Source organism: Haliotis asinina, chromosome 10, assembly GCF_037392515.1.
Source record: "Haliotis asinina isolate JCU_RB_2024 chromosome 10, JCU_Hal_asi_v2, whole genome shotgun sequence".
NCBI classification, from domain to species: domain Eukaryota; kingdom Metazoa; phylum Mollusca; class Gastropoda; order Lepetellida; family Haliotidae; genus Haliotis; species Haliotis asinina.
In genome coordinates this window covers 44,389,893-44,522,500 of record NC_090289.1, presented here as the reverse complement: position 1 = coordinate 44,522,500, position 132,608 = coordinate 44,389,893, and the positions used below count along the sequence as shown (strand labels likewise).

General features: G+C 40.4%; 8 protein-coding genes across 11 annotated transcripts in view; 5 read left to right on the top strand and 3 right to left on the bottom strand.

The window, feature by feature from the left end:
* The window catches only part of LOC137297964 (prolyl 4-hydroxylase subunit alpha-2-like), a 15,104-nt gene extending 12,620 nt beyond the window's left edge, over positions 1 to 2,484 (bottom strand). The window contains exon 1 of the mRNA XM_067829969.1: positions 2,229 to 2,484. Coding sequence (XP_067686070.1) covers positions 2,229 to 2,482 — 254 coding nt within the window. The 5' untranslated portion in view covers positions 2,483 to 2,484. The remainder of the gene's footprint in view (positions 1 to 2,228) is intronic.
* Positions 2,485 to 6,553: 4,069 nt separating this feature from the next.
* LOC137298184 (uncharacterized) lies at positions 6,554 to 17,229 on the top strand. Its single transcript, XM_067830337.1, has 3 exons — positions 6,554 to 6,660; positions 9,826 to 9,898; positions 16,457 to 17,229. The coding sequence occupies exons 2-3, from the start codon at positions 9,826 to 9,828 to the stop codon at positions 16,765 to 16,767; spliced, it is 384 nt and encodes a 127-aa protein (XP_067686438.1). The 5' UTR covers positions 6,554 to 6,660; the 3' UTR covers positions 16,768 to 17,229.
* A 513-nt stretch (positions 17,230 to 17,742) lies between these two features.
* Positions 17,743 to 24,289, bottom strand: LOC137298183 (2',3'-cyclic-nucleotide 3'-phosphodiesterase-like). Of its 2 annotated transcripts, none has more exons than XM_067830335.1 (3): positions 24,091 to 24,289; positions 22,304 to 23,024; positions 17,743 to 21,665 (listed from the first exon to the last, which is right to left on the bottom strand). In XM_067830335.1, the coding sequence occupies exons 1-3, from the start codon at positions 24,169 to 24,171 to the stop codon at positions 21,043 to 21,045; spliced, it is 1,425 nt and encodes a 474-aa protein (XP_067686436.1). In that variant the 5' UTR covers positions 24,172 to 24,289; the 3' UTR covers positions 17,743 to 21,042. The 2 variants fall into 2 exon arrangements, with proteins under 2 accessions (XP_067686436.1, XP_067686437.1); XM_067830336.1 differs by having other exon boundaries at positions 23,689 to 24,275.
* A 124-nt stretch (positions 24,290 to 24,413) lies between these two features.
* Positions 24,414 to 35,675, top strand: LOC137297834 (2-oxoglutarate and iron-dependent oxygenase JMJD4-like). Its single transcript, XM_067829791.1, has 8 exons — positions 24,414 to 24,494; positions 26,233 to 26,495; positions 27,022 to 27,178; positions 27,566 to 27,697; positions 31,014 to 31,099; positions 31,885 to 32,066; positions 32,916 to 33,059; positions 34,616 to 35,675. The coding sequence occupies exons 2-8, from the start codon at positions 26,243 to 26,245 to the stop codon at positions 35,513 to 35,515; spliced, it is 1,854 nt and encodes a 617-aa protein (XP_067685892.1). The 5' UTR covers positions 24,414 to 24,494; positions 26,233 to 26,242; the 3' UTR covers positions 35,516 to 35,675.
* A 22,991-nt stretch (positions 35,676 to 58,666) lies between these two features.
* Positions 58,667 to 62,891, top strand: LOC137297680 (uncharacterized). 2 transcript variants are annotated; one of them, XM_067829597.1, is made up of 3 exons: positions 58,667 to 58,846; positions 60,674 to 60,757; positions 62,565 to 62,891. In XM_067829597.1, exons 1-3 carry the CDS (start codon positions 58,819 to 58,821, stop codon positions 62,798 to 62,800), a joined length of 348 nt encoding a protein of 115 aa, XP_067685698.1. In that variant the 5' UTR covers positions 58,667 to 58,818; the 3' UTR covers positions 62,801 to 62,891. The 2 variants fall into 2 exon arrangements, with proteins under 2 accessions (XP_067685698.1, XP_067685697.1); XM_067829596.1 differs by lacking the exon at positions 58,667 to 58,846 and adding an exon at positions 60,103 to 60,212.
* A 9,204-nt stretch (positions 62,892 to 72,095) lies between these two features.
* LOC137297636 (carboxypeptidase B-like) lies at positions 72,096 to 90,449 on the top strand. The gene is made up of 12 exons (XM_067829525.1): positions 72,096 to 72,129; positions 78,038 to 78,127; positions 81,376 to 81,451; positions 82,016 to 82,152; positions 83,616 to 83,712; positions 84,563 to 84,676; positions 85,374 to 85,478; positions 86,189 to 86,293; positions 87,506 to 87,599; positions 88,566 to 88,771; positions 89,660 to 89,732; positions 90,205 to 90,449. The coding sequence occupies exons 2-12, from the start codon at positions 78,039 to 78,041 to the stop codon at positions 90,414 to 90,416; spliced, it is 1,308 nt and encodes a 435-aa protein (XP_067685626.1). The 5' UTR covers positions 72,096 to 72,129; position 78,038; the 3' UTR covers positions 90,417 to 90,449.
* Positions 90,450 to 91,800: 1,351 nt separating this feature from the next.
* LOC137298236 (uncharacterized) lies at positions 91,801 to 107,406 on the bottom strand. 2 transcript variants are annotated; one of them, XR_010957729.1, is made up of 9 exons: positions 107,341 to 107,406; positions 105,077 to 105,210; positions 103,685 to 103,821; positions 103,321 to 103,453; positions 102,430 to 102,569; positions 98,400 to 98,474; positions 97,779 to 97,900; positions 92,451 to 96,524; positions 91,801 to 92,316 (listed from the first exon to the last, which is right to left on the bottom strand). XR_010957729.1 is itself a non-coding variant. In XM_067830407.1 (8 exons), the coding sequence occupies exons 2-8, from the start codon at positions 105,186 to 105,188 to the stop codon at positions 96,323 to 96,325; spliced, it is 921 nt and encodes a 306-aa protein (XP_067686508.1). In that variant the 5' UTR covers positions 105,189 to 105,210; positions 107,341 to 107,403; the 3' UTR covers positions 91,801 to 96,322. The 2 variants fall into 2 exon arrangements, 1 of the variants encoding a protein (XP_067686508.1); XM_067830407.1 differs by having other exon boundaries at positions 91,801 to 96,524; positions 107,341 to 107,403.
* Positions 107,407 to 128,487: 21,081 nt separating this feature from the next.
* LOC137298708 (uncharacterized) lies at positions 128,488 to 131,358 on the top strand. Its single transcript, XM_067830989.1, has 4 exons — positions 128,488 to 128,583; positions 129,505 to 129,894; positions 130,358 to 130,621; positions 131,167 to 131,358. Exons 1-4 carry the CDS (start codon positions 128,488 to 128,490, stop codon positions 131,356 to 131,358), a joined length of 942 nt encoding a protein of 313 aa, XP_067687090.1.
* The last annotated feature ends 1,250 nt before the right edge of the window (positions 131,359 to 132,608 follow it).

Genomic DNA, 132,608 nt, shown 5'->3' with positions numbered 1-132,608 from the left:
TTTGCATTGCAAACAGGATCGCTGAGGTCGCTCCATGATCCGAGGGCGTGATCAGATCATTACAACATGTAACTAATGTTACACTCTTACGACAAGCAGTGTCGCCTTTTATGGCAGGCATGGATTGCTGAAGGCCTATTCTACCCTGGGACCTTCACGGGTCACTCCTCACTTAAAGCCCCTTATGTATGTATGTATGTATGTATGTGTGTGTGTGTGTCTGTATGTATGTATGTATGTATGTATGTATGTATGTATGTATGTATGTCTGTCTGTATGTATGTATGTATGTATGTATGTCTGTATGCATGTATGTATGTCTGTATGTATGTATGTCTGTATGTATGTATGTATGTATGTATGTATGTATGTATGTATGTATGTATGTATGTATGTCTGTCTGTATGTATGTATGTATGTATGTCTGTATGTCTGTCTGTCTGTATGTATGTATGTATGTATGTATGTCTGTATGTATGTATGTATGTATGTATGTATGTATGTATGTATGTCTGTATGTATGTATGGATGGATGGATGGATGGATGCATGCATGCATGCATGCATGCCTGTCTGTCTGTCTGTATGTATGTATGTATGTATGTATGGATGGATGGATGCATGGATGCATGCATGCATGCATGTATGTATGTATGGTTACATCGAGTACTGACTTCTTCACTAACCTGGGGGAACCAACTGCAACTCTTATGCACATGAATTGCACGAAGATCATGCATCAAAGTGCTGAAAAGCATGTGCAAATATGGCGAGTGTGAACAGCTGCGTTTTAGTGTAAAGTCTTGATACGGATTCGCTAATTTTTACTGTGCTTCTTCATTTATTGAACTCAAGACAATAACATTTTCAAAGTTATGAATTTGTTTTTCAATACATCCGTTCATGTGTAAACAGTACCTTTAAACAGTGTGGACTGTTTTGCTAAATCTAGTTTAGAACAGTTTTCTGAAGAAAGTGGCCACATGTTCACTTGTGAAACTTTTGACATATACTTTTTTTCCGTAAGTGCTATAAAAAGAGGAACGGTTTAATCACAAAACTATCATGGTTACAGCAACGGCACGTGTACCATGCTTATCCTCACTCGTAGATCCGTCAACACGTGCGAGTTATTGTAATGCTGTGTCGACGCTTGGTAACATCTGGCGTACAGTGTGGCAAGCAGAACTACAAGCGTGCATCGATTATCTCCCTTTACAGGACTCAGTGCTCAATTTCACAGTCGGTGTGCTGGCAGAGCTGTGCCCATTTCTATAATCACTACAACCGCACAACACAACCAATACATGTCCAGTCAACATGTCAACATACTCATTAACACTCCGAATATATGCAGCATTACGTTTTAGATCAGTATTGTCAGTGTAGTAACGCAGTTGTGGTATCAGGTGATGAAAAATCCTCATAACAATGGTTCGTATTAAAGTTGTAGATTTATCGGAAAATAGCTGATTTTAAAAGAAATGCTTATGAAAGTTAAAAAAACAGTCCCTGTTTGAAATATATGTAGACATCATTGAGGGAACTTACGACTTGATGTCGTATGGAAAAAGCGATACAATTGCATCAGGAGAATTACTCCTTATAATGCCGCTGTTCCGTGTTAAGATGCTAGATTCATCGGAAAATAGTTTTGCCTTTTTTTATTCAGATGCTTATGAAAGAGAACAAAAAACAGTCCCTGCTTCAAAAATTATGTAATAAACACAAATATAAACAAGATCTGAAACTGCCAGTCTCATAAAGCGTTTTACATCTTGTAAAGAATGACCTTTGAGTGAATGGTGTTTTACACCGTTTTCACAATTGCCAGACACAGGCCACAGTAAACACTCTAAGCAGAAGCACTCATGTCAGGAACTGGACCCGGGTTAACTGTCGGGAGAAAATGACTGGTCCACCCGATTACCCGTTAAATTTGTATGAATAGTCTCGGGTCATTGATTCAAAGGTGCGTCTGGAAAACACGTCACAGATTGGTTGACCTATACTCTTCACCTTTAATCGGAGTGTCTATGTTCCATCCGATCTTGACGGAATACTAAAACACTAAAAATCAGAGAACATTACTCCGTTCGAGAATCAAGAAGCGGGTTAATCCGGTTGATTTCACTAGAAACGGTTTAATCCGAATAAATGAGGTTCATCTATATTGCATTTGGTCACTTGATGACCTGGTCACACCTAGACGGACTAAACTGTACTCACTCTCTCATCCCTCCGAGGTTATGGGGATCCTCGCCGTGGTGAGCAAAATGTTCCTCACGAAGAAATACGTCAGCAAGCGCTATAATTTCAGTTTCGATGTAAAAAAGTTTTTCCAAATTCGCCATAGAAGTAAATTTGCTTTTGTTGGCAGAAGACACAGCCAACAAGGCAAAAATTACCAGCAAACACTTCAGTATCCAAGCCATTTCTGGTTGTGTGTCTATGCTGGAACGTTTGGCATCAAATGGTCGCATGTTTTGATGACGTAGAGCGCACGAGCACGTGGCGCGTGAGTTGGCCGCACAGATGGTGTCACCATTGTTAGTTGGTTATTGGAAGTCGATTGTCTAGGTACTCCATACACAACACTATTATAGGCCTGTAGACGTGTCGGAGAAAATAACAGTTGTCCCCCTTTAGCTTGGAGGGCGACTGAAGGTAAACGAAGATCACTGAGACCATATCCGAAAAGTCACTTTGTATCAGTATATTGACCAGCATTCTTAAACGGGTTGAGTGAGTGAGTTAGTTGGATTTTACGTCGCTTATAGCCATATTCCAACAATATCACAGCGGGAGACACCAGAAATGGGCTTTAGACATTGTATCCATATGGGGAATCGAACCCGTACCTTCGGCGTGACGCGTGAACGCTGTAACCACTAGGCTACCCTACGCCCCGCGCTGGCTGAAGTAGACATTTTATGTGGTACGTTATCTTTATGATGAAGCGCGTCAGTGCAACGATCGAGTTGAGATATGTTATATCGCGCCTACCGCAGTGTCACATTGACTCAGAGTACAGCTCGAACTGGCGAAGGTCGTACGCATTGTCCACGTGTGTAAGTCGTGCCGAACAGACCCAAGATCATAATCAAATCGAAATGGGTATTCGAACTTCGAACCAACGGATTATTGCGTGTATAAGGGGCGTAACTCTGCATTAAGAATCGTGGTGTCTAATTACCCATCGCTTGTTTCAAATGCAGGTTCCTAAGAATGTTATTTTTTATCATTTTTCGAAAGAACTATGATAATAAGACTGCGTGTTCATCTAAAGCCACGAGACTGTCCGTGCTCTGTCTATATTATATGGGTATTGACTAACATAAAAATAATATTTTATATGATATAAATAAAAGTGTTTATATTGCATAAATGCAATGAGATTTTCCTGGTACTAAAATATTAATTTTATATCTATATTTTATGAAGGTCTATGTGCAAATACAAATAGAAATGTTACTTACGAATATGTATCTAGACAATATTTTTTATTTATATATTCATACATAAGCAATTTATTGTGGGATTGTATTTAGAGAGTATTAAAATAAAGTCCTATACTTAAATACACCTAAAAGAAACAGTGAGTAGAGTTTTAGGACGCTTTTAGCATTATTCCAGTGACTGGATATTCACACGCTGTCCCCATGGAGGGAACTGAACCCGAGTCATGGGCGTGACGAGCGAATGCTTTAATCACTAAGCTACCCAACCGCCCCCAACCTACATGGCAGAGGAAGTACATGTATGGTACTTGTTGGTCCCAGCCTGGTTCAACGGGGACTGGTCGGTCTGGTGTCAGTATAACCTGTCTGAGTGGGGTATTCACGCTTAACTGTGTCATTGTATCTCAAAGCTCTATAAACCAGCTTATGTCTGGTTAGTGAGTTAGTGAGTTAATATTTAACGTCACATCGGCAATACGCTTATGTCTGGGTCAGCCACACATTCACACTCATGCACATCGTCATGTGAGCGTAAAATTCTCAAGCACGATGTTAAACTCAGTGGGATTTTATGCCTCTTTATCAATATTCCATAATTAAACGACTATCCTCTCATAATGATTAGGTTAGTTAGTTACTTGATCTATTTAGCGTCGCGCGCACGCACGCACGTACGCACACACGTAAGGTATTTCGGCGACGGGGTAGTACACTTATTAAGAAATGAGGGGAACACAAAAATAGAAATTATGACAGTGGTTATTATTATTGTTACTGTTCGAGGACAGAAACTTGCTTAATTTGATTGTGTTTTGTTAGTGTGTTTACCATCATTTTAAGTGAATAATGATGATTAAGAGAACAAAAACATTTTCATGAAATATTGTGAGCGCAAACAACATGAAAATATACGCCTTAGACAGAACATACGTTTAAAGAGCCCTGCCCTGCCCTGCCCTGCCCTGCCCTGCCCTGCCCTGCCCTGCCCTGCCCTGCCCTGCCCTGCCCTGCCAGTACTCGAACCTCCGACTGCCAGTCAGATCAGTCACATGTCACAAGGAGAGTCCTCAAGCACATACATCATACTCCATCTATGTTCAGTTTCCCTTTAAAATGTCACCCAAGATCCAGTGCACTACAGACCCTTGACTCTTTGTGTGATCTATTATGTGCGCATTTATAGCAGATTAAAACTCCGTCCCTGAATATACATGATTCTGATAGTAACAAATATACCCATAAAATTGAAATGGAACCTCGCGATATCTAGACTTGCTTCATTTAGAATTTTGCATTCAGGGACGGCTAATCATTTGTTAAAATAATATGGTTCAGGGTCTGTGAGACAGACTAGCATTCATAAGATGGCGTCTAATCATAGTTTATACTATGCTTCACCGTGTAATTGCATGACAAGATAATTTATCGTTACTATTATTTAGCATATTTTTTATTATGGGTCGTATCTTTCATTGTTCATTAGTCTAGATACTAAGCTTGTATAACGGGTTCAAAATCCCTTCGCCCGACGCTCAGGACAAGTCAGTTTTCATTTCAGGCATTCGCATAATAGTATCTTACTTGTCCGTGGACTAATAGATAATTTGTCTTACTGTTTCAAACTGCAAATGAACTTGGATTATATATCATATCTCAAAATGTAGCTGTCAAATTTCACTATGATTACAAAACAGAGTTAGCTTTCTTTGCTATTTATAACTTCTCAATCAATAGTCCACTAACCATAACATCAGATACCATTCCATTTTCATTTATTCTTTGATAATTACACCATCATGATCATGTCATAAAATCAGGGCAAGTAGAAGATAGTTCGGACAAGTTACTTTCTCAAAGTCACTGGCCCTGTGGCAAGCGTCTTTTAGAAACAAAACTGAATCCAATATGCGAACATAACCATTCGGTTTGACCTTTGTTGCAGAATTAACAGGAGAATATATGACAATGTTATGTAAGAGCACAGCGTGTGCCTTGAACACGAAACAGATATGCTACAGTGAATGAGCTCTTCCTGAAAGGGGGCGTGGCGCTGGCAAGTAAACAAGTCAGAATGTCAGCGTGACAAATGTGACCTTTCTTAGCTCGAGACACCTTGTCGTAACCTTTGTCAGTTGCGTGTCTGGGTTATGGGCATAGAGACCCTGCTTGTATGGCCATTTATAAAACATCCCCCCCACCCCGCCCCTCCTCCCCTCGCACGACAGATACGAGTACATACAGGAATCTACTGTATTAATCAGAGACAAGGTCGTGGCTTGTGTGTGTGACAGACGTACTTGTCAACATGTTGACAACAGTGCCTGCGTAAACAATGCAACTGGACATCACCTAGATCAAAACTATCCCACTAACTCAGTAAAAAGGTTTGAATTATAGCGAGAGCTACATTTCATTTTGTCCTTACCCTCCAGTTTCCTGTTACAGTCATCTCAGATTATTGTGTCCCAACACTCCATGTTATTGTGTCTTTACACTTCACTTTATTGTGTCCCTACACCCCACTTTATTGTCCCAAGGCTTCACTTTATTGTGTCCCTACACTTCATTCTATTGTGTCCGTACATCCCACTTTATTGTGTCCCTACACGTCATTCTATTGTGTCCTTACAAAACACTTTATTGTGTCCCAAGGCTTCACTTTATTGTGTCCTTACACCCCCACTTTATTGTGTCCCTACTGTTCATTTTATTGTGTCAATACACCTTGACCTCAGTGATTTATTCCCCCACAGCTCACGTCATTGTGTCGTTTACATTTCAGTTTATTACAACTCGAGGTATGAGATGGTTTCTGATTTGAAGCGTATATTTTTATTAAATGGAAATATCGTCCTCGTTATTCTCGGGCCTTAGTAGAGCACCCAGGACATTTTCAACACATCACAATATTTTCCATGGATACAACTCGGAAAAAAAACATGTACCAACAAACTGACGCCATACAGTTTTTAGACATCACAAATGTACAACATGTAACGTTTCATCTGTTCTCGTTTAATTATCATTACAAAATCGATTAAAACTGTTTAAAAACGGACCATCACTCTGCTATGCAATGTACCGTGCCTTGAAGTGAGGGACCTATTCTGCACCAGAGCCCGTCGGCTGTTCCGAGCACCGCCCTTGTACAGATATATTCATCATTGCAGACGGACGTTGACAACAGTCGTCAGTGCAAGGTATGTACACGTGAGGTCGAAGATATTGGTGTATATTGCGTCGTGAAGCTTGAAATATTTTAAATATAAAGTGTATCTAAACAACAAGAGTCGACATGTTGTCGAGATGAGATGAAACATGGTTAACCCTTCAGGTGACATGGAGGCATGTGTATTTTCCTTCTTTTGTATTCTCATTTTTCCCATCCAAACTTGAGCTGATTGTTTTTCGAGCAGAATGGGTGACTAAAAATCAGTAAAGTCAAGTAAGTGACAAAGAGATATATGACTTGACGTAATCATTCTATGGAAAGGGGTCGTAACTTTCATTAAACGGTGAAAGATCCAGCTGATTTTGATAGAAGTAACAGTGATTAGGAACCGTTCACAATTCATGGCTTAGGATGATGATGATGATGATGATGATGATGATGATGATGATGATGATATGGCCATATGTTTTTGCTTCCGGGATTTGACATAATTCTGGAACCAACTGACCTCATTATGTTAGGGAGCAGTTTCGGAAGGTCTCTAGCTCAGGCTTTTCTTCAAGGCCTACCTTCTGTTGTACGATTCCTGGGGAGGAGATCGCAGTTGTAGCTGACGTATCATGTCTGAGCAGTTTCGGAAGGTCTCTAGCTCAGGCTCTTCTCCAAGGCCTACCTTCTGTTGTATGATCCCTGAGGAAGAGGTTGTAGTTGTAGCTGACGTATCATGTCTGAGCAGTTTCGGAAGGTCTCTAGCTCAGGCTCTTCTCCAAGGCCTACCTTCTGTTGTATGATCCCTGAGGAAGAGGTTGTAGTTGTAGCTGACGTATCATGTCTGAGCAGTTTCGGAAGGTCTCTAGCTCAGGCTCTTCTCCAAGGCCTACCTTCTGTTGTATGATCCCTGAGGAAGAGGTTGTAGTTGTAGCTGACGTATCATGTCTGAGCAGTTTCGGAAGGTCTCTAGCTCAGGCTCCTCTCCAAGGCCTACCTTCTGTTGTATGATCCCTGAGGAAGAGGTTGTAGTTGTAGCTGACGTATCATGTCTGAGCAGTTTCGGAAGGTCTCTAGCTCAGGCTCTTCTCCAAGGCCTACCTTCTGTTGTATGAGGAACCTGAGGAAGAGGTTGTAGTTGTAGCTGACGTATCATGTCTGAGCAGTTTCGGAAGGTCTCTAGCTCAGGCTCTTCTCCAAGGTCTACCTTCTGTTGTATGATCCCTGAGGAAGAGGTTGTAGTTGTAGCTGACGTGTCGTGTCTATGTTGCACATATGCTTGGCAGACTGGCACAGTCCAAATCAAACAGGACCCAAACTCTGACAACTGGAAATATGGGGACTACTTGACATTAGAATAGTAGAAAGTAAGAAGTACGAAAAGCAAGATTTATGGATGTCAACATCTTTATTGTGAATAACATGACATTTCGGAGTTACGCTTTCTGCTTTATCAGGTCACCTAACGAGTCGGCAATAAAGAAGTCTGAGAATAATACATTTCGTATTTCTTTACCTTCTAAATGCCCTTCAAAGATTTGAAGCTAAGACTTGTCGTATAAATTCAGATTAACGAGTAAAGGTTTTGAAGCGGTTGATCTTGTGATTGTGTCATCTAACGCCAACCTGACTTCAAGCTGAGTCAATGTATTTGCGATATGAGATCTTGTTGACTAGATGTCTTCCAACTACATATCTGACTCCCAGAGCCAACTATTGGGCCTTGAATTGTTGTGATGTGAGATCTTGTTGACTAGATGTCTTCCAACTCCATAACTGACTTCAGAGGCGAGTCTGGGTCTCGGATGACTGCGATGTACGTAATCGCACTGACTTTGTTTTCACACCCCGTCCGTTGCTTACCCACTGTTTTGCCGAGTAACTGGTCATCATGCTGACTCTGGTATGGAACTATATTCACCCATTTATATATTTGTAGCAGTACTAGAATGGATATACACTTAGGGGCAAAAGATACGATACCACATTGTTGAAGCCAATTAATCAAAGATAACAAAACATGAACAGAACATCAATGTTGTAATTTGAAGACAAATAGGTGAAGAGTGTGGAACATCAAATTCATTAAACGAGGTCAATAATTGTGAGAGCTAATGGCATAAAACCACATGATATTTATATGTCCTGTATTCGATCACCCCAGTTTTATGAGATAACACAATGTCAGTGACACAGAGACACGCATGTGAGTCATTATCGTGTGTGGTCACCACCGACATCAATACAGGCCCTAACACGACGTCGAACAGATGAGGTCAGACGTCTGATCACGTGAGGAGGTATCCTGTTCCATTCCTCTCTCAAAGCTTGGAGGAGGGTTTGCCTGTTCACTGGGGCGACTTGTCTGACACGAATCTGTCTCCCAAGGTGGTCCCACAAATGCTCAATGGGTGAAAGATCCGGAGAGCGTGATGGCCATGGCAGGACAACAACGTTGTTAGCGTTTAGAAAGCCTTGAACACGTTGAGCTGTGTGACATGGGGCGTTGTCCTGTTGAAAGACGGTTCTTGGATTCTGTTGCAGGAAGTGTAGAACAACTGGCCGAGGGACTTGGTCAATATAACGCTGCCCATTCAAATTCCCATCCATAACAACCAGATCTGTCTTTCTGTCACTACATATCCCTCCCCACACCATAACGCCTCCTTCTCCAAACGGCTCAACCTCTTGCACGCAGCAACGTGCTTTCCGCTCTCCTCTGCGTCGATGCACTCGTTGCTTGCCATCAGGTCTGTTCAGGAGGTATCTGCTCCCGTCTGTCAATAAGACTCTGTCCCATTGGTGGCGCCAAGCTGGATCATAATTGCCCTTTCTCTCTCTACTGTCGATAATCTCGGCATGGTCGCAAACGTAATCGCAAAATGTAGATTTCGACAAACATGTGCTTTTATACCGACTATAATCAGGTGTATCATGCGTGCACGTGCACTAAACTACTGTGAATAAGTTCATTTTTCTGGCTTCTTGTTTTGCACGCGCATCCTTGTTTTATTGCGCCAGCCTTGTTGCATTCGGGTGAATGTCCTTAGCCATAATTTCTCATAATATTGACGTCCAAACACCATTTATGACTTTTGTATGTTTGGTATCGTTTCTTTTGCCCCTGAGTGTAGGTTAGGTGACTGGAGTGAGAAGTGGTGTTCATTGATGACCTCACCTGTACTATTTGGTCATTGTGTTTCAGATGTTCCTTCTGATCAGTATGTGTCTTCTGCTCCTACTTGCCATGACGCCTGCCCACGCAACCGCCGCACCAGGTAAGATTACGCCGCCAAACCTATAGAAATAGTGGTTACGGTAATCAGGTAAGATATGTGACATCACACCTGTATACAAATTCGTTACAGCACGTAAGATATATAAACTCACACCTGTATACACATTTGTACTCCAGGTATGAACATGTATATGACATCACACCCTTCTGCACATTTGTTACACAAGGTAAGATAACGACATAACACCTGTAACGTTAGTCCTGTAACACCTAGGCCTTTATACTTGGTCGTTACACATGTATACATAATCCTTACAGACAGTAAGATAGAGGTGGTCATATCTGTATACACAGTCGTCACACCAGGTAACATGAATCCGGTCACACATGTATACATAATCCTAAGAGAAGGTAAGATACAGGTTGTCACATCTGTATACACAGCCGTCACACAGATAAGTGTAAATCAATACACCTGTATACATTGAGTGACGATTCAACCACTGACCTTCAGCTAACCATACACTATCCATTATCCTATGGACCAACGCTTAATCTCCGAATGTATATAATTTTGATAGAAGTGAGCAATTCCTTTAAACTGAAAGGGAGACACAGATTTAAGGGAGATTCTGAGGAAATATAGACTTTTTTCATTTAGGATTATGCACTGCTGAAAGGTGAAGGCAGAAGGGAAAACAATTCGGTTTCGGGACTGTGAGACTTGACTTGAATTTGGCAAGTCGCAAGCTCACTTAGCTGACCATCATCTTTACGTCATAAAAAAACATTAGCTCAGGAACGTCGTCAAAGGGCGACAACTACGTAGTTTCTGCGAAGCTCATGGACCATTAACTGTGGCTTCTCTTGCGTGGGATACCACTCTGTCAAGGCATGTAACGTGCAGTGTTGTAAATGTGACATATGTTCCCAGAATGTCATGCAAAGTTCATCGTGTAAGCGGATGTACATTCCGATTTGGATAAACATGACTGCTATATGTGTACATGTTTGTCACGGTTTAGAGGGCAACTTGTGCAAAAAATTATCATAACTCTCACCACACAGCTACAAACATACCTTGAGTAGGGCAGCTAATTACTGAGCCACTAATCACTTTATAGTGGAGTACGTGGCAAGGAATGGTGATGAATGTTCAGGGTGATGAATGCCCTCAGGCCTGTAAAATACAAACTGTCTCCATTTTGATCAAAATATACAAATTCCTGAGGCTTTAATCGTTACGTATGACATGTTGGCCGATGTTTGTATACTTCAAAGACATGTATTGTTGTATTTGCTACAAAGTCTGTTTGAAACTGAAACCGTCTTGACTGTGTGCGGTGGTTATGTTAATTTTGTGGTTGTTACGTCTGCTCGCCACGACGACGGCGCGCAGCTGAGATAGTCAACGTCAACGATCCTGACAAGTAACGATGAGTCAGAATAGTAGAAAAATGCATGACCCTGTGTTGCCTGATGCTGATGTTTATAATAGCAAAAACATTTTTGTATGGTGGATTGTTTAGTTGTTCAGTCATCACACATCGCCTTACGTTAAGGGCATAGCGGTTCAAGCGGTCGCTCGTCACGCCAAAGGTTCGATTCCACTCATGCGTACAATATGCTAAGCAAAACGCACTTATGGTGTCACCGCCGTAATGTTGCTGGTATAGTGATAAAAGCGACGTTAAACCTCACTCATGCAGAACAATATGATCACATCACGACAATATCATGTATTCCAGAAAATGTCATTGTTGCAAAACAAGGTGCGGCCTGTATTTCAACACAGCTGTTATTCTAGTCATTCTCTCAACATGACAAACCAGTTCTACTGGGCAAGCGGATTCTGCATATACCTGAGAAAGTTTTAGAACTTCACACGTCCATGTACTTATGTACATAAATTAGGAAATACGTCAATGTGTGGAGAGGTGTAATATAGAGGTGATAAAGTATGGGGAAGCGTGGTATATAAGCGATAAAGTATGGAGAAGTGTGATATATAAGTGATAAAGTATGGAGAAGTGTGATACATAAGCGATGCAGTATGGGGACGCGTGGTATATAAGTGATAAAGTATAGAGAAGTGTGAGATATACGTGATAAAGTATGGAGAAGTGTGACATATAGGTGATAAAGTATGGTGAAGTGTGATACATAAGCGATGCAGTATGGGGACGCGTGGTATATAAGTGATAAAGTATGGAGAAGTAAGATATATAAGCGATAAAGTAGGGAGACGTGTGATACATAAGCGATAAAGTATAGAGACGTGTGGTATATAAGCGATAAAGTATGGAGAAGTGTGAGATATAAGTGATAAAGTATGGAGAAGTGTGAGATATAAGTGATAATAACTGCGACCGAAGCTAACCTACACTTTCTAGTGACAGGGCTGACGAGTAGAAGTTAAGTTGATATGGGTGGTTTTTTTTCCAATGTATGCGATGTAACTTGGTTGAAGAAAGATAATGACTTAGTTTCACGGAGTTCTGAGTTTGATGATCTGAGATATTGCATAAATACTGGTCACAGATGAATCTCACCCGTTCACTGTGGTACATGTGCCAAGGAAACTATATACAATTTAGCCCTGCATATACGCAGGTATTATCCACGTCTTAAAGTCTCCCTGATATAAATGATAATATACCACCCATTAAACGTTTAGACTCATTAGTGTAAATGTAGCCGCTTACATTGTCATGAGTTTAGTAAATGGTAAAACTCAGTGACAATTAGCGAATTCATAACAAAACTTTACACTAAAACGCAGCTGTTCACATGCACGATATCTGTACATGCGTTTCAGCAATTTGATGGCTGATCCTCGTGCTGTACAGCTGCATAAGGGTTACGGTTGGTTCCTTCAAGCTTCATGTTAGTACACAAATTGGTGAAAAGTGTGTGCTTTAAGCCTGTCTTAACTTCTGATAGGTAGGATATGATATGTGCATCGATTCTCCCTCACGATTCCCTCGATCTGATGTATTATATGCGTGATCTTGCATTATTATTCCTGTAGGTAGCCAGAATGGAGAGTTTTAGGAGCGATTTTATATGTTGTTGACTGGTCACGAGGGGCCATGGTTTTATGTACCCTCGATGTTTGTTTATGTTCTTAAACTAATAACGAGGGCACATCAACCCATGGGTCCCGAAGGGCCAGTGAACATCATATTTATCTTACCGAACACCTCAATGTTAATTTTGAACTGTTTGGAGTATGGGTATCGGATCGTGCACTTCAGTCAGCCTGTGTTATCGGATGCTTCCGCTGTGTAATTCCCCTTCTTAATATTCACAGGGACTACATTAGAACGTTTTGTCAAAATTTGACGGGTGGGGAGGAACACGAGGCATATCATTACGTAGTCATCGCTACATTTTGCAGACGACACTAGAGAAACACAAATTTAGTGTTATCTCACTTCCTTCGATTTGCATTCACAAAATATCGGTAATTTCCGTGCATCATGCGTGATTCAATGTTATTGGAGATAAAGAAGTATTACTGATGGCACTTTTGGCTAATTACTACCTTGAGAAGGGGTACCAACTTAAAGGTCATATGCAACGTAAATTATCTACTCGTTACATGAAAAAAAAATGTGGATTGTGATAAAGACTCTGTCACAGACAAACTCAGAGTTTGGTTTATTCACACCTATATGTCTGACTGCATGTCTGCTAATGACAATATGCAATGCACAACTTCAATCGCTGACCACTTCCAATTTGAAATTACCACCTATAGGACTTATACGCCATAAACCAAGAGTTGGCTAAGCGTATCGGCAAGTGTACCAGTGGCCAATGAAAAGGCTGCGTTACACTTGTGTGCACACCCACCGGCTCTGACTGGGTTCAGTATCGCGGCTGCTTCGTTTCGAGGGAGCTAAACCCAAGTATGATTTGATTTGCGATTATACGCTTATAGTTCTGTTGTTTGTTTGGGGGTTTTTTTCTTAATAAGAAATGCATTTTATGTATCATGAATAAGTGATAACCGTGTTTTAATTATGGTTTTGGTTGCATGCGACCTTTAATTTTCTCGCGAATTTGCTGTTGAGTCTCATTTCATCCCTCATGTCTTAAAGGTGAAAACTTTGACCATTTACGGATGACACAAAGTCAACCCAGAGAGGGAAATCACCGGGTTTCGATAATATTCCAGATGAGTTTTGAAAAATGAAATGCAGGCCCCCCTAAGTAATTGAAGGAATTACAGCAAATTTGAAGGAATTGCATCTCAAATGTAAACAAACGCAGCCCACTCGCGAAACAATTGCAGCGATATCGGTAGTTTAGCGGTAATAACAGAAACACATCGGCCCTATCGGAAGCAATGTCGGTAATACTGGAAACACGATCGGCCATCTTCGGAGATTTTTCGGTCGCGAGCGGAAACTCACGCAGCAAAACATGGCGTCGTTGGAAGAAGCACCCGTCTCGGTGAGATTTGTTTTTAGTTCCTACTATTACATTTTCATACTTATCCATTTTTGACCACCCGTGTTGAATGCGTTTAGGTATGAGGTGTTGTCGGGACAATAGCATATGTTTTTAGGAAAAGATTGTCACTGCAGAAGAGTGTCACAAGTCATGCCCCTGGAGATTGTTTACATCTGAACATCGAAGTCGTGCCGATGATTACGAACATCATGAACGTGCGCCATGAAGAAGTTTATGAGCCATAATTTTTCTTGCTACGAAGTGCACTTGACAAATTTAAACACATTTTACAAAAAAATGATGTTATATCTGGCGCACGTTCGTAATCATCGACACGACTTCGATGTTCAGATGTAAACAAACTACAGGGGCATGACTTGTGACGCTCTCCTAGAGTGACTATCTTTTCCTAGAAACATAAGCTATTGCCCCGACAACACCTCATACCTAAACGCATTCAACACGGGTGGTCAAAGATGGATAAGTATAAAAATGTAATAGTAGAAACTAAAAACAAATCTCACCGAGACGGGTGCTTCTTCCAACGACGCCATGTTTTGCTGCGTGAGTTTCCGCTCGCGACCGAAAAATCTCCGAAGATGGCCGATCGTGTTTCCAGTATTACCGACATTGCTTCCGATAGGGCCGATGTATTTCTGTTATTACCGCTAAATTACCGATATCGCTGCCATTGTTTCGCGAGTGGGCTGCGTTTGTTTACATTTGAGATGCAATTCCTTCAAATTTGCTGTAATTCCTTCAATTACTTAGGAGGGCCTGAAATGTGTAAAGCTTATCTTTATAAACTGTTTTCTACGCGTTATAAGACTGGTCATGTACCCTCCTGGTGGGCCCGGCAGATCAATACCCCTGTCCCTGAGTCTGGAGCATGCGACCCGAAAGGCCCAACGTCTTAACGCGGCATCACACGTACTAGTGCATCTTATTGTTACCATTCATCATTCATCGTTTGGTGTAGATACAAACGTTGTGTATCAATATTCCTTCTGTAGTTTCAGGTTAAAGAGGCTGTTTAGAGGTTTTGTTTATAAATGGAAACAGGGCTTTTCACAAGTCGGCCGTATAAGTTGTTAAAGGATCTGAAAAGTTGCGCATGTACAGCATATTGGCAGTGAGGTTTGTGTTATTGTAATATGTCTCGCTCTAGCTTTGTTTAGATATGTAGTAACCCCGTTTAGAATCGAAACAGGTCGTTACGTCTGTAATCCTTAAACTGAAAGGATTTCCTTTTTCTGTAAACATTTTATTGATGATGGATGTCAGGTTTTATTGTTTTGACCTTTCTATGCTGATTAACGCTTGCAACTGTTATCTATATGGACAACTCTTTTACATGTTTGTTTTATTTCTTTTCTTTTTTTCAAATCTGTTTATGTTAATAAAGTTAATGTTATTCTAGTCTGACCAGGTGTATCGTTGTTATCCACCAAAACCTGACTTAATATTCTGGAAAGGCGTACTGCAAGTTTATACTTGTATATATCTTCTTAATGTAATTTGTACCCTTTTATTGCATTTTTAATACTCATATATCATACTCTGTATATATATTGTGGGACAAGTGTCTAGCATAATTCCATTAAAGGCTTACAGATATTTCATGAAATCCCTGAGCTAATATTTCTGTAATTTCGTGAAATCGCTGGAAATTTAAGGGAATACATTAAAAAAAATCCCTGGGGTCACAGTGACTTCACGAAATTAACTCGTACTGACTCTTTTTGGGATTACGTGAAATCCCTTGTTTCACACTTTCCCTGTAACATACACACGTGATCTTTCATGAGTTCCCGTATGTTACCAACATAAAGAGAAACATAATTTGATATAGCATGGATTCTCCCTGTCACTTACCAACCTTCAGTTGTATTTATATTTCGTATTACATTGACCCTTTCTTGCTGAAGGAATAATCTAGCTACAACAGGGATAGGTCACTCGCTTGTTTTCTTCACCATTTGTACTACTTAGCGTGTGAATCGTCATGCTCCAACGAACAGTGACTTCATTCACTGCAACATCTATTAGAGCAGGGAGACAATATCCATGGTTAGAGTCTCCCTGCTTACTGTTACCAGCTTCATAGATATATGATCCCATATGGTTGTTCCTGCAGGTAACCAACCCGCACCATGCCTGACGGGTGAAGCCTGTCGACACACCTATAGTCGCAGTTACATGAACGACCAAGTCTTCTGTTGTCCTAATGGGCAGGGGATGAGCGTATACAGCAACGGATTCTCTACACACTGTACATGTGGCAGCAACAGCTTCGTCTCCAACGTGGTCTACAGGAACGGCCAACGTATGAGCAGAGAAATAAGGCAGAGCATGCGCAGATTTCAGGCAGAGATGTCCGCCTTTAACCGTCAAATGTCACAACTTGGTCAGAACCTTGCCAACATGTTCAGGGGCGGATTCTGGTAGACGAACAGGACTTAGGTAGTTCCGGTATGGTCAAATTAGAAAAAAGAATTCTTCGTTTCAAGGACATGCACCCTCCATACCCTTCATAAGATAATAGTGTTGAAATATCAAAATGTGTTAACATGAAGTAGCTGTTTCTGTGTTACCTCCTGCTTTGAAACTTCAAAAGGACACGTTATCACAGTTAACAACCTGCTGTTTCACTTTCGTTTTGACAACACACGTTCCCTTGTTAAAAGACCAAGGGTTCTTTAAATGTATGCTTGCATGAGTAAGTGTGATATTATTCGGATTCTCATGACTGTTTTTTGAGTTGTTCTGTCACTAAACATTCCCTTGATGCCTATAAATAACAATCAAAAAACATTTCTCCTCAGACACAAGCAACTTGAAAGAATCCAATTATGCCTGGTTAGATTGTGTCTGTATAATAATGGTTTTCAAATAGATTATTGTTTTATCTTTGAGGTGTTTGTACTTTTTATATGAAATATGAACAGTATCTGAGTAATATCTTGGATGGCAATAGTGTGTTTGGGGCTGTGGAGGGCAGAATTGAGTTGAGTGAAGACAGCAGGAAATAAGAAGCACAATGAAATACAATACTGTCCATGCATACTTTTCAATGCAGACTATGAAACTGGACCCAAGGGTATAAGAGTAATATTCTCTAAGAACACAAAAATCACTTTTCTATTAGCCTACCTCTTTACAGTTACACTGACTTGCCATTTACAAGGCTTGGATGCACCTTGAGTTTCTACAGCTGGCTATCTCGCTGTACAGACATGGTCACTAGTCTGTTAGTGTGACTAATTACAATCCATGCAGAACATAACGGGTTTATAAACATGGGAAGGTAGATGCTTTTTCCTAAAATCACAACATTTTTCACATTTTTCAACATTTAACCACTGGCTCAAATGTGTTCTGTGGGTCGCTTACACAATGGTGTATAACACTGAAAAACATGTATACAAAGAAGTTTTTAATTCCAGAAACAGTTCAGTTATGCATATTCACATCACAGAAGGCACTGAAAGGAAAACCTTGTTAAAATAACAAATATTCAATAGGTTGTAAAGATATATAAAACCATTAACATGAACAACGTTTAGCATAGATAAAGAAACAGGTTACAAACCCTCATCACTATGTTCAAAAGAGTAGAACATACATATTCAGCACATGTTAGTTATGTTAGCAAATACTGCTCAAGAAACTGATGAACAAAAAGAAGATACTTTCTGAACAAAATGGTAAAATGTTTTATAATCTGAATCAGGTACCACTTAATAACATGAAAAAGGAAATGATTACGTTGGCATGTTGAAATTTGTCCAGAAACAACTAATGCCATCAGCACGTTCAGCAAACAGCGCTGGACATGGAAACATTGTTTATTTTGGTTGATGCATCATTGGTTCCCAATAGCGCAGATTAATGCTCATGCTGTTGATCACTGAATTGCCTGGTCCAGACTCTTTACAGATCACCCCAGTATAGACAGAATATTGACGAGTATGGCAATAAACTAAACTCACTCACTCACTCACTTTTACTTCTGATTTGTTCAATACAGGGTATTAAATGTTAAATGACAAATATCTCATTACCTCTCTGAACCACCCATAAAATCTTACTTACAACTGTCATAGTGCTATACCTCGTGGAACAGGGACCAGGAGTCTTGATTAATTGGCAGGTTATTATGTCAGCATATGATACTAGCTAATAATCATTCAGTAGAAAGCATTGCTTTATTTCACTGAGAAATTTGGCTACCTGCAAAAGAACATATGATTTATCATGTCAATCCTTACATCCTTGTAACAGTTTCTGTTTGCACCTGAAGACTGACTTAATTCTACTTATTCTATTAACTGAAGCATGTTTTAATATCAAACTTTTAAAAGCTAAAATAAATAACTCTGAGTTCAAGGTATTTTACTTTTAATAACATTTAAAAATAAGATAAACATAAACACAGAGTACACAATGCAAACAATGTCTGGCTTATTAATAAAATTTGGAAAAGTCAAGCAAAGGCGGGCCAACTGTGATAAAGGAGAGTTAAACACAAACCATGTCACAAAGTAAACAAAGCCAATGCCTGTCCAATTATTTTAAGCAAACAAAACAAATATCAGAACTTGATCAAGGAAAATGAGCAAAACAACAGTTCCAAAGATCAAAACATTATTGTCAGGAAAATCAGTCTGATTCATGAAAACATCCCTTGTTGTGTAAGTGAGGGAGTGAAGATTGCTTTATGCAGCAAAATCAATTTTGAGCTATTTACAACAAGAGATGCATTTTGTTTTACAGTACGTTAGGCTATAAGTGATCATGAAAATCACAAAGATTCCAGTTTAATATCACATTTATGGGTAAAAACTGACTGTTGAGATAAAAGTCAGTGCACTTGTGTAAAACAGATAATGTGCACTTTGTAAAACAGTTGTATTTCTTTTAAACCTGCTAAAATCATGTGTTCCGAAACGGTATCTGCATAACTGAGAAAAGGTGGGAACATCAATATAAAAACAAACAGTGTCCAATATGAGCAAAATCAATGCATTCAAGTAAAATCTGATTACTGTTAATACTAACTGGTCTATGGCACAGGATGACTATTCCAATAGTTGGATTCTGTCCAGTGTTTGGTTGAATGGAATGAGGCTTGTCTGACACTTGGTCATTCCATCTCGGGGCAGTGGGTGAAGCGTTTCACTTGTCACACCTATTACCTGGGTTCAATTCCCCACACGGGTACAATGTGTGAGGTCCATTTCTTGTTTTCCCTGTCATGATATTGCTGGAATATTGCCACAAGTGGTGCAAAACCATACTCATTCCAACTCTGCTGACACAGATCTGTTACATACTGCAGGATCAAGGTCACTAAAAGGTGTCTTAGTGTTTGAAACTGATTTGTTAAGAGCAGTCCTACCTGCAGCATCTCCTACAGAGTTACCTCTTATGTCAAAAGCCAGCAAAATACTATAACCTCACCAGTCATAGTGGAGTCTAGATGATGATTTAAATTTTCAGATCAAAAGGGTGCTTATGTTTAGTGTTTTTGATTGTAAATTTGGCAAACCATGACATCTCTGTTAACATATCAATGAAACAGCTGAATGATATAACAATCTGTGCCATTCAGTGAGTTCTAGCAAACAGGATACAGAAGCTCCACCATATGTGAGTCATTTACAAAATTCATAAGTTTCACAGCCTTTCCAGGCTCACTTCCCCATTTTCTTTTAAGAATCGAAAACATTTTTTATTGATTATTTTCTGAAATTTCCTTGATAAATATTACTGATATGATAACTCAGATAAGTGAGAGGTACAAGGGTCTGACAAAAAGAATCAGAAATACTCAGTCAAAAAATTCATTCACAATTCATGACCAACTAGGAGTAAAAGTAAACAACACTGATGTCTTAAAGCCAAATTTCTAAACCTGAGTTCTATAAGTAAATACTGGAAATAGGAAGTGCAACCATGGGAAGTATACCAACTAAACCCCAAAAGGAAAACATGCTTTCATATTTGCACAACATTATTTGTTACCAGTTCCAAAAGTGATTAACATATTATATATTTCAAAATCAGAGCTAACTTATTATAAGTAAGTTTAGGAGAATATTAAATGTCTTCATATTGGGAACCTGAATGACTGAATGCATTAGCAGGATGAAAAGGCACATGTATCCTGAAAACATAAAATGAAGATGCTAAAATGTAGTGAAATTGTAAAAATGACATGAAGTTCTCTTGAGAGATGGTCACTGTCTGACCCGAAGATACTTGTTATTCCTTGTCTAAATACTGTGCTGCCATGGAGTATTTTCATATCAGTAACAGCTAGGGCTGGCTAAAAAGATCAACAATCAGAAATGTCATCAGCAGGACAAATTATTAAAGATTATCGCTATGAAAACAGTGTCACTGATATTGTACATAAAGTTTTGTGATAGAATAATATTTCAATTTTCTCCCACAATAAACAATATTAGGTTTTTAATCACACAATATTTCTAAATTATGCTCAGAATGCTGTTTTGTTAGTCACCCATGCATAAACATGTCACCGATTTATTGGTGTGAAATATATATTCGTTTCCTCCAGGTATTATCATGATTATGGCTCAATGATTATCATTGTGACTTCTCTGATAACTACTGATAATTGATTTTAAGTTACAATTACCCATCTGTGTTATCTACATCGACAGACAGCCCTAGTAGCAGCAATCTCACACATACTTACACATGATATGGGCAGAAGAGAGTTGTTACATATATTGGTCTGTATAGGTAGACCACACAGAACCCCTCCCCAAGATACACCGCCTCACCTCCAGCCACATTCACACGGTGACCCATTTCACCAGCACTCTCCTTGTCACAGATATCCAGCATATCATGTATAGTCTTACTGTTTTGAACACCCTGTGAACAACAAATAGTCAAGTGTGCACTTCGGCCGAACCCCTTAGGTGGGGGAAGGGTAGCTCGTTTTGATGCTGAAGCTGTAGGAGAGGGTATTTTATCTTTAATCCTTGTTTGATATTTTGACATTTGTGCTAACCTTGCATTCACAGCTTTGTTTCTGGAAATCACCTCATCTCTTTCTCTCTCTTCTGGTTTGTCAAAGAGAGCACACTGCTCCTCATTCAGATGTATTCTTCCTGCTACAGTGTTTTGTGAGAAGGTGAAGCCAACTACCTCCAGTCTGAAGGCCTTCCCAACATTATCTGAGACATCCTGTCTGCTGTGGTATGTCGATGCACCTACAGCTCTCCCTTTGTTGCAGAACTTGGCTGTACAGTGAAGAAGGTCATTAGACTTCCATGGAAAGTGTAGCTGTAGCTGGCTTTTCTCATTCTCTGAAACAGTAAGATACATCAATGCAGTTATGGAAGTGTGCAAGTGGTTTAGCAAAGAGCTGACACATTCTGGCTGAAGACAATCAACGGTACATTCTAAAGTACACCAATACAGACATTCTAACATGGAATATTGACATCTCCCATAAGCATTCATAAACACAAGTATTTAGCACACCAAGCTTATAACAATACTGTAAACACACCTAACTTAAGACACAACCTAATACAACCTACCTAGGATGGCCCACCTATGTGACATACACACATGTATCTTATGTACACACATCCTCCCTCATACAAACACACCTACCTGACATACATGCACCCTCCCTCACACAAACACATCAACCTGACATACACGAACACTCCCTCCCACTAGCACACCTACCTGACATACATGAACAATCCCTCCTCCTAACACACCGACCTGACATGCACACACCCTCCCTCACACACACACATCAACCTGACATACACACACACACACCTCATATACAAGCCCCTACCTCCCTGATAAACATCCACACACACAAAAATATTCATATGAAAATATGACTTTGGAATGAGATTACAATGGTTTTTTTCAGCAGTACAGACATTTCTCTCTACCTAATAAATGACAAATATATAATTACCTTGTGAAGGCTTGTGATATTTCTTGCGATGCACCTCTAGTATAGTCCTGCAGTAATCTGAAAAATGCTTCTGACACTCCTCATACAGGTGTTTTGCTATGAACCGTACATCTTTACTTGATTCCTCAGTCAAGAACCAACCATAGTATACTGGAGCCTTGTTCTCAAACTGATGAACCTTTTCTCTTAAAATGTCTTCACCGACACCATGCTTATTTCTCCTTGCAAGTACATCAGGACGGAAACGCCAAGATGTTTTCGGAATTACGATAATGACTGTATAGTTTGTCTGATGGGCTAAATTTAAGTAGAACTGCATTTCCCAATGTCGCACATTTGTGTTGTCAATGATAACAACAGGAGTACCTGCCTCACAGGCGTGGCGTGCCTTTGCCTGGCACCATCCATGAGCATCCTGTAATCGTGCAGCATCAAATTTGTATTCACCTTTCACAAAGAAAAAGTCATCTGCAGAACACTTCAAGGAATTAGGATAAACATACTGTAGATTGGAGACAATTGTTGACTTGCCTGATCCAGGTAAACCACGCAACAAGAACATCACCTTTCCCTCCTTGATATGCTTTACTGTATTTGATTCAGTCAAGTAAGGAAAATCCAACGTTGGGTCTCCATTCTTCAACACAGTGGGCTCCTCATTCTGCAAGGATAGTTTTCCCAAGTTTACCAACAACTGCTGACCATCTTTTCCTGTAGCCATCTGAAAATATTCATGACATCAAGGAGTTTAGAAAAGAGATGATCTTTTACAAACAAAATATTGTTAACTATATTCATTTGTCATGAACTTCTTCTGTTGACAAAGTGCTGTAATACCTTGTAAATCCTGATTCACACAAACATATCTGTGAGAATATCAGCAAATCTGTTTAACCAGAGTTGTTTCATCTGGACTTGTAAGAAAACACTACCCTGTAGTAGCTAAAGGAAAGAAATAGTGTTATCTGTGTAAACATAGTATACAAAAATAGCAAAATCTTAACTTTGTAAATACATGTCAAGTAGTATCACATGACACCAAGTAGACTGATTACACGATCTAGATGAGAGTTTCCAGCGCGCAGCTATTCTTCATAAAGGTCTATTCACTGGCTAACTTGAATAATGTTGCTCAGTGCTTGGTGCAGAATTTCCCCATTCTGCTCATTACAAAAGGTTCTGCACATTCAGCATTGTCTTCAACAACAATCAAATATCTCACAAATCAGTGTCTTGGCATGATTGTCAGCATTTTATGACAACGCTCAAACATTAGAAAACACACTATGACCTTGAACTGAACTGAAACTGACGATTCTAACTTTTAAACTGAAAAGCAGTTGCATAATAGCGTAAGTTTCAGGTACAATTGATATTTGACATACTTAATTTGAAGTAATAATCCCAAATACATTTACAGCAAGTCTGTACTGCCCGATGAAACGATGTTTTGTACCGGAGACAATAATGTTGACGCCAGGGTATTACTACCGGGTTATGATATCTGACAAGAGCATTGTGGATCATATGTGTACGGGTTTTTGTAAATGCGTGACAGAACTTGAATTATGTCCGTGTAGTACAGACAATTTAATACACTGACACAACTCAGGATTTCACCGAGTGGAAATTATGCTTTGACAGCGCCATTTTCACTATTTCAAATCCATTTAGCGACGACAACAGCGTTTAATTAATGACAATATAGTGTCAATGTTAGATTTCAAAGCAATCTGTCAGCCAGAAATATTTGGACATAAATCTATCCTAAAATACGACACACCCACCGACAAACGCCCGTTTTTCCTTTTCGCTCCCACCATTACACAGGTGGGAGCAGATGTTAGGTACAGATTCACTAAAAGCATTGGTAGCTTGTCAGCTGTCAACAAATCATATATAATATGGGCGATTTGTCGTTATCAATTTCTATTGAGGCAGTGTTGTGAAAGCGTCGGCTGCTTCCTTTCCTGTCCACAGTTCCGCAGTAATGGCACATGAAATAGACAAAAAATAAAGGCCCACAACTTAATATGACAGACCTTTAATTGTGATAAGAAATTATTTCAATTGTCTTTTTAAAAATTCTATTTTTTTTCTCTCAGGGCTTAAAGTGCGAGCCTTACATATGGCTGCGCCCTTGTTAGTCAGCGGCTCATAACAACCGAAGAACCCAAATGTGTTGATTAAGGTGCGATCTGTAACGTGACATTAGAATAGAGTAAGATATATACACGTATATATAAATATGTAAATAATCGAGTCTGGACCAGACAATCCAGTGACCAACAACATGAGCATCGATCTGAGCACTTGGGAACCGATGACATGTGTCGACCAAGTCAGCGAGGCTGACCACCCGATCCCATTAGTCGCCTCTTACGACAAGCATAGTCACCTTTTATGGCAAGCATGGGTTGCTGAAGGCCTATTCTACCCCGGGACCTGCATTTAATATGTAAACATAAGGCAAGCCGCTTGCAGTATAATAATCTTTGTTGGGTGGTGAGTGTTCTGTTACTTTGTCAGCGACACGGCTTAGTTGAATGTTGATCATACTTACCTAATATATTTTTTATTTCACAAAAGTTGTCATATCAATGTTCATCCTCCAAATTTAATATGGTACCGTTTTCGCCATAACATTTGTAGCCGTTTTCGCGGAGGGAAGGTTCCGTTATGTCAAATGGTGCCGTTTTCGCCAGGTGCCGTTCGGCTGTGGTGACATTTTAGCCTGAACCCTTAGGGACTGTCATATTATTACCAATTACAATGGAACAATGGCTACTCAGTTCTCAATTAATGCACCCTTATCGGTCATACGCAGAACCAACCGCGACCAGCTAGCGGGACCACGCCAGACAAAGTTGTCATTCTTCACATTGTACATGCAATTCCATAAAACTTTAAATATCATGATTAATATCAACCCCTCCCCAGACATAAGTTATTCCCTTACCGCACTTCATTTGGTGTGCTTTCTCTGATTCATGATCAAACTTGCATTGCAAGAATTAAGCTTGGCAAGGATGTTAGAATCAACATGATATTGCTGCTTAGTTTGATGCTTTGAAAAAAACTGTCCATGTTTACATTTCAGCTGATATACGTTTGCTATGGAAAATAGATATATGACATGAGGACTATACCAATAATTACTATAAAACTGCCAGTAAAATGTTTCAATACCCTTGGCTGGTTTGGATGTTCAATGGAATGATTCTGAGTGGGATGAGAATGAGGTGAAGTTACATAGTCTCATGTACAATCTAGTATGTATATAGTACTTCTTTGATATTTACTCTAAGTCTTAAGTTGAGGAAATGAAGTATGAGCACAATTGTTAGGGATATACAACTTTGAATTCTTTATTCTGTATAGGCGATGTTCTGACATTCATTCTAATGTCGTCAAGCAAGAGACATAGCATTTGAAAGAGAGTTCTTTGAATAAATATATTTAATTGTGTGTGTTGTCTGAGAAAACAAAGTGTTATTTCATTGTCATAGTTTTTGTAAGATACTTTGGATGACAAAATGTTCTTATCAGTGATCATTTGTAATTAAATCATTGATATATGAATATTGCAGATTATCAGTCTTTTTAGCCAGCCCCAATACTACGCACACATACCAGGTTAATCATCGTAGATCATAGTGATCAATTATCATTTAATAACTATCGATTGACTGCCAATAGACATGGGAAAAAAGCATCTTTGAATGAAAGTACCACAAACATCTGAAAGAAATTAACATGTTTCATGTCATTGATGAGTGGTGACACATCTGTGCTTGGAATATTTACACAGTGATTATCAAAGACACAATTTTTATATCATAGATATTTCTGATTATTTATCTTTTCAATCAGATCTACATAAAGCCAAATCTCACTCACAATCACGTTGTTTGCTTAACTGTTTCCAGGTACTAAATCATGGCATCTGTCTGTCCCATGATCCTTAATGGCCTCCTCCAGCACATCGACACCATACCTGAGAAGAGACAAGAAGTTAGGGTCACAATAGATCACCTAAATTATATGCCAACCTATGAGGAGTTCTTCCAGCGGTACCTGTTGCCGAATCGACCATGTGTGATTTCAGCGAAGTGTACTGAGGGGTGGCGGAGTCGGAGGGAGTGGGTCCTGGCGGGGAAGCCCCATCTTGACTTCTTCATCAGCCATTTCGGTAAAGTTGTGTCAGAATGAGGTTTTCACTTGTTACTAGAGCTGTAGGAAGTGAGTCCTGAAGCTCACCTAGACTCTAAGTTAACACAATCTTCTGTAGTTTGTTACCTTGTGTTATACAGGTTTCACAATACCTGACCAATTTTCATGTTGTGATTGGGGCACAAGTGTCTCAGTCTTAAGACGCTGAAAAATTGCAGAGTTGCTTCCCATCTGTTTGTCAGAAACTTTTTCTCCAGAGGATTTTTCTTTCAAATTATCATCACCTCAAGTATGGTTCCACATTAGTCCCAGCAATGCCAATATTTGACAGTCTCACTGTACGTTTTCCCTCTCAGTACGCTGACTTGCTAGAATACTTTTAAAGCATTCATTCATTCATTCATTCATTCATTCATTCATTCATTCATTCATTCGTTTTACATTACCACATGAAAGGCAGGGTTAAAATTATTCTCATTTCAAGAAATGACCCATGCCCAAAGTGATGCTGCATTGCCACGGTTACCTTTGGGTTTGTCTTGTAGGCTCTGCAATAGTTCCCGTGGCAGACTGCAGCCAGGAGAAGTTCTCCTCACACCCAAAGGAGGAGATGTCATTGAAGGATTACTTCAAGTACTGGAAGGAACAAACAGTATCACCTGGATCAAAGTGTTTGTACCTGAAAGACTGGCATTTCAACAGGTATTCTTAATCTGAATCTACATAGCTTCAACAGATCAGATCATTAAGAGTTTCCACAGCTCAGATCTTTACAAAGCTCAACAGCTCAGATCTTCACAAAGCTCAACAGCTCAGATCATTACAAAGATTCAACAGATCAGATCTTTACAAACCTTCAACAGATCAGATCTTTACAAACCTTCAACAGCTCAGATCTTTACAAAGCTCAACAGCTCAGATCTTCGCGGAGCTCAACAGATCAGATTGAGCGATCAGGTTTTGGAATGGCATTGTACTGAGCTCAGAGCTATTTATTGTGATTATGTATGTATTTACTACTAGTAATGTAATATATTGCACAGAAGTGTTTACATTGATTGAATGATGCAGTGTCTTTTCTGTTTTCAGGGAATTCCCCAAATACAAAGCCTACACCACTCCCATATATTTCCGATCAGACTGGCTCAATGAATTCTGGGATACTCGTACAGATGAGAGAGATGACTACCAGTTTGTCTACATTGGCCCCAAAGGATCCTGGTATGCCAACAACAGCTCAGATTTTCAGAAACTGTAGTTACCTTGATCTTCCTAGTGTTACATTGTGTTAGCCCACAGTAACCCAGACTTACAGAAACAATAGCTGCCATGATCTTCATGGCATAACTGTGGTGCTACGTGGTGTTAGCCCACAATATCTCAGATCTACAGATGAACTGGTTGCCATGATCTTCATGGTGTAACTGTGATGCTACGTGGTGTTAGCCCACAATATCTCAGATCTACAGATGAACTGATTGTCATGATCTTCATGGCATAACTTTGGTGCTATGTGGTGTTAGCCCACAATATCTCAGATCTACAGATGAACTGGTTGCCATGATCTTCATGGTGTAACTGTGGTGCTACATGGTGTTCGCCCACAATATCTCAGATCTACAGATGAACTGATTAGCATGATCTTCATGGCATAACTGTGGTGCTACATGGTTATCGCCCACAATATCTCAGATCTACAGATAAACTGATTGGCATGATCTTCATGGTGTAACTGTGGTGCTACATGGTGTTAGCCCAAAATATCTCAGATCTACAGATGAGCTGGTTGCCATGATCTTCATGGTGTAACTGTGGTGCTACATGGTGGCAATGTCCCTTAACAAGCCACTGTCTGGCAACAGAATCGGTATATCAGAAACAACCAAGACCTGAACCCTTAGGCATTGTTTTGTATCCATCAAGACATTGAAATCATCACTCAGGTTGTGATTACAGGGCTTCTCTTATGTCTTGAGTTCTATGGCCCACTTTGCCACATAGATTGAAATCAGATGGTTTGTGGTGAATATGCATCACCCTTTATATCAATCCCCCACCATGCATTTTGCAGGGGAGCTGTATATTAAAAAGGACACTTCCTGGTCGATTTTTCAAGGTACTGTTTCTTGAAAAGACGATCGTAGTGGTTATCTGGCCCTTTTTGATAGTTTTGGATGTTGTCATGGAAATTTTATGCATTTTTTGTTGTGAAAAAAGTTTCAAGTTTCCATGGCAATAAGTTTCAAATATATGTTTAACAACAAGTATGTTTCCCATTGCAGTGGGTATCAGTGATTTTTGAAGATAATTTAATCCTTTTGGTTATTTGGAACAATGTGTTTTTAACCAAGTTAACAACATGATGTACTGTAAAATCTTTCAGTTTTTTTCTTATTTTTTTAGTTTTTTTTTTTGTCTTTTGTCTCTTTACCCAGAATAGTACATAGGTTTCTAAAACTTCATATCTTTCAAAGAGTAAACATGTCAGTGAGATTCAGTGTTTGAAGAGTACTATATGGTAGTGATGTAAGAACACACTGAAATGTTGCTCTATACAATAAACAAAAAGTTGTCATCAACATAAGGTTGTAATCTCTGTTGATGGAATAATGTTATGAGTTTAACAGGCCTTACCTACCTTTTAACTCTGGGCTAATCCATTCAGCTTCCAAGGGTGTACCCTGACAATTGTGTATATTTGTCTTCTTACATTTGTGTGACAAAGGGACATTGGAAAAGGGCATATAACACAACCTATGCACAACCTGAAACTGCTTTTAAAAAACAGTGGATTTCATTGCAAGATGTGCTCATTATTAACAGCCTCAGGGGACCTGATGGATGTATATCATTTTGCCTGAGAGAATGGAAAGAAAATCGAGAGTAAAATTTATGACAAGTTCATTGCAGCACCTTACCAAAATCTGTGGGCAAAATAGTCACTGGCCCACTATCCCGTGGCTAGTGAGTGAGTTTAGGTTTACATCACACTCTGCAATATTCCAGCTATATCGCGGTGGTCTATAAATAATCGAATCTGGACCAGATAATCCAGTGATTAACAGCATGAGCATCAACCAAGTCAGCGAGTCTGACCACCCAATCCTGTTTGTCATTTCTTACCAAAGAGCATAGTTGCCTTTTATGGCAAGCATGGGCTGCTGAAGGCCTATTTTACCCCGGACCTTCACGTGTCCCCGTGGCTAGTTAGAAATTTGGGCGAGTTAATCTCCAAAGTCACTGATCTAGCTGACTAGCGAAATTTGGTAACTATTTCACTCTGATTGCAATCTTCATTTATTTGATGTATACTTATATGAGTGCATGTGTCCACCATTCATGGTGGGTGGTAAGGTAGCCTAGTGGTTAAAGTGGTAAAGGTGTTGATTCCCCACAAGAGTACAATGTGTGAAACCTATTTCTGTGGTTTTGTAAGAAATGATTTCCCTTAGTCTTACTGTAAGTAATTACATTGTGTGTGGTGCTGCTTACTGTTTTTCTGCATCACATAAATGCATACACACACATAAATAAAGTTGATAAAAATGTTTCTCGTTATTGAATCACAGGAATATGAATTATTGATCATTTATTTCTGTTAGTGTTGAAATGTGTTGATAATAAAAATTTGTTAGTATCCAAAACTGACATACACTAAATTTAATTGCATTCAAGAAGTGCACCAATGGTTTCTAGATAAAAAAGCTGATTAAACAATTTTTCACTAGACTTTTTGTCATCTGATAAAGGGGAGCTTCAGCACCTGTGGCGTCACCTTTACACACATATTATTGAGTTGTTGGAAATTAACCCCAGACTCTGACAAACTGTGCTTATAGTTAGGCGACCTAAAACTTTGTATCTTCCATGTGTAAAAGGTGTAATTAAATATGCCAGTTTTCGCAAACTTAGTCTCAGTATTATTTGTAACACTCCTATACTGAGTCTAACAAATCCTAGCAGGAGGTTGTGGTCAGGTAACCTTTGAGACTGATCAATTAGAACACAACTTACCAAATTGCGAATGTTGACATTTGTACATACCTTTTGAACTTTTACCTGAAAATGGTTTGTACCCAAACAATTCCGAAAGCTATTTTCCATACGATAGTTTCTGGGTGATGCACATGGAGCATGCAACAACAGTGTACAGTCACTGAAAAAAAGCATTTTGGCAATATTTAAGGATGTCAGCTTGCAGAAATATTAGCTAATGGTAATTATATCAACAGAAACCCCAAAATGTATAAACTGCAGATCAAATATCTGTTTTATGCAAATTTCATTTGTTGAGAGATCAGTGTCAGTGACTGGGGGATTTTGTAAGTCCCGCTAAACCCGAAATAGTAGCTGTTGTGTGATTTGTTAAATCTTTTCAACCTTCTCGCATTTAATTGGACAGTCATAAGGCACCCAAAGGTTACCTGACATGACCTCCTACTAGGGTTTGTTAGAGTGTAAGGAATAATACTGAGACTAAGTTTACTTTGACTGTTAAACATGCTGAGTCCTACAGTGGTGACCTTCTCACCTTCAGGACCCCATTCCACGCTGATGTGTTCCGGTCATACAGTTGGTCTGCTAACATCTGTGGCCGGAAGAAGTGGATCTTCTTTCCACCAGGTCAGTTGATCTTGAATTACACTTGATCAAGGCTCAAACTCGTGCGTGAGAAGTAAATATCTAACATCTGCAGCACTTTTGGTGGTTACACTTTCATGATGACCATTGTTTATGATGGTATCCATGCCAGGCATATATGAGACTCATGAAGATCCAAATTAGAATCGGTCACCAGAAGTCCATGCTTGTTGCAAGGGGCAGCAAAGAGGATCAGGTTGTCAGATTGCAGACTTGGTCTATAAATATAATTGACTTCAAGACCTGTGAAGGTCCCATTGTAGAACTGGCCTTCAGCAACCCATGCTTGCCATAAAAGACAACTATGCTTGTCGTGAGAGGTGACTAACAGGATTGGATGGTCAGGCTTGCTGACTTGGTTGACACATGTCATCAGTTCCTAATTTCGATGCTCATGTTGTTGATCACTGCATTGTCTGGTCCAGACTCAATTATTTACGGACCGCTTCCATATAGCTGGAATATTGCTGAGTGCGGCGTAAAACTAAACTCACTCACTCACTCAACATATAGGTGGAATATTGGTGAGAATTTTATGAAACAACTAACAAACAAGTAAATTTTACAATGCAGGTACTGGTAACACACCCTTTCATGATGACCCTTGTTTGTGTCAGTATCCACGCCAAGTAACCCACCTTTTCATGATGACCCTTGTTTGTGTCAGTATCCAAGCCAGGTAACACACCCTGTCATGATGACCCTTGTTTGTGTCAGTGTCCAAGCCAGGTAACTCACCTTTTCATGATGAGTTATGTTTGTGACAGGAGAAGAAAAGTGCCTGACTGATGTGTTTGGACAACTGGTGTATGATGTCACATCCAACGAGCTTGCTGACCAGTCCAGATACCCCAACTACAAGCACCTGGAACACCGCCTGGAGGTGTATCAGGAAGAAGGGGAGATAATCTTTGTCCCAAGTGGCTGGCATCACCAAGTGTACAATGTGGTAAGCTATGCTATGGAAAATCACAGTCTCCTTGTCATTTTAAGTACACTTGACTTATTAACTGCCAGCTGATATGACAAAGACATTGGTAACAGCATTTGTTAATGTGTGGTGAGGTGATAGTTTGATTTGGAAAAGTGAGTTCAGTTTTACTATGCTTTTAGCAATATTCCCACAATATCAAGGCAGAGGGACACAAGAAATGAGCTTCACATTTACTGTGTGGGGAATATAACCCTGGGCCTAGATTTTCAAAGCTCTCTTAGTGCTAAGATAGTCATAAGTTCATGTTAATATATGGCACTTATGACTATCTTAGTGCTAAGTGAGCTTCTAAAATCTAGGCCGTGGTCTTCAGTATGATGAGCAAATGTTTCAACCTCTAGGCTGCTCCACTGCCTTTGAGTTGGGAGAGAGGAAGGATTGGTGGATATTATAGTAAATGCAAAACATAGGTTTAAGCCATGAATAGCAAGTTCTTTTTCTTCTTACACACTATTAAATAAAATTTCAAAATTTTCAAAAATTGATATAAACTAATCAAATTATTCACTTAAGTCATCAAAATATGTACTTGTTGGGCATTTACTATATGTGTAAGACAAATGTTTATTCTATCAGAAAATTCCAAGGTTGACCTTTGACATTGCCAGGCTCTTCCCAGGCATCCATAGTAGTTACAGTCCTGTCACTTGTGGGCAGATAACATCTACACTGCTGAGGAGTAGCCAATGGGAGACAAATTGGAAACCCACAGGATATTTTGCAGTTTTCACCCCGGCCTTCAAATGAAAAAATGTTTGTTACATGAAGACAAATATTTGTTAGAGGAAGACATATTTGTTACAGGAAGACACGATCTCCATCAACCACAACTGGCTGAACGGATGTAACATAGACCTCTGCTGGGCACACATCCAGCAGTGTCTCCAAGATGTGCAGAAGGAGATTGCAGATTGTTGCGACATGGATGGATGGCAAGGGCAGTGCCAGGTGGGAGTGGCACAGAGCCAAACGTTTTCCATAGACACATGTTATGACCAACTACAACAATAAAATGAAAAAATATGTCTATTTAGAAAGCAATTAGAGGAAACTAAACACACTACACATGACACATTTTGAAATAATATCAGTTACTATCTGTACATTTGTGCAGTCTCACTTTCAGGCAACAAAAAATACAATAGATAATATTCTGATTACAGTGTTACAAAATATCACCTGCTTTAACATCAGTGTCATTTAGATTACCCAGTATGTGATTTTCAAGCTGAAGCACCTTTGAAATCCTCAAAGTAATTACTGCTCCTTGGTGTCTCAATCTACAAAGAAGAAAAACACATGGGAGCTGCTTATGATGATTTGTAGAAGAACGAAAACAAATATAAACAGAGGGAGATAACTCTGTTCATCTCCCTTATGTCTCAATGTTTCATTCTGTTTTAGGATCTTTCCACACTAACAGCATGAGAGGCTGTGCTGTTTCCATGAACTTATTGTCCCAATGCTAGTAGCTGAAAGATCAAGCACTTGTTGGTTCTTACCATGAAGAAGAATGTCTTTGAATATCTTGTGTATTTTTAATGATGTCACATCAGGATGCCAGTCTTTTAGAACTTTTAAGACTTGATTGTTCAGTTGATCTCATGCCATCTGCTGGGTTCAGCTGGGTACAACTGTTAAAGTTGTGATAAAAAAGTTTTCTTCAACAACCCTACTTGTCAAAAGAGACAACTTCCAGGAAACCTGAGGCCTGACTTAGTTGATGCATGTCATCATATCGCACTTGAACAGATTGATGTTTATTTGTCAGTCAAAGGATTGTTTGGTCCGGAATTGATTATTTACAGACTGCCAGCATGTTAATGTGTCATGAAACAAAAACAACTAAAGTCTGGCATAGGCCATCAGCAGGGATCAGGCTAGCTTTTCTCGAAACGTTCGTAGCTCTGCAAACTTCTTAAGACATTGGCTACGATCAAAGATAAGAATTCTTAACGCTATGAACGTTTCAAGAATAAGGGCCCCGGTTGGTTCTTTATGGACCATATGTAGGGATGAGGTTAGTTGTTCATGGACCATCTTTAGAGATGGATCATAATGGACCCTTGGAAGGGTACTTGGTTATGTACTATCTGTAGGAATGAGCTGGGCTCATTATGACCATCTGTAGGAATGAGTTTAGTTCATCATGGTTCATATGTAGGAATGAGTTGAGTACATTATGGACCTTCTGCAAGAATGAGTTCGGTTCATCATGGTTCATAAGTAGGAATGAGTTGAGTACATTATGGACCATCTGTAAGAATGAGCTAGTGTCATGAATCATCTATACAAATAAACTGGGTACGTTATGGACTATCTGTTGGAATGAACAGTGTACCATACGGACCACCTGTAGGAATTAACTGGGTACATTATGGACCATCTTTAGGTTGGCAGGTCGGATGGATGGATGGGAGTTTAAACAGTTGTTGTGAAAAGCAGTGATTGCATGTGTCATTGTCATGCTATCCAGACCTGTAAGTCCATTTTTCGTGTTCCAGTTGATCCTGAAGGCCAGCAGCGGTATCAACTACATCGAGTTCCTATCCTTTCTCACCAACATTGCCCAGCATCGGCTCCAAGCTCTCTCCAGGCTCCATGTGGCTCCAACACCGCTCAGTGAAACTGATTCATCATGTACGGAAGAGACACACTGTGATACCAACGTGACCACAAGTGTGATAAATTCTGCTGATCGAGCAACTAATTCTGTGATAAATTCTGTTGATCAAGCAACTAATTTTGTGATAAATTCTGCTGATCAAGCATCTAATTCTGTGATAAATTCTGCTGATCAAGCCATTTACTCAGTGATAAATTCTGCTGATCTGACATTTAAATCTGTAATAAATTCTGCTGATACAGCATCGAACTCCATTTTACATTCTGCTCATTCGAACTCTGTGATACAATGTGACACCCAGAAAGACAGCACTGTCTCCAAGAAAATGCCTGAGACAGGTTCTAGTGAAGCATACCTGTCAGAAAATTCGCAAAGTTCTTACCCCAGTGAAAACAATACAAGCCAACCAATAAATTCAGTCACAGGCAGTGTGGACAGAATACATTGCACAGAGAGGACAGACAGTCATGGTACAGAAATGTGTGATGCTCCTAGGCAGATAAACAGTCTTGATACAGGGTTCACAGACAGCAGCATCACTCTCGACCTGCTTCCCGCCTCTGAGGAAATTAATGCTACAGAGTCACAGTTCGCCCATGCACACTGGCGTTACTGTAACACTGTCCATGCCAAATTTGATTTATTGCGACTCAGAGATGTATTGAAAGATATTTTGTCATCACCCGAGATGTCTGTGTTGGAGGCAGGTCCTCACATAGACCTAGCAAACCAGGTGCTGAGACAAATAAATATTATATGTGGGTATTTCTGGTCTTGAATCTTAATGGAGCCATTTCTGGTTTTGTGTGAGTGAGGTAGTTTAGGTTTACATAGACTTAATGTTTTTTCAGCAAGATCAGGGCGGGGCACACCAGAAATGACCTTCACAGGTTGTAACCATGCGCAGAAATGAAAGTGAAAACATCCTCACTCACTCACTCTGTGTACTTTTCTTTTTGTTTATTGTTTAAGTACCATTCCAGCAGTATTGGGTGGCAGATAAATACCAGTGAAGATCTGGGCTAGAACTGGTCGTCAGAAACCCATGGTTGTGAGGTGACTAACAGGATGGTCTGCTGACTTTGTTGTTGGAGTGGTGTAGATCCATTCAACAGACAGAGTCAAGGGGGTGGGGGTGTGCGCATCCTCTCATCTTTCACCCTCCTTGTTCTGAAATTTTGTTAATTGAGCATTGAAACTCTAGTGGAAAAGGAGTGCGCACACACACACACACACGCACGCACGCACGCACGCACACATATATCTACCACCACCAACACCACCCACCACCCTTTGTCACTCGTGTACGCGACTATGCTTGTCGTAAGAGGCGACTAACAGGATCGGGTGGTCAGGCTCGCTGACTTGGTTTACATATGTCATCGGTTCCCAGTTGCGCAGATCGATGCTCATGTTGCTCATCACTGGATTGTCTGGCCCAGACTGTAATATTCAGACAGCGCCATATAGCTGGAATATTGCTGGTTGCGGCGTTTAACAGACAACAGCCGAGTAACATTATGGGAAGAGTAAAGCTGTCGGCTCACGTATTGGATGAAGTCCATGGGGCCAAAGTGTCCACAGTTCCGTAGAATTTGGTCGAGAGGAAATATTAGTAAAGCGGTTAACGTCATGTGGAGAGAGGAAATATTAGTAAAGCGGTTAACGTCATGTGGAATAGGAATGCATTATTCCAATTTTTTAATGGCCTTGTGGTGGTGTCTTGTAAGACACTCCCGATAAACTATGCTTGTTTTAGAGGCGAGGGGCGTTAAGGAAGCGTGGATAAAGTGTTCGTTCGTCATGCCGAAGGCCTGGTTCGATTGTGCGAAGTCCATGTGTGGTGTCCCCCGCCGTGATATTGCTGGAATATTGCTAAAAGCTGCGTAAAACTCAACTCCACTCCACTCCACGCCTCTCCATTCCACTTCACACCTTTCACTCACAGGCGGGATACGGGAGTTAGGTGATACGTCACGGAGCGGGCGTTGATTGTATGGCAAGAATCCCCAGGACTTTGATCGTTCTTCATAATGTCAGTCACTGGACTGTCTGACCCAACACGATTATTTTGCAAACCGTCATCACACAACTGGGATAGTGATGTGAATGGTTTTAAACAGCAAACGAACTACAGAGGGCGCTTTTTACTATCCACATGTATTACCTCCATTCCGATAATAGAGAAGGGCGTCAAAACGGACTCTTCCTTATGCTTGTAATCGGATCAGCTCCAGCGGGTGACTCACTCATTCACCCATTTACAATCAGTCGTCAGTTATTTAACATTTACACGTGGAGACCCGATTTAACAACCAAATGTTAGAGGCTAATGGATCGGATGGTCAGCTTCGCTACTTATCTATATAAATCGATGTTCATGCTGATAACCACTGAATTGGCTGGTCCAAGGTCGATAATTTACTGACTGCCACTATATTGCTGGAATATTGCCGAGCGCGGCGTTAAATGACTGAGACAACAAAAAATGTATCAGTTGCTAAAAATTCGTTTAGTACAAATACTCTATCATGGCACTGATGACACCCGGCGATACCGTTAAATTCGCGAAAATGAAAAGCATGTCTTACCCTGCACGCCATGCATGACCTGCCCTCAGTATGAGCCATTTATCAGATGAAGCATTTTTATATTCAACACACGTATGACAAGTTGTGCAACAGTTGCACCAATCCAGGTTTCTTTCCCCGTGTGATCATCCAGATATACGACAAACATGCAGGTGTGTAAATTTACATTTGTGGGCGGAAAAACGAAATACCGTGTCAGAATTGTCCATATAGTGCATATGTCTTTACAAACTGCAAGGTGTACATGTGTTAGTTTCCGTTTGTTTTGACATTTTTCGGCAAAAATTACAAGTTTACAAGTATTCCAGTTCAGAGGTCTACTGGTTGAATATCAGTTGTCTCGTGGCTATTCGCGATATCAGGTGCTCGAGTAAATCCAACACTTTATTATCACAGCATAATATCTGGATGACCTTGCATCAGCTATTGTTTCAAGTTTGAGAGTCTGTGGTTCAGTGCATCATATTTTTGCCAGTAAACACACTAGTCGGGCTCAACACAATGTTCTTGGCGGCAGCAACCTCACACAGACGACCACAGAAACGTTCATATGTTGCTTGCTTTTTGTCAGGAAGGAAGGCATAGACGAGGGGGCACATCTTATTCTGGCCAAACGCGTGGGTGGTGCAGAGCTGGGTGAAATACTGGGGCACTTGTCAAACGTTCCATCGCAGTACCAGACATCGGCAGCAGCAAGTAGTCTCGGGTTAGCATCTGTGGCAAAGGCAAGGATTTTGTTGTGGTCGCCATCATCGATGAGGAGGAAGTTGTCGTTGGAGGGCGTTGTGGTGTAGACGTCAGGAAGAAGAATGTCAGGTCTGTCTCTGGTCTGTGGACGAGGGGGGAGGATGTCTTTCGCTTGGGATCTGTAGAGCATGGTACGGACACTATCAAAGGCTGCGACCCTGGGCACGATGTTAGGATTTGAAGCTCGAAGACCTGTGAAATCAAGAAGAAATATTAGTCGTACAAATAGAGTGACGTCGCAAAAGTTTGTATGCATCGTCAGGCAAAACAAATTAGACTTCAATCAAGATTCTATCTTAGTAGATTCATACAACCTGAAATGATTCATGCTTACCCCTAAACTCTTCTTGAAACGGAAGGAATCGGCTTCGAGTCGGCTCGGACTAAATTCTTGAGATTGGCGATGCATGAGTCGACGGCAATCTGGCTTTGGTCTGGCAAATGGTTATGTTGATCTCAATGCGATGTCATAATGCCACCTTTGGTGTTCAGAGTGGCACTACATGTCTTCTGGAAGCAGTTCCAGTGGATTGATGTACCTCGTCTTCTTTTTACTGTGAACTTAAACCCTTGTAATACTAAGTAGTGATCACCTCTGCCATTTGGAATAAAGCTGATATTTACTTGCTGGTTAGCCATAGTGACTGACGAGAGTATGGATGGATACACCAATTTATACTAAATCACAAGTAGTGTTCACTTTGTAGTGTAATAATAACTAAATAACTTACCCTCAATGATGAGAATTCACGTCACCTGTGATAACAGCTCACTAATTAGTACCCCATTGCCCATCAGGAACAAATTTCACAGGCAAAAGAGTGAACACCCACCAACCCATGCTAATCCTCACTAATCCCTTATAATAACTTATAGGTGGTGGGTAACTGGGAATGAGCCCTCGAGAGTTCAGGGTCCCTGTTTGGTGGAAGAATCCCGACAACGTCATCACAGGATTTCAAGCAGGATGCCATTGCCAGATTTTCGCCACTTCATAGGTGCTTCTCTCTCAGGATGGGAAGCTCATCCAGAAGGCAAGAAGTATTAGGCCCCTTGGAGTTAGATTCACCAGTACACGTCATCTTCTTAGAAACTGAAGCGGTCTTATTACTATAGCCATCCAGTGATGGGCTTTCAACACGAATTCCTCACTACTAGTTGCCATGGGCAACATGGCTATAGTTGCCTATATCAACAAACTCGGTGATATCCACTGTAGAGTTCTCATGGCACTTAAAAACAAAACCCTCAGATCTAATTGACATTCTGGATTGCAACATTTTGGCCGGATAGACGAAGGTAAAAATCCATTGTAGATGCCCTATGGTGCCCAGCAAGATCCTGTCGAAGGAGTGGACACTTCACGGCAAGGGCCAGAGGGTGAGCTGATATTGAACAAGGGCCTGAGGTTGATAGTGGTGATCCTAGAAACTCCTTTGGCCCTATTCGGTTGGGTCTAATGCCTCAAATGGTAGACTACCACTAAATGCTGAAAACCGTAGTCGCGGCTCACCAAGCCTAAGTGGGATTTGCCAGTCAAGTGTAAGAGGCACGTATTCGTAAGGATTTTTAAGTATTTCCAACAGTCAAAAGACTTAAAATACTATCACAAACACTTGCGATTGAGGCCCGCCCACCCTGGACTTTGTCGGGAATCCCAGAATTCCTTAAGCCTAGGTACTACTAGGGAACATGATGAAGTTCCTGGTAAACGTCAGGATTACTCTAACCAACACAGCTTGTGAAGACCACTAAGAAGAAAGACAATAAAACTATGTTACCTTTTTTTTATTCAAGTTAAATCAGTCAGAAGGTAGTGATTTAAGAATTAGCATTATTGATAATACTTCAAGATGGACCACTTGTAAATTTAGTTTGTTTTATTTTATTTTTTCCGTTTGTTTGATTCTTTAAGAAAGAATGATCTGACTTTTAACACCAGTTCAAAGAGACAAAACTTGACTTTCTAAAAAGAGAAAACAGAACAATTAACACAATTTCATGATGAGGCTAAAAACATGGAAGAATTAAAGCCATACTGTTATTGTCAGCTGGTGATATTTTTTTATCTGCACAAAATAAAGACAACCGACTAGACGACCGCATCAATGCGATGTTTTTTCTTTAGTACATTGTTTTCATTGTTAGTAGACATTTAAATTGTTTCTTTGTTTTCGAGTATAGGTTTCAAAATGCAAAGTTGCAGACACTACAATATTGAAGCATATGCCTTGTGAATTATTTGTCTTTTGTTCTGAAAGATGTCAATAAATCATTGACTGTGTGTGTAATACATCTACAAACCAAATTAAAAAGGAATAAAATCTATCGTTTTGGACAGATGGGGAAGATATGTTTCCGAAAAACGCATGCATGCAGTCACGTGATGCGGCCTACGTGCTGTGCTACGTGTCGTTAAAATACGGATAAAAGGGAGCGGCTTGTCAGGCGTCAGTCAGGAGCTTCCAACTTCACAACAGGTACAGTACGTTAAGTCTCTAACTCTGTTACTAAAAATTTTAAAGACTTTATACGAAATGTCAATTTCTGTCAATTTCTGTCTTCATAAAGTCACATGATGCTGGAATTCGATTTTCTCCTCACCTAGCAATTTTGTGAACCTTTCAAATTCTTAGAAAATAGTCAAATTTCTTTATTTAACAAACAATAATTCATGTACACAGTGCCTGGTATCCGCCTAACTATTTGCTCACTGGACGCTTGTAATCAAAATCTAATTATTATTACCCCGGGAAACCCAAGATGCATACGAGGCGCCAGAGGGTTATAAACATGACTTTTTCCAACCGGGTACATGTACATATTTTCTGCTGGGTGAACAAAGACATGTATTAACAAATCTACTTGCCTAAGGTGAGACCATACGTATCATATATCTAGGACTGAACTTCTAGAGAGTCTTGAGAGTCAAACTGCCAAACATGGTCACCCATCCAAGAACAGTCACTTCAACTGATACGTGACCTTAGCTCTACGCACAGGACCACGTACCAAATTAAATAAGTAGACAAAAATACTTTAACAAATATTGAAAAGCAATAGTGAATATCAGTGTCATGCACATTGAAGTCTTCCCTTATGATAGTGTGTACAATATGCGAAGCTCTTTTCTAGTACAGAATATTGCAAGAACAGCGTAAAACTTAACTCGCTCACTCACTCGTCCGTGATGGTAAAACTTGTGATAGTAAACCCTCAAATGTGATAACACCTTGTTCACTATGACAACAAATCTCTCAGTAGATATACCAGTCCAATAGCAAATCTCTTCGCTCGATAGCAATTCTCTTTACGGAATAGTAATTGTATATGCTGTGTTGCAGTCGGCATGAATGATAGTAAAATATACCTTCTTGATACTAAATCTTTCTACCTGTACATCTGACTGCAATATTGTAACTCCGAGGAAATATTTCTGCATGATACTAGATCTCACTACATGATAGAAGAATTCCCCACTTCCGAGGAAATATTTCTGCATGATACTAGATCTCACTACATGATAGAAGAATTCCCCACTTCCGAGGAAATATTTCTGCATGATACTAGATCTCACTACATGATAGAAGAATTCCCCACTTCCGAGGAAATATTTCTGCATGATACTAGATCTCACTGCATGATAGAAGAATTCCCCACTTCCGAGGAAATATTTCTGCATGATACTAGATCTCACTACATGATAGAAGAATTCCCCACTTCCGAGGAAATATTTCTGCATGATACTAGATCTCACTGCATGATAGAAGAATTCCCCACTTCCGAGGAAATATTTCTGCATGATACTAGATCTCACTACATGATAGAAGAATTCCCCACTTCCGAGGAAATATTTCTGCATGATACTAGATCTCACTACATGATAGAAGAATTCCCCACTTCCGAGGAAATATTTCTGCATGATACTAGATCTCACTGCATGATAGAAGAATTCCCCACTTCCGAGGAAATATTTCTGCATGATACTAGATCTCACTGCATGATAGAAGAATTCCCCACTTCCGAGGAAATATTTCTGCATGATACTAGATCTCACTACATGATAGAAGAATTCCCCACTTCCGAGGAAATATTTCTGCATGATACTAGATCTCACTGCATGATAGTCATTCTTTGTGCAAGAAAGTAATTGTGTGTTAACACTTCAGGTGAGCCCAAGGGTCACATAGTCATTCAGAGTACAGAACGTTTGGCTCAAAAACGGACCGATGAATTGCAGACTTACTCAAAAACTAATAAATATTATCAAATACTCATTGAAACGCTGATTATAATCAAAACATTAGTATTGTCCTTACCTTGTAAGTTCCGTACTTTCAGTTCGGTAATGTTTATCGATGATAATGTGATCGTTTATATGATCGCATTAGTAGTTATTTATGTATGTTGCAATAAACTGCATATGTCACATCGTTGACAGTAGGTCGGTGGGGTAGCCTTGTGGTTATAGTGTTCACTCGTCACGCCGGAGACCCGGGTCCGATTCGCCATAAGACTTCAGTGTGGAAGGCACACGTGACGTCACACAAAATATTTAATTCGCCATTCGGAGTATCTCGAACATGAACGATATGGGCAGTTCTGAATGCCGATAATAATGACGCAGTTATGGCTGAGATGACTGTTAGGGTTGTGGATATGGGTTTAAGAACCCGCCTCGCGGCCACGTCTCCCAATCAGTCTTTAATGTATTCCTATAAGATGAGTGATAATGGTTGCATTTCATTGCTGAATCTGGTTATTGCTTGAGTATGTTTACTAGATTGAATTACGGCATTAGACAATTTTTGTTTCCTTTGCAACGGTTGTGACACTCCATCTGCAGACTTCGATGATTTTGGTTGCGGTTGAAATTGTCAAATTGATATGCCGTAGCCAGCCCATTGTAGTAGTCGTACTTTTATGCCATACTCAGCAATAGTGCAGCTATAGGGCGGAGGTCTGGACCAGACAATCCCGTGATCAACCGGGGATCGATCTACGCAACCAATCAGCGAGTCTGACCACCCTAACCCATTAGTCGCCTCTTAAGACAAGCATAGGTGGATGAGAATCAATAATTCTAACCCGGACTTTCACCGGTGAAAGGAGCGAGAGATAGATGGAGAAGGGAGATTGACAACAATATGAACGCCCAGTATACAAGGTGTTTTATCGTTGCACAGTAATGCTGTCTTTGAATTTTGTAGAGTACTAGCACAAGATGAACACCTTGAGTGTATGGATGGCTGTAGGTCTTGTGTGTATGCTGATGAGCTACACACAGGCAGCAGGTGAGTCATCTCGACAGACACTGAGCGTCAGTCGTATTCCAGCAATAGCCAGTAAACCTCACGGAGGTCAACATGACAGTGGAGGCAGTTTTAAACTCCAGACTTAAGAAAATCTGAAAATCTAAGATCACAGATCCCTAAATTTACCATTGGGAAAATAAAATTTTTAACAGATCATTTTAAATAATAGCTCTTCTTTTTTGAAAATGAACAGCATCAATATCGTAGGTAAACTGAAAGTTAGTAAAAGTGAAATATACTGAACAGCTAAAGAAACGTAAGTTTCGAAATAATGAAATTTCATAGAAGTAAGTGTTTATATCTCCTACTTAAAATCGTGACAAGAACAGAGTTGCGGGTTTGGTTTTGTTTTGTTTTGGTGTTTTTGTTTTTTGTTTTGTGTTTTGTTTGCTTGTTTGATTGTTTTTTGTTGTTTGTTTTTGGGGGTTTTGTTTTTCTTTTTTGTCTTTTCTGCTGTTCAGTATACTGTGAAGATCAAATCATAGAACCTGTATGGAGTGTTCTGGAACCCTTTACATGACCGGGGCTCACGTTTCGGAATTAAACACCAACACCTTTGGCTTTTGCTGAAAGGTTTTGATGACTCCATTACTAGGCCCAACTCTCAGAACAGGACATGAGTTAAATTAAACCTCATTGTTGGACTGGCTATATATCCACAGTATGGCTGTTAGTGCTATCATAAGGATCGATTTTGAGAATAATTCAATAATTAATTCAAGTGGTAACGGCAACAGCAGCAGTATTAGTAGCAGCAGCAGTAGTAGTAGTAGTAGCAACAGTAGCTGTATTAGTAGTAGTAGCAGCAGTAGTAGTTGTAGTACTAGTAGTTGTAGTAGTGGCAACATCACCAGTAGTAGTAGTAGTCGTAGTCGTCGTCGTCGTCGTCGTCGTCGTCGTCGTAGTAGTAGTAGTAGTAGTAGTAGTAGTAGTAGTAGTAGTAGTAGTAGTAGTAGTAGTAGTAGTAGTAGTAGTAGTAGTAGTAGTAGTAGTAGTAGTAAACAGACGCTAGTTCAAATTCGTTACGACTGTACACTATACGCCGTGCCTCATCCTGTTGCAGGTGTGATTGACTGTTTACCTGACAGCGAAAGACGATGTCGCAAAGCAGGAGTCACCACAACCGAACTGAACGGAGAGAAGTTCTGCTGTCCTCGGAAGTTCCCGGTCTTGCGTTCAGGCTTGACAAACATCAACGGGGTCACGAGCCTTTCATGTAAATGTTTCAAGAACATGGGTGTATGAATATACTTCCCTTTCGATTCCGTTTTCACCTGGCGTCTCTCGGATAGTTTACCTTTGAAATGTATTATTTAAGTCTGAATTAAAAATTATTCTAATTGTTGCTCGTGTTTTCACTGTATTGAACTAGGCATAACTACGACTATAACTAAGAATATATTGGTCAACAGCATGAGCATCGATCTACGCCATTGGGGTAAGATGACAGTGTCAACCTAGTCAACGAGCCTGGAAAAATGATCCCGTTAGTTAGCCTTTAACATTATGTATGGGTTGCTGAAGATCAGTTCCAAGTGGGATGTTCACGAGATGAAGGAAACAGTTTACATTTAACCTGTATGAGGTTGATTGGTGTGATCCTTGAAACGTCTCGCTGCATACAGTTGAGTCTGATGACTCTGACAGTAGGCTACCACAAAATACTGAAACGGGCTGTATCCAATCTGCTGTACGACTTCGTCGAGTTGACGAGATTTTAATGGCATTGCCATCATGGTGTCATCAACAGAACCGTTAAACAGCGTTACGTCACAGTCAACAGCAACAAGAGATGTTCTGGAGTGTTGCCACAACAACCAAACGCAGTCTCTGTTTGTCTTATCAGTAAACACCTAGTTTTGTATGCCGTATGGGTGACTTTCTACCTGAACTAGTTGAGACTACCCTAGATCCACCAGGCCTGTGTGAGATTCGGTAATCAAGACTTTGTGTCAGACGGACGTGTTTGTAAGAATTTTTAATAAAATCCGCAATGATTATACTTCTTAGAACGCTACCTATAACAATAATGAATGTTTCTACGATTTGTTAACTAAACTTAGATATCGGTGGAACTCTAACTGATTATCAAAATACCTACACAACTCTGAAGTATTACCAGTCGATGTTGTGAACCAGTTTCATTCCTTTAATTGTTATGATGTTTGTTTAATCGGTAAGGGGGCCACCGGCCCTTTATACATATACATGTCAGATGGATTAAAGAAATGACATGGCATGACATGAAGCGTCATAAAAGTGACGGAATGAAGACAGGTATAATATTGTAAAGAGATGTGAACACAAGATCAGCTGGATGCAATATATTTCATACGTTTTTTCATAGCTAAAATAGATAGTTAGCAAGGCTGCTTATAATGGTATCATTATGAGAAGCAGAACGGTAGAGCTAGCTTGTTTTCAGAAGGATATACATGATAAAAACTGAGAGATGCTATCAGTTCGTCATAGAATTGACATTCAAGGTAAAAGTGGTACTCAGATTCGAACGTAGGAATAGCACACAAGAGACACATCTACTTAATGATAAAGGTTATGGCATGACAACCACCATGGCAACTGCCGTCTAAAGAGAGTGAAAATCCACAAGCACACACGACTGACTTCATTCAAACAAATATTTACAGACGAACTGGTGTAATCACACCTGATACACACATCTGCTACTAGTTCATATATGTTCCAAGGAATCAACACACTAATATCTTGCTAAAAAAGCAGACAGCTGGTGACAACACAATGTTTCAATCATCTTGCCGACTGCGACGTTCAGGCTCAGAAAAGGGTCAGGTCACAGTCTGTCAAATAAGCACTCCGTACTGGTTTGGTTTTTAAATGCATGATCTCATCCAGGACCATACAAGTCGTAAAGGCCAGTGGGCAGCAGTCCGATCCTGGAACCAGTGTAATCACACCGATGCATGCATCTGCTACTAGTTCGTATGTGTTCCAAGGAATCAACATATTAATATCTTGCAAAACGCTGATGACAACACAAACGTTTAATCATCTTGCCGACTGCGACGGTCAGGCTCAGAAAAAGGATCAGGTCAAACTCCGCAAACTACGCAGTCGGTACTGGTTTGGTTTTCAAATACATGATCTCATCCGGAAACAAACATACAAGTCGTAAAGGCCAGAGGGCAGCATCCGACACTGTCCGCTGAAGTATCCCACTAAGAGTCTGCAGGTTCCTAATCCAGTAGCTTTCAGTTATGAAAAGATTTAGTTTTGTAACAAGCCCGTTCATTCACTATCATAATGTCGATCCTGCCCACAACTAATGCATTCCTCTTGTACACTGACGTGAACATCGACTAAATCAGTAACATGACAGAACAGGATTCTGCCACCAAAATCAACACAGTCCTTTGACTATATGCATACACTTCTGTGGATCACTTGTTGACATGGTTAAAATACTGAACGAAATGGTTTCTCATCAAAGAACACAGATACTGACTTTCTTGTGCCTATCCCCTGCCTGTTGCAGCCCGAACTCCTTTGGCTGTACACCCCGAACGCTACACGTCCGTCAGCCGAGTTCACCGACCATAGAATCATTGTCTATGACGTTAGTTGATTGTTGACGTATTTTGTTTATGACGAAATCACTCATAGCGGCACAGAAACCAATGACGCGGTGCCATTGTTGATATCACAAACTCCAGGTGACATCCCCACTCTATTCCACAGCGTTTTTGGACTCCTGCATGTATTTTGCAAGGATGAACCCTTTCTCAACCCATCTCGATGCTCTGCATCATGCATTTAGTGTAGATTGCAGGCAAATACAGGATAACAGGGAAAAACAACCCCTAGCAACGCACGCTGAACTCTGCAGAACGAAATGATTTCGTTAGCTTCACATTCACATAAAGAGTTGAATGACGTGTCTACGGAGAAGGCGCGCATATGTTCATGTCAATGTTTAACTTCAATATGATAAAACAGATGAAAGCACACTGAAACAACATAGCAACTGCCGTCTAGAGAGAGTGAAAATCCACAAACACTCACAACTGGCTTCATTCAAAGAAATATTTACAGACGAACTGGTGTAATCACACCCGATACACACATCTGCTGCTAGTTCATATATGTTCCAAGGAATCAACACACTAATATCTTGCAAAAATGGCAGACATAGCCGATGACAACACAATGTTTCAATCGTCTTGCCGATTGCGACGTTCAGGCTCAGAAAAGGATCAGGTCAAACTCCGCCAACTATGAAGTCGGTGCTGCTTTTTTGTTTTCAAATACACGATCTCATCCAGGACCAAACATACTAGTCAGGCCAGAGGGCAGCACCCGACACTGTCCGCTCAGGTTTCCCACTAATGGTCTGCATCTTCCTAATCCAGTCACTTTCAGTTATAGAAACATTCAGTTTTTTAACAAGCCCGTTTATTCACTATCATAATGCCGACACTGCCCACAAGTAACGCATTCCTCTTGTACATCGACGTGAACATCGATTAAGTCGGTAACTTGATAGAACAGGATTCTGTCATCAGATCGTCACATTCCTTTCCACACATGCACACACACCAGTGGACCACTTGTTTACCTCATTAAAATAGTGAGCGAAATTGTTTCTCATCAAAGAACATAGCTGCTGACTTACCTGGGCCCATCACCTGCCCAAGCTCTTTTGGCTGTACACCCCGAACTCTACACGCCCGTCAGCCGCGTTCACTGACCATAGAATCATTGTCTGTGACGTCAACTAATTGTTGACGTATTTCGTTTATGACGAACTCACTTATGGGGGCACAGAAACCAATGACGCGGCGCCATTGTTACGTCACAGACTGGACCTTGGTGACATCCCCACTTTATTCCAGAGCGTTTGTGGCCTCCTGCATGTATTTTGCAAGGGTGGAGATTTATTATCCGGGCCTGTGCGACTGGTTTGTTACAAGGCGTAATTTAACACCGATTACATTGTTTCCTTCTTACTCTTCTGATATTTTGAATGTGATATTTATATCAACGCACTTACAGCCTGTGTATTCATGCCAGTCGTACCCTCCCATGGCATTTGCACGTGACAATATTATCTTGCCTCCTGACACAGTAATGACCCGTGAAGATCCCAGTTAGAATTGGTCATAAGAGGCGACTAATGTCATCGGGTGGCCAGGCTCGTTTGCTTGGTCGACACATGTCATCGTATTCCATTTGCGCAGACTGCGGCTCATGTTGGATTGATCACTGGAGTGTCTGGTCCCTACTGCATGATTTACAGACCACCGACATGTCGCGGGAATATTGCTAAGTGGGTGTTGAATAACAACCAAACTAATCAATCCGAAAACATTATTATCATTATGATCAGTGTTGCCTGAAAGTCCTGGCAGTTCAGATTACAGTCCGATCCCTTTGTGTCGAACACGTCTTGACCAAGGGGGAAATTCGACATCTCCGGGTGTTAGACACATGCCTTTCTCAGAAAGCAGTTTCCGCCCCTAAGTTTTGTGTGTTCCTTATATGATGTTCAAGCTATTTACATTAGGTCATGCTGTCAGCCTTGTGTTTTGAAACATAGCTGCGTGGATCGTCTATTTATATCAGTATGAAGTAACTCTTGAATCAGTCAGAAATTACCAAAATTTACAGACATGTTACTGTCAACAATGGACGTACATTAGGCCTGTGGAAACTTACTAGAGATACAGATTTGACTTTCCATTCTAAAGTTGAACGCTTGTTGCAGTTGAAGAAAAAAGGCTCGACATTAGAAGATATTCTTAAATTGTCAGTGCAACCAGAAGTATCTGTAGGAACCTGGGCTATCGGCATTATGGAACCTAAGTTGCAATCACATCAGTACCGACAGGACTAAAAGGATACAATCACAACAGCCCAGTCCATCTGTCTGCAGTGGACCCAGTGCATTTGAAGACGAGACCATCTAGCTCGGGACTATTATAATCTACAATGGAAGGGAAACCCGTCATGCTTGTAAGCCGTCAAATGAGAATAGATACGCGGCAGCAACGCAGCACAAATCCGAAGCAGAGAATTGTCAACTTATAGAAAAATAGAGCGTTCGCATCTAAGACCAAATTACGTCAGCAGTCTCGGAGGAGTTTACATCAAACGAAATCCATCTGAAGATTTTGACAATATGATGAAATATGAAGAAATATGTCAGGTTAAATCAGAAGTTAATCTGCAAGACTGGATGTTAACGCTTGAACCATTCTTGTTGTGAGATAAGAATACTGTATGAGGAACTGCAAGAAATCAGAATGAAGTTAACAGTTACATCATCACCGAGAGATTACTTCGAAAAAGTCCTGAATATCTGCAATTACTCTCGAATGATAATGAAAGTGAAAAACTACATCTGTTTCTTTTGGAGAGCAAAGGTTTCACATATCAGACTGAGCTTTGCGTATATGGACTTCTCAGACTGAATGTCACATTTGAGAAAGTTTCCAAGCCTGTCAGTTAAATTGCCATATCCTGTTGTGTGAAATATAAAGACGAGGTGGGTGGTCCCTTTATTTAGTGCTTTACCCGTGCATCACACGTGACACGGTGAGCCAATCAGGTGAGAGTATTGTAAGCGGGTCGTCCGTGCTACATGTGTGCATCAGTCTCGTCTTGTCTTCTGTCTTGTCCAGTCTTCGTGAATAAATGTTTTATGTACCGGCCGGCGCCTTGATTGTTATCCGTTACAGTGGTAAAACATCCGTCTGTGACAAAAGAAGGTTGTCGTTCATACAAACCAGTATCATGCCTGATGTAGTAGACTAGTTTGAGGAAATGTCACAGCTGGAACGGTCAAGTTGCACAATAATATTTTTCTTTCTGTGGACTTCCTCTACTCATCAATGTTCCTGGGGTCACACAGATTAAGTCCCCAAGATGTGCAAGGTTGCATGTGGGAATCTCACAACAGTACAGGCAAAAAAAAAAAAACCCTACCATTTTGTCCCGACAACATGCAAAGCTCTTGGTAGACGAGGATTGGCGTATACCAGGAGTATGTGCATTGCAAGCTGCAGCAGAATCTCTGAACCAGTCCATGGTCATAGATCTAACTTTTTCTACCTCAATAGTGGATGCATGTTATACAACAAGGATCTCAAAGTAGACTTTCTGGAACACTTAGTAAAAAGAACTGACGGACCTTTCCAGTAAGTCCTTGGAGATTCTAAGGTGCCAGAATATTAGTGGCAGTCAAGACATTCAAGGCAACCCATGCTTGCGATAAAGGCGACTATGCTTTCGTAAAAGGCGACTAACGGGATCGGGTGATCAGGATCGCTGACTTGGTTGACGCATGTCATCGGTTCCCAAATGGGCAGATCGATGCTCATGTTGTCTGGTCCAGACTCGATTATTTACAGACTGCCGCCATATAGCTGGAATATTGCTGAGTGAGGCGTAAAACTAAACTCACTCAATAACTGAATCAAAATGACATATGTTTATGTGATTGATATATACCGGAACCTTACAGCATGTCTTAAAGAAACATCTAAGGATTCACTAGCCTTTAGGAAAGGGACACATGCCATTCACAAGATATATTCCTTGTTGCAAGAATACTGCTGCAGAAGACACGTGTAGTGCATATATCCATTCCGGGGACAAAAGGAGGAGAATTCTCGCTTTGGAAAAAGGTAGATAACACGTCGAATATGGGAGTCAGGAAAGAGAATTACCAATGAGTGTTTATGATGGATTATAGCAGACAACAGCGGAAGTCAACAGAAATACTGCAACTCTGAAACGGGAGATGGAATTGCAACGGGCTGTCTATAAAGACCGTGTTCAACCTTTCCAAAGACCGAAAAGCTCCAAGGTAACCTTCGTAAGTTGATTGGCAACACATTTGTCGCCAAGACAAAATTTATGTTGTGAGACTCTAAACAGAGAGGCTTGGTCCAGATGTTCATACAGTAACTATACATGCAATACTCTCTACTGGAAAGTAGGCGCACATTCAGTGCAGCAAATGTTCTGAACCTTACATTGCTACCGTTTTCTTTCAGGAACTTGGCATGTACCTCCTTCACAGAGGTTAACAGGAGATATCCTGGTCCTTATTTTGTGGCAAATATGCGTGCTGGAACCAATCGTGAATTGTTTGGCCTCTGATAAATTGCTTTTATTTGTTGTATGTTGATCCGTGTCTTTCTCCACCTCAACCTTTCTTTTGACCTTAGTTTATTAATAGTCATCCTATTCGCACACAGCTTCTTTGACCGAAACACGTGACTATAGCCATCTGAATTTAACTCACTGGCAACACTTTTCAAAAGATTTCCCATGAGGAACTTTCGTATTTTTTCCACTATCTTGCCGTTTGTCAGGGGTCCTTGTTTCTCTGCCATCTTGGCTCTCTTTAGTTGTTTCCTTTCTCTGTCTTTCTTAGAATTATAAACAATATTTTGTGGCTTCTTTTTGTTTGCCATTTTCCAAACAATAATTTCATATTCCAAGAAGAAATTAACTAGCATTCATCAACAAGTTAAACAACAAGAACCAATTGCTATTGTGGCACAGTCTCATGACATTATCGAAAACATTTGGTTAGACATCAAAAGTTCACAACATGATTACCGTCGCTAAGACCTGCAAGAAATCAGGGTGACCTGGGAAACACTGTCACAGAAACACTTTAATGGTCAATTCCACGTCAGATTTTCAGTGTCTATACTTCCATGGGATATGTTACCAGGTATTAGATAAGTGGATGAAATATTTTATCTATGGGGAGCAATTATAATAAGGTTAAAATACACTTCCGGGTTCGTGACGTGACATTGATGGTAGCTAACTTACAACACTTCGCCGTACACAAGATTATTTAATATTGTCATTCTTAGTCCAGTATACTACTGTAGATAAGACGAAATTTCAAGACAATAAAAACATCTTGTGTAAGGGGGCTGAATTATGTACAGGTAACACTTTCGTCAAAATATTTTCAGGTCGTAGGAAAGGATATCCTATCGGCTGTTGCTTCGTGAGAGCGAACACTAGAAAACGATATTAACAGTTAAGATGCCAAACTTGCAGTTAAGTATCACTTGGCATGACTATCTATTTTCCAGTGCTGATTTCTTTTTGCTAGGCATTGTTTATATGTGAGGATTAAGTTTGTTTGTCTCGTATTTGACAGCCGGAAATAGCAATCAGCTGTAGACACGTTTACCTGCGATCTACCAGGGGTGTGGCACAGCTGACGGAGCAGCTAAACTGACCATAAAACACGCATAGTTTCAAGGTATTTTGGTTGTTCCCTGTAATGAACATACCCTCTCAAAACTAAGTTGAGACTAACTTTACAAATATTTGTTTATATGAGGGAATTAAAGTGTCCCGGATAATAAATTAAATACAATCAACAATATGTGATACCAATATAACAGCAATTAATGAGCTGCAGTTTATTTTCAGATAAACGAATTTCCTAATTTAGTCGAGACTTCCGTCAAAATATTTACATTCGCATCGTGCGACGGGTACATCTGTCAAATTATTTACATTCGCATCAAGGTATCGGTCAAATTAATTACGTTCGCATCAAGATATCTGTTAAAACAATGACGTTCGCAGTTTCGTTTTCCGTACAAAAATGACGCTGGCAACACACTTATTTTAATTCAAGAAAACTGAACTACGATTGTTGACATGACGGTTCAGAATGCACTACTTTCCAGCATTTAGCAATACTAAGAAATATTTCATAAACGAACATCAACGATATATGGATCTTCGGAGAAGTCGGGGTGCTATCGTACGTTGTCGCGAACGTAACGTAATTTGACACAAAAGGTTTTTACTTAGAAAATCTTACCATTTTCACATCTCTCTTCTGATGGCATGGTGTTTGCAGACGATATAAAGAGAGACATCTAGCGACAAATCATCAAATGATGTTTTCGGCGAGAAGGAAAGAGCCGCTGCCAATCACACAAATGTTGCGATCTTTTTTGTAAATCTCTAATTTTAACGCATTTTATGTTTTTACTGATCGAAAACGGTACAACTGATACAAATCAAAATAATTTCACACGTAATCGAGCACAATTGTACGAGTCAATAATTTCGAATTGCAGAATCGGAAAATCCAATCCTTTTGGGGTAGCATCCATTAGCTTTTCCTGTAATTTAGTGAAGGGCCGACTGGTTTCTTAGAATCGGTTTGTATTCCCATACACGGTTAGACATGACAAAGACGTCTGATATGTAATGTCATATACTTTGGATGAGAGTACCAAATTTGGTATGCGAGAAAACACGTGCGCGAGCGTACGCACGCGCGCGCACACACACACACACACACACACACACACACACACACACATATATAATTGTTGGTAGACATATTTATGTTGTTATTGGTTACAGAGGCAGTCACTACAGTATCAATCCATATGTTATAATACATTGAAAACAGCATGCTAAGTTTCTACACCGGTCAAGTCTTTTGCTTCAATACATCATTGTTTTAAATACTAAGCAGTCGCATTGGTTTAACACTCAGTGTATATCCACGAACTACAAAAAGGACAACCTGCAGTCGTTTGTACAAGAGAGATGGCGGAAAATAACGAAAAACGCATGCATGAAGTCACGTGATGTGGCCTACTTGCTGTGCCACGTGTCATGAAGATGACAGATAAAAGGGACCACCCATGCAGGTCAAGTGTCAGATCCTCAGCAGTTTCCAAACTTCACAACAGGTACAGTACGTTAACTCTCTAATTCGAATCAGAGGTTACAAATTTCCAAACTTTGCATGTCAATTTCTTGTACAAAACCGATGATTTTGAAATTGATGTTTTAGTTTCTGGTTGACGTCAAGACATGATAACACGGGGAAACGTGATTTATGTTTCGCCGTATTTAACTATTTTTTTTAACTTGTTTCATCAAGTGTTCTGATGCTGGAATTCGATCTATTCCTAGCTTAACATGTTGTAAACGTTTTCAAATTCTGAGAAACTAAGGAAGTAATTTCTGTAGAGTGAGTGAGTGAGTTTGGTTTTATGTTTTAGTAATATTCCAGAATACCGCGGCCAGGGACACCAGAATTCAGTTTACACATTGTACCATGTGGGGAATCGAACTTGACTACTGACTTGGACTACTAGGCTATCACACAGACCCCTTGAATCAAACGATACAAAGACAAAAATATATAAGACAAAAAAATGCCATCCTGCATCAACGTTACTTTATCTGTCAATAAAAGACAAAAGGCAATAATGTTGTCGATAAAGAATAGGATCTTTCTTCGTGATGGTATCACTTCCTTGTGATAGTATTTTTATCAGTGTAATGATACATTATTTACTCTGACAGTCAATCTCTCAACACATATACTAGCCTAAATGAGAGTACTTGAGAGTCAATCTGACTACATGATAGTAACTCGTTCAGTTTCTCAGTTCCTTTTCAAACATCCTAATAGTAAATCTCTTCTCTTGATATTAAATCTCTCTGCATGATAGTAAATATGCATGCTTTAATGGGATCTTTCGGTATGATAGTAAATGTATGTCTTTAATAGTAAATCTCTGTACTTAAGAGTAAATCTGACTGCATGATAATAACATTTTACAAATCACTGTACTTGAGCGTAGATTATATGCATTATAGATACCTCCCCATTTGATAGTAGATCTCTGTGCAAAATTGTATATATTCGTTCCTTATTGTGAACTTTCTAAATGGAAGTAAATTGTAGCGCGTGATATTAATTCTCTTTTCTTGAGAGTAAACCTCTCTGCTTGACTGTGAATCACCCAGCATGACTGTGAATCTCCCTACTTCAGAGCAAATTTTTCTGCACGATACTTAGTAAATCTTTTTACACTGATAGTAAATCTTTCTGCGTTACGGTAAATCTGCAAAGATATTTGTAAATGTGTCTACGTGATGGTATTTTTTCTGCAGGTCTTTGTACAAGGAAGTAAATATCTTTGTATGATTTACAAGATGAATGTTTGTCTTGAGGAATTTTCGTATCATAGGCTTTAAGTTTTATTTCTATTATTATTATTCAACAAATTCTACACTTGTCTTCTGACTGCGGTTCACTATCAAATAAACTGACCTGGCAAATGCCGCCCATGTTGATCCTGAGTTGTCTCCTCTGAATAATCAATGCACCATGTGTCGCTGCCATTGATTCTTCCCGGACAATGAGCACGTAAGCACCCACATGTGGCACCATCTGAAATATTAACGCGATGAGCTTCTGTCGCCATTAGCTCCGAGTAGCAAGGAAACAAAGGTAGGTTGTCAGGTACCTCTCGGTATTTAACTGTCAAAATCAACCTTACTTGCGCAATAATCAACTAGATCATACATATGTATTGACATAGAGCGACCATTGCTGCATATTTAATGTTAGCAGATGGGTGAGATTTATCCTTCCAAACGCTAGGTGCTATCAGATGCTAACTTATTTGTGTATATATGTAATAACATTCTTGATAAATAAATTATCCTTTTTCGGAAGCAGGGTCACTGGCTTATCGTATCATGCAAACTAAGGTATAGTTCATATATAAGGTGTTTTCATGTTTTTCTGTGATCATGGACTGTTGGATGGTCGGGTTGATTAAGTTTGTCTTTTCACGCTTATGACCAGGGTTCGAGTCCCCACGGGGGCACACTTCAAGTGTTCCCAACAGTCACTTAGAGTTTTTAGTAGTACCATGTAAGTTTAGTGGTTTCAGTTCGTTGATGTTTATCTGTAGAAATCATTAAATGGAAATCATTTGTGTGATTGCATCAATTTATGTCTGACCCGTGCTTTCAGCGTGAAGAGCGAAAGCTCTAACCCTTTCCCTACCCTACACTGCCGTTCCAGTTTCCACTGAGTGAGTGAGCGAATTTACTTTTACGCAGCATTTAGCAATATTGTAATATCACGGCGGTGGGCGTCAGAAATGGGTGTCACACATATTGTAGTCGTGTGGGGAATCGAACCCAGATCTTCGGCGTGGCAAGCTAACGCTTTAACCATTAGGCTACCCAACAGCCCTTTCCACTTGGGAGTACAAGATATATGGCTGTAACAAACGGGTAGGATTCAACGTTTTCTGGATGTATATTAAACTTAGATATCCAGTGTATAAACACACGGGCAGCAACCCACAGGGTAGGCTAGACAAACTCTTATAATCGCCTGTCGGGATGAAAGCCTCTACATTCTTTGGAAAAGGATATAATGTACGTATTTCGAACATGAAATCGGCAGTTCTGAATGGATGATAATATTGACGGAAATATTGATGTGAATAGTTTAACGACCCGTCGTTCAGCCGCTTCTCCAAACCAAACATTTAAGGCATTCTGTAATATATACTACCATTGGTAACACCAACCATTAGTGAAAGATCTCGGCTCTTGCAATGGTTGTTTGTCGCAATGACAGTTACGCCGCCTTTAGCAATATTTCAGCAATATCACGGCGGGTGATACCAGAAATTGGTTACACTCATTTTACTCAAGTGCGTAATCGAACCCGGGTCTTCGGCGTAATGAGCGGACGCTTCAACCACTAAGCTACCCCGCCACTCCCAGATAAAACTAGAACTTGAAATGAGCGTCACACTTTATAGTTATTTTGGGAACGACCATGCCTTCTACATGACGAATGTTTTCAGCTAACATACATTAATCATAATCATAGCATGATAATCATAGGAGTATCGCAGAAAGATAAAAAAAACCTGTAATGTACTGAAGTACGCATGATGTAGGGATGTACCGAGGTTTCACTATACAAGGTGTAAGAAACTGACATTGCATGTGTTCGCTTTGTTTGCTAGTCACATGTTTACATATACTGATTACAGTCACAGATTAATCCATAGTTATTGAACGATTAATGATCGTTCACTTTGCACAGGTGTGGGTGATCAATATGCCAGATATACCTTAGAATGTGTTCGTGTGTTTTTGTTTGTTTATTATTTGGAGGTTTAGTGTTGCTTTTTTCACCCAGGGCGCTTGCTTGCTTGCTTGCTTGTTTATTTGTTCTTTTGTTTGTTTGTTATCGATTATAGTTCTCTCTTTCTCTCTCTGCCCCTTCCCTGTACACCGTTGGGATAGCCCAGTGACTACAACGTCAGCTCGTCACGTTCGATTCCCCGCATGGATACAATGTGTGAAGCCCATTTCTGGTCTCCCCCGCCGTGATGTTGCTGGAATATTGCTAAAGGCAATATGCTCACTCACTCATTAATATCTGTCCGGTTACTGAGTCATGTATACCTGTCCGCAGTCATTGCGTAATGTTATATTTGGCTAAATTTATATGTAAAAAGCAAGTCACACGTTGTCCGACGTCGTGATCTTAGATGTAAACAAGTTACACGTTGTGAGACGTCGTGATCGTAGATGTAAACACATTACACGGTGTCCGACGTCGTGATCTTAGATGTAAACAAGTTACACGAAGTCCGGCGTTGTGATTTTTTTTTCAAAAGCGGTACACATTGTGAGACGTCGTACGCCTTGTTGCGTCTATTGTGAACTATGTGATTAGACTAATGATGTTGCAAATACAATAACATCAAGGGAGCTACACGCTTAACGTACCAACTGTTTCATATTTAGAATATTTTTATGTCTTAAATAACAAACACGATATTAACATTAAAGTAATTCTTTTGACAACAGATTGTTATTACCACGCCTTTATGTGTATTTCACTCCATCCAGCTAATGGTCAACAGTAATTATAGCTTCTGGATTGGTACGCTAACCGTTTAATCCCCGGAAATAACCGGCTGTATGTAATACATACATACATACATACATACATACATACATACATACATACATACATACATACATACATACATACATACATACATACATACATACATACATACAGACAGACAGTCAGACAGACACAGAGAGAGAGATACATACATAATGCAATCTTATCCATAGCTCCTGGCATCATCCGAGTTTTCACGATGCCTGTATGTCGTTACACGCTTCGTTCATGCCCTAAAACACATGACGTCCGAAAATCTATGAACCGGCGATGTATTTATTTCATCACATCAGTTCAAAAGAAGCCACTTTCATAAGCTCCGTAAACCTGCTTTGGTTAAGATGCATTGGTTCATAATGAATACAAAGCTGGCATTGACATATTGGTATATACATTCAACAATGCTTGCAAATGCGCGAAATAACAAGGATATGCTGCATAATCAATCATAGATATAGGCCTAGGGTAGACCCCGGGATGTTACACGACACGCTAAACATGTTGAGGTCGACAATGGATTGAACACGTAGACGATGTTGTTCATGACGCAATCTGCTCCACGTGGAGATATCCGACTGGAACTGATATGAACTGGCATGACTCTCGGAACTGATGAAATAAATATCTAACTCACATGACGATCACTCGTTGCACGAAGCAAGGTAAGAGAAGGTGTTTAGCATACTGGTATATAGGATAGAGAAAAAAATATTTAATTTGATATTTTGATTTAAGAAATGGATTTTGATGCTTGTAGGTGTTTCTGGTGTTTTATTAAGGTGTGTGTTGTTGCAAGTCGACGAATTCGTAGAAATGACGTAAAAAATAAACTTCAGAATTTTAATTCGCAAAATAAATAAATAAAATTGTATTTGATCAGGCCCCTTACAGTGAGATTATGTGTAATTTTATGTTTAGGCTGTTTGATAATATCACGATATGGCTGCGATATTGCCGATGTGACGAAAAAGCATTAACTCACTCACTCACTCAATCAATCAATCAATCAGTCACTGTTTGATAATATTATACGATGTAAATTAGCAGAGGATATGCCTTTTTGCCAATGACGCATGAGTTAAGAGGGTTTCCTAAGAATCCATCGCAGAGTTCGATTCCATTAGTTTACTAGCTTCATCAGTGCACTTGGGGTGACAGATGACAGATATTGTGACTTTAAAAGCTTTACCCTGCTTCAGACATCGTTTTAACAGTTGGTAACAGTTTAACATAAGAGAAATAAGATTTGTTGCGACCTGACAGACTCGTATAATATTGATTTTTCAAATTTATAAGAGACTTTCCACCAATGTACGTATATATCTACCCTCATAGTTCTATAAAATTATTGTTTACTCAGGGACATGTTCATCTAACAGATATCATGTAATTGTTTTAGATTTCGAAGGACGTTGAAACTGTTTGTTAAACTGATAATTTGCAAGCAAAGAAAAAGTGCAGTCACGTGATATGGGAATGAGCTTGCGGCACTTAAGCTTGTTTTATGTTCAGTCATCACTGCTGAATTTTTAGTCTCAAAATAATACTGACATTCAGATCGTATTTCACTTGTGTTACCACATAAGTACTGATTTTCAAAACTAAATACGCATTATTTATCTTTACATGCATTAAATCTCACATGACAAAATAGACCTCATATCATATGCCGTGTCAGTTCGACTACCCAAAATGAGGCAAAGTTGGAATCATTTAAAAAAACACATCGATAACGCACAACAGGTGGTGAATGTGTTATGTTGTTGAAGGTACGTATTTAGCTGTATGCAGGTGTAATCAACACAATGTTGTACTTCCTCAATGGCAGATGGGTCAGATGTAGCTTCACATGTTGCGATTGTGCAAACTGCTTGACACTTTTACGCCTGGCACGTGACTCACTGTTTCCAAGCAAACCGGTTTGTTTGGCACATGGTATATATCCCCCTTCAACATGAGAGCGCTCTCAGTTGGTAGTCTGTCCAAAGAGGTCGATGATTGATTCCGTACGTCGATACCAAAAAGACGGTGTGTAAGTAGGTGTCTGATTTAGGTTTCGGCACGGTATCACATCGCTGGCAGTCTATCCCTCCACGTGCATAGATGTATTAATATGTGAGAGAAACAGAGAGAGGGATGGGGGAGGGAGAGAGATATGGGAGACAGGCAGAGGCAGATAGAGGGGGAGATAGAGACACATGTACACATGCGGAAGAGAGTGATAGAAGAGAGTGGATGAGGTGTTAGAGAGGAGAGAGAGTAAGAGAGGAGAGAGATAGAGTGAAGGGAAAGTGTTGAGAGAGGAGAGATGGAATTCGAGAAGAAAGAGGGCGAGAGATCAGAGAGACAGAGGAGAAAGAGGAGCGGGAAGATGGAGAGAAAGAGAGAGGGAGAGTAGTGAGAGGAGGTGTGCGATTGAAAGAATGTGAACGCTCAAAATGCAAGTGTTTTTTTAATTACTTATTATGTGCTCTTTTTATGTTTTGTAGAGAACCAGCACAAGATGAACACCCTGGGCGTATGGGTGGCTGTAGGTTTTGTGTGTATGCTGATGAGCTACACACAAGCAGCAGGTGAGTCATCTCGACAACACTGAGCGTCGGTCCTACTCCAGCAACAACCAGTAAAACCCATTCAAGCGTTTCTCTAAACATATGACCGTAGATGTAATTCCACTGAATAATTGTTGGACCCGCAATGTCAACAACATAGTGCTGTTGTTAGGATCGAATTTCAGTATCGAAGTTCAGTAGTGGGAAAAATGACTGACGCGCAAAAGAAATCCCTGAAAGTCTCTTCGATGGATAGGATGTGTTCATATCCATGAATAGTGGGAGTGGCTTTAGGCTGTATGTTACACAACACCAAATGTTTTTCCAGAGACTTCTATAGTAACCTCACATTTTTAAAAAAAAGTATCCAGGCTATCAACAGCCAAGCCATGTACATAGGGTTACAGTCTGACCTTTGAACTACAATAAAACACAAATTCTGTCCAACTTATCCTGCTGTTTTTCCCATCACAGGAAGCGGAGCACATCAACCCTTCATTCCGCACCAAATGTCACCTACTTGAAAATATCGGTGCACACATAAGCATAAGTCATGGTGATAAAAAATGACAGCACTGAATACTTAAAATAGTGGTCAGTTTTAATTACTGGATGGATCGATGTGCTTTTAAAACACGTAAACATCTTACACTATTTCATCCAATCACAGCTGTCACAGGCCTCTGTCCGTTTGAGTCCTTGCTCGGGGAGCATGTGATATTGACATAGTGTAGTGGAACCTGTAGGTTATACGAGTTACCTCCCTTGAACTTTCCCTCAATAGGCGTTTGATTGGTTGTTAGAATCAAGGCCCGAGAACCGCGGCAATGGACTAAAAGATTGAAATTTCATATTAGAGCATGCCTTAAGTAAGTTTACAAAACATGAATTAGCTGCACAGTGTTGATAACTTTACCCAATGCTATGTGCGCGTGTGTGTGTGGGGGGGGGAGGGGGGGTATTTAAATTTCAAATTGTGCAAATTTTTATCATACAAGCATGAACTTTGACTCTTGTCTTACTTCCTGCTCTCTGTACCTGTAGCCTTTCAACTCTGAGTTAAACCGTGAAGATCCGGGATAGAATTTGTCTTCTACTAACCGTAACTTCTTTGAGTATCATTTAGAAGTGGAGGCAGTAAGGATCGAAGGATGACAATATATGGATGAAAAACATCGTTACTGCTGTGAGAGCTGCTGGCGAGTTTACATACCTCCTTAGTGGTAGTCCTTTTGGGTATGAGATTGTTATCTCTGCATCGCATTAGGAGTCTGAGGTGGTTGGAGGAATTTGCATACCTTATTTTCAAGGTTGCTCTCACAGCAATAAAGAAGTTGTTCATCCATATATTTTCATCCTTCATTTCTATCACGCATGTTTGTCGTAAAAGGCGACTGATGGGATCCGGTTGTCAAACTTGGTTGTCACATGGCATCGTATGTCATTTGCGTAGATCAGTGCTTATGTTGTTGATCACTAGATCGGTAGCGAGTAGGCTCAAGTTCTTTATCATTACAAAGTCACACTTGACGGAGGAGAGTGTGTTTAGAGGACGGTTGTGTCTGTATTGGAGGTGGTATTGTAGTAACTGTCGTAGCGGTGATGGTTGTGGAGGAGGAGGTGTACGTAGTAGTAGTAGTAGTAGTAGTAGTAGTAGTAGTAGTAGTAGTAGTAGTAGTAGTAGTAGTAGTAGTAGTTGTTGTTGTTGTTGTTGTACCTGTTGAAATATTAGTAGTGCAGCAGTAGCAGTAGATCCGAACAGACGCTAAGTATAATTCAGTATTGCTAAAGTTGTACGCTATATACTCCATGTTCCATCCTATTGCAGGTCAGACTGATTGTTTGCTTGGTAGTGATCCAGCATGTCGCAATTCAACTAACAAGGCCGAGCTGAACGGTGTCAAGTACTGCTGTCCCCAGGGGGTCGGGGCCATATCGACAAGCTCCACCAATATCAACGGTGTCCAGACCGATTCGTGTAAATGTGGGGGCCAGGTCAAGATACCGGAGATGCCTCTCTTCGATTGGTCCCGTTTCGACAACCAATTTCCCTGGAAAATCTAATGAATGAACTTTCCGTTTTACCCGATGTCTCTCACATAGTTTAGCATTGAGATGTATTATTTGTCAGTCTGAATAAACACTGTGAATTGTTGCTCGTTTTTAAATGACACCTGATGATGCGGTCCAGATATTGTAATATTAGTTCTGTGTCAGGTGTCTGCAAACTGGGCTTGTCATAAGAAGCAACAAAAGGGATCAAGACTCGGTTGAAAGATGTCATCGTGCTCCAACTGAGTAGATCAATGCTCTGATGTCAGTCACTAGACTGTCTGGTCTATACTCAAGAACCACCGTTATATACCTGGAACATTGCTGGGTTATGAACGTACCGATGCCATACAGTAACTGACAGCTGTCGTGAATATTGACGGTACGTGTCAAAAACGACATGCCGCAAGCAATGCCCACGTGCACCGATCTGTAGCGCATGCAAACGAGTTTTGGACCAAACGTTTCTCCTAGCCCCTCCAACACAATACAACAAATAATATAACACACATTGGATGGCTATGCCGTGCACCACAGCGTTTATTGCGTGAAAAAGGGGCACATATGTCTACAAGTATGCCTTTCAGACACTGGTGGCAAGCCGCATGGCAAAACGGCGACAAGCCTCTTAAATGGGCGACAAGCCACTTCGACGGTGACGAGCCTCCGCAACAGCAAAGAGCCTCACGGCAGCGACGAGCAGCTCACATAACGTCGAGCCATACGCGCTGACCTGAAACGTTTAGAATAGGTTAAAGCACAATATCAGAACCATTTTTTTTCAAGTATCCATGACGCAATGTGTACATGGTGCACAACAAGCGAGAGTGATAATTCCAAATTAATATAATACGCCTTATACACTCTCAGTATTCGCCACCCACAAATGAATTACACTCCTTTGTTGTATTCCCCTACGCTAGGAGAAAGTAATTTCTAACTCATTCGTCCATCAAACGATATTATATCATTTGTTTTCATGTGCCACTTGTCACGTGACCACATGAAACATGTGCTTTTTGTACTCTTACGTACGATAGTGACAAACCAGGAAAACGAGTTCAAACAAGAATATGTAGTATTACTGTGAATTACAATTCCACGACTGTCAAATGTTCAGCGTTAACAACCTTTAGCAATCAGCAAACGGGTACGTCCGTAGCTGACGTTGTGAGTGTGACGGGATGCATCCGCCGGACAATCCATGATCTATTGACACGGCTGCAGGTAACGGGCCTCCACAGCTGTTCGACCCCGTCCTGGGACACCACTTGTGACGTCACAAGCAGCGGGGGGCGCTATAATGTGTTACGTCTTCTTCGCAATTGATTTGTCACTGCACCAGCCGTGAAAGATAAACTGTTCAAGGTCGCGTGTCTGCGAAAATCATACGTAATCGCTTGCGAGCCGCTCATCTTCACGTACGGCGACCATGTCGTGCACTCATTTTGACAACCTTACACAGATGTCGACGGCAGCTGTGGGCACAACGGTGTCACATTGACTCAGACTCAGTGCGATAAGGATGTGTTTACTGGTGAATCCAGATTCTCTGTACGATTCGCTGATGGCAGGATCAGAATATGGAGGTGAACGTTGTGTACAGGACGTGGAACGATTCGGAACATGTCCGTTCCCGATGGCTTGTTACTCAGGGACACCTTAATACCGCAGGATATCGTGATCAAGTTCTAACTCCAGATCCGATACGGCCAACGTGACTAGGAATTTCCTCCGGAACGTGGGCACCAGTGTCATAGCCTCCCCACCTGAATCACGTCGAACACGTCTGGGATGTACCAGGAAGACGTCTCCACCAAGTACAGAACCCTCCCACAGACTTTACAGGAACTTGGTGACATGTTGGCTCAGTTATGGCGAGGTAGCCATGATGGTGTGTTTCTGTGCATCAGTCATTCCATGAGGAGACGATGCATTGCAGATTGGGACATCCTGCAGATTCCAAGTTGTGAATGATCATTTTCACGCGTAGACGTTTGGATGACTGGTCTGGTCGGAATGGCCACACTATGGACTTGATATCTCGGGAACTTCGTCATCGTGGTGATTAGAATTAAATAATACCTTAATCAATGTGCCCTTTGTTAAAATGTTCCAACTCCAAAGAGATGTGAAGTTTTTCATTTGGATCCTTTTATATAGCACCAAGACCCTATCAGTTACAGTATATACATTGATGGCAGTTTGTAGCGTTACAAGCCTAATGTCTAAAAATTCAGATTAAAGTGACACTTCTTTTTCAACAATACTTTGTTTACAAATGAAGGACAATATACGGAGGGCTCAGTATAATTTATTTGACTTTAGAATTCACGAATGTCTGGCATATGGCTGGGATCGTATGAGAAATCATTCTGACACGACATGTGATGTCCCCAGACCCTTGAGGTAACAACTCATTTTAAGGCCGTTCACAGGTCAGCGACACACACCTGCACTCAGCATGAGATGCATATGAAAGCCAGTGCGAATAGTTGCAAAATGTGGTTTTCAACAATGTTCATGATCAATCATTCACAAAATAAAGCTTCTCATACATTTAGAAAATGATTCATAGCTAACACTCAGCCACAGAATGATAGACACGTTCGCCACAGCGGAATTAAAGGGCAGATTTGAACAGGTTGGATATGTAGAAAAAAAGAGTATGAGGTCAGCATCTCTCTGTAGATACAGGTGCACTGTACATATCGTTACTGAGGAAACCCTAAAAACTAGAAGATGACATTTGTTTACAAGGATGGGGAGCGGTGAAGTAACGCGCTTTTGCACAATACTCTGGCCGCTCCGAAAGGTTTAAACATTGTTGCCTGTTTCCAAATACTTGCATATTTTATGTATGCATTTATATTTGAGTGAGTTGGTTGTACGTAGCTGTTAGAAATATTCCACCAATATCACGACGATGGACATAAAGAACGGGCTTCTCGCTGTACAAGGAATCGAACCTGAGTACTCGGCATACCGAGCGAGCACTCTAACCACTGTCCCAATGGCCAGTTTTCCTGCATTATCACGAAAGAGTGTTTACACATTGTGCAAATGTGGGGAATCGAACTAAACCCCCAAACACTAAGCTACCCCACTGACTGAAAATGTTGTGGGTGTGACTGAAAAAGAAAAAAAATCACGAAATGTTAATCGTTGATTGTGTGTGAGGAGCGTTTTAGCATGTTTTCAACTACCAGCTAGCTGGGTAATTATGATCACCATATGTCTAAGTCCATATCACGATTCCAATTAGTTCATCAGCATGTGTTCGTAAACACGGTGATTACGTGACCATACCAGGTGACGATAACGCGGTGCTCATCGTGCGCCACCGAGCGCATAATACACATACATCCAAAAGAAAGGCAGCCATTCATTAAAGATCATGTCATGGGCGAATCTGAGTGAAGGACACCGCTTTATCCGGGTCCTAGTTGTATTACGGCGTGACTGTTGGGATGAAAATCCAATATATAGAACGTGTTTGTTTGTTACTTCCCAAGGGACAATAATACCAGCTGTATGTCAGAGGTCAGTACATAATCCAGTGATTGACATATGAACATCTACCTACCTATTTGGAAATGACATCCATGAACCATGTCAGCGACCTAATCCCAGTGATGTGCATGGGAAGTTAAGAATCATGGCCCAGTGCAAGCCGGGAAGTTTACGTAATGCATATCCAGAAACATATCGTATACATGGTAGAGGACTGATAATAATACTTCAGTAATGGCTTGGAGCTAATATTTGATTACTTCTGTGGCATAAGACAAGGGTGTGTGCTAAGCCCTTTACCCTTCAATTATTTTATTAACGATGTTCTCAACCAGCGGAATGGAGAAGAGTCCCTCAATTAAAGGTCAACAGCTACTGCTAGCATTTTTTCACTTATTCAAGTAGGTTGTCAGAAGAACCCTCCAGCTGTTGTATCAATGTTGTTAATCACATCTCTGTGCCCCCGTCCCTGAGTTTGACTGACTGACATTTTCTGTGTGTTTAACTAACCGTGTATGTTAACGCGGGAAGCTGTGGTATTCATCAAAAAGATATATTCAAGTGTCGTACACTTTTCATATTCAGGTGAAATAGCAACTGGAAAACTACAGTCGATTGAACAGATTTGATTGTTTGTTGTTAATGTAGCACTCGGCAAATTTCCATCCATATCACAGTTTTATGAAGCATCAACAGAGACTAAACATGTTATGTTTGCTTCATTTCAGCGGTGGGCTCTGTATTCAGACTTGACCTATATTTAGAATGTTCTGGAATGTACTACAACCCTATACGCCTTTCCCACTAAATTCTTACCCAGAGAATAGGGGAATCTTGTGGGATCTTCTTAAGTATGTTAGAATCAGCATTTGAACTTATCATTCGTAGTAGACTGAGACTTGTCCATCTGGGGAAATTTGACCATTGTTGCAGGTGAACAGTACCATCTCGGTCGTCTTTATTGCTTGGGTTAGTAGGGTAGCCGAGTGGTTAAGGCGTTCGCTCGTCATGGGAACAATGTGATAATGTTTGAATATTGCTTAAAGCGACATAAAACCCAACTCACTCACTTACTCATTCTAATCAGACACTGATTTTTGTATTATACTCCTTGAACATTTGCCATTGTAATACCTTTGTAGAGATTTGTATTTGTCTGTAAAGTTAGCTAATATTGAAATACAATTCGTAAGTATTTCACATCGTTTCACGGTTTGCTGGTTTCTGATTCTTGGTTGGCGTATAGTTTTCGGTGGAGAATCTGAGTACCTAAAACTGGGGTGTCTCATGAAATTTAATATATCACGAAACTATTTGTCACAATTGTTTGAATTGAACTTCATTCATTCTGAGATACGGATTGCTAACACTCTCACATAAGAGTGAATAATTATTAAATTATGCTATGTTACGTTTTCGTTTATATTAAGTTACGTTTTACTCCGCGTATTGTATATTATCTTATGTTACGTTACGTCATGTGACTTGTATGTTGTGTTCTGGTTTTAGGTATGTTTTCCAGCTTGTGTAATGTCAATCTTGGATGATTCAATGATAATCTATATCTAGATGTTGAACACTCCCGATTTGCCCAACAGTTAGATAACGTTAGCATAACAAAAATATACTCTTGGAGATAAGATAGTATATACCGAGTGTCACGTGATATGTTCTACTTTATCAAGGTCAGCACATTAATTCTACTGTGAAAATTGCATTATATCAGAAACATACCTGAATGCAATCTTCTGGGAACTAAAGAGGGTTTTTTATGCAGAACACTCAGTTCAACATCTCATGTGTAAATCATAACATTTTAATATGTCAACAAACCTATGACAGCGTCTTTGGTGGTAGGATAATGTTGTTAAGCAGTCAACATTACTCAGGTTCAGAGTTCAAACCCAGGTTGCTGCTTACGTTTTTTGCGGTTTTATGGTAGTTTCCACATCCTGGTACCTTATCACATGATCAAGGAGCACATACTGAAAGTGATGCAAAAGGTCTTTATGTTTGAACCAGGGCTCACAGGTTATCCGTATGACAGAACCATTTCTGGTCTCCCCCACCGTGATATTGTTGGAATATTGCTACACGAGGCGTAAAACTAAACTCACAATTCTCACTGTACTCGACGATTCAGCGTCTGTACTTAAAGACGCTGTGCCTCTGCATGTTTCTGCGAACGAAAAATGAAATTAAACCATATCTGGTGAGACTATGTTATTGTTAGTAGCTGGTGGAATAGCCACGTAATTTGGTCGTCACGCCGAAGACTCGGGTTCGATTCCCCACATGGTGCAATGTATGAAACCATGTTTTTGTGTCACTCGACGTGTAGTTGCTGGAATATTGCCAAAAGCGGCGTAAAAGTGAAGCCCAGTGCAATGTGGTCCCTTATTTTATATGGAATTGATCTACATGGAAGATAAACGAGATATTGTGTGCTTTCGAACGCCTGTAAATTTCTTTCGAAACATTGTGGTTTTCAGGTATCAAATTACTTTCCTTTGTTCACATAAGCCGTATGCTTGCTCTGGGTATCGTTCACCTTTGATAGAGGTCAACCAGAAATCAATCCGATAGGCCTTTATGCTTTTTATGCTATTGTGATCATAAGCTATCTTCTTGGTCAGTTTAGCAGCGAATTATTCAGTAATACCTATATATAAGCCCTGCGGAGTAGTTGTTCCTATTGTTTACGTGACAGAGGTACAAGTCTGAAAGTCACGTTCTGACCTTGGCCTTCATATTCCAGAAACACATAGCTGGCCTGCCTTGTGATTGTGAGGTCGGTTGTTCGACCCCATGTCCTCGTGATAGCTGAAATATGTTACTTGTTGTTACCCTGACTGGCGATCAAAGCAAGTAGCAAGGACTGGCAGGTTTGGAGTCAGTACTATGTGGCCAGGTATCAATATTAAACTTCAGCACGGTGTCTCAGTGGGATAAATCTATAAACCAGGCGCAGTCTCGTCACGCATGCACACGAACACACACATACACTTGCGTTCACGCATGCGCATGTACATCAAACTTCATATCCTTTTCCCCCTAGCCGCAAGCCCCCGGACGAGGGCCAAAGATGAATGACACACACTTACAATGACTTCAGCAAGATGAGAGTCACCTGACATATTCTGTGTTAGAAACTGGATGTCAAAAATAGACATAAACCCTACGCTGAAAGTGTGGTTGAGAAAACAACATATTGTTTTAATGCGTGACATGGTGAAGAGGTGGATAACATCCCATGGACACCGTGGGTAAATACCACTTTTGTGAACATAAACATAACAGATAAATAGAACACATGACTTTTGTTATACCACATGCCTCTTGTTCACTGGAGAACACAATCATAAACACCGATGTATCCACGGATGGAAACATTGACCATTAGATATTGCACCGGTATAGTTAAACGCATCTGTACAAGCAGATGAATCATTATCTGTTCGATAAGTATTGATAAAGATGGAGCTGTATGTAGTCTTTAGAGACATGAGGACAGCTCTCTTCACACACTCTTCAGTCAGTTTTTCATGCTTCACAGCTGGGCCCGGATTCACAAAGGACTGAAGCCTGGATGTTATAGTTTGGCCGTCAAACCTCCTGTAGGTAAATCTGGCTATACCAAAGTACATTGCATACCTTCTACCCGCTGGGAGTGGCTTAGAGTTGGTATTCAGCAATCTTTGCTTGTCGTAATAAGATGGTGGTAAGTCACACTGACTTGGTTGATGCATGTTGTCATATCCCAGTTGCATTGATCAATGATCATGTTGTCATATCCCAGTTGCATTGATCAATGATCATGTTGTCATATCCCAATTGCACTGATCAATGATCATGTTGTCATATCCCAGTTGCATTGATCAATGATCATGTTGTCATATCCCAGTTGCATTGATCAATGATCATGTTGTCATATCCCAGTTGCATTGATCAATGATCATGTTGTCATATCCCAGTTGCATTGATCAATGCTCACGTTGTCATATCCCAGTTGCATTGATCAATGCTCACGTTGTCATATCCCAGTTGCATTGATCAATGATCACGTTGTCATATCCCAGTTGCATTGATCAATGATCATGTTGTCATATCCCAGTTGCACTGATCAATGATCATGTTGTCATATCCCAGTTGCATTGATCAATGATCATGTTGTCATATCCCAGTTGCACTGATCAATGATCATGTTGTCATATCCCAGTTGCACTGATCAATGATCATGTTGTCATATCCCAGTTGCATTGATCAATGATCATGTTGTCATATCCCAGTTGCATTGATCAATGATCATGTTGTCATATCCCAGTTGCATTGATCAATGATCATGTTGTCATATCCCAATTGCACTGATCAATGATCATGTTGTCATATCCCAGTTGCATTGATCAATGATCATGTTGTCATATCCCAGTTGCATTGATCAATGATCATGTTGTCATATCCCAGTTGCACTGATCAATGATCATGTTGTCATATCCCAGTTGCACTGATCAATGATCATGTTGTCATATCCCAGTTGCATTGATCAATGATCATGTTGTCATATCCCAGTTGCATTGATCAATGATCATGTTGTCATATCCCAGTTGCATTGATCAATGATCATGTTGTCATATCCCAGTTGCATTGATCAATGATCATGTTGTCATATCCCAGTTGCACTGATCAATGATCATGTTGTCATATCCCAGTTGCATTGATCAATGATCATGTTGTCATATCCCAGTTGCATTGATCAATGATCATGTTGTCATATCCCAGTTGCACTGATCAATGATCATGTTGTCATATCCCAATTGCACTGATCAATGATCATGTTGTCATATCCCAGTTGCATTGATCAATGATCATGTTGTCATATCCCAGTTGCATTGATCAATGATCATGTTGTCATATCCCAGTTGCATTGATCAATGATCATGTTGTCATATCCCAGTTGCATTGATCAATGATCATGTTGTCATATCCCAGTTGCATTGATCAATGATCATGTTGTCATATCCCAGTTGCATTGATCAATGATCATGTTGTCATATCCCAGTTGCATTGATCAATGCTCACATTGTCATATCCCAGTTGCACTGATCAATGATCATGTTGTCATATCCCAGTTGCATTGATCAATGATCATGTTGTCATATCCCAGTTGCATTGATCAATGATCATGTTGTCATATCCCAGTTGCATTGATCAATGATCATGTTGTCATATCCCAGTTGCATTGATCAATGATCATGTTGTCACTCACTTGGTAGTCTGGTCCTCAGATCATTAACAGAGATCAAGTTGGGTCTTTGTGGTTTCATTGCTAGTCTTGTCCAGACTCGACTATTTACACACCGTCGCTATATAACTGGAAGACTGCCGAGTGTAGCAAACACTCAAATCATACTGATTGGAACTCATTAAATCCGGAAACTTTATCATCCGGACGATTGAGTTAAACCTGACATCCACGAACACGGTGATGACGCTGACTAATCAAGAAATCAATGATATTCTTCCTAATCTGAGATTCGAACCAAACCTACAATCAGAGGATCCAGACATGGTAAAGGGATGCAACTCATGAAACTGCTGAAACTGCCATCAACCTAAGTTTAAATACTGATAAACGAGTCGCGGGCAACAAACTACACAAGACAAGACTGCCATTATGAGATCCACCAAGAGTATCTCACTTCGACCAGTGGGTGTCCTAATTATCACCCTCACGTCGACCCACATCGAGGGGAGAGTTCACGACCCTTGGGATAACATGAGTCAGTGTCTGATTACAATACAAGTACACGGACGTTTCCACATTACACGTAAGTACAATATATATGCATTCAGAGTGTATGAAATGCAAGGAAATATGGCCGGTTAAAGACTACAATGAGTACCGGATGGTCAAAAGACGCTGAATCAGCATGCTTTGCTTCCACACAAATATGTCACTCTTACTGAGCACATGTACTGCATTACCCAATCAACATTAACTAGATGTATCTGATTACTAGAAGTTGGTTGCAATTATTGTAGCATTAATACTGATACGAATATTTTGCTATAATGCGATGCACATGTGTATATGGGTATTTATAATTATCATCACAACCATGTAGACTTATCATAGACCATGTTACTTATTATAAATCAATGTTGTTTCAAACCTAATGCTGACTTTTCATCGGATAGCAAGCATATGTGAATATGTCTTGTTGAATATGTGTAAATGGTATCCTATCCTGTTGTAATATGTCTAATAGTCTACATCTCTCTTATCTGCGAGTAGTCTGTGCTATATTTCTCTGTGCTCGTGTTTGAAATGTGCTCTCTTTAATTTCATGTTTACAATTCACCTCTGAAACACATCGGCAATTGACGTATGGCCCCTTCTCTCCCCCATCCCCCACACCTCCTCCCCTTTAAACATCTCATAAAATTGTGTTATCTAACCCTGTTTGACAAATATCACCTCCGCTGTTGTCATTGACTTACACCTCTCAACCATTGACATTTAAGAAATTTGGTAAACATTCAATAATAATTAAAATTACAAAAGCAGACACGTGCTACGGTAACAACGATAAGCATTACATTGCAATCGAACTGGGTCTTCGTTTAATGACGTATAACGGCTGCCACCACACCTGGTTCTGTCTATAAACAGCAACGATGGCGTCCTATAACGAGGAGTTGTTCTTGTGAGCGCGTCAAGCTGTGTGGCCGACCAGATAAACGACTTAAGAGTCGTTGAACAAAACCCCTCTCTTTCTGGCTTATCCGTCCTGTTTGATAAAGTCGGCAGCAGAGAGGGTCATATAAGGTAGGTGAAACGCTTCAAAGATATATGTATCTTATTGAAGAAGAAAGCTGAGCGATTTTGTCGTTGGACTTTACAGTTATATTCTCCAAGGGGCAGATGTTAAACGCTAAAAGTATTAAATTAATTTAAATGTCGCGCAAGAAAAAATGTTTGGTGGTTGAGATCGTAATGGGTTGTTCGATGATGAATTTGACACTTGTCTCACAGCTGAGTTGAGGACCTATGTTTGTTGTTTTCTGGCGAAGGATAAGTAACGTGTTCATTACGTATGTAAACGTGTTTAAAATCACTTTTTGGCAGAATGCTTCCTTTCAGACTGCAGTCGTGATCACTGTCATGTATCAGACAAACTAGCATTACTAGCCGTTTGAAAATTTTCCAAACAAGAACAATCTATTTGCAACATGAACAAAATACAATATTAATAGGACCGACTAATGCAAACATCCCCTTCATTTGATATAAATGCTGGGGGATCTTGGTGATATGTACAATACCGAGTAAACGAGTGTATATCTCATATCGTAATGTTTTGAAGGTAGTGTCTAAACCATACTTTATGAAATCTTGATCATTTCGATTGCTTAACGTACACATCCAGGCTAGAATTGAATTACTCTTCAACTGCATGACACGTCTAACGGGATTGGTAGTTCAGGTCGGGGTCGCAGGCTCGGTTGATGCAAATGAACCATGATATATATCGTAATAAATAAAAATAATAAATAAATAATAATATCGTAATAAATAAAGCTGGATACAGAAGAAATGGCGTCAGATGGAAAACGTGTGTATGTGCGTGTTTAAATGCGTGCGTGAATAGACAAACAGACGGTGCAGAGAAAAAGCCAGGTTAGGGATCCTTCTCAGTCAGTGCTGTTGAATAGCGTTGATGAGAATTGATATACACGTAATCTATCTAATACCTGTCACATATGTTCACGATGACACAATAAGACAGAACGTGGTTAACGACAGTGTGACTATAAATTCCACTTGTGAAACACAATATGAAGTCGAAATAGCATGGCCTCGTCACGTACCGTCAGCTGTGTACAATCTAACAACAGATATCCCCGTTCAGGAAACATGCGAGAATCACATTTTGAAACGTTAGCACGACCCTCCGGCTGTGACCCAGAATCTTGCATTTCCCGTGAATGTCTCCATATTGTCTGATGAGGTAACAGTGAGCCAACGTATCACCCCTAGGAAACAATTAAGGGAGTGATCAGTTAAGTGACTATATTCTGATACTCTTATATTTATTGTAGGTTGATATAAACAAACACCCTCGGTACATCTTTGGGGCCAAGGGGTGGTGGGGAAGCCTAATGGTTGAAGCATTCGATCTTCACGTCGAAAACCTGGGTTCGATTCCCCACAGGGTACAATGTGTGAAGCCCATTTCTGGTGTCCCCCGCTGTGACATGGCTGGAATATTGCTCTTGGCGTGACGTTAAAACAAACTCACTCACTCTTGGGTGAAATTGACGATGCCTGGATCCTGTCCAGTGTTCGTAACTTTTTACCATCAGTATATAGGAAAGTCATATTCTCCTGTGGTAGATTTGTCCATGTTATTGTTCATGGACTGTGGTAGTAACCAATATGTCCACATTCCCGGTGTGTTGAGTCAAGGAGATAACAGGCTATTGGTCGGAGGAGAACATAGATCTTCGCTATCTTATCTCGTCCCAGTTCATAAAAGGCGACTATGCTTGTCGTAAGAGACGACTAACAGGATCGGGTGGTCATGCTCGCTAACTTGGTTGACACGTGTCATCGGCTCCACATTGCGCACATCGATACTCATATTGTTGGCCACGGGGTTGTCTAGTCCAGACGCGATTATTTACAGACCGCCGCCACATAGCTGGAATATTGCTGAATGCGGCCTAAAACTGAACTCACTCACTCGTCCCAGTTATCTGCGTGTTTTGCTCAGGTGCCAGTTGTTTACTGCATTACAATAAATCGTTTTGATGGATATGTTTATTTACTTCACCAGACATTTATGAAGAACACAGTTTTCACATTTCAATGTGACAATGGACGAAGTAATGTTGTTGTTGTTTCCGCCGCGCTTAGCAATATGTTAGTTAATTTGCATACTAGTGGTTTGAAAATAATCCAGTCTGGGCCCGGCAATCCGGTGACTGACATGTGGGTGATCAATTCCACGAGCATCTAAGTAACTGGGATATTACGACGTCAGCAAGTAGACCTCCTGATCCCGTTAGTCGCGTATTACGACAAGCATGGGCTACTGAAGACCAATTCTAGCCTGGTCTTCGTGGTGCTTGTCTTTTAACCATGCTGTTATTTTTGGTTGCAGCTGCAAATCTATTTCTGTTATGTCCTTAATATTAGAAGAATTGGAGCCAGGGGAAGGGCGTGTTATTAATATTTGCAGTATGGATTTAACTTTTTGTGACAAAATGGATGATTCGTGAAAACATAGTCAGTGTTTATGAAGAAACATTTGGTGAATTTTGACACGGAAACCGAAAGAACATGTATATAAGACATGCATGTTTACACAATTCGCAGGTCGAGTCACAAAATACACAAATATAGTGTCATGTCATTTTTTAAACTTCAATGATTTCATTTCCACTACATAAAGGGCGATGGGGTAGCCGGGTGGTTAAAGCGTCATCCCGTCACGCTGAAGACCCGGGTTCAATTCCCCATATGGGTTCAATGTGTGAAGCCCATTTCTTTTTCTCCCACCGCGATATTGCTGGAAGGTTGCTAAAAGTGGCGTAAAACTAGATTCACTCACTCTTAGTCCGTAAAAATTAATGAATGAACCTGTATTGAAATCTTGACAGTTTCTTTACAAATATGTTTGGTACATTTCAAGTAAAAGATATAAATATATTTTCCTGGTACAAGGATACATGCTATATTTTGTCATTTGTGTCAAACAGAAAGAAACGACTGAGAAGAGTGATTTTAAGTGAATATCGTAAAATGAACATTGTAAATAAAAAAAATAAAAAATAAAATAATATGGACATGTCTTTTCTGACCTTACCAAGTTCAATGAAACCGTATTTATATCACGGTAGCGTTTATCATTGATCTACTAGTCGTCTCACCCCATGCATAAGATACGCCCCGCTCCACGTTGCATTCTTAGCGCTTCGTCATTCGTACGTCTGTGATAAACTATCAAGTTACGACAAGTCGTAATGTTACGATTTCTCTATGCATCGGAGTCCTGAGCCCCGTTTCACAAAGCTTTCGTAAGCCTAAGATCTCGTAAACACACGAGATCTTAGGCTTACGAGAGCTGTGTGAAACGGACCCCAGGATCGTAGATTTCATTTTCACAGAAATCCTGTGTCTTGAATTTATATCTGTATTTTGTATCTTGTAGTTCCTTGAAAGATAATAATCCGTTACAAAACAAAAAATCCCTTTGTGCGAAGCCTTTTGCAAAACCAGCTGGAGAATAAATATGAATTATTTAACTGATAATGTAACCGCAAAGGATCTAAACGCATACTCTCCAATTATCTCTGTCTCTTTCGTGATAAAAACGCATCTTTCCTAGAAGGATTGCAAATATGATGTGTTTGTCAAAAAAAAAAACCTCAAGTGAAGCATGTTTTAAAATTTGAACATTGCATGGGTCGGCAATATTGCTTAGAGTGAGTGGGTTTTGTTTTAAGTCGTTTTCAGCAATATTCCAGCAATATCACAGATTCCACACATTGTACCCTTGGGGTGTGACGATCTAACGCTTTAACCACAAGACTAGTCCAGCGACCCATGGTGTATGACGTGAATTTTGCATGTGAACGATTTTCATTTTCAAACAAAAACGACTGGAAACAAACCCTGTGATGCAGGATTTTTTGTCAAAATTAATGGTCCACAGTGACTTTTCGTCCTTCTTGAAACCCGTCGAAACTAAGAATGGCGTCCCATGCACGTGAATAACACCCTTCTACGTGGTGAAGGTGCGTTCCATGCGTTGTTTTTTATTTTTGCGGAGGTGATAAAAAAGAGAAATAGTAGCGCGTTCATAAGATATCCATCTTTGACAAGTTTGTGAACGCTGATACGTCCTATCATTTCCAAAGTGAACGTTCAGGTTCCCCGACCTTTTAAGAGAATATTTCTCTCATTATTTATAATATGCATTTCTTTCTTGTCTTGACATCGACGACACAGATACTCCATAAAATTCATTTATAACACAACACACACACACCAGTGATTGGATATACTAAAGTTATTATCCCCCAACATCATTACATATACTTGCTTAGGCGTTTGTCATGCACATTGTTGCGAATACCTAAACTGGGATCCGTGATGATCCTGGTTAGAACTGGTCTCCACCATAACATGTTTAAGAAAGGCGACTAACGGACTTGGTTTACACATGTTGATCACTGGAGTGTCTGGTCCAGACTGGATTATTTACAGACCATCGTCATATGGCTGGATATTGCTGAAAAACTAAACTCACTCACTCCCTTGATCAGTCACACATCTTCCGAAGCAGGAGGCTTCTGATTAAAGACCCCTCTTCCGGTGTTACGTGCAGATATGGCGGGCCTGTTGCTGAGTTACTTATCGCAAAAACATACATAGAGTAAATTTTGTACATCTCATTGTTTATAATTGGTTGTCAAACGCCCCACAATCACACAGTATCTGCCTTGTTGAAGCACATGTACATCTCATCAATTGCTTCTCAGACGTCTTACAATTACAAAGACGTTACGACCCCATGTAATCACAATCTGCTCACACAATCGCATAGAAATATAGATTTTTTGCAAACACATTTAACGCGCACATGCTACATACCGTATTAAAAACTATCCTGTCTGTCTACCTACCACACGCTGCGGGCTGTGACATATGCCTTTTTGTTCGTACAGAATGTTTGGAGCGTGGTCCGTGCTGGTGGCGGCTCTTGTCGCCGTCGATGTAGCTGTAGCAGACGACACACAGAGGATGCGATACGATGGGTAGGACTTTCTAGCCCTTGATTTAAGCCATTATTTATTTTTAGTTTTACAAATCTCCTTCTTTATTACTTTTATCACCGTTTTAATCTAAATAATGTTGTTTGTTTATCCATTGTATATAATGTTATATTTATTGCTGCCATAGTTTACTCTTTCAGGCGAAGATTGTCGCGATTGATTTACTTGTATTATCGTTTCGGTTTGCCTGTCGTCAGAGCTGTGGACTGGTATAAATCTATACTCACCTCTAATTTAGTTTCGGTTTTAAACTCGCTACGCGCCTAACATCTGTTGGACAGATGGTTTCATATTTTAGTAACCACACGTCAGACTGGGAGGGTAAATCTCAGCATAAACGGTGATAAATTGACAGACATGAAGGCCCAGATTCCGTACCTGGGAATTTTGTGTCTGTAAATAACTAAAGTATCAAAATCCAGTGATCAATACCATGACAATCGGTCAGCGCATTTGGGATACGATGACAAGTGCCAGGCAAGTCAGCAAGCCTAGTTTTTCCCGATCTGGATAGTCCCCTCTTAAAACAGGAATGGGTCACTGAAGGCCAATTATACATCGTATCTTCACAACATGACAACTTACGACAAGAGTAGAAATTCAGCCTGTTGGAATGTAGATTTGCTTCATGTAAGGCTTTTTAGCATTGAAGAGAGGACTTGGCATAATAATGTGGTTCAGGTAGACACAACGCCTAAATAATATTATAGAGATGATGTTAACAAAATCGTTTTTCTTTGCATACATTCGTACGGGGGAGATATTTGCCATGCATTGTTACATAATTGACTGTATGGTCAAACTGAAATGTTTACGGCGAATGCTATACGTTATAAATTGTCATTCCCGCCCTTGGAAATAGGTCTCCATTATGTTAGCAGGATTGCACTCTTCTTGCAATGATATAGATAGGCAAGTGATTACACGTGACTTGAGTAGACATTATGTTTTATTGCACACTGCAGATTCACCAAAAGAAATGGTTGTACAGGCAGGGGACGATATGTTGTAATTGCTTGAAAATGGTGAATTTGGTTGAGTAAGTGAATTTGGCGCCTTTGACAATCTTCTAGCAAAATCACTTCGAGAGACGTCAGAAATGGGTTTCACGTATTGTACTCGAACCTGGACCTTCGGCATGACGAGCGAACGCCTTAACCTCTAGGCTACCCAACCGCCTCTCAATAATCAGATTAAATGTGATTTAAATAAGTAAAATGATCGCCTTGTTCATCGTAAACAATCTATGACCATAGGCTTACAGACATCAATAAATCAATACAAATGTTACGAATATTTCTAGCAAGGACAACATGGAGACTAATTTTTCCAAATAAACACCTTTTAGGAGAAGACCTTGATTAATTTACTTTATTCTCACATTACATTTTTTTTACATTTTGTCTTTTTAATGCAACATATTGTTTCATATTTCCTCGTGTGCATGCCAAATATGACATGTTTGATAACGGCGTTATTCCCTATGTCGAAACGTCGCACTCATAGCAATAAAGAAGTTGACTATCCATAGAACTTCGTTTTCCTTCATCTTTATAATTGAATGCCTCTCAAAGAAAACTTAACGTAATTAACAATCGAATTCTAAATATATTCGAGCATCAATACAAATTCAGCCAACATGTATCTCTGTGGCAATGGATTTCAGAGGTTATATAATGAAAGGGCAGTCATGGCTAGGGCAAGAGCTAGGGCTAGGGCAAGCGATAGGCAGAGGATATCCAGAGTGAGTGTAAAGTGATCACGCAAACCAATATCTGCTGGTCTTCCAGAGACTTGAGATGTAACGTGACATGAAAGGCAAAGGAGTAGAACAGTCCACAATTTTGTCAGGATCTCTGCAAATGCCCATAAGGTTGTTACACAGGGCTAAATATATGACTGTCCGTCACTGACGTTACAAGTAAAATGACATTAGTTGGCACATTATGGAATTTGAAGTACGAATGTCATTTGATAATGCTTACAAGAATCTGTTTCATGCACAGTACTTAAGTTCATGCTTTCAATGTCGTTTCATTGTCGCTTCACGATAATAAACAAAATGTAATATTTTTTATTTATATTTTACTATATTCTAGTATACGATTAGACAGAATAACTTGAGGACATAAATAACGCTTTAATGGCACACGTTATGATGGAATCAGTTCAAGTACACAAATAATTCATGATACAGAAGCATGTATCCAATGTCATATGATACAGAATGGTACAAAACGATGGCGGTGTCCATGTAAGGAATATGGTATTTTCAGTTATTCAGTGAATAGGGACTGGTAAACAAGCTGTTACAGTTTATTTGAATACCGCCCCTAAACAACATAACATACCGATCAAAACCACCGGTGAAATTTGGACAAATGAGAAAGCAGTTACCATAGAGATAGCATTGGAGTAGTATGGATTCTCATATTATTTTTATACTTTATTATTTACAGACGTATAAATCACTATAGCCGAGTAGGAATTATCGAATGCTTAATTTGGCATAGACGACATTCGAAATTTATATTGAAACATATGCAGTGTTTTGATTTTAATCGTTCTTATAAAGCTGGATAGTTGATATAGGCTAGTATATTTGTTAAGTCTGATACTGTCAGATGTTTCGTTATGGTTTGTTCTCTACAATCCGTCACGTTGTCTAAACCGGATTAATTATTCAGTCAAGGTGAATGCCGGTTTAGACAGCCTCCACTGTACTGTCAGGAGTTTCATAATGGTATGTTCTCTACAACCCGGCACGTTGTATCACCGGATTAATTATTCAGCCCAAGTGAATGCCGGTTTAGATAGCTTCCACTGTACTGCCAGATGTTTCGCAACCCCTCTTCTTATTGTTGTTGTTGGCATGATGACATGCAGCGGTCAGTTTGTTACGTTTCATGACAAGGAGTACAAGATCTGTAACTGAAATGAATGTGATGGGTTACACGGATATCGATTGCAACCATTGAGTGAGTGAGTGAGTGAGTGAGTGAGTGAGTGAGTTGCGCCGCTTTTAACGATATCCCAGCAATATCACGGCTGGATACACCAGAAATGGGCCTCACACATTGTACCCATGACAGGAATCGGAAGGAAACGTGACGGCCGAGCGCTTTAACCACTAGACGACCCCACCGCCCATTGTAGCCACATAAATCCTGCCACGCCCTCCTTAGTCCCCCTGCAGAGTTTTACCAGTACTGTGTTCTACACTGACACAGGTACACCATCCACCAGGCTGTTTCTACATCCCATGATCAGCTGCAGCAGTTTATGTCCGAAACCAGCCATCTACCTGTAAGTAACAGAGCGAGTGAGTTAACAGCCATCTACCTGTAGGTAACGGAGCGAGTTAACCAGCGATCTACCTGTAGGTAACAGAGCGAGTGAATGAGTTAAGTTTTATGCCGTTACAGCAATATTCCAGAAATATCACGGCGGAGGACACAAAATGTGCATCAGACATTGCATCCCTTTGAGGAATAAAGCCCGGGTCTTGGGCGTGGCGAAAGAACGCTTTAACCACCTCCCCCGCAAGGTACAAAGTGACCCTCTATTTATTTCCAGAATAACACTTGTACTCTCATGTATACCTTTATTCGTTTCCAAGAGTGTACCATAATTGGCTAATTTGTTTTCATGCCCTGAACGGGCCATATGCCTTGAAACATTGCACGGCCATTATAGGTACAATACACTGCGGCTATAAGGGACAAGCCTGTAACGAATTGATTTTATTTCCAGTACACTTACTTATATTTTCTTTGAAATGTGTATAACGAACTTCGGCTTTAACGAGCTGCTGGTAGCGGTCCGGTTGAGTTTATAACCATGGTTTACTGTGTGTTTTCTGTCGAACAGCTGAGCTTTTGGCACATTCCACACGCCGTCAACGACACCATCGACATCATGGTCGGCCCCGATGTGTTGCACGATCTCAAGACAGTGTTTGACAAACTCAAGATGGAGTCAAAGCAGGTGGTCGATAATGTGGAAAGGTAAGTGTATTACAAGTGACCGATTGCAAAAATTATTACATTCTCCTGTTTCTATAATTCGCCAAAATCGGTAGAGACATGTGTCATAAGCGAAGGTACGTCATTTCGAGCAACAGGTTTAGGTGTAACATTCTTGATAAACGAACATAAATGTGACTGGTGACAAGCGACGGAACGTGCATTACGTACTATAATTGGACATATTACCCGCAATACGTACAGCTGGTGACATTAAGTGAATCATTACGTTTGGTAAGTATTCTTGAAACGTTCGTGGGCCTAAGAATTCTTAACTTTTATCGTAGCCAAAGTGTTAAGAGTGCGCTTACGAAGTTCGTAGGGTTACGAACGTTTCGAGAATAGATATCCCGGTACGTGATTTAACTGAGCAGGTAGCGTTACGTGTAAAGCGTTTTACAGAAAGACCCCTGAGGATCCAGGGTAGATCAGCAACCCATGCTTGCCATAAAGGCGACTATGCTTGTCGTAAGAGGCGACTAATGGGATCGGGTGGTCAGGCTCGCTGACGTGGTTGACACATGTCATCGGTTCCCAACTGCGCAGATCGATGCTCCTGTTGTTGGTCACTGGATTGTCTGGTCCAGATTCGATAATTTACAGACCGCCGCCATATCGCTGGAATATTGCTGGGTGCGGCGTAAAACTAAACTCACTTACATTTATAGAAACCAGTAAATACATTACCTATGACAGGTGAACGTGGCTGTGACACGTTTGATAGATACTGACTTGTGAATTACCTATGCCAGCTGACAGAATGTACATAAGATAGCTCAACGTACGTTCAAAACTTACGACATACTTCCGGCCAAAATTACGTATGACGTACAAGTGTCATGACGTGCAGTGAATTCAAGACCGACAACGGAATGTCACGTACGTGTGCTACGTGTGCTACGTATTCTACGTATGCTAGGTGTGGCAGGTAATGATACGTATTTTACAGATCACAGCTGTCAGAACGGTTTATATGTGTTACCTGTGATAGTGTCTGTATTGATTAGCGACAAACTGAAATGCCAAGCCATGGTTTTTTGTTTTACTACTTGATTTTGCCAGATACTGTCAGATGGCAGTAACAGGTTGCACAAGGTGTTCTCACGTCTTTCCTCAGTTTTCAGTCAATAATAAATTTTTGTAAATTTTGTTTATTATTTCATCTGGTTGAGACCGACGCTGGCGTTCATTGACGTAATTAACAGTAGACATCTACAAAAAAAAATGTGTTTCTTTTTTAAAGTAAATGTATATATTGCAATTTATTAAAGTCAGTGTGCTATATTTAAATAATTTTAGATACAAATCTGATGTAATTCAACAATGCCATGATAGTAAGCAGTTACAATATACCACTGTAAAGCATTGTTTATCCATGATATTGGGTTTGTTAAGTTGATATATTGCTGACATGTCATCATTGAATAGTTGTCCATGTAATGCAGCCTGTTTGAGAAGGAACGTCGCTCCGTGCACCACATCAGGCGACGCGCCACCCCTTCCATCCGCTCCTACACCCTCAACTACCACTCCTACTCAGAGGTTAGACTCATGTTTTCTATCACCAGAATGACCCGTGAAGATCCGGGGTACAATAGATCTTCAATAATCCATGCTTGCTACAAAAGGTTTGTCAAGTGAGGCGACCAAGGGGATCGGATCGCTGACTTGTTTGACACATGTCATCGGTTTCCATTCGCGCAGATCGATGCTCAGTCACTGGATTGTCTGCTCCAGACACGATTATTTACACACTGTTACCATATAGCTGGAATATTGCTGTGTGTGGCGCAACACTAAACGAACTCACTCTCTATCACCAGAATCATAAATTATACTTGGTTAAACTGACATGTTTTACCGTTGCCATTTATGGACGACAGAAGAATTCTGTGGACATGGCATTACGAATATTTATAAATAAAAAGACACCCGCCACGTTACAATTTTCAAAGATAATGCATTAGTTGCAATTCGTGTTTGGTAACAAGGTGGAAACATATTTATTTGCTGTGGTATGCGCGTGGAGACATATTTTTGTTGTGGCAACCATTTTAAGCATGGGGATATGTTTTAGTTTTGGTAATCATCTGGAAACATATATTTTTGCTGTGGCAACGACATGTAAATATATTTTTGCTATGGAAACCAGGTAAGCAGGTATATGGAAACAGATATTAATGCTCAGGCAACCAAATGGAAACAGATATATGTTTGATGTAATTGCTCGATACCAAGAACAGGCGTGAATCGCTGCTGTTGACATGGCTTCAACCATGAGTCGACAAGCTGTCGGTCCTTGTGAGACGTAATGCTTAAGTTCGAACTGAAACGTATGCACGATAGAGACATACGTTTCTATGAATGCCTGACTCTGATCGTCTTGCCACAGATTATCAACTACCTCCACGCCGTGTCCAATAGCACAAACAAGTCGCCCAACGTCCACGCCGACTACTTCTCCATCGGGAAGACCACACAAGGCAATGACCAGGTCATGATCAAGGTACAAACTGAAGGACAGAAGGTTTAGAATTGTTCAAAGAGTTGAGTGTTTCAGTACAACAAAGGCGAGAGTGTTATTGTCAGGAGACTTTCTCATTATTAGGCAAGGTTGAGGACAACGTCTTGTGAGATTGTTAGAGTCTGCAGTTGTGGCGTTTCTTTTCCAACTTTCAGGTCAAGATTGGTGATTCTTCAGGAGTTGTTTGTAATGGTGTAAGGGCAAAAAGGCCTATGTGAGGTGAATGCTTGTTGTGTGAGTGAGTTTGGTTTTACGCCGCTTTTAGCAATATTCCAACGATATCACGGCGGGGGACACCAGAAAATGGGCCTCAAACATTGTACTCATGTGGGGAATCGAACCCGGGTCTTCGGCATGACGAGAGAACGCTTTAACCACTAGGCTACCCCACCGCCCCAATTGTTGTGTGAGATTATTTTTCGTCGGTATGGCGCTTGACATAGCTGCATGACTGGTAGTTCCTGAACACGGAATTCGTTTCACAACAGTCTGGCAGCCATGGTCAGGGGAGTTTAGTCGTTATCCATCTTGAGCAAACGTAGAAAAGAGTTTCAGAGAAACATCAGGTCACAGTGACCCAAGCAGATACAGGCCTCCTGTCAAAGCAATATCATGAAGGCCAGTTAGGAGTATTCGTGAAAAAAATTATGATGACATGATGAGCTCATTTATTTGGCAGATCTACCGCCAGGACGGAAGAACGAAGCCCGCCATTTTGATTGATGGCGGAATACATGCTAGGGAATGGATCGCCCCTGCCGTCGTCATCAACTTCATCTATCAAGTGAGTGGATTTGGGGGCGGAAATACTGAGTTGGGCCTAAGGCCACTTTGTCAGCCTACTGCTGGAGGAACACCCGACCTGATGCCAATCTAAGACGTTTGTCTGTTTGGTAAGCAGCTGCCAGTTCAGACAAATCTAGAGATGCAATAACGGCTATACAGAACCTCTAATGATAGGTTTCAGGGGTGCCAAAGGGCCGTACTCTACGGAGTCTTTAGACGACTGGGCCAGAAAAAGACGTGTTACATGACCTATAATCAAACATCTACGTATTAAAGAAAAGAATGTGTCATTCACTTTGACCACTGAAGAGGAAGGTCAGTTTTTGGTGACACTGCAGTTACAATGGACATCTCCATGCTGTGGCTGAGTGGATAATATGGCTGACATTGTAAGCTGGAGATCAGGACTCAACCCAACAAACATACTATCTGTGCTTTACTGAGAAAAGTGTAATCGTAAATGTAACATTTATTACATTTGACCAAATGGCACTAAGTATTCATTACCACCTACCCATAAAAACGGCTTAAAACTGATTTTTCAGCAACCCAATCTTGTCGCAACAAGCGGCGAACAGAGTCTGTAGTCCAGACTCCAGTTATATGATCGACGTCTAATAGTTGGAATGAAGCTGAGTCCGGCGTTAAGTAATAAATAAACAAACAAACATCCCTGCCTCAAGCAGTATGTTCCCCTGCGTGTTTCAGTTGGCTTTCGGCAGAGATAGTGAAATCAACGCCATGTTGGACAACTTTGACTGGTACCTCTTGCCCTTGGTGAACCCGGATGGATACGAATACAGCCGGCTTAGGGTAAGCTGGGATGGACGGGTAGGCAGGAAGGAATGGGGTAAGCTGGGGTGGATGGGTGGGCTGAAAAGAACGGGTTAAGCTGGGATTGATGGGTATGTACGAAGGAATGGGATAAGCTGGGGTGGACGGGTAGGCTGGAAGGAACGGGTTAAGCTGGAGTGAGTATGTACGAAGAAATGGGGTAAGCTTGGGTGGACGCGCAGGCAGGAAGGTACGGGTTAAGTTGGGTAGTAGGGATAAACATTGAGGATCGAGATAAACACTGTTGAGATGGGACTTTTTCATGAGTGTGTCTGTAGCCACTTGTTGTAGCCGTAGGGTTGTATAGTGTTACAGATCCCGCGTCCAATACCACACCGAAGCATGAGACTCATCAACCTATCCAGACAATGACCTACTTTCCATCCAATCCGAATTTTCTCCTATGAAAGTGAAAATAGACACCACAAACAACTCTGGTTACACTGTATTCCAATTCCTTGTTCATACGAAAATGGTATTTATAAATGAATTTTTATTTTAAATTTTAATACCAAAGCATTTCTATATTTTATGTCGGGGTTAAGGCAGCATACCTTAACTAAGAAATCACAGACTGTCTTTGTTTTAGGATGATTCCCAGTGCATCTGTCTCACTGTTAGACATCTGTTACACCTGCTATGTGTTTTTGCCCTTATTCAGTGTAATTCTGTAACACAGTGAGACTGATATAATATCAATTCCGTATGAGATCACTAAAGTCTTCTAGCGGCAGAGCCTCGTTTTGAGATTTCCGCAGTTTCCAGATTTCCGTTTGTTAGAGCTCGCTGTACGACGTGCTTACAAGAATTAGAATGGGCGTAGTGTTGCAATATACATGTGTTTGACGTGTCAAATCATACTAATTAATATTTATATGTCCAGTTAAATGAATTAGTCAAAAGTTCCGGACTGGTTATCGCGATAAGTTGCGCGGTAGGACGGAGCCCATTAAACAGGAAACTAGACTGTAATCAATGTTTTGACTTATAGGAGTTGAAGGTAGGGGTATACATGGTGTGTATTGATATGGGTGAGGGTGGAAGGGATGGGTTATGGTGTTAGTTGGACAGGGTCCACACAGGGTAAGGGCAGACAAGATGGGACGCACTTGGTCGGGGTAGATAGAAAGGGTAACTTAAACCTTTGAAGCCACCTGTTTTGTTGTGATGTATCAGTGGTGTTTCCTATAGGACAGGTCGTGGAGGAAGACGATGAATGTCAACCCCGGTAGCCCCTGTAAAGGCACCGACGCCAACAGGAACTTCGACTTCCACTGGAACCCATGTGAGAATTCCTTCTGAATCTGACCACAACATTTAGTGTTGTGTAGCGCTATGTAACGGTGAATAGAGTGAGTGAGGTTAGTTTTACGCCTCTTTTTATCAGTATTCCAGCAATATCACGGCGGTGGATACCGGGAGAATCGAACCCGGGCCTTGGTGGGGCAGTTTTGGAGAAGGTTTTTATAAGTTGAAGAACTTGTCCCCAGTCCTTTTCACACTGCGAATAAAATATGTTTAAACTAAACTAAACTAACCCGGGCCTTCGGCGAGACGAGCGAACGCTTTAACCACAGGCTAGGCTACCCCACCACTTTCTCAATGCCGTGTATCTGGTCATGTTTTAGTAATATCAGTTTATGGAAGATTTTTAAAGATTATGATTGTAAAACCAAGGACATGGGAATACCTAACAAACAGTGCGGCAATAAAATGTGAATGGAAAATGATGAGCAATAAGTACTTTGATCATGTTCGAATCACTGTTCGCCCTCAGTATATTTCTGATACTGTCAGCACTATATCAGACACAGAATGATAGTCTTTCGCCACACATTAAAATTACACTTAACTGAATATTTTTAAAACCACTTAAACCTGACACTCACCGACATTAATCATATGGTCTATCCCCATCACAGATTTTCGGCGGGATGGTGGGGTAGTCTAGTAGTCTAATGGTTAATTGTTGCGAAGGCCCGGGTTCGATTCGATTCGGCTTATGTACAATGCGTGAAGGAGACATCCATTTCTGTGCCCCTTTCTGTGAGTTTCCGCTGGAATATTGTCTGAAAATGGTGTAAAACATTTCTGACATACTCATTCACTTTTTCCGACTTTATAAACATTTATGAGGCTGTACATATATCGGGGTTACACTATCATGATTGATCTTACCAGTTGTGTCAATCCATTCTTTAGTAAAATTGCTTAAAGTGACGTAAAACCCGACTCACTCACCCACTCACAGATTCTGGCGGAAGCACCAATCCCTGCGAAGAAGTATATTCCGGCAGCTCCGCCTTCTCCATCCCAGAGTCTAGGAATCTGGGGAGCTTCATGAGACATCACGGGTCCTCTATCAAGGCGTACCTCACCTTCCACTCCTACGGACAGTACTTCCTCTACCCCTACGGTTACAGCAGCTACTCAGTGGCACCTGACTACGCTGAACTGGTACGTCACATATCTGGGGCCTCTTTCACAAAACAACCTCTACTAACTTTAAGTCCCGGTCTTTAACACTGCACTAAGGTTACATTGGTGACTTCAGATCACTTTAATGCTTTGTTAAAGGAGGTCCTGGCCCTCATTATAACTGTGTTCTTGGTGACTTCAGATCACCGTAATGCTTTGTGAAAGGAGGTCCTTGTCCTCATAATAACTGTGTTCTTGGTGACTTCAGATCACCTAAATGTTTTGTGAAAGGAGGTCCTGGCCCTCTTTATATCTGCGTTCTGTCCTTCATATGATCGTACGTTCAAATCACAAATTTACCCTGGTTATAGTCATCAGTGTATCAGCGCTAAACCCGTGTTAAATGTTTAACCAAAACAGTAGACGTCTTAGAAAACAGCCAGCATCAGTTTCAGCGAGTTTTTCCCCCCACATGGAGCCTTCACGCCGTAATATTTCGATCACATTTTAACGCGGCGTCAAAATGGAAGCATTCACTCATTATCATTCGTGGCCGTTCGCTCCTTCCGTAACCTGCCAAAACGGCGTTCCCGGAACAACATGAATAGTCACGAATGTTTTATGTCGCTTTTACTAGCCTTTAGACACATCTACGTAATCAGACATTTTGTCTGAATGGGCGAGTCAAACAAACGTCTGTAAATGTGGAATTCAGCTGAGGTGAATCTCATTCTCATTCTTTGACCATATACAACTGAACTATCGCTGACACACACGTTAAACCATATTCATGGTTGTGTCTTCATTCCAGAGGTGTCAAGAATCTGAAACGAACTACTCCACACTCTCAAAATATCAGTTAATTTCGGTCTTTAGTAATAGTAACTTGAGACATCGTATCCTGACAAAATGTTCTGACTGTTCTAGGCGTCTTTGGCTCGAACAACAGTGGATGCCATGTCTAACGACTACTTCATTGGGGCCTCCGGGAAGGATCTGTGTAAGTACCACCAGTTACACATAGTGAGTGAGTGAATGAGTTTGGTTTTAAGCCGCTTTAACAATATTCCAGCAATATCATGGCGGGGGACACCAGAAATGGGTTTCAAACATTTAGCCCATTTGAGGAATCGAACCCGTGTCTTCGGCGTGCCGAGCGGATGCTTCAACCACTAGGCTACTCCATCCCCCACACCAACTCCACACCGCCCCCCATCCCCCGGCCCATGCTACATGAAACAGAGACAGGGTAATATCTTCTGTTTCTGTGATCGTGTTGGCAACGGACAAGTCATTCAACTAATAACTGTTTGTTTTCCCTTAATTATAACAGCTACCGTCTAAAAGTAGTGTGGTGTATAACTTTGGCTTAATACTAATAACCCATAAATTGGCAAGACGTCTCTACCTGCAATATATGATCAAAGCGCACGTGAGAGCTGTAATGACTACACCTTTTGTGTTCAATTCAGATCCCGCCGCGGGAGGGTCTGACGACTATGCCAAGGGTGCTTGTGGAATCAAATACTCCTACACCGTGGAGCTTCCCCCAAGGGACGCGTTCGGAGGGTACACGGGTTTCATACTTGACCCATCACAAATACCCGAGGTGGCGGCTGACACTCTCAACGGACTTAAAGCTTTTGCCATTGAACTGGATCGCAGACATCGGCTACGTCTGTAGAAGTGTTACGGAATTAAATATGTATCTACCTAGCGTTCTGGTGAAGTCCTTTTACAGCGCAGACTGTGTATTTCCATTATAGTAAATAAGCATGTACAATCGACGGTGAAACACTTACAACTTATCAACATACGTATGTATATTGTCTTGTTCGCCAGATTAAAGGGCGGTGGGGGTGAAGTGGTGTTTAACATCGTGCTCAAGAATATATCGCTCATAAGACGACGTACATGCGTATGTGGACTGGTCCATACTTCATAGTGCTAGCTACACGAATTCAAGCATGAATACCCAACTCAGAAAAATTATTGTGGTTCCGGGACGACCAATCCTTGTTGCGCCCTTTAAATCGGAGTGCCAGCAACCAACAGATGCCATATTTTAACATATTTTGTTATGGCGCCCCGGGATCGAACCTGCGACGTTCCGCTCTCCGGGAGGACGATCTAACCCTACACCACGGAGACGGTGGTTAAAGCGTTTGCTCATCACGAGGAAGACTCAAGTTTGATTCCCGATATGGGGACAAAGTGTGTAGCCAATCTCTGCCGTTCCCTACTGTGATATTGCTGTTCCGGCAATGGATCCTACATCATCAATCATCGTTTCATAGATATATCGTGTTCGAATATATTCCACAATTGGTTAGTAATTTACAACCAAAAAGTGAGCGAGTTACAATTCAAAGTCACATCAGCAATATCGGGACGAGAACTGTTAGGTTTAGACATAGTAACTGATGGTTAATTGTAAAAACATGTCAATGAAGGACAGTCAAATAACTAGATTATCACAGATTTGAATTCAAAACCAGTAATGAGATCTAAACCAGGGGTACCATAGATGATGATACAGGGTACAAACAAACAGAATGTATGAGAACAAACTAAAATTTGACAGTTATATACAAAACTTAAACGTGGTGAGGTTAATTATGCTACAAGGTAAAGGTAACTTATGCTTAATGGCCACTGTAAACGATATGTTAAGGTTTGAAGTGAAGCAACTGCCAAACACCATTTTGTCTTGTACATGTACATGGCTGTTGTTTGGGATGTTAATCAAACAGGATGCTGGTGTGTCTCGGCACCCTTGTTTTTTCTATTTTGGACAAGGTTTCATTTCACTCAACGAATATTGAATCAGTTGGTTCACTGCAAGTTCCGACATGTCGTTTAAAGTGATTATTAAGCACATAAAACGTTTCACTTACCTCAGAGTATAAATGGGCTCACCATGTTTAAGTTCATATATGTCTATCAGATTTTAGGGTGCTCCCATACTTTTTGTTTGTAGTATATATTCCACAGTTACTTTCTCAGGCATCAGTTGATACAATACCAATGTGTACCTGACAACTGCATAGATGACTATAAGTCCTAACTTACAGTAAAAGTTTATTTCATTCACACAAAAGATACATGTTGATCTTTAATGGCTACATGTAACACATATACTGTTAAACCTTTCCACAAACGTAACAAGGATGAAATATGCCCATCCACAGAAATAGAGAAATATGACTGGTATGTTGATAGTTGTACCTTGAGATACATCAACCTGAGGACAACTCTTACACCCACAACAGCCAACACCAGTTTCACAAAACCGCAGTCATCAGCAATTGTCTGGCAAGATGTAGAAACCGGACAAATCTGTACATGTATCCTGGATTTTACAGATACAAGGCGAATCTGTATCCAGGGATGTTACAGATACAAAGCAAATCTCTATCCTGGGATGTTATAGAAAACAGACAAATCTGTATTCCAGGGATGTTACAAAACAGACTAATCTGCATCCAGGGATGTTACAAAACAGACAAATCTGTATCCTGCGATGTTACAGAAAACAGACTAATCTGCATCCAGGGATGTTACAAAACAGACAAATCTGTATCCTGCGATGTTACAGAAAACAGACTAATCTGCATCCAGGGATGTTACAAAAACAGACAAATCTGTATCCTGCGATGTTACAGAAAACAGACTAATCTGCATCCAGGGATGTTACAAAACAGACAAATCTGTATACAGGGATGTTTCATTTGGTGGAGAAAACTGCCTGATATAATATATTTTCCTACAAACGTAAATTTCGACAGAACATGCATATGTTTAACTAATTCAACAGTCAAAAGCTGGTATTTGCTCTAAGAATGACCAAACATAAGGTCAACTATCAGCATATGTTCTAGATAGCTAGATCCACCCATCAGAATTTGATCAAGGGAGCACTAGACTCATGTACAACCAGGATTTGTTGTAGGAGTGGATAAACAAGACCCATTGTGCCTACATTTCTTCAAGTAACGACTGGACAAAGGTCCAACTACAAACAGTGGTTCGTAAGAGGGACTAGGAATTATCTATCTCCCATATTTTTTTCTGGAAGGAATGATCTTACAAGTATGTTTGGTCGTGGAGCATCTATACCTTCGCCCAACAAGCATGCTTGTTTTAAAAGCAACTAGACAATGGACCAACAAGCATATTTGTTCTAGGAGCTGTTTGACAATAGTACAACAAGCATATTTGTTTCAGGAGTGGTTTCACACTGGATCAACAAGAATATTTGTTCTTGAAGCTGCTTAGTAATGATACAACAAGCATATTTGTTCCAGGAGTGGTTTCACACTGGATCAACAAGAATATTTGTTCTTGAAGCTGCTTAGTAATGATACAACAAGCATATTTGTTCCAGCAGCAGCTATAGACAAATGGTCCAACTACCAAATTCAAGAAGTCTGGGATGAGTTCTCTCCAACACATCAGTGTAGACAAATGCTTCAATCTCATTGGTTAGTAGTATTAATGAAGGTGCCAACCCCCTTTCAGTACACCAGTAGCTGACACCTGACACTGTACTCCAATTGGTACACTGGAGCACGCTGGATGTCATGACATGCATATTTGGTGCACTGATGCCAAGTCTTTAATCCTTTACTATATTTCCATGACAAAAATGTATTTAATCAACAAAAGTATATGTTTTTGTCTTTATTACTGAATTTTCTTCAAATGTGTAGAATTTCTAGTGCAAATGTATTGGCGTAGTGTCAGGATAAACTTTTTACTGACTATGATAAAATCATAGAGATTGGCTCCTCAGCATGACCCAAGAGTTCTTAGACAGGATGCCCACACATAATGGAAAGCCTGATAACTGGAGGTAGGGGTTGGCCCTCTTGGTTACATAACATGGCAACTGTTGCCACAAAAATAGACATATAGACTGGACAAAACATAACAAAGACAGTACACAATAGTACATGCAGACAAGAACAGATATTATGCATGTCAAGGAATAATTGTATAAAAATACAACATTGCATTTTGCCATTTGCTTGACATGGATGGACGCTAGAAGCCGATTCCAATGTTGACAACTACAAATTGATACTTTTACAATCAAAACTGAAAATGTCCAAAATTGATTTTGGAGGATATATAGAATCTCACCTTCATGTCTCTCAATATTAATGATATGTACCTACTTGATGATAAAAGGGTAGAACTACTTACCAAGTCAAAAGGTTCTACACCTATATCAACTTGTACTGATATATCAGCTACCAAAGACAATACGATGAGATTCTCTACATATCATTAACCAAATACCACCATACCACAGTGTGCGAGTGACTTCAGTGTTAGACATCTTTTAGCAATATTCCAGCAATATCACGGCTGGGAACACTAGAAATGGGCTTCACGCATTATACTCATGTGGAAATCCAACCCGGATCTTCTGCATTACGAGTGAGCGCTTTTACCAATAGGCTACCCAACAGCCCTCCATCATTCAACAGACTTGTGTACACAGAGGATTAACTCATAATAGGTTGACCCACAAATGTGACAACCATTAACATTTTGTAAACCAATTTATGCATTTTCATCAAGAGCTGCTTCGCTGATTGTAACCATATATGTCTTAGAATTTACAGGTATCACAAGTTGTTACTGCAGATACAATGAAACCGCTTGATGAATCTACAAATGTTGTGACAAAAACAAAGCCTGGCTTAACACCACCAGAGTTTACCAAAGTTGTTTTGTGTCTAAGTAATAACAGGCAAATGTCCATGTTGATAGCATACAAAGGCTTGAACCTAAATCCCATGTCCACATACACTGTTTGACTGACAATGCTGTTTTACATCACAGTAACCACTGTACTCTCTTGTCCTTTTCTTGTATAATCTTATTGGGGAACAAATTAGACAATAATTACTCAGCCAAATGGATATATAGGTCACCTGTCCTGTTTGAAAGATTTGTGTTAATCCTGAAATTTGAATCATACTTACAGCATTCATTGATGAAGGGCATATAATCTGTTATTTCTGACACTCAAGTTTTATCAATACCCTTCATGTTTGCAGTTTCAGGAGAGAGAATTCAATTAAACCTATGCACATCAGCAAGCCTTCAGAAAAACTTGCTGTAGGCAGCCTACAGTTCAGACGAAAAAGGGAAATCAGACTGGTAGTATAACAAAAACATGATGTAATTTTTAAAGAATTACATGTCAAAAGACTTCAAACGACCATTGAACATACAGTCTCTAAAATACACATGAAAAAATATCAGAAAATTATCACAATATCATTCTTTAGTGATTAGTGAATTAGTGATATATTATAGAACTGACACATTATGTCATGGGTATAGGTGTTAAAGTGAGTGAGTGAGTGAGTGAGTGAGTAAGTGAGTATGGTTTTACATCACTTTTGCCAGCATTCAAACAATATCACAGTGAGGGACACCAGAGGAATGGGAATCACACAAACTCATTTGGAGAAATCAAATCTGGGACTTCGGTGTTAAAAGGGAATGCATTAACTGCACAGCTATCCTACTATCCCATATTATTATCATAAAGCTATACATTAATATAGCTAACACATTACAATAGCAAGTAAAGCGCACTGAACCACACAAACTGAAATTATGTTTGCATCATTATGCCACCTAAAACCAATACTGTGTCATCAGAAAGTAATTTGATTCGTAATATGCATACAAACACAATTGTGTGATGAAAGATCAGAAAAAATGAGATCAAACTACAAGTGTGCATAACACAAAGATTCACATAATATACGATAGTTTAACATTGAAGGAGGCTACAATGAAGCGTGTAGTGCCGTTGGATATCAAACAGCGCATTCTGTTCGCCCTAATAGGTTCACACCTACTACATCAGATCTTATGTCTAGGCATGAAAAAAAACGCAATATCTAAAAACATAATAGACAATTCCAAGAATTTTAAAAAAAGGATGTAAATGAGTTTAACATAGGACTGTATTACATGATTTATAAACATCTTGAGTTAAATATTCGAAACAAATATCCTAATCAGCAGTTTAAATTACAATAGAACACAGTTAAAACCAAAATGAATATCTCCATTAATATACATTTATAAACAGCCATCATAAAAGTTTGGACAACTTTCATATTTACTACATAAAATACATGCAATGAATAAATCCCCCCCACCCAAAATTTAAATTGTGCTAACCCATTGTCGGTTTCAACTTAATTCCAGATTGAAATAGTTTGGGATTCTGAAGTTGCTCCTATTTATTAATGCCCAAGAATATTTATAAATGTAGAAGTTTGTGAGTTACTTAACACACATGTAGAAGACCATACAGGGAGTAAAATATTTCACATCGCATACAATCCATAACCATGTTCTACAGTAACTGATTGTCATAATGTCCTTGACCTTCACTTCTGAGTTTCTGACGTACTATATAAATATATGACTTCTTATAACTTACAGCAAGTGACACTTTTTTCATGATACCTAAAATTATTGACGTACTGTGTAACTTAACATCTGAAATCCAGCATCAACAAGCACGTCCTCTTGGGGTGGACAACAGCAGTTCTAGGGGGTCATGTAAGAAGACTTGGCTGGGCTCTGCAGCCCAACGAAGACAGGGTTCTTGGCGGAGGAGATGACACGGACGCCCATGTAGGAGATGAAACCCTCAGTGGTGAAGCCAAGCCCATTGGCGCTGAGGATAGATTCATATGCCTCTCCCTCCTTCTCGTACTGTGTCAGGATGGCCTCAGCCTCAGCTCTTGCCCTGAGGACAAGAGGAAGGTAGTTATTTCTTAGAATAGATGGCAAGCTGACAAGATTAGCTGTTTGTTGTTAAATGCAAGCACAGTTTTAACTAACATCCCAGCTATACAGTGACTGCTTAATAATTAAGTCCAATTCAAACAGACCTGTGATAATTTTTTAGGACCAGTGATCTACACATGCAGTAACTCACATTTAACCAGATCACCAAACCTGATACTTCAATCAACAAATGGAGTATATGCAGAACTGCAGGTTCAGAGGACAAAAACGGCAAACTGTTTGTTTGTTTGTTTGTTAACACTGCCCTCAGGAACATTAGAACTAAATGGTGCTGTCAGAAAATAATTGAGTCACAATTGTGATACGATGAAATGTGTTGACAAAGTCTGTGAGCCAATCCCAACTGTTGCCTCTCATGACAAGATGGGTAGCTTTACACCAGGCCCAACACAGTCCTTCATGGGATCCTCTTAAGAAATGGCATACCGTATACATCCACGTATAATGCCAGTTTTTCGTACCTAGAATGAGGGAGTCAGGAAGTGGGGTCGCATTATACAGGGGGTATAAGATCTTACGTTTTTCCCTGCTGTTTCACTTTCGCTAGTATACAGAGTTACTTAACAGGCACCTCTTATTTCCTGTAAAAAAACAATGTTGTTAACTGAATATTACAGTGTACTTTCTGCACCAATGCTCCATATTTTCACATATGGGACACATATTCCAAAGTCACGTAAAAGCCTGCTCTGTAAGATCCTATGACCTGTGCAGCCTGTTGCGGATAATTAGAAATACCCTGAAAAGATGAGCTGTATTGCTCAAGGAGTGAGTTTAGTTTTACACTGCACTCAGCAATATTCAAGCTAAATGACAGTGGTCTGTAAATAATCAAGTCTGGGACAGACAATCCAGTGATCATCAACACGACCATTAACCTATGCAATTGGGAAGCAATGACATGTCAACCAACCAATCCTGTGAGTCACCTCATATGACAAGCATGGGTTACTGAAGATCAATTCTAACGCGGATCTTCAAAGGTTACAGCTAAAGCAATGGGTTGTTGCTGATGGAATAACAGACGTATTTCAACACGTTGTTCACTTCAGCCTTTGACAGCTCTCCCTTTCCACACAGCCATATTGTAATAACATACTCAGGTAACCAAATGTCCTTGACCTTAGTCAGACAAACTTTCAGAAGAGTAGACATGGAATTTATCCTGTTTCTCCTACAATGAATAACTCACTGGTTTTCTAGGATTCTGGCTTCAGATCGGGCCCTGTCCAAGATGATCTGTGCCTGTGTCTCTGCTTCTCTTCTCTCAGTCTTAGCCTCGGTCAGCAGACGTGGACGCTCATTTACAGCAACCTGAAGAAAACATTATTATATAACATTTATCTTAAACAGTATGTAGTGGACAATGGACAATGTACAACCACAATCTTAAACGTGTTCTTCCCCCTGAACTTTGCACTTTTAAGCTAAGTCTATACAATTTCCAGAGATAACATAAGTCAACCAGCAAGTAGTTTCCACATCTACCCGGAGTTTCCTTAGCAACTGATGTCCAATGTTAACCTGAGCTCCTTAGCAACTGATTTGCAACACTAAGCTGTTCCCTAGCAAATGATTTTAAATGTTAACACTAGTCTCCTAGCAAATGATTTCCAATGTTAACACTAGTCTCCTAGCAAATGATTTCCAATGTTAACACTAGTCTCCTAGCAAATGATTTCCAATGTTAACACTAGTCTCCTAGCAAATGATTTCCAATGTTAATCTGAGTTCCATAGAAACTGATTTCCACTGCTAACCTGGTCCCTAGCAACTGACCCATGTAACCTTCCTTCTAGATAAAGGTACTGACCTGGATGTCTTCTCTTGCTCGCTCCTTGCTTCTGATGGATGATTCATATTCCCTGGGACGCTCAATGTTGTTGACCTGAAATTAACGAACAAAATTAAATACTTACACTTACTTACAAAAACACTTACTTGCCAGATACCACATAGAAAGTGATGCAGCTATTTCACATGGAATAATGGAAAACAAAGCACCTGTTTTCAGGGGGTTTCATTTGGCAGAAATATCAGAAGCCTTGAAATAATCTTTGAAATGTTTCTTATTCATGTTCTCAAGATGAAATGTCTAGAATTTAAGTTTTGGGAGTGAAAGAGACAGATTATTTAAGCAGTAACAAAATTTGTTGGAGCCTTTCACAATTTGGGAAAAATGTCACCGACGAGTTGCATGAATCAAGTAAATAATTGTGTCTAAGAAAGGTAGAAACAAATACAGGTCTTCATTAATATGACTGAACAAAACTTAAATAGCTATATAAAAACCAAATAATATTTCCCTTCACCATTTTAAATGGTATTAACTCTTTCCTATCCTAATAACTGCCTACATCACTGTTGAACAACTGGTCAAAGATCCCATGAATCTGCTGAAAACAACTGGCATTACAACAAATTTCTTGTTTAAACAATTGTTTTAAAGATACTGTTCTATATCATTGCCAATTCTAGAAAATAATTATTGGAATAAAATATTGGCTTACTGATGATATACATATATAGCTGCGTCAACAATCTAAACCATCAGTGTACAATGCCACTGACTCAGCAGTGTAACATATTATAAGATCATCATCACATGACAGTAGCGTATAGAGTGTTATATCCTGGAGACACACTTGGAAGCTCCGGGATGATAACACTGTGACATATTGTACCATTCAAATATGAAATCATCTTACAAATAATCAATATCAGCTCAACCATCTGAAACAGATCTTGGCATACGGTTTGCCATATGTTATATAAGTGGAGTTACTTTCCCTGGAAAACTGTTGTATTCAATGGTGACCAAAACAGATAATTATGTACTTCTGTGAGTATCACTGGTACCAGTAATACGTAAGATAAGTAAATCATTTACAGCTAACAAATAGATTTCTGATCTAGACGAAACAAATATAAATATTGAGGAGTAACTCATTGTCTGGACAATAACACTTGAACATCTATGGATTATTTTGCACATGGTGAATCAACATTCTAAGTAAACTTAATTTCAGTGTATTTCGTTACACTCCATTACTGAATCTAACAAAACCTAGTAGAAGGTCACGTCAGGTAACCTTTCAGTGACCAGTGACCGTCCAGTCAAACACGAGACTGATAAATAGATTTAACCAATCAGACGACTACTATTTAAGGATCGGTGGGACTTTCAAAATATTCAGGTCACTGACACAGACCTCTCGACAAACAAAAAAACGCATATAACACAATTATTTGACCTGCAGTATATACGCTTTGGGGTTTCTGTTGACATGGTTACCATTAGCTAATATTTCCGCAAGATGACATCCTTGAATATTGCCAAAAACACTATTTTCAGCGACTGTTTACTCACCGTTGTCATGGTTGTACGTACGCCGTGTGCATCACCCGGAAGCGAGCGTACACTATACAGCATTCCAAATCGTTTGGGTACGAACCTTTGGCGAGATAAACAGTTCAAAAGGTACGTCCACTTTCATGATTTGGTAAGCTGTGTTCTGACTGGTCAGTCTCAAAGGTTACCTGACGCGACCTCCCATAAGATTTTGTTAGACTCAGTGGTGGAGTGTAACGAAATACACTGAGACTAAGTTTACTTAGACTGGGTGAATCAATATTGTACATCAATGTGAGAGAGTACTAGCATTATTATTCACTAGCTTTGAAGCCTTTTTAACAGCATGAAAGCTTCATGAGATATTGGAAGTAATGCAGGTGTTAGGGGATATCATTTTGATGCAACAGATGAGCAAGGGTGATGACAAACCACAACACATAAGCTGGGTGAACTTGGATTGAACACAAAACAGATTTCTGAAACACCTAAGGGACACAACACATGATCTGGCTGTGACCAAGGAGTCGTGTCCCTTGGTACCCGTAGAAATTTACTATATTTTGGAAATGCAGCAATCTCTGGTACAAGATAATTCCTTCTATACTTATATGTAAGACTCAAACTGGAATGATTTGGTTTGATGGTTGGTTTAATGTCACACTCAATATCCCAGATGTATGCCAGCGGTTGGTAAATAATGGTGTCTGGGCCAGACAATCCAGTGATGTGGCACTAAACACCAAACCAACTAAATCAAACATCAAACTTTTTCTGATATCACTGTTTACTAATACATAAGTGGTCTGTTTTCTCAAATGATGGCCTGTGTTTAAAATAAAGTTGAATATCGTAAGCTAGCAAGATGATCATAGTTGTCCCTGTGAGCAACAAGACAACAGTGACTGTTTCTTAACACTAACAGTCTGCAAACCAATAATACAAGAGTCATCAGAAGATGACATATCCCCCCGGCTCCCACATATTGGAAAGGACAAATCATCCGACAGTTACTTATTGTGTTTTTAGACCAAGTCTGAATTGTTTCCATGGAATTCATAAAAATATAAATGCCATATATCTGTAATCAGAAAATGTCACCATTTCAAGATCTTTCTCGTATATCTGCAAAGATCTTTTGAAAGATATGAAATGGTTTTCAACTTGTGCTCTGGAAACGAAGTCAGCAACATGTTCATGGAACTGAGAAAATAACATATCATAAAAACCTGTAAATAGTAAAAGGCACTACTTTTGAGTCTGCCACACATACCTACCAAGTTTTACTGACTGATATTAGGAAGTTTTTGAGTTTTGCTCCGGAAACGAAACACACCTCTCACTTTTGAGACTAAGTCCAAACGTTTCCGAGGAAACTGATAAAATAATCAATCACAAAAACCTGTAAGTAGCAAAAGGCACCACTTTAGGTTCCGACTGATATATCTATCTAAAATATTGAACGGTTTTTGAGTTCTGCTCCAGAAACGAAGCCCATCCCTCCATTTTGAGAATAAGTCCGAAACGTTTCCATAGAAACAGAGAAAATAATAAATCAGAAAAACATGTAAATAGCAAAAGGCACCACTTTGGGGTCTGCCACACATATCTACCAAGAAACACTGATAGGTATTAAGAAGTTTTTGACTTTTTGAAACACACCTCTCACTTTTGAGACAAAGTCTGAATCGTTTCCATGGAAACCGAGAAACTAAGAAATCACAAAAACCTGTAACTAGCAAAAGACACCATTGCAGCTTCTGATTGGTATATAAACCAAGTTTTGCAGAAAAATATTGAACGGTTTTTTAGTTATGCTCCGGAAACGAAGCACATCCCTTCATTTTGAGATTAAGTCTGAAACATTTCCATGGAAACCCAGAAAATAATAAATCACAAAAACCTGTTAATACTAAAAGGCACCACTATGGGGCCTGCCACACTTATCTACCAAGTTTTGCTGAAAAATATTGAACGGTTTTTGAGTTCTGCTCTGGAAACGAAGCCCATTCCTCCATTTTGAGACTAAGTTCGAAACATTTCCATGGAAATTGAGAAAACAAGAAACCACAAGAACCTGTAAATAGCAAAAGGCACCACTTAAGGGTGAAAATATTGAATGGTTTTTTAGTTCTGCTCCGGAAACAAAGCCCGCCCCACCATTAGACTAACACCAAAATGTTCCATGGAAAAACAAAAAAATAAAAATGCCAAAACTCTGTAAATAGCAAAAAGGCACAACTATGGGTTGAGATTATTATATCTATCAAGTTTGGTCTAAAAATATTGAACGGTTTCTGAGTTATGCTCCGGAAACAAAATGATTACGGACGGATGGACAGACGAGGCAAACGTCGACTATATCCCCCCGCATTACATGCCGTGGGGATAACAAGGACATACATATTTTGTTGGCATGGTGCAGCACTAAATACATCTTTAGGACAATTCCTATAGACCATCAAGCCCCATGTTATAGGTACCGACTCACCTGGAGATCTGTGATGTCACACTTCAGCACATCGTATCTATCCCGGAGCTTCTGTCTCACCATCTCCTGGAATGCCCCTCGCTCAGCCTGTACCTGGGATGTGTTGAACAAACTGCATGCTTCATGCAGTGCTGCTGAACCTACAAGCACCATTTTAACATGAGTCACGCAATATTCCACAGGTTCCATATCACCTGTCTGCTTAGACAAAGTGCATCATTAACTATTTTTTTTTAATTCAAAGGCACATTCAATATGTCAAAGCTACCATTTTTCGAGTGGAAAGTGGCCGATATGAAAACACTGCATTTGGAAATAGAAAATGTTTTAATGATGTTGAAGATGAGCTACATGTTATTGTTCACTGTGTGTTATATGGTGATAGGAGAGATAACCTTCTTAACCAGTACAATACTTTATGTCAAGATTTTTTACATAAATGTGATATTGACAATATGTTTTATTTTTAGCCATCCTTTTATATGTTTTAATACAGCCAAAATCTGCAGCCTTATTGTAAAATGTAGACAAGAATTATTATATGGTTAACACTTGTCTTTTATCTTTCTAGTGTCTCATAATTCCAACTGGAATGACTCTGTGTACTTTAACAAATGAAATATATGCATAATTGTGTACATATTTTAGCTTTGTCAAAAAGTGTAAAACATTAATAAACTGCTGTCTGTCTATCTGAGAACACAGTTTAAATAACAACTACTTAAGTTAATTTATACACACTTCTGGCAAGGAAAGAACAGAAGAATCTGACATCCATAATACTTCATCAAATACTTGAATACCAATTTCTGTATCATGTACATGCCTCTCAAGAACCTACCTGGGTTAAATACAGTGAGATATATTGCAGAGTAAGTAAAAGGTGCAAACCTGTATATTTTAAAATATCCCTGTAGCCATCAAAGTCTTTAAATTTGAGGATGATGTCTTTGAGATGCGTTACCCTGGCCTTGTACTGGTATGCCACATCGAGGGTAATGATTACCCCGTCCTTGTTGAGACACTGCAACACAATCAGATTGTAGGATACAGACACACCATACAGTCAGGTGATACAGCTAGATTGGGTATTGCAGGTGATACAAACTGGAGATACAGACAGACTGGGTGAAAACGATGGATGAAACACCCTTGCAATACTGAAGATAACAAACAAATAACAGACACAATTCTTGATGCATGTCAACATTGCTGTTGGCAAAATCACAAACATTTACACTGAATTACAACTCACCGACAGAGATCGGAAGTTCAGTGTTGTGTACACGTTGGGGAAGATGATGAACTCAAAACCCGGAGGACCATTGTGCAAACCTTCATTCTTCACAGTATCTGACAATTTCTTTTGAAACTTGTCATAAGCAATTCCCACTGAAAATATGGAGACCATGAATTACAACATTTTCCATGTAATAAACATACATTGTTCATGTACTAGGTAATCAGAAATCAGATAACAAAACAATATATGTTCTGTATCCAGACCCATAAACCCTGATTGTCTGTTTGTTTGTTGTTGCACTCAGCAATATTCCAGCAATAGCATTCCGTAAATAATCGAGTCTGGACCAGGCAATCCAGCGCTAGTGCCAAACAGCATTAGCATAGATTCATAGAATTTGAATACAATGACGTGTCAACCAAATCAGCAAGACTGACCGACCGATCCCGTTAGTTGCCTCTTACGACAAGCATGGGTTGCTGAGGACCAACATGAAGCAATAAAGTGAGTGAGCGAGTGAATTTAGTTTTACGCCTGATATTCCTGATAAATGGCAGAGGTATGTAAATAATCAAGACTGGATCAGACAATCCAGTGATCAACAGCATAACCATCGATCTGCACAATTGGGAACCTGACAACCCGATCCCGTTAGTCGCCTCAAACGACAAGCATTGACACCTTTTATGGCAAGCATGGGTTGCTGAAGGTCTATTGCACCCTGGACCGTCAGTGGGTCGAAGCAATGAAGCAATTGTTGTGAAATATCAATCTATTGGTTGGTTCCTAGGACATCTGTACATCTAGGGAAATACTGGCAACCTCGTTACAAAAAATGAATGAAATTAGGGCTGGCTAAAAATATCAATAATTGACCATATCATCAGTAAGCTTTTGAGGCAGAATAAACCTAAACATTTGATTTACTCACACACTATACAAAGGTATGTTTTAATAATGCGATGTTTCTAAATAATACTCAGGATGTTGTTTTGTTTAGCCACCCACGTAAACATATGTCACCACTAAATGCAATAATCAGAAAGATCAAGAATTCAAGGTGCAGAATTATCATTTGTTTGTTGTTGTTTAACACTGCTCTCAGCACTATTCCTGCTACATGGCAGTTGATTTTAATCAAGTGTGAGCTAGAAAATCCAGTGATCAACACCATGAGCATCAATCTAGGCAAATGGAAATATCAATCAATCTAGGCAAATATAATGACAAATGTCAACCTGACCCTGATAGTCATCTCTGATGACAAGCACGGGTAGGTGAAGACCAGTTCTAACCCAGATCCTCACTGGTTCATCGTATCATGTTTGTTGCTCAAAATATATGCAGCGAGGATTTTCCTCATCCAAATTACTTCACACTATCTAGTTACGGAAAAGTCCTCACCCTCCTTTGAAGCCAGCTTCCTCAGGGATGTGGCGACAAGTGCAATGATTAGAATAGCTACCACACCCACACCAATCAAGACTGCAATACAACACTTGCCACTGTTAGACATGATGAGCCTTGGTTAGGAATCTCTGCAAAAAGAAATTACCATAAGTTAATTAATTAAAAGCAGTTGTAATGAGTGAGTGAGTAAGTTTTTATGGGTTTTATGCCCATTTTTAACAATATTCCAGCAATGTCATGTTGGCAGACACCATAGATGGGCTTCACACATTGTATCCATGTGACGAATCAGACCTGGGAATTCGGCATCATAACCACAAGGCTGTCCCATTGCCCATGCATGTATGATCAGACATATTTTAGGCCATTGTACTTGTACACGTGCAGTAAGTATCAATATGACAAAATCCAATTAGTCTGTAGGGGTAGCTGGGCAGTCTAATGGTTAAGGCATTTAAACATAATGCTGAAGATCCAGTATTATTCCCCACATGGGTGCAGTATTGCAGCTACATGGTGGCCATTGACATGTAAAATGACAACTGGTTGATATCCTGTGTGATAAAAGCGTCAATGGAGGTAAGCATGCACCAGCTGACGCTGAATCAGTATTGGGTATCTCAAAGTGAGTGAATGAATTCACTGTTACACTGCTTTTAGCAATATTTCAGCAATATCACAGCAGAGGACACCAGAAATGGGTTTCACTCATTACAAACATGTGGGGAATTGAACCCAATTCTTCAGCATGATAAGTGAATGCTTTAACCACTAGGCTAGAAGTAGTAACCCCACCACCCCGATTCTATAGGCCTTCAGTACAATACTGCAGGCTACTGTGGCAAACAAACATGTCAGTGTCCTGCAGTACATCAATATCTGTACAAATTCGAAAGTATCTAATTGCATGTTTCACAGTTCCCAAACCTCATTATTTGCCCTCCACCATGCCCTTTCTGCAATGTTAAATCCCCAAATGAAGCAAATCTAGATTTCCTCCAGTCTGGATCTCCAATTTCACAGGGATCCTTTCAATTTATGTTAGTTACCATCAAAACTGATATAAATTCTCAGACTAAGCGTTAGTCTATCTACCAGTTCTGATCACTTCAAACACTGATCCTTCACGACACACTCTTCAAAGATAAAGTCTCATTTCATAAAACGTAATTTATGTATTTATGGCCTCAGTCGATATCGTCAGTTGATTCCCTGTAACATGTCCAACATTTGCTGCCAAGGTGTACTCGCACTAAGTCACTGCACCCCTATGGTCTAGTCCAGCATATAACTAGACGACTTCGCACTATACCAAGGTGTGCTCGGTGTGGGCCTTGGCTGGAATACGAGTTTATTCATATGAACTATCCTATGGCCTAGAGTAGTAGAGAATTAGACGGCATATTATTCGATCTATAGGGCCGTCCCCTATTCTCGCGGCAAACACATTTTCTGCCGGGGTCGCCGAAGCATGATACTTAGCGGTTGTTTACATCATTGACCGGTAACTAGGAATTGGACCAGGTCTGTGAACTATCAAAATTTTGCAATGTAACGAATATTCGTGAGTTTTAACCAAAGTGGAAAAATCGTAACTTTTCCCCGCCCTTTTCAATAAGATTCCCCGTCCTTACACCTAATAACGTGGCGTTCCCGTTATGCCGCGAGAATGGGAGACGCCTCAAAATCTCGGCGGTGGACGATGTTTTTCATCGAGCTCAAGTGGGATTATACACCTGATGGATCAAGCAGTTGATAGATGCACATGTTAGAGGGTGAATCTCTTCATTTAAAAACAACATGCATACATACGAAAAGTTTGTACATACATACAAACTGTTTGTATTATTTTTTCAGCCAATATCCGTGAGTACCGCGAAAAGAGGAGACGCCAGTATATATATCGTCTTTCACAGGGCTTTTGGCCGCTCACCTGTTCGTCATCTTAAGTCTAGTCGATTATAAAACCTTACCTATGATGTGCAGTTGAGGTGTCAATATGCAAACTGCGTACTATACACAGTACATGTTTACGGATGTTTTGCAATTTGCTATTGCTTAACCTGTCCTAATTTGAAGGAGTGTGTCGCAATCCAGTCTCGCTTCATGGCAACTCATGAAATCGATGGGATCTCTAGAAAATATCAGCGCATCTGCCGCAATGAGCCGACAGTGCAGCTATCATATATGTAGCTTCGGCGATATTGTTTTAGACAAGCTATGTTTCCTTTCAATGAATGAAAAACAGCCATACCCACCGAGACACGATCAAGTGTTTATCGAGCTCGTCCGTTTCCTTGTTGTTGCCGCTCTGTTTCCGGTTTGAGACTTACAAACCGGTTTAACACATGAATCGTATCATTGGCCAATCCGTAGAAGGTCGTTTCTTCGTATATTTCCGCTACCACTTCGTCAGTCTGTGCCCCTTAATCTCCACGCAGCGATACCGTGATTAACTCCTAACAGCGTTATGCATTGTGATCCTCGAGAAGAGGTTATGATGGTGTACACGATTCTCACAATAATGTTTTATCATGAGTAAAAGAGAGAGTGAGTATGGCTTTTAGCAATTTCGTGTATGTATTATTTGCATGGTATTTGGTAATCACGGTACTTCAACCATGAATCTAAAGCACAGCCATCAAACAGAACATTCTGCAACTCTTTTGCAGTATTAACTGTCTCCCGTCACTACCAATGTGTATTTAGTTCATATGATTACTTATGTTACTGCTAGACACATATTAGATGATCCTGCGCACTAAACGCATTTGTGACAAGAGAGGCGGTACAACGAATCGGGCGAGTACACTTGGCTGCTACAGGTAGCTTGACGATTATGCACGTGCAATACATGCTAACCGTGACATGAAATCAACACTGCTACTGATTAACACCTGTCTCGCTACTGTTTTACACCTGTCTCAATACTGTTAAACAGATTTCAGTTGTAGTAAAAACTGTCCAAGTTAGGAAAACATGGGCAAATAGTTCATTCTCAGGCAAGGGAGATAGCATACAATGTTATCATGTATATGGACAAAAATTGTGCAACCAAAGCAGATTCTCTTTTACAAAGTAGCCTTGCTACTGGACTCTCAACGGCAACTTTAAAGCGCATTAAGGCAGAAGGTGATAGGAGTGCGAGTGGACCTACATTTATCAGTCCCACCAATTTGCGCAAACCCAAAACTTGCAGTTACAAATTTGATGATTTCGACCGGTGTGCAGTCCGTCAATTTGTACAAAGTTTATATGGCGTAAAAACTACCCACTCTGGATACGATGTATGATATGGCAAAATCCGTAAACATTTAATGGAACGTAAAGACATTGTTTCCAAGCGTTTGCAATACTTACGTGCAATAAAGAAATACAGAGAAGAAAATCGAACACTCATCTTTATCGATGAAACATGGTTGCATGTACACCACATTGTCCCAAAGTGTTGGCAACTTGAGGATGAAGTCGTAATAAATGGGGTTCAACCTTCGTCTGGCACCGGACCTCGGCTTATTGTGGTTCATGCAAGGGGTGAAAACGGTTTTGTTCCAAATGCTTTGCTTGTTTTTGATTCCAAACTCAAATCAGCAGACTATCATGACGAGATGAACTTCGATAATTTTTCCAATTGGCTCCAGGAAAAGTTGATCCCAAACCTTCCACTGCACTCTGTCATCATTATGGATAATGCACCATATCATAGCAAGCAAGTGGACAAATGTCCGACAACCGCCAACAGAAAAGATGACATAAAAGCGTGGCTACAAAGGCACAATATCTCATTTGATGAGAAAATGCTTAAAGCCGAACTATTGTTTCTTGCAAAATCCAACAAATCGGGCCCTCTCTCCAGAGTAGACACGATGTTGAAGCAACATGGTCATGATGTACTACGTCTCCCTCCATACCACGCAGAACTAAACCCGATTGAGTTAATTTGGGCAAATGTGAAAAATTATGTCGCTTCACAAAACTTGCAGTTCACAAAAAGTTCCTTAAGAGTTGCCATAAATGAAAGGATGTCTGCAATCGGTGCAAAAGAATGGTCGGAATGTTGTAAACATGTAAAACAATTGAAGATGGTTACTGGCAACGCGAAATCGCAGTAGAAAGGGAAATTGACAGACTAGTGATTGACTTACGACTTGCAAGTGATTCAGACACCGAGACTGATTCGGAGAGTGATGTTTAAAGCATAAATCAGTAAGTCTGCCTAATACAGTTGTCTGTATTTTGTATTTTTTTAGTCACTGATAAATCTACTGAGTCTGGTACTGAGTAATCCCCAAACCGACAAATTTGTGTACAAAGGTATTTCTCACTGACTTATCAATGCCAAAAGGTATTTTCAGTTTTCTGTACACAATTTTGGTGACCATAATAAAAATATGACAGAAATTTGGAAATATTGTTTGAATACTAACCATTTCTCTGGAACCGGTTATATAAATTTCCAAGACATGTATTCCCGGTCGATCACCAAATCAGCCCGTACAGAGAAATAGGAACAAAATTATGGGATAAAAATATTTCCCCCTTGCTACTCTGATTTAGCCACCACCATTCAGTAACAGATAACTTTTAACATGTTAAAAAGTAAAATGAAACACAATTAACTATATGTAGTTATTATCTATTTGATATTTAGCAGACGAAAAGTCAACTTTACCCATTAAAACAACACCGCATATTCCTTCGAATGATAAGACTGAAATTTCACCCATAAGATACTGATATTCCACGCTAACCTTTAGTTAAGACGAAGACAAATAGATGATTGGGGCATTGACAAGCATTTTAGACATTCAACAATTTTGTTTTAAAAAAAAACAGGAAAATGTCATTTGCTTCGTAAAATGGATCGGTGGTCCTAAACATATTTGCTCAGTATATTGTGTTGATTCAATTCGTTGGGATTGTACCTGTTCCCAAATCGAGTGTGCTATAACAATTCATGCGTGAAACGCACGGGAAAAATGAACTCGATATTTATCAGACAACCTGTCTCCCTCTTGTTTCAAGTGGATCGTTCTGTGGGGCGTTCCCAAGTATGCAAATTGGAGTCATTTGTCAGGTCGTGGATCATCTTATATGTGTTTACCAGTAGAATTAACCCGTAAAGGGACGGTGGGATAGCTCATTGGTTAAAGTGTTCGTTCATCATGCCCAAGCCCGGGTTCGATTGCCCACATGGATGTCATGTGTGAAGCCCTGAATTCTGGTGTCCCCTGTCATGATATTCCTAGAAAATTGCTGAAGATGCGTAAAACTGAACTCACTCACTCAATCAGTGAGTATAGGTAAGACGAAAACATCTGACTCTAAACTATACTCTTAAACAAAGTAGGGGATAATGAACTTTTAATTTGGATAGGAAGTATAAACGTTAACAAACGTTTCAAGGACAGACATCTCATGAACGCACCGTCATTTCCCTCTATTGCCATCCCTAAACACAACGCATGAGGTCCCATTCTTGATTTTGAATTTTTTTCAAGAAGGTCGAGAAATCACTTAGAACATTAATTTTAACACTCATCTTGCATCACACATTTGTTAGTGTTTGTTCCTAGTCGTTTGTTTTAAAATGAAAGTCGTATACATGCAAATTACATGTAACATTCCAAATAAAAACATTCAAAGATATGATATCAACATTGACTGACTCCGATAAATCTCCTAATTTTGTTTAATCGTAAATAAAAAAATATGAAGATCCCCTACTTTTTGAAGAGCATGTATATACTGACTATTGGTTTGTAGCTCTCCCACCCTCGCTGCATTTACATGCATTATACTCCACGAGAACCCAAAGATTAACTTGTGAGGTCACAAGGATAATTTACCCCCCATAATCATAATAACAGTAAACGTCTGGATGTGATTAAACCACTGATCTCTGATATTAATAAATCGCCAGTCGGTGATTTAACTAATTTGGCTACTGACATGCACAAATTTGCCTACCGTACACTCTCTAATCATTGACTATGATCATTTTGAACCTGTCCCTTGAGTGAGTGAGTGAGTTAATATTTAACGTCACATCGGCAGTATTGCAGCCATATCGTGACGAGAGCATTCTTATAAAAGGAATCTATGTATATGAGAAAAATCTGTCGACGACGGACAGTAAAACAACTAGAATATCACAATAAGAAATAAAACTAGCGTGAAAAGTTAAAACTAATATCCCTATTCAGACAATACAATATAAAAACAGGCTATATGGATCACCAACAACTGAAGGTAGATCACCATACTAGGGGCCATGGGGACTTACAGTACTTCTGCTACCTGCATGGTCCCTAGCTGGATTTACATCATCCTCTCAGCTGCTGGTGATTGTATGCAAGATTAGCCACAAATTAAAATGACAGAAATACTACGGCTAAGAAAAGATGGAAGATCAAATTTGACTTCAAATGTTTTGGGACTTACGTACCCTCTCAGGAGGACAATAATTTTACAGTGCTTCAACCCCGCTCGAGGATACAGTCACTAACACTCTAAGTTACTAATTCAAACGTCCAAGCATAAAATATTTATCTATTTACAATTCATACAGCAAATCTAATTCTTTTTAAAATGAAATAATTAAATGAGAGCTAACATAATTAAAAAGATCCTTCAAAGTTTGTGAATTAAAATATTTATCCCTTGTGATGGAATATTCAACACAGTCAAGCAGGACATGCTTGACTGTGATTCTTTCATCACAAGGGATACAAAACGGAGGATCTTCACCTTTTAATAGATAACCGTGAGTATACCTCGTATGGCATCGTCGCATAATGACCTCCTCAAATCTGGACTGACAACCCAAGTAAGTATAACCAATATAAGGTTTTATTTCATGTAATTTATTTATACCTACTTGGGTGTCCCACTTCTTCTGCATCAGATGACGGATATAAGATCTTATTGTAGCTTTATAATCTGAGTATGGAATAAGAAGTGGTGTCACAGATTTGTTGAGTGCTGCCTTGGCAGCAAGATCGGCCATTGTGTTACCAGAAATGCCAACGTGACTAGGTAACCAACAAAGGACGATGTCGCACTGGCCAGTAGCAAGATTATTGTACAGTTCAATAATTTCTATTAAAAGTGGATGTTTACAAGAAATATTTTTAATCGCCTGAAGGCAAGAAAGAGAGTCGGAATAAATTATATACTGTTTATGTTTTGGGTGTTTTTGTATATATTTGAGAGCCGTTAGTATGGCGTTAGCTTCTGCTGTAAAAATAGAGCTATTATTTGGTAATCTAAAAGATATTGTTCTGGATCCAATGGCAGTCCTTGGACCCATCTGTAAATAAGGGTTTATAATTGTTATATTTATGTTTCAATTGATTATATTCTTGTTTATACTGTAATTCATTCGTTTCTGATTTCCTAAATGTAGTTAATGTTAGGTCAACGTGTGGCCTAAACATCTGCCAAGGAGGAGAAGAAAGACGACGGGAGGGAGCTATATTTTCCAGCTCAGTGCCGGTATATGCAATGTACTATATGTTTGGAAGACATTATCTTTTAGGTGGGTTGATTGGAGATCTACCCCTCACTATCCTGGAGGGCGACAAGCTATGTGCCCTGTGGTGGATGTTTTCTGACACATCCATGTCTTCGAGTGAACCATATTTATTGAATAACTGTATACGATTTTCTGAACCCTTGGGTGGTCTGTCAGTCTTTTTCCCATTACCTGTTCTCGTTTTGACAGTATTTTTAGACTTTGAGTTTGTTTCAGATCGAGTATGTTCTGTAGATTGTGACAATCTCTGTTCTTCACCCTGAACTGTAGATGGCACACGGGCGTTCACATTTGTTTCTGAAGTCTGAGTAGTTTGTTCAGGCGTGAAAAGTTTCGGATTATCAGTTTTAACCCCAAGTCAGGTCTGTTTGAGTCACACTTGATGAAGTGGATACATTTTTAGTCATGGTGTCAAAAGGTAATCTGATGACCGATGCATAAGTCGTATTAGATAGTGTTGATTCCACAATCTTTTTAGCATCTGCAAAGCTAACATTTTGAGTGAATTTCACTTTGTTTATTTCCATTTGCTTTTGCCATATTTTACATTCTTTGGAAAAAGATGAATGAGTGCCTGAACAATTTGTCCAGTGCTAGTGCCGTCTTCCGTTACAGGAGACGTTTCACTACAATGAGCCCATGTCACTGGCTGTGTACAGGTATTAACTCCATGACCATATTTTTGGCATCGAAAACACCTCAGTGGATTTGGGATGTATACTGCAACTGCGATGTTACAATAACCCACTTTAACAGACTGAGGGAGACTTGGAGATGAGAATGAAAAAAAGATATGTGTTTGTGGATATCAGTTCATTGTTTTTCCGGGTAGTAAATCGTTTAACATATGTGACACCTTGATCTTTCATTTCAGACGCAATGTCCAGTTCTGACATGTCAGCTAAGAAACGGTCTCTATCTCTTATGATGCCTTTGCAGGTGTTCAAGGTTCTATTGGCTGTGACTGAGACAGGAATGCCAGCCAATGTTTGCATTGACAATAGGTTGGAGGCCTGCTGTTTTCGATTGCATTCTATCAGTAGAGATCCCGAACGCAAGCGTTTGATGTTCTTAACGTCGCCTGCAATGCCATATATACCCTTAGAAATAATAAAAGGGTTCAACTTCAGTGGAGTCTTGTCAACAGTGTCAAGAACAACGAAACGTGGCCAACTTTCTGATACAGTGGATTCATTCTCTTCATTGTCATTATCAAGTTGACGTTTGGTCTTTTTCGAGGGAGTCTGGTAAGCCATAGTGAGTTTATAATTGTTTCATCATCCGAGCTCCCCACCCACCACGGAGTATCGCAAGGACAATGCTATAAACAAGCGGATCTCCAACTTGCAGCACCAAGGATACCCGGATGATATACTCCAGCAGAAAAATTAAAAGTATAATCATTCCACCAGATTGGCCCATGAGCCACCGCCTTCTGGGCATAAGACTCTAGGCAAAGTTTATGAAAAACGTACCACGAAGTGAAATTTTTCCTATGAATAAGGGTGCCAAGACCATATTTTCAAAAAGTCCAAGTAAAAAGGTTGTGCAATCATATACAATCTATGCACAGGGCCTGGCATGACCAGCCGATTGGTTGAACCGGGCCAGTTCAACCACCCGTCTAGGTGAAGTAAGGGCCGAAGTGGTGTGTTGGGCAAATGGAACGCAGTTAATAGCCCAATTGCCCTCAACCACCAGGATCCCGTCCTCCACCGACACGGGACGCAACCCACGGCAAACAGGTTGCCCAATTTGGTCGCCTTTTACGACCAGCAATGGGGTGCTGTGGACACATTCTGCCCCGGGTCCACACGGGAGAAGAGCACTTGGCGTTACCCAGCACCCACCACGAGGAGGTGGCTCTTCACGGGTGCCCCTGTCCCTTGAGCTAAAGGAAGTGTCCTAACTGTTAATAATGACTCTTGCAAAGCCAGTGCATCAGTGAGTGAGTTTAGTTTTACGCCGCATGCAGCAATATTCCAGCTATATGGCGACGGTCTGTAAATAATCGAGTCTGGACCAGACAATCCAGTGATCAACAACATGAGCATCGATATGCGCAATTGGGAACCGATGACATGTGTCAACCAAGTAAGCGAGCCTGATCACCCGAACCCATTAGTCGCCTCTTACGACAAGCACAGTCGCCTTTTATGGCAAGCATGGGTTGCTGAAGGCCTATTCTACCCCGGGACCTTCACAGGTCCCAGTGCATTAGACCTAAAGAACGACTATGAACGATTAAAAATAAACCTTTCGTTGCCGTGCTACCATGCATAAATACGAGACTGTTATGTCTCTGTTTAAGGTATATACGGTAAAAAACTCAGCGCATAATGACTAATGAGTGATTGTAGTAGTTAACTGTACTGCAGTACCAATCGTCACCAAACGCCCCTTTCCGTAACCGCTATTCGGCCTTTTCACGGACAAACACGAGATGGTCACGAATGCTGCAGCTAATGCACAGGTTGAATCTTGGGTTGCCCCAGTCAAAGTTGAACAAGATGATATAGTGTTCTGACGGGAAAGCGTACAACACGCCCAGTCCGTCACATATGTTAAAACACAAAAAAGTGTCAGACGCCATCGGCTCTTGTAAAGCTTTTGTATGTTTGTGCTGTTGTTTAGCGCCACACTCACCAATATTCCAGCTACTGTCTGTAAAAAATAGTCTCATAATAATCCAGTGATCAACATCATGAACATCGATCTACGCATTTGGGATACAATGACGTGTGAAAACGAGTCTGACCACCCGATCTTGTTAGTTGCCTCTTACAACAAGCATGGGTCAATGCAGACCAATTATACATCGTATCTTCACAACATGGCGACTAAACATACGATTATTGTCGTCAAATTATAGAAAATTCAGCCTGTTGTCAGAAGAATGTAACCGGTGTTTTTGAGTGAGGGAGTGAGGGAGTATAGTTTTACGCTGTTTTAGCAATGTTCCAGTAATATCACAGCGGGAGACACCAGAAATGGACTTCACACGTAGTACCCACGTGGGGAGTCGAACCCGGACTTTGTGACACTGTAACCATTAGGCTTACCCCATCGCCGCCCATCACACCATAGATGTGTGTACACAATGGATGAACACAATATGTTCACCCACAAACATTTTAACCAATGTATGCATTTTCAATTAGAGCTGCATCGTTAACTGAAACCATACATGTCTCAGAAAATGTCGCTTATGCAAACGATCAACATGACCAACGTATGAATTATCAAATTGAATGTTTTTGCCAAACTTTGTTTCAATATAAAAGGAAGAACTCGATATCAATAATTTTCACATTAATGTATGTTATATATAATTGATATGATATGTTGATTAGTGTACGCACCTTATTACTGATTACGCAAAAAAGTATCCGGGACTCGATACAACCGCGGCGAAAAGGAATATGCAGGCTCCAAGATTTCACCTCGAGACAAGTTCGACACAACCGCGTTGTTAGATGGCTCAGACAACCCAGTGATAACCTGTAGGTATGAAATGCCTAGTCATTAGTTAGAACAGTCCACGCAGCCAGATCCGACCATGCTGCATAACGTATTAATAATCATTAATAGTGAATAATACCGTATAATAATACCGTCACAATAATTAGTATAGTTGACGGCCAGTTGGCAACATAATTGGTGCTTCGTATTAACATTCCGTTTTAAAACACACAGAATCTCTCTCTCTCTCTCTCTCTCTCTCTCTCTCTCTCTCTCTCTCTCTCTCTCTCTCTCTCTCTCTCTCTCTCTCTCTCTCTCTCTCTCTCTCTCTCTCTCTCTCTCTCTCTCTCTCTCTCTCTCTCTCTCTCTCTCTCTCTCTCTCTCTCTCTCTCTGAGACCATGTACACCTCTTTCAGCAATATTATAGCGAGTGTTCGCAATACTTTATTTTGCCAGTTGGCCATTAGGGCCTGCAAGCATTAAAATCCACATACCCTGAGTGAAATCTGCAGGCCCATTGTATCACAGCAATAAAACTAAAATAATCTGTGCTTCATACACATTTTCAGTTTGTTTCTACAAAATCAATTAGCGAGGCTTACGGTGCAGAGAGAAGTTTTTATTTGTGAAAGACTGGTTTTGACATTCCTATGCACAAAGCTTTGAAATATCGGGAAGCGAAACTGTAAGTTATCCCAACATGGAGGATCATGGGTGATTCCTGAACGTTAATATAGCAAAAAAAACCAACACTTTCTGAAAGATGCTAATGAGGAATATTCTAAGATTTTGAAGAAAGGATAATTTACTGAAGGCCAGAAGGACCAGCATGTTTGAAACTACCTGCCCGATGCAATAACAACCGGTGCTGGGCACGACTCACGACTAGGAGTGCCAACTATTGGCTTCACATATTGCAAGCACATGTAAGGAATCGAACCCGAACGAACGCTTTAACCGCTGTGTTACCCCGCCTAACATGTTGGGCTACAGTGTATGTACACTACCACGAGCTCTGCCTCTCAACGAACACAACCGCTGAAGGCATCACATAGATGTGTATATTAATCATTTGTTGGATGATAGGGAGACTGCCAGCTTCTGCCCCAGGAAGAGACGAGGATATTATATGACCGCTTCATACGCCCTCCTTACGCTTTATGCCCTCTAGCTAATATATGACTGTGTAATTCTACGTCAGAGCAGGTTTGAGTCTGCCCGTGTCTTGTGTTCAGAGTGTGTTCACCTTAGTGTTGTCCAGTATGTTATGCTCCTGTGTAAAAATTCTGACCTCGATTGCAGGGTTGTGATGAAGCAGAGCTGTAGGCAAGGCGACAGAGAGAATCGAAGAGGTCTGAGCTACAACGATCCGTTGCATTGTTGTATAGTTTTGATCCGTTACAAATGTCTTCACCTCAACAAAGAACGCACTGTTTGTCCGATCTCATCATCGAATGACAAATCTGTCCGTTAAGTACGGAGCTTTTTGCGTAGAATGATCAGTAAACAATAAAGAGCATGTATTCAGGACAGAGAACTAGACAAAAAATAAATCAACACGAAAGTTATTTTCCCAGATTAGTCGTCTGTGGCAAGGACCCGCGAGACTCATGAAGTCCCCTGTGTGACCACGGATTATAAAGGAAGGGAGATATGTTAGGTCCATACTCAAGCTGAGCACAAGTCAATTAGTATACTAGCGTGAAGCTTGGCATTTATTTGTCCTCAGCTTATCACTGTTTGACAATGCCTGATGTCATGTGACCGGAACATGCTCGGTATCACGCAATATATGCCTTGAAAAGAGAGTACTTGCTACAACGTAAAGGTTGATGACAAGGAACCGTAATGCACCGAAAAGCGTAACTTGCACCATGCATGCTTTTAATGATGCATTAGTTAAACGCGGCCTGCTCGAAAATGCCACTTAAGTGTTGAGGCTAGTTGCCCTACCGCCAAATCATTTCATATGGTCAATCGATTATGTCTGATTAATGAATTAATGACGACTAAATATGTTCGATAGGATGCAGTGTGACTGGTAGACAAAATCGGTGAGGTATGGTTAACACTGGAGAATGGATTTTGTTGACGTCGGGTAAATTCATTCTTAGACTTGGGAAGAGTTAAACTGTTTCTATATTATTATAGAACAGTTGAGAGGATTTGAGAAATGACATTGTGAATCAGCAATCCATAGCAACATCTATGCGAGACTCGTGTGTAGGACGATGGTACATTCCTGTGCATGACTCAGTTGTGAGTGTTATGTATAAGATTAATGAAACAAACTGATAATGTGTATAAGATTAATTGTTCTCGTCACGGTGTGGCTGAAATATTGCTGATAAGACGATAAATTTTAACTCACTCACTCACTCATTGAATTGTGAGTGAGTATGGTTTTACGTCTCTTTTAGCAATATTCCATCGCTACGGGGACTCAACGGCGTGGAACACCAGAAATGGGGCTTCGCACATTGTAGCCAGGTGGGAATCGATCCCGGAACGAGGAAAGGCCTTAACCACTGGGCTACCTCACCGACCCTCAAAACAAAAAAGTTGCCATCTCTTCTAGCATAATGTACATCTAGCAAGTATTGATTCATCTGACAGAACATACCACATGTCTTAAATAGACGAATGATAGATGTGCTTACATACTTACTAATAATATGCGTTCTTGAAAACAGATTTGGCTCATATATTTTATAAGCAGAGTATCAAATCGATAAATCGAATATTGATCAATTTGATGTAGAATAAATATTTCGCTAAATCGAATTTGGGATGTATATTTCACGTGTACGGATAACCCACTCACTTTATAATCACAAGCCCAATGAAGTGCCACTAAAAGCATGTCTCATGTCTCAACATATTGTCATAGACTAAATCATTTCAATAGGTTTCCTTAAAACTTCATTTATTCAAACAATCTATTTGTTTCAGTATAAGTCCAAAGTGCACCGAAATTCTATCCCCTTTGTCTATGTAATGTATTCGGCAAACATTTGGTGTATCCCCTCTTATCATAAACCCCCCTCCGGGCAGGACCCTTAATTCTCAAACGTTATCAATACATGTCAATTAACACCTCCTTAAGTCGCCTAATCTTACGTGTGTACATGTGCATGGGCCAGTGACCTTGCACAATGTGGCGTAATGGCCCTGTGTATAAAAACCTGGCTGATATGGTCAGTCGACAGACCATCCAGGAGACCATCCAGTGAGACCATCCAGCGAGACCATCCAGCGAGACCAACCAGCAAGACCAACCATGGAGACTAGATCATCGACAGAAGTGGACGGATTGTGCGTCTAGTCGGGGTGTCGGCCAAGGCCGTCGCCCCACCTACGACTACGTCGACGATGAAGAATCGCCGTCGGACTTCTGAATGTGTGTAAGTGACAGAGCGGGTCTCCACATCGGGATCATTGGCCATTCAGTCCTGATGTGCGTTCTGTCACATGTTTACCACTGTATTTACCATTTTGACCATCCTTCGACCAAACAGTAATAAAACATGGCTGCTGCTGTCTTCATCTCTACAAGTGACTCCTGTCTTCCCTGTCTCTTTTCCACCATCCTAAACTACCACCCGAGGGCGACGACCACAACGGACGTCCTTGGACAGATGGTCTATTTGTTTCAGTATAAGTCCAAAGTGCACCGAAATTCTATCCCCTTTGTCTATGTAATGTATTCGGCAAACATTTGGTGTATCCCCTCTTATCATAAACCCCCCTCCGGGCAGGACCCTTAATTCTCAAACGTTATCAATACATGTCAATTAACACCTCCTTAAGTCGCCTAATCTTACGTATGTACATGTGCATGGGCCAGTGACCTTGCACAATGTGGCGTAATGGCCCTGTGTATAAAAACCTGACCGATATGGTCAGTCGACAGACCAACCGGCGGGACCATCCAGCGAGACCAACCGGCGGGACCATCCAGCGAGACCATCCAGCGAGACCAACCGGCGGGACCATCCAGCGAGACCAACCGGCAAGACCAACCATGGAGACTAGATCATCGACAGAAGTGGACGGATTGTGCGTCTAGTCGGGGTGTCGGCCAAGGCCGTCGCCCCACCTACGACTACGTCGACGATGAAGAATCGCCGTCGGACTTCTGAATGTGTGTAAGTGACAGAGCGGGTCTCCACATCGGGATCATTGGCCATTCAGTCCTGATGTGCGTTCTGTCACATGTTTACCACTGTATTTACCATTTTGACCATCCTTCGACCAAACAGTAATAAAACATGGCTGCTGCTGTCTTCATCTCTACCGCTGAATTTTGTCTACCGTTACTCTTGTCCACCATCCTAAACTACCACCTGAGAGCGACCACGACGATCGCTCTTGGACAGATGGTGGAGAAATATCCGGGTAGCGTGAGTTTGCTGTGATTCACGCACGATTCCCCTACCCTAACTCGCAGCAAAGCAACCGGTAGTTTAGAGATGGTGGTTGACAAGAGCAGCGTCAACGTCGGGGCCATCTTGGCGGAAGAACGAAGACATCAGACAGTCAGCCGACCCGACAGTCATTAGCGAAACAGCAGCTCATAGCCGGCAAACCTCAGCACTTCCAGCAATGTCATCGACAGCAACAACCAGACCCAGCAAAGTCATATTATCCAGTGAGTACAACAACTTTCAACACCACTCTTCAAGATCATGTCATCAAGACTCAAGATTCTTCATCATGTGCTTCACATTGTGTTCGTGTGACAATTTATGTGAACTTTTCTTCGAACTTTCTCACAACTTTTGTGTTTATACGTTTCTCTCGGACGTTCTTGTACATCTCAGGTATGTCAATCTTATCCAACCATTGTTTTACATGTGTTTATATATGTCATATTTTTCATCCACTGAGTACGTATTGCAATCTGTATGTGATGTTATGAGGCGTGCATCTTTATTAGATTAAGTTTTTGAAGTCGGTTAGGCTCTTACTTTACTACATATCCTTGCATATACACATTTAATGCAGATCAACGCTATCTGCGGGTTCCGAGTCGTCCCACTCAAATCAGACTCCCGGTTTCAAGGATTTTTCTAGCAATTTGTTCCTCTATAACTTTTACTATGGACAATAGCTTATAACGAGCTATGCAATACTGTAATTACTCTTCGTGAAAACGTCTAAATCTTTTTATGTGGTAATAGCAGTCGTAGAAGTATAATAAGCTATGTCTCTCCAAGCTTATTTGATGGAGACTGTTTATCCAGTCTACATCCTACTTCTTCGTTTTGCCAACGTGTTTTGTGCTTAGTTATGATACCGGCGAAAATTTAGTATCCATGTGCATAATACTTTCTATGGTAACTGGCACACAATATACAATTCGCTAAAATATCTTTGAGCCAATTTCACTTGAATTAATTTTTCATCAACTTTCGGTTTAGACTTTTGAAGTTAGTTAGGTTTATTTTTTTCTCATGCCAATTCTACTTTTAGTGCAGATCACATCTACATCTGCTAGCCTTGTCGAGTCTAGGCTCACTAATATAAGACTCCCAATTTCAAAGATCTTACTGTTGTCATGAAAATATTACATTCAAATGCAAACGACGACGCATTACGCACATTCTGTTTTTGTTCCTGTAAGTCATATGTGTACTTATCAGTCAGGTATTCCGACTGTATGGGCGACCGCGAGCAGGAGTTTGCCGCTCGGTGGAAACGTCCAATGTTTTATTTGTACGAGCTGGATAGCCGCTCACCTGTGTTGTTGTACGAGCTGGATAGCCGCTCACCTGTATTTTGTGTGTACACGTTCGATATTGTTATTGTTTTGTTTCGCCTGACCATTGTTGACAATTCGATTCATGTATTACCTTTGACGTTCCCGTATATGCCATTACGATTATGTGACTTATGATCGATGCCTGTACTAGATATTGTCAACGCGTCAACGTTTCATCCAATTCACTGTATACTTTTATATCCAATATTGTCACTATTCTTAAAAAGCGCTTTTGAGGACAAAAGCTCCACGATGTTCAGGGGTGTTGTCATAGACTAAATCATTTCAATAGGTTTCCTTAAAACTTCATTTATTCAAACAATCTATTTGTTTCAGTATAAGTCCAAAGTGCACCGAAATTCTATCCCCTTTGTCTATGTAATGTATTCGGCAAACATTTGGTGTATCCCCTCTTATCATAAACCCCCCTCCGGGCAGGACCCTTAATTCTCAAACGTTATCAATACATGTCAATTAACACCTCCTTAAGTCGCCTAATCTTACGTGTGTACATGTGCATGGGCCAGTGACCTTGCACAATGTGGCGTAATGGCCCTGTGTATAAAAACCTGGCTGATATGGTCAGTCGACAGACCATCCAGGAGACCATCCAGTGAGACCATCCAGCGAGACCAACCAGCAAGACCAACCATGGAGTCTAGATCATCGACAGAAGTGGACGGATTGTGCGTCTAGTCGGGGTGTCGGCCAAGGCCGTCGCCCCACCTACGACTACGTCGACGATGAAGAATCGCCGTCGGACTTCTGAATGTGTGTAAGTGACGGAGCGGGTCTCCACATCGGGATCATTGGCCATTCAGTCCTGATGTGCGTTCTGTCACATGTTTACCACTGTATTTACCATTTTGACCATCCTTCGACCAAACAGTAATAAAACATGGCTGCTGCTGTCTTCATCTCTAACGCTGACTCTTGCCTGTCGTCCCTGTCTCTTGTCCACCATCCTAAACTACCACCTGAGAGCGACCACGACGATCGCTCTTGGACAATATCAACATTGCAGCTGATTAGCACTGCTCACCACAGATGTACAGTTTAACACAAATACTGAAATAAGATACCCTCTGTTTGTTCCCATTGTTTATCTGGGTGCAGGGCTGATATCATGTTTGCCCTACGGTCAGATTACTACAAGGAACGATTGGTCATGGTCTGAGACAGGCTTGTTTCCCTGTCGTCGTTCTCGACATCTTGTCCGTTGTTCGTGTTCTTGTCAGCAGTTTGCTAGGTCGACACTTTCTCATTCACCGTCGTCATAGTTCTGGAATGTGTCCACCAGCTGTGTTGAATCGCTTGTCAGAAGAGACGATCAACTCTATCGGGTGGTCATGCTCGCTGACTTGGTTGATACCATCTTTCCCAATTGTGTAGATCGATGTTTATTTAATTAAATTAAATTTAAAAGCGGAGTGAAGCTAAACTCACTGACTCACTTGAATAACATCATCACTTTTGCACCTGCTGAGGATACCTGAAAATAATGCTTGTATACTAAGTACTTGATCTATATTCTTAACGTTTGTTATGGGGAGTTTCGGCCCTTAGGCTTTCTAGGATCCGCCGATCTTGGATTCGAATCCTGGATCTTTTTTCATACCGTGATAAAACTGAAATACTGCTCAAAGTTCTAAAACGCTAGTTGTACTGCAACCAACTACATATATGCTTTTTAGCATCAATAATCGATACATCAAGGCTAATATGAAAAACAACCTTTTAGGATATACATACTGTCATGCGGATATTGAAGTATACCCTGAATGTTTAATTCTTATGAATGCGCGGGTGTAGGGTAACGCTGCATTCAGCAATATTACAACTACTTGATGTCGGTCTGTATATAATAGAGACTGGACCAGACAACCTAGTGATCAACAGCATGAACATCGATCTACACAGTGTAACTACATGCATCGAGCTACATGTGTCAACCGAGTCCGTGAGCCTGACCACTCTGTCCCCTAGTCGTCTCTTACGACAAGCATGGTTTACTGAAGATCAATTTTAACCCCGAACTTCACGCGTATGTAGGGTATTTTTACCAGATATGAAACGTGAGTTGGTCAGCAAGTATCGGTCTAAGAAGTAGAAAAATTCAAATCAGGCCGCCCACTGTCCGTCCGCTCAGCTGTCATGAGTCAATATTTAATCCACTTGATAAAATAGGTGAGCTTTGCCTGGTGGGGGCAAGTTAAAGTCTTTAAACTTTTAATTTTAAGTTTCATTCAGTCCTCCTCTTAAGTACACAGTGAGGCTGTTTCCGAGACGCCGTACGTGATGTCGGAGACAGTACCAGTTGATGTTGAGGTGACTCTAATTAATACACGGCAAACAACGATGGGTCGACAACCGGACGTTCAGGCGACTAAGTACCCGTTAACTCTTTCAAGTATGATACAGGGCGAATTATAGAAAAAAGGGTGCCATATTTATGTTCAACTTCACCGCAAATTTGAACATGTTATTAGAACGACGTTACTGAACTGAAAGCAGTCACCGAAAGATTGCAAAGCTGAAAGACAAAATACACTCATAATACAGATAAAACATATCGCCATCGAATATTTTATCATATTAGTATATATCTTGCTTCTTTGCTTTTGAACCACCATCAAAAATGGATGTAAACTGTCTTTAGCCCTGCAGTTTACACGGCACTGTAAATATAGTAATACTGTTGTTAATAAATAAAGAAGTTGTAGTTCTTTGAATGAGTGAGGTTGGTTTGTACGCGTACTATTTCCGCCTTATAACCAGTGATGGGGGAAATGGTATTTATCCATTGTACCATGTGTAAAATTGAAGTATTCTGCATGTCGAGTCAACTCCTATACAACTAAGCTCTGTTATTATAATATACTGACATTATGTCTGAAAACTAGCATTCGTTTTTATTATACATAGTTTAATTGTTAAGTCATTTGAATTTGCCACCGACATTTCTACGTAGGGCAGTGTCGGGTATATTGCCTGACAGTGAAAACTACGCCCCTACTCCCTGCTGTTTCATAACAAAAAGCAATATTAATACAAACAACGAACCTTTCAATGTAAATCATATTCACGCATGACGACTAAACACCTTGTTCCCAAGGAATTATGACGGAGATCAATGCTATCACAAAATACAGACATAAAATCCAAATACATACAAGGCAGCAAGATAACATTTGTTACAACTGACATTTCAGGGAAACCCCGATTATCGAATGGTTATCGGTGGGGTAGCCTGGTGGTTAAGGCGTTCGTTCGTCACGCCGAAAACACGGGTTGATTCCCCACATGGGTAAAATGTGTGAAGGTCATTTCTGGTGTCTCCCGCCGTGATATTGCTGGGCTATTACTAAAAGCAGCGTAAAACTCAAATCACACACTCACTTAAGAGTTTAAGTACTGAATACATCGGAGTATAACTTTCTTCTATGATATATGAATATTCTGTAAGACTTATATGGGATGGAGACACACGTATTATGGTGTTTGGTGTTTCTCCTCATCGTGATTTCAGGCCAATGAAACTTGTTCGGTAAAGGACAAGTTGGAGAGTTGTGAATGGTTTGTTCGTAATGTACAATCCATAAATAGCGAACAAAACCCTACATTGTGGTCTGAGACGTATGAAAATAGATTTGTGTTGTTTTGAGATAAAGGTGTCCCACCTCTGAACAGACCAGTTCTCCCTCTCAGCGCCCACACACCCATAACATTGGCGATGTGGCGCTCGTTTGCCTTTTTCACCTTTTTCGTGTTTATTTCTTTATTTTCTTGACTAGAAACTACAGTTTTACTGAAAGACAAAGTTTCATCTTTAAGGTATATGCACGGAAATATCAGTAGTGGCCAGCACGTCGTGAAAAGTACACAAATATTCACTTTTGGTTTATAAGTGATTCATCAGTAAAACGGACACGGTTCTACGGTGTTCCATTTGAGAGTTCAGATTATTTTATTTTTTATTTTTATGGCCTTGTGGCACAATATTTACAGACATAAATGTATTTCTAGAGTTCTCATGATATTCAATATAACATATCACTATCATTAAAATTTCATATGAAACACCCTAATAGCAGCTATGGCTCTGATTACAATACGTCTTAAACATTGTCTGGCGATTGAAGTATCCGCCCAGCAACCATGATAAATAATAGTTTCTTAACTATGAATATTTACTACATATTAACAATAAACGATATTCATCTTCAGTTTTCATGTTCATCACATGCAATGTGAACATATATACACGTCATATTCTGGAGTTTCACTCGCCTCGTTTCATAGGCAATTAACGTTAAAACGATGTAGTGATGTTCTTAACTTTAAAACGGTGTAGTGATGTTCTTAATTTAGGTCTGATTACGGATTTGTCTTTAAGTTGTAAATATATAACTTTAGAATAATGAAACAATTATTTTATAGTGGTTATATACATATGTCATTCATATCTGAATCAGAGATGAATATGGGTGTTGTGCAATGGTTCATGGCACTGATCTACATGTTCGTTCTTGCTTAACTGCCAAAGAATGGGAGTATTTTTGAGTTTGTCACATTGTATAATCTGGGAAGCATCATTATGTTCTGTTCGTTTTTTTGCGCTTACGAAAGAGAATTCTTCCATTGTCTAACACTGTTACATTGTACCGTATACTCGGAATATCCTACTAAAGGATTAGAGACTAATCAATGTGTAAGACATTATCCAATAAGCTAACGTGCGTCACTTTCTGCGAACACCCTGTCATCATGATTTGGTATTACTTATGAGAGGTATGGTTTTACGCCGCTGTTAGCAATATTCCCATTGCCTTTGTCCAGAAAGTATAGTAAATGGCCATTAAAACTCTCGTGAAAACGGGTGAAATGAACCGTCCCCGGGCCCCCAGTAAACCTTTGTTTCACTCCAGATTTAAAGATATAGGGAATGTAGAATATATCAACTTCGCATATATTTCTGTAGGAAGAACATCAGATACAGATAAAGAATGGTATAGACAGGCGGTAGCCTAGTGGGTCGTCACTTTGAAGGTCCCCAAGATGGATACAGTGTATGGATATCGCTGGAATAATGCTAAAACGGCTTAAACCTATACTCACTCACTCATTGAAGTTATTGCATGAGACGTTATCGACCTGAACCAATATGGAAAAGAAGCCGAGCACTTTACAGGGTTCCGAGGAGAGCCTCCCGTTTGCCCTGCAAACAAACTTAAACTGGGACGACCCCCTCTGTCCAGACAATGATCTTAAAACCTATTCTGTACTATAAGTTTAGACGTCCGTTTAAATTAACACTTTCAAAGACGGACACAAAGAACGAAACAAAAGTCAGCGAAAGAAGCACACAACACGCCTTTCACTTTGCTGTTATCTAGCTTGGACGCTCGAGTCAAACCGATCGCTCCCGATATAATTGGAATGGTTAAGGCGACAAAACATTACCGCCAACTGTCCACAATTCGGACAAAGGGCTGGACGTCGAATGACAAGCTGTGCGCTATCACAAGTTACTGTCCTTTTCACTTGTAAAAAACCTCCACTTTTTGTCAATTACGACTGGTGGGGTGGGCCAGTGTTCATGGTAAGTGTAAGATTTTGGGGTAAATTGTTTGAAGGGGATGAAAACGGTTAGTTAAATCCCGGGTAGGTATAAAGGGGCAGCTAGTGGGTGCCTTGTCAGTGACGGTTCCTGCCTCGCTGTTGACAACACAAAATAAGGTAAGTTCACATCATCTTTGCTGTCTTGTCCATTCAGTTGGCATTCATTACCTGTTTTCATGGAAGTTCTGACAGGCATCTTTCTGAATAGTTCAATGTATAAGTTATGTGTATATACTTGAAGAATTATATGAAAGTCTTAAAGAAACTTCAAAGGCCATCAGATGCTCACCTGTTTTGCGAACACCTGGTGTCATCACTGATTTAAAGTGATCCATGCTTTTCTCCGTTATTTTGACTTTACACGGGGTCTGTTTCAGCTAGTAACTTATGTTTGACCATTTAGTCAATGCATTTAATGTTTTCTATTCAGATTTGTTCAAGTGTTCCTGTCATCCGGTGAAGACAGATTTTACGAATAGTAGTCATTACATTTTCGCAATAGACTTTACGATGATGTCCGTCCATACTTGTAGCTTAAATAGCTAACGGATTCATAATACTCACGTGACGATCCGGGTCTTCATCAACCCATGCTTGCCCGAAGAGGCGACTAACGAGGTCAGACTCAGTCAGTGGTCTGACTTGGTTGACCAAGTGTCATCAGATCGATGCTCATGATATCAATCGTTGGATTGTCTGATCCAGATTTGATCACTGATAATAGCTGGATAATTGTAGAGTGTGGCGTTAAACAACACACACATAAACTTAGTAACATTGACGACAGGTCATCTTGGTAGCGAAGACAGCCAAATGGTTCAGAGGTGGGTTTACTGGGTGATTAAAGCGTTCGCTTGTCAAGCCGAAGGCTGGGGCTCTATTTGCCAAACGGGTACAATGTGTGAAGCCCATTTCTAGTGTCCCCCGCCGTGATAATGTTGGAATATTGCGACGTAAAACTAAACTCACTCGGAATACAACATTGGTGTGTATGACGAATGTTCTCTCTGTTCCAGAACGATGGTCTGCCTGCTGCTGTTGTTATGTGTTGCCCCAGTGGCGCTAGCCTGGGACCCAGAGGAAGCTCATTCCCTGCTTCGTAAGGCCATGGCCAAGGTAGGGCCAAATACTGAAGCTCACCTTCCCACTTTCGTTCCACAGTGTGTTTGGTTTTTCAAGACTGAGTATCTCATGTATAGTGAACGACCAGACTTCCAGACTTAACAATAATTTCAGTATTTCAAGATAAGTAAAACATCTGATTCCTTTACCAGTAAATTTCTCAAAGAGGCTTCATTCTAATTGCTTAGATGACCTAGGTTAGTTTGTATCCTGCCTAGGAAAATATTGTATTGTTATTAATGTTTATCTGAATATGGTTCTAGGATGTTAGTCGAAAATGATTTATGATCCATAGTGAATATTATCCGTGTTTCTTAATCATAATGTCATGTTTTCGAAACGGAAAGTGTATTATGCTCGTTTATTTCGTCTATTATGCATATATTCAATATGCTCACACCTCAAGTCATTGCATTATATACACGAAGGAACGAGAAAATAATCGAAGGACGAGTAAGTACTCGCTATTTTAAGTTTTTATACAAACGTGTGAACTAATGATAAAATATTCGAAGGAGTGTGAAAAAATGTTGAAGAATCGAAATTTTACTGGAAGCATTTTGATGCTACAAAAGCGGCAGTATTAGGATTTCGTAGATATTTGATGTAAAACTGCTAGTAAGTCTATTGATTTGTCCTCATCAAAGGATTTACAGACATAGCCGATGTTTTGGTACTTGTAAATCCTGTGATGTGTCAGCTGAAGTGTTTCTATAAAGCTGCATTATGTACATGAGTATATTACATGGAATGCATATTCTGCGAACGAGGCGCTTCGAGGAGATATTCAAACGATGAAAAATGTAATTCAAGTGGAACATGGACTGAAGGTTTGACTGGTCTGATATGTTGTTGTGACCGAACCGAAACTACTCTGACAAGGGTTGTAAGCTTGGTCTGATTTCACACCCTCAGGACGTTGACGGAGAGCTTGAGGGTTGGCAGTTAGAGAAACTGCCAGACTTTCTCAAGTGGTACAGCCTGCAGAAACAGATGAAAGGAGATGGCGACAGAAAGATGAACGAAGACGAAGGTGAAGATGAGAAGAAGAGAGTGGAGATCCCCAAGGCTCCCTGGGACCACCCTGGACCCTTCTTCTGGTGGAAACTCCATCACAAGTATGACGTCATCAGACAGTGGAAGGAGGAGCAGGCCCGGAAACAACGTGAACAGTGGGTGAGGGAGGTCAAGGAGAAGATGGAGAAGTTCCAGCAGTTTGAGAAATTCCAGGCCGCCTTGGAGGAACACAGGCAGAAGGCAGAGAACATGAGAAAACTCCAGGGAGTGCTTAGACTCCATGCTCAGGTGAGAATTCAACATTGAATTACAGGAGTTGGGAGTAGGATGTTTGTTTGTTTGTTTGTTTGATCGTTTGTTTAACGCCACGTCCAGTAATATTCCAGTCACATGACTGGGTTGTTAAATATTCGAGTCTGGACCAGACAATCCAGTGATCAACATCATGAGCATCGGTGTACGCAATTGGGATACCATGTCCTGCATGCATGAACCTAACCACCCGATCCCGTTATTCACATCTTACGACAAGCATGGGTTGCTGAAGACCAGTCCTAGCCAGGATGATTTTTAACAATTGAACAGTCAGTTGAGTTTTCGTGTACTTCACTGGTTGTAAACGATGATTGGATATTGAATCATAAGATGTATTTTGTCAATAACTCATCCACCCCTCACCTTTTCTTTTCTAACTCATTAGTTCTCACTCATTTCTTCTTCTCGTTCACTCACTCACTCGCTGACTCGACAGGTTCAGAAGGAGCAGGAGTTCGGGGAGATGATGAGGACGTTTACCCAGAAGAAGAAGCAGTTCGTGTTCACCGTTGTGTATGAACTGATGAAGTTCTGCAAGTGCAGCGAGTCTATCATGGATCTCCAACGCTTCTTCAACCCCGACAGCGTGCGCAACATGAACGAGGTAAGCATGAACAACACCAGCATCATGGACATCGACGAGCACCTGGCTTTCCCACACCCAAGGACAAAAGAGGAGGCCAAGAAGCTGTTCATGAAGGTGAGCACTAAAACTTCCCGGTGTCCATTCTTGTTAAATCACATAGCATGGGCAAACAAACTGCTGGACAAAATACGAATTCAAACACGTTCGAAAAATGCAACAAATGTGATGGTATTGTATTCCATACGGATTCATAGCTGTCTTTTGCACCTTTACTTGCAGGGTTATGTTTTTAGCTGGAAACAGATCATGAATAAAGTCCTAAATGTTTATATTCTGTGAGGAAGTTATCAAAAACATCGGTCACAAAATTTAATGTACAGTATTATCGATAACACAGCTTTCATATCCCATTTCTGGTGTTCTCCAACCGTGATATTGCGGGAATATTGCAAAAAGCGGCGTGAAAACTAAACTGACTCACTCAAAAACACACTTGTACTCATGCTTGTTTTATACTGTGACACCAGGCCAAAACTACCAGACACAGACACAATTAATTGTCTCGGAGCTGTGTTCACTGTTTGACATCTTAATGCCCAACGACGGGCACGGTAACAGAAAAAACCATCTAAGAGTCTGACATTTCGATAATATTGCAGGGACTTGTGAAGACGCTGTGTGTGAGCGCCAAAGAATACGTGCATCATGTGAGGATGTTCGCCGCCAATCATCTTGCTCATCACTTCGCCATGGAAGCCATGGGAGACAAGCAGCCAGCTGGCAACATGGGCGACATGCAGCCTATGGGAGACATGGTGTCTGATGACCAATCTAGGAATTACGGCTTTTAGGTGAGTGAGTGAGTATGTTTTTGTGCCGCTCGTGCAATGGGGTGGGGCTTTCACCTTCCGGAAACAAAAAGTTTAGAATGATGCTTTTTTGTGGGAATGACGTCTTTGCTAGGATACATAGTGGGATTGATGTTGGGGAGTGAGTGAGTTTAGTTTTACGCCGCTTTTTAGCAATATTCTAGTAATATCACTGCGAGAGACGCCAGAAAATGAGCTTCACACACTGTACCCATGTGGGGAATCGAACCCGGGTCTTCAGGCATTCATGTCGACCAGAGATCATACATCCCGTTTTATTAATATTCAATTCTAATTTCAGATACCGAGAGTCACTGAGGCGTGAAGCACGTTTAAACGAAGCTCAATCACGTAAGACGCGGGACGCACATACGCGAAGCACAGTTAACACAGAGACGTGAAGCACGGTGGCCTCGTTTATATCTCCAAATAGTAGACTGCACCTGTATAGAAACGCGTAACTATGCAAATCTGCTCAACAATATAATTGTGTCGGTCAATAAAATGTTAAAACGGTCAACTATAGCAGTGAGTGTTTTATCTATGATGTTGAGATTTGGTACATACACATTTTGGTTTTGATGGCACACAATATGGCTCATAAGCCATAAAAGTGTGAAAAGCGAGTAAGTGAGTGAGTTTAGTTTTACGCCGCTTGTAAAAACGGCGTAAGTGGCGAACACTCCAGCCACTTGGCTACCTTACCTCCCTTGATTATCATACTGGATCAAGGTCGAACAAACCAGTGAAGACCCGGGTTAGAATTGATCTTCAGCAACCCACGTCCTAAGAGACAGCTTTTCCTAAGGGATCGTGCGGTCAGACTCACTGACTTGGCTGACACATGTCATTGCATCTCGATGTTCATGATATTGGTCACTGAATTGTCTGGTCCAGACTCGACTATTTTCCATATATTCCTACCGAATGCGGCGGAACACAACCAAAGGAATACTAAAAAATGTGTTCATATTGTTTCCTTGAGGTCACACGATGCAGTCAAGCACACAAAGTCATACTGCTGAATGCACAATGTTTTGGACATGACTCATATCCAAACGAAAGCCATGAAGATCTGGGTGAAAATTCTGTGAGAATATCTTCAGTAACCCATGCTTGTCCTAGGAGGCAACTTACGGGATCGGGTGTTCAGGCTTGCTGACTAGTTTGACATATGTCATCGGTTCACACTTGCGTAAATTGATGCTGATGCTGTTGATCACTGGATTTTC

What these genes read in the sequence shown, in the direction of transcription:
- LOC137298236 (XM_067830407.1), bottom strand. Translation starts at nt 105,188, where the DNA reads ATGTCTAACAGTGGCAAGTGTTGTATTGCAGTCTTGATTGGTGTGGGT. An exon ending in GAAGCTGGCTTCAAAGGAGG is followed by an intron (nt 103,822 to 105,076) that starts GTGAGGACTTTT and finishes CCATATTTTCAG; the next exon opens with TGGGAATTGCTTATGACAAG. An exon ending in GGATATTTTAAAATATACAG is followed by an intron (nt 102,570 to 103,320) that starts GTTTGCACCTTT and finishes TGGTGCTTGTAG; the next exon opens with GTTCAGCAGCACTGCATGAA.
- LOC137297636 (XM_067829525.1), top strand. Translation starts at nt 78,039, where the DNA reads ATGTTTGGAGCGTGGTCCGTGCTGGTGGCGGCTCTTGTCGCCGTCGAT. An exon ending in TCATCAACTTCATCTATCAA is followed by an intron (nt 85,479 to 86,188) that starts GTGAGTGGATTT and finishes TGCGTGTTTCAG; the next exon opens with TTGGCTTTCGGCAGAGATAG. An exon ending in CACCTGACTACGCTGAACTG is followed by an intron (nt 88,772 to 89,659) that starts GTACGTCACATA and finishes TGACTGTTCTAG; the next exon opens with GCGTCTTTGGCTCGAACAAC.
- LOC137298184 (XM_067830337.1), top strand. Translation starts at nt 9,826, where the DNA reads ATGTTCCTTCTGATCAGTATGTGTCTTCTGCTCCTACTTGCCATGACG. An exon ending in CCACGCAACCGCCGCACCAG is followed by an intron (nt 9,899 to 16,456) that starts GTAAGATTACGC and finishes TTGTTCCTGCAG; the next exon opens with GTAACCAACCCGCACCATGC.
- LOC137298183 (XM_067830335.1), bottom strand. Translation starts at nt 24,171, where the DNA reads ATGCTTTTAGTGAATCTGTACCTAACATCTGCTCCCACCTGTGTAATG. An exon ending in GGAAAAACGGGCGTTTGTCG is followed by an intron (nt 23,025 to 24,090) that starts GTGGGTGTGTCG and finishes GAATATTTTCAG; the next exon opens with ATGGCTACAGGAAAAGATGG. An exon ending in ATATCACAAGCCTTCACAAG is followed by an intron (nt 21,666 to 22,303) that starts GTAATTATATAT and finishes TTACTGTTTCAG; the next exon opens with AGAATGAGAAAAGCCAGCTA.
- LOC137297680 (XM_067829596.1), top strand. Translation starts at nt 60,179, where the DNA reads ATGATTGATTCCGTACGTCGATACCAAAAAGACG. An exon ending in ACGTCGATACCAAAAAGACG is followed by an intron (nt 60,213 to 60,673) that starts GTGTGTAAGTAG and finishes TATGTTTTGTAG; the next exon opens with AGAACCAGCACAAGATGAAC. An exon ending in GAGCTACACACAAGCAGCAG is followed by an intron (nt 60,758 to 62,564) that starts GTGAGTCATCTC and finishes ATCCTATTGCAG; the next exon opens with GTCAGACTGATTGTTTGCTT.
- LOC137297834 (XM_067829791.1), top strand. Translation starts at nt 26,243, where the DNA reads ATGGCATCTGTCTGTCCCATGATCCTTAATGGCCTCCTCCAGCACATC. An exon ending in GTGGATCTTCTTTCCACCAG is followed by an intron (nt 31,100 to 31,884) that starts GTCAGTTGATCT and finishes TGTTTGTGACAG; the next exon opens with GAGAAGAAAAGTGCCTGACT. An exon ending in GATGGCAAGGGCAGTGCCAG is followed by an intron (nt 33,060 to 34,615) that starts GTGGGAGTGGCA and finishes TTCGTGTTCCAG; the next exon opens with TTGATCCTGAAGGCCAGCAG.
- LOC137298708 (XM_067830989.1), top strand. Translation starts at nt 128,488, where the DNA reads ATGGTCTGCCTGCTGCTGTTGTTATGTGTTGCCCCAGTGGCGCTAGCC. An exon ending in TTCGTAAGGCCATGGCCAAG is followed by an intron (nt 128,584 to 129,504) that starts GTAGGGCCAAAT and finishes TCACACCCTCAG; the next exon opens with GACGTTGACGGAGAGCTTGA. An exon ending in TGCTTAGACTCCATGCTCAG is followed by an intron (nt 129,895 to 130,357) that starts GTGAGAATTCAA and finishes CTGACTCGACAG; the next exon opens with GTTCAGAAGGAGCAGGAGTT.